Below are 141,407 nucleotides of genomic sequence, written 5' to 3'. Positions count from 1 at the left end.
TAATCCCTCCTTCTGCATCTATGCAAATTCTAAAAGGATTTCCACAACATTTCCCTTGCCACATCTCTTTTGTTACTTTCCTCCAGTTACGAGTTGTGTAGACTATTAGTGACAGCATTCATCATTATAGTGGTTGGATTGGGGAGATCTGCGTTCTAGAACCCAGTCAGTCGTGAAGCTCACTGGGTGACTTTAGGCCAATCACTTAATTTCAGCCTAATTTGGAACCATAGACTCATAGAATAGTAGGGTTTGGCCTACAAGACCATCGAGTCCAACCCCCTGCTCAGTACAGGAATCCAAGCCAGAGCATCCCTCATTGATGGCTGTCCAGCCTCATCTTGAACACCTCCAGTGTGGGAGAACCCACTACCTCCCTAGGTAATTGGTTCCATTGTCGCATTGCTCTAACAGTCAGGAAGTTTCTCCTGACGTTCAGCCGGAATCTGACTTCCTGTAACTTGAGCCCATTATTCCGTGTCCTGCATTGTGGGATGATTGAGAAGAGATGCTGGCCTTCCTCTCTGTGACAACCTGTCAAGTACTTGACGAGCACTATCATATCTCCCCTCAGTCTTCTCTTCTCAAGGCTAAACATGCCCAGTTCTTTCAGTCTCTCTTCATAGGGCTTTGTTTCCAGTCCCCTGATCATCTGTGTTGCCCTCCTCTGAACCCTCTCCAGCTTGTCTGCATCCTTCTTGAAGTGCGGTGCCCAGAACTGGACACAGTACTCCAGATGAGGCCTAACCAGTGCTGAGTAGAGGGGAACTAGTACTTCCCGGGGTTTGGAAGTTATGCTTCTATTAATGCAGCCCCAAATAGCATTTGCCTTTTTTGCAGCCACATCACATAGTTGGCTCATAGTCAGCTTGTGATCTACAACAGTTCTAAGATCCTTCTCGCTTGTAGTGCTGTTGAGCCACATATCCCCCATCTTGTATTGTTTGCATTGTTTTCTAGGTGCTTACAGATGGATTGCTTTATCATCTGCTCCAGAATTTTCCCAGGGATTGATGTCAGACTGACTGGTCTGTAGTTCCCAGGTTCCTCCTTTTTACCCTTCTTGAAGATAGGGACAACATTAGCCTTCCTCCAGTCATCTGGCACTTTACCTGTCCTCCATGATTTCTCAAAGATAATAGACAGTGGCTCTGAGAGTTCTTCTGTCAGTTCCTTTATGACTCTAGGATGCAGTTCATCTGGCCCTGGAGATTTGAACTCATTCAAAGTCATTAGGTGTTCCTTGACCATATGCCTGTTGATCTCAAGCTCCAGTCCTGCCCCTTCAGCCTGTACTTCGCCTTTGCCAGGGGGGTCATAGACCCTCTTTTGGGAGAAGACTGAGCCAAAGTAGGAATTGAGCACTTCTGCCTTTTCTTTGTCATCTGTTATCATTTTGTCATCCTTCTTTAATAGCTGAACCACCATTTCTTTCCTCTGTCTTTTACGATGCACGTAGCTGAAGAAAGCCTTTTTGTTGCTTTTAGCATCCCTCGCTAACCTCAGCTCGTTCTCAGCTTTAGCCTTCCTGACACCATCCCTGCAATTCTGTGCTACCTGCCTGTACTCTTCTTTTGTTGCTTGGCCTTCTTTCCACTTCCTATATGTGTCCTTTTTTTGTTTTCAGGTCATCTCTAAGCTTTTTGTGAAGCCACATTGGCTTCTTCTGTTGTCTTCCACCTTTTCTTCTTGTTGGAATTGTTTGTAATTGTGCCTTGAGAATTTCCTTATTTAAAAACTCCCACCCATCTTGGACTCCTTTTCTTGTTACAGTCGCTTGCCATGGGACCTTACTGATCATTGTTCTGAGTTTATTAAAAACAGTTTTCCTAAAATCCAGGGTACGCGTTTGGTTACACTCGGCTTTTGCTTCCTTTAGAACCCCGTAGATTGTTGCTCCCTCTTAGTTATAACAAGAATCCTGAAACTCTCCTCCTGTGCAATTCAACTTTTATAATACTATAACAAAAGTGTATTATGATGTGGAAAAGAGCTTGCAAGTATGATTCTAATATGTCAGGTGCGTTGAAACACTTTCAGCCCATGGGCCAAATTCACTTCCAGAGAGGTTCTCAGGGGCCACATCCCAGTGTTGCGCGGGTCCAAAGGCAAAAGGGGCGAAGTGAAAACATATAAAATGCCAGCATAGTTTATAGCGTAACCCTATCCCTGCCAGAAACTAAACCTTAGAAGATGCAATTCAGCCTTTTAGAATGGGGGGGGGCACAAAAGCTGGGAAGCTATCAAGTAATTGGCGGTCAAGGGAAAGGAGGCATGGGAATCTGGGATCCTGGAGGCCCAGATGGGGACCCCAGGGGTGCCGGATTTGCACCCTTGTAATACATGATGTCTGTGATGGGTGGTTGTTGTGGCTGCCTCCTACGTGCCATGTGGCTTGGGGGAAGGAGGAAGGCTGTGTTGGGCATGGGGAGGGGGGATGATCCAGCGATTGCTTGGGAGGAGACGCAGCTCAGTGCTCGAGCCCCTGGCAGAAGGTCCCAGGCAGGGCAGGAAACGTCCTGCCTGGAACCCTGGAGAGCCGCTGCCCCTCAGTGTTGACAGTGCTGGGCAAGACAGACCAGTGGTGGGACTCAGTATAAGGCAGCTCCCTGTGTTCCTGTGCTGCTGCAGTGTCTGGAACGGATCTGGCTGGAGTCTGATCTGGAGGCTGGATCTGACTGTCAGATACTGAGAGCTTAACTGAAGTGTAGCTTTATTGGAGAAAATAGTTAATGCACGCTGCTGGTGCACAGTTAATGCACTCAAGCAGTTGCTCGTATTTATTTTGGCAGCGTTTGGAGGTTCAAGTTCCATCATCCACAAGGTATAGGTGTATCATTATTTATTTAGGCTAAATTATGGAAAGATTTTTTTTTTCTTACTTGGCTTTTGTCTGGCTTGGAAAACTCATTATTTTCTCTGTAAGTAATTACATACCTCTGTGAACAGTCCTCTTCCAAGGATGCTTGCACTTCAGGGGTCAAGTAATAATGCTGAAAGCAATCTGAAACTTTTAGAAGAACACACTGGGTTTTCTCAGTTGATGTATCATGTGTAACTGAAATGCTATATTTTACAGTATAATTGTATCCTAGATTGTATTTTATATAGTATATTTCATCTTTTGTTTAGCTAAGTAAGAAATATGGGAACACTTATAGCTGCAAAACTGCTGGAAGAATGTGATGGTACTGAATGACTTCATGACCATGAAAGAAATGTTTTCTTTCAAATGCAGCTATGACCTGGGGGCTGTCTTCATGAGCGATTTACTGTTATTTAGAATAAATAATTTACGATTATTAGCGATTTAGAAGTTACAGCAATCTGAGTTTGTTTGCAACAGATGACGTCATCACCAACCCACTGCCAACCAGGTGCTTCCCTCTTGAAAAGCCACATTTTCTGAAACTCCTTTCAGTGACTTTTTTACTGGAAGCAGCTCCGTGGTGGTTTTCCCACAGTGTGACATGTCCCCTCCCCCCCCACATTAAATCCTGGGCATGCCTCTGTGACCTGGCAGTGATGTAGTCAGGGAGGTGGGACTCCCCATTCCCTCTTGCTTCCCCAGTCGAAGTGGTTTTTCCCATACCCCCCCTTCTGTGCATGTTTACCTGTAAGTAAGAAATAAATCTTGCTCCCAGTGAATCTTCAACATATTCCAATGCTGGATGGGACTCTCTGTAAAGCATTCCCCTTCTGTATGTGTTTACTTAGAAGTAAGAAATAAATCTGGCTCCCCTGCAGTGAATCTTTAACAGATCTCAGTGCATATGGAGCCACAGTAAATTGCTAAAGTGTTAAAGTGTTAAAAGAGTTAAAGGATAACTTTAGTAACTCACCCTAAAGCACTCTTTCAGTTCTCTGTGAAATCACTATCTCGATGGATGTTGTGCTTCTTTGATGTTCTGTAGTTTCTCTGTTCTTATGTTAAGTCGCTGTAGCAATCATTTGAGATCATGGAAGCATCTCATCTCACTGTGAGCAGGGAGAAGAACGGGGGCTAGAAAAGGGGGTTGGAAGCAATAATTCCCTGGCAGAGTGTTGGAATGGGGCAAAACTGAGAGGCTGGGCTGCTTTCATGGGAACCCTTTAGATGCTGCACTCCAGAATTGGGGATTTTGGCTTCTCAAGGCAAAAATGCACACATTGGGGAAAAGGGGAGGGGAGATAATATAGTTAGTAGCAGAAGGGAGCCTTCAGAATTGTGAATTAGTTGCTCTCCATTCATAATAACATAGTAGCAGCGGGGATCCTGGATGGAGGGTGGGGCAAACAAGCCTCTCCCATTGGTTGAGCAGCCCCTGCCAGTCTGATGATGTACAGTTCTACTCTCCCCACCTCACCCAGAAGTATGTTCCTTTCAAGCACTGTGTGGCCCCTGAAAACCAAATTTTAATGGTACTGTACACTCGCCTTTTCTTGCTTTATGTGTCCCTGAGGGACCAAAACTGATTCCATGAAAATCTGGGTAATACTCCAATGCACTTCTCCTTCCATTCTTGTGAAGATCACTCCCCAGCTTTCTCACAAAGCTGGTTGGGTGACGTAGGGGGGCAATATGGGTTTGTTTTGTTTTACTTCCTTTTTGATTCAACTGCTTCTAAAGTACTGATAATGGAAGTTTTCATTCCATTTGTCACAATTTTATCTGAAGCCTGTTGTGTTTCCATTTATTTAATTATTACATTTATTAAATTCTCAAGGCATTGTACAGTTCAATTAAAAACAAAAATACAATATATCAATAAAGCCCAACACAGCATAAAAACACAAGTGTTTCTGACTTTTTGTTTTGCTAAAATAACTTCTTGATTTTATATAAATGTTTCAGTTCTACCCTCCCCACCCTCCACAAAGCATTTTTATAAAAAAAATAAAAATAAAAATCAGATATCTATATTGTACTGGGACAATATTATGCTATGAGTCAAAGAATAACAGCAGTGGTGGACTTCCCCAACCATTGGCTAAGTTGCTATGATGTCATGGATTATTCTAACTGAATAACTCTAACTGAAATGGGAATGAAACTTTAAATTATAAGAATATTTATGTCAAAATCAGCATATATCATAATGACTCTTAGTACTGAATTTGGGTGGTCCAGTGCCTACCACTGTGTGGTTGAAATGAGGCAACCCCAGAATAAAATTGTGACTTGGGTTACACCCCCTCCCCAGATGTATTAGTCTATGAATTCCTTTGTAAATTAAAAAGTCAAATAAAAATGGGCCAATAGGGACCCAAGCTCAGTAGCTGTCAGGACCTATGGAATGTTCAGGATGTCAGTTGGGAGGGGGGAAAGAAAATGGAGAGTGTGGAAAGTGGCCTGCTTGAGGTTAAAAAAACCCCTCCCTTTTTCATACTGTATTGGGTAGGGATAGGGTGGGGGGAGAAAGAAAAAAGGATTTCCTTTTCCTATCTCACTCTCCAGAATTTCCCTCCAATCCCTTTATATAGCAGCCAGCCCCAACATGAGCCCTTGAGCACTACATAGCACAGTGGGGGAAAGTTTCAGGAGGCTGAAACGTCTTACTAGCTACTCTTGTGCCAGTAGAAATAACAAGGAGTAGGGTTTCCTTGACTTATACTTTTACTCAAGTTGCTTTATGTTCTCAGGTGTGTGCATACATGTAAGGTATGTACAGTTTCCTATATGCATGAACTTTGGCCTATAGCTATGGTGTAACAGGCTACCAAATGCGAAGAGAAAAGTCACTGGAAAAGACCCTGATGCTGGGAAAGATTGAAGGCAAAAGGAGAAGGGGCGGCAGAGGATGAGATGGCTAGATAGCATCACCGATGCAATGAATATGAACTTGAGCACACTCCGGGAGAGAGCGGAGGACAGGAAGGCCTGGCGTGCTGCGGTCCATGGGGTCACGAAGAGTCGGACATGACTGAATGACTGAACAACAACAACAACCAGTATCAGCTGATACCTGTGTACCTTAGGTGCATTCTTCGTGGTAATTTGACTTAGCAATGCTGGTCTATGAGGAACAAGTACTTCTTTGTATCTGGCTGTGTACAAGAAGCCCTGCGGACCTGCCAGTTTGCTCAGAAGTGAGTACGCAGTGCTGCAACAGCATGAAGGGTGGGGGACAACATGAAGGCGGTTGGCCAGGATGCTCATAAACCCCAGCTCACAGCAGCAAAGGGGCAGGGGGTGAGGAAAGAGACACAGATAAATGGGCGGGGAAAGGGAGGTAGTGAGGAGCACCACAAATGGATTGCAGAAGGAAGACAGAAGGACAACAGGTAAGGCAAGTGAAGCCATAGCCCTGAAAAAGAGAGAGGGAAAGGCTGTAGAAGTCTGCTCCAGGGAGGAGATACTGAGACAATTGAGAAGAAGTCACCCCCAAAAGACGCTGGAGAGGAGAGAGAGACAGAGACCTGGTTCACACATAATAAGAAGCCACATTGGGTGAATTTGTTCAGGTGGTTGACAAGCCACCCACAACCCTAAAACAGCCCATGGCTTCTCAGTGGCTTGTCATCCACCCCAACAACCCACCCTCACTGGTTTGTATATAACGAGAAGCTACAGTGACCCCACCCCCCAGCCCTGCCATGGCTTGAATATTCAAAGGCCTGTCTGGCAGTTGTTGCACCAGGCCTTTGGACAGCTTTGCTTTTTCATTCAGACCTCTGAGGAAAGCATTCTGGCAGGCTGGAGAGCAGGCCTTTTGATGAAGCTAGTTGTGCCAGCTTCTTAAAAGGCCCTAGTCAAGTCTGATTTCCCTCGAGCAGGTACGGAGTTGGGGAAAAGGAGATGGTTTTCCTGCTTTGGGGCACTTTGCATCCAGGGTAGCTGCCCTCACATATTGTGGTCTCCTAGCTCTAGCTTCTAGCAATATTCATCTGAGCAACTTTCTGTGATGGTTCTGCCTGCTGATCCAGCTGTTATCCTAACTACGTCTGTCACTGATGCTGTTTCACCTTTGCCACACATTGCCAGAAGTCCACTTCTCTCAAGCTGTAATTTTATCTTTCCCTATGGCGGTGGCCCCTGCATTTATGCCATTGTCATAACAATGCTGGCACAATGACAACTTAGGGATTCCGTTTTTCCTATGAGTTGTTCGCCAATGGGTTTTTGTGGTGCTGGCATAAAGCTTTGGTCTTGGCTAGGGATGGCGTGAGAGTCTGAGGAGGGGGTGGAGTCTGGTGGACTCCCCCTCCCCGCCGACCACCCAGACCCCACTTGCCAGGCCATGGGCAAGTCGCTTGCCCACTCAGCGACTGCAAGGCCATCCATCGCCTTACCAAGCTGCCATTATGTGCAGAAATCACGGCTTGGTTACTTCCACAAATGTAATGTTGTGTCTACGGCTGCCTTAAAGGGGTGATGGCTCAACAGTTAAAGGCCCTTTATGCCTGTAATATCTTAATATCTTAAGGAGTGCCTCCAGCAGCACCAGACAGGCCGCTTAACAAGATCAGCCTCGGATGGCCTTCTCTCTGTCCCATCAGCCAGGACAGCTAGACTGGTGGGGACGAGGGAGAGGGCCTTTTCTGTAGTGGCCCCCACTCTGTGGAACTCCCTCCCTAGGGAACTCCGTCATGCCCCCTCTTTAATGAGCTTCCATCGTGCATTAAAAACGTGGTTGTTCAGGCAGGCATTTGGGGTGGGTTAGGGTATTTTAGAAAATGTTTTTATTGTAGAATTTTATTGTTTTATTGTATGTTGTACATCGCCCAGAGTGGCTGGGTGACCAGCCAGATGAGCGATTAATAAATTAAATAATAAATAAATAAACATTAGATATGCAGAAGTAAGTGAGCTGTGATATCTGCGCACAATTGCAGCTCAGTAAGGTGACAGACAGCCTCGCAACACTTTCGCGGGTGGTCACCGAGTCATCCTGTAGTTCCCACAGCGCAGCTCATGGGAGCTGCCAGCGATGGTGGCTCATCCATCGCCCAAAGGGACCAGACAGAGGGGAGTCATAGAATCATAGAATACTAGGGTTGGAAGGGGCCTACAAGGCCATCGAGTCCAACCCCCTGCTCAATGCAGGAATCCAAGTCAGAGCATCCCTGACAGATGGCTGTCCAGCCTCGTCTTGAACGCCTCCTGTGTGGGAGAGCCCACCACCTCCCTAGGCCATTGGTTCCATTGTCGTGTTGCTCTAACAGTCAGGACATTTTTCCTGATGTTCAGCTGGAATCTGGCTTCCTGTAACTTGAGCCCATTGTTCCATGTCCTGCACTCTGGGATGATCAAGAAAAGATCCTGGCCTTCCTCTCTGTGACAGCCTTTCAAGTACTTGAACAGCACTACCATATCTCCCCTCAGTCTTCTCTTCTCAAGGCTAAACATGCCCAGTTCTTTCAGTCTCTCTTCATAGGGCTTTGTTTCCAGTCCCCTGATCATCTTTGTTGTCCTCCTCTGAACCCTCTCCAATTTGTCTGCATCCTTCTTAAAGTGTGGTGCCCAGAACTGGACACAGTACTCCAGATGAGGCCTAACCAGTGCTGAGTAGAGGGGAACCAGTACTTCCCGGGATTTGGAAGCCATGCTTCTATTATTGCAGCCCAAAGTAGCATTTGCCTTTTTTGCAGCCACATCACATTGTTCGCTCATATTTAGCTTGTGATCGACAACAATTCCAAGATCCTTCTTGCCTGTAGTGTTGTTGAGTCACATATCCCCCATCTTGTAACTGTGCATTTGGTTTCTTTTTCCTAGGTGCAGAACTTGGCATTTATCCCTATTTTCTGCCCAGCGCTCCAGTCTATCAAGATCACTTTGAATTTTGATCTAGGGATGGAGTCCATCCATCCCTAGTCTTGGCCTGCTCTGGCCATGTCTCCAAGGCTGGTTACACTTTCAATCAGTTTTGCTGTTCCAGGAGTCACACTGGGGCCCCAATTAGTTATCCCGATGGGGATTGTTGTTGTTCAGTCGTTAAGTCATGTCCGACTCTTCGTGACCCCATGGACCATAGCACGCCAGGCCTTCCTGTCCTGCGCTCTCTCCCGGAGTGTGCTCAAGTTCATATTCATTGCATCGGTGATGCTATCTAGCCATCTCATCCTCTGCCGCCCCCTTCTCCTTTTGCCTTCAATCTTTCCCAGCATCAGAGTCTTTTCCAGGGAGTTTTCTCTTCGCATTAGGTGGCCAAAATATTTCAGCTTCAGTTTTAGTTTCAGTATCTGTCCTTCCAATGAGCAGTGAGGGTTGATTTCTTTTAGGATTGACTGATTTGACCTCTTTGCAGTCCAGGGGACTTGTAAGAGTCTTCTCCAGCACTACATTTCGAAAGCATCAATTCTTCGGCGCTCAGCCTTCCTTATAGTCCAGCTCTCACAGCCATACGTTGCTACTGGGAAAACCATAGCTTTGATTAGATGGACCTTTGTCGGCAAGGTGATGTCTCTGCTTCTTACTATGCTGTCTAGCTTTGCCATAGCTTTCCTCCCCAGGAGCAAGCGTCTTTTAATTTCATGGCTACAGTCACCATCTGCGGTGATCTTGGAGCCCAAGAAAATAAAATCTGTCACTGCTTCCATTTCTTCCCCTTCTATATGCCAGGAAGTGATGGGGCCAGATGCCATGATCTTAGTTTTTTTTAATGTTGAGTTTCAGACCAGCTTTTGCACTCTCCACTTTCACCCTCAACAAGAGGCTCTTTCAATCCTCTTCGCTTTCTGCCATTAGGGTGGTATCGTCTGTGTATCTGAAGTTGTTGATAATTCTCCCGGCAATCTTAATTCCGACCTGTGATTCATCCGACCTGTGATTCATCCAACCTGGCGTTTCTCATGATGTACTCTGCATATAAGTTAAATAAGCAGGGTGACAATATGCAGCCTTGTCATACTCCTTTCCCAATTTTGAACCAATCGGTTGTTCCATGTCTGGTTCTTACTGTTGCTTCTTGACCCTCGTACAGGTTTCTCAGGAGACAGGTAAGGTGGTCTGGTACTCCCATCTCTTTAAGAATTTGCCAGAGTTTGTTGTGATCCACACAATCAAAGGCTTTAGCGTAGTCAATGAAGCAGAAATAGACGTTTTTCTGGAATTCTCTTGCTTTCTCCATGATGCAGCGAATGTTGGTGATTTGATCTCTAGTTCCTCTGCCTCTTCGAATCCCAGCTTGTACTTCCAGTAGTTCTCGGTAGTTCACATACTGCTGAAGCCTAGCTTGTAGGATTTTGAGCATAACCTTGCTGGCATTTTAATGAGCACAATTGTATGGTAGTTTGAACACTCTTTGGCATTGCCCTTCTTTGGAACTGGAATGTAAACTGATCTTTTCCAGTCTTGTGGCCACTGTTGAGTGTTCCAAATGTGTTGGCATATTGAGTGCAGCACTTTAACAGCATCATCTTCTAGGATTTTAAATAGCTCAGCTGGAATACTGTCATCTCCGCTAGCTTTGTTGTTAGTAATGCTTCGTAAGGCCCACTTGACTTCACTGTCTAGGATGTCCGGCTCAAGTTCTGACATTCCGGGTTCCTAAACAATATTGTTCTTTACAGCATCGGATTTTCTTTTCACCACCAGACACATCCACAGCTGAGTGTCCTTTCGGCTTTGGCCCAGCCGCTTCACTCTTTCTGGTGCTACTTGGAAATTCCCTCTGCTCTTCCCCAGTAGTATATTGGACACCTTCCGACCTGAGGGGCTCATCTTCCGGCGTCATCTCTTTTAGCCTTGTGATACGTTCCATGGGGTTTTCTTGGCAAGAATACTGGAGTGGGTTGCCATTTCCTTCTCCAGTGGACCACATTTTGTCAGAACTCTCTGCCATGACCTGTCCATCTTGGGTGGCCCTGCACAGCATAGCTTATGGCGTCACTGAGTTACGCAAGCCCCTTTGCCACAACACGGCAGTGATCCATGAAGGGGCCGATGGCGATACATCACTTCATTTAGGTGATTGTCTTTTGCCAGACACCAGGGAAAAGATATGGAAGGTGAATATACTGACACATTCACACTTTTATTTAGGGAAGCAGAGGTTAAGCAAAAGGTCAGGGATTGAGCCAAAGATCAGAAGCAGTTTAAAAAGAAGAAAATGGACAAGAAATTGGATAACTGTATATAGATATAGATATATAATCAATCTGAATGATATTGTGGGTGTGCATTGTGTGTATTCCAGGGGAGGTTAAATATTTTGACATAGTTGGACATTATTTATGAGAGCTTTATGGAATTTGCTGGTCCCATATAGCTCCAATATGATGAAAACGTTTGTACATGGGCCACAGTACAACCCGTATTTATTTATTTATTTATTTATCGCTCCACATCAGAAGATTTTACAGTGGTGAACAACATGGTAAAAGAATAAAACAGCAGGTTAAATGAGTTAAAACATTTTTTAAAAAGACAAACCCCAACAAAGTGGAATTTAACAAATCACGGCTGGTCAGGAAGGCCTCTTGAAATAACATCTTCAGGAGGCACCAGAAGGAACACAATGTTGGTGCCTGCCTGACCTCTAAAGGTAGGGATTTCCACAGGAAGGGGGCCACCACACTGAAGGCTCTTTTCCTGGTGGGCTCCAACCGGGCCATGGATCCATGCGGAACCATCAGGAACATGCCCTCTGATGACCTCAGTGACCAGGCAGGCTGGTAAAGAAGGAGGCACTCTCTCAGGTATCCTGGTCCCAAGTTGTTTACGGCTTTGTACACTAGTACTAATACCTTAAACCTGGCCCAGTAGTGAATCGGCAGCCAGTGCTGTTCCCTCAGCAGAGGAGTTACATGCTGAAAAGGGGCAGCTCCTGACAACAGCTGAGCTGCTGCATTCTGCACTTGCTGTAGCTTCCGGACAAGCCTCAAGAGCAGCCCCACATAGAGCGCGTTGCAGTAATCCAGTCTTGAGGTTACTAATGCCTGTACCACCATGGTCAAGCTATCCCTGTCCAGGAGAGGCCGTAGCTGGCAAACCAGCCGAAGCTGGTAAAAGGCACTCTGAGCCGCCGCGACCACTTGGGCCTCCAGCGACAATGATGGATCTAGGAGTACCCCCAGACTACGGACCCGATCTTTCAGAGGGAGTGCCACCCCATCCAGAACAGGCAATGAGCCTATCTCTCTGACCAGGGAACCACTCACCCACAGGGCTTCCATCTTGCCAGGATTCAGCTTCAGTTTATTGGCCCTCATCCAGCCCATTAGTGATTCTAGGCACTGATTCAGGACTCACACAGCCTCTCCTGATTCAGATGTCACAGGAAGGTAGAGCTGCGTGTCATCAGCTGTGCCCCAGACACATACTGAAGATACTGCTTCATCAGACATCGTGCAAGTAGCATGTGTCCACCTCAAAAGAGACAGAAAATATCTAGATACAGGCAAGGGCAGAGCATGAGAACATCCCAACTGAAAATACTGAGGCAGCTACCAGAACTGTACAACTTATCTGAACAGCAGGAAAAGCTGGATATAGGGAACTACATATCAGAAGCAAATACTCTGTCAGATGTGTTAAAATTTGAGCTGCTTACACAGTGCTGGACCCCTACAGAAACACATGACTTCAGGCATGATAGTATGGGTCCAGGGGGCGATCTACATTGCGCCCGTCATTGCAATGAATTGGGTGTCCTGTCGGGTTAAACGCTCTTGCATTAAAACGTGATTATCCACACTCACCCATTTTCCACATTGTGGTGCTTCATTGAATGCGTGAGCTCAGTTCACACTCGAGCACTGTGCTGTTTTCCTGCTCTTAAAGATGGAGGCTCTCATTGGAGGATCAGAAACTCTTCCTGTTTCTGCTGATTCCATGCCCACCATGCTCACAGCTCTCGGCGGCCCCATGTCATCTTCTGGCTACTGATCACATAGCTTCCTCAGCACTCAATGTTTCCTTGGCAACAAGCAAAGGGCTGGATGTGCGCATGCTTGTCTGATCTCGGAAGCTAAGCAGTGTCGGTCCCGGTCAGTGCTTGGATGGGAGACCGCCTGGGAATCAGACTTGCTGTACTGAGCAGGGGGGTTGTTCTATCCCTTCAAATGAGACTAAGTTTTACCCCCTTCGGCTTAAAAAAAAAAAAATTAAGGTGTTATCTTCGAAGAATCGTGCCTTCTCTGTGATTTTTTTTTTCTAATTCAGGCATGATCTTCGAAAATTCAAAGATTTGAAGCTTTAAATCTTTGAAGATGCCAGATCAGTTCAGAATAAGACCTCTATCATCCATGATTTAATAGTGGATGAGGCAGCCGATCTGGCATGCATAACTGAGACCTGGGTGGGTGAGCAGGGAGGAGTTAGTCTCTCCCAGCTCTGCCCACCGGGGTATTTGGTTCAGCATCAGGGAAGACCTGAAGGCCAGGGAGTGGGGGTTGCTGTGGCCTATTTTATTTGTTTGTTTGTTTGTTTGTTTATTTATTAAATTTATTAATTGCCCATCTGGCCGGTCACCCAGCCACTCTGGGCGATGTACAACAATAAAAACAGTATACACAATAAAATTCAACATTAAAAACATCACATTTCTAAAATTACCCTAGCCCACCCCAAATGCCTGCCTGAACAACCATGTTTGTAATGCATGGCGGAAGCTCATTAAAGAGGGGGCATGACGGAGTTCCCTAGGGAGGGAGTTCCACAGTGTGGAGGCCACCACAGAGAAGGTCCTCTCCCTCATCCTCACCAGTCTAGCTGTCCTGGCTGATGGGACAGAGAGAAGGCCATCCGAGGCTGATCTTGCTGAGCGGCCTATCTGGTGTTGCTTGAGGCGCTTCTTGAGATAGGCTGGGCCAGAGCTGTATAGGGTTTTAAAGGTCAAAACCAACACCATGAATTTGGCCCAGAAAACAACTGGTAGCCAGTGCATCTCCTTCAGCACTGGAGTGATGTGATCTTGCTGGCGGCTGCCTTTAATCAGGCGACCCGCTGCGTTCTGTACCAGCTGCAGCTTCTGAACCATCTTCAAGGGTAATCCCACGTAGAGTGCATTACAGTAGTCTAGACGAGAGGAGACCAGGGCATGTACTACCGATGGGAGCAGATGGTTGGGAGGGAAGGGGCGCAGCCACCGTATCAGATGGAGTTGGTACAGTGCTGTCCAGCTCACAGCTGACACCTGAGCTTCCATGGACAGCTGGGAGTCCAAAATGACCCCCAGGCTGTGGACCTGGTCTTTCAAGGGTAACCATACCCCATTCAACACCAGATCAACATCCCCCAACCTCCTCTGGTCTCCCACCAAAAGTACCTTGGTCTTGTCAGGGTTCAACTTCAGCTTATTCCTCCCTATCCAGCCACTCACCGTCTCCAGACATTTGGACAGGGATTCTACGGCCAACCTTGGTGAAGATTTTGGGGAGAGCCAGGGCGTGCAGGAGAAGCTGCCACCATTGGGGAAGAGGCGTGCCTGCTGCTGCCGGGCCTGCTGCTGCGGCTGCCGCCGCCACCACCAACACCAGGCCTTCCCTGCGGACTTCTGCCTGGCAGACCACCAGTCCCTGCAGGACCGAGCCAGCTGTGCTGCTTCCACCTGCCCCTTCCTGGAGGAGCTACATAAGCTGGCTGGCTGAGGTGGCCTGGAAGAGCAAGGGGCTGCAGGAGAAGCTGCCACCATTGGGGAAGAGGCATGCCTGCTGCTGCTGCCGCCGCCGCCGCCACCGCCGCCGCCGCCACCACTGCCAACAATACCAGGACTTCCCTGCGGAATTCTGCCAGGCAGACCGCCAGTCCCTGCAGAACCAGGCCCCCAGGTACCGAGCCAGCTGTGCTGCTTCCACCTGCCCCTTCCAGGAGGGGCTACATAAGCTGGCTGGCTGAGGTGGCCTGGGAGAGCCAGGGCCTGCAGGAGAAGCTGACACCACTGGGAAGAGGCGTGCCTGCTGCCGGGCTGCTGCCGCCGCCGCCGCCACCACCACCACCAGGCCTTCCCTGCGGACTCCTGCCTGGCATTATTTTTAAGGGGATTTTTAATTGTTTTTGTTTTGTTTTGTTTAATTTCTGGGGGATTTTAGGGGGGCATGTGTCCACCTGATGGAGGCAGTGGGGGGACTGTTGGGGGCCAGAACATACTGAGGCTGGGCACAAGGTGCTGGTGGAGCGCTAGGGGCAGGCCATGCCAGGTAAGGGGAACAAGGGAGAGATATGTAGTATCTGTCCCCTGCTCCGGGCCTGTCCAGAGCCAAAGGATGGCTGGGGGAGGCGTGACCCCATCTTCTGGCCTTGGTTTGCTGCTCTGCAATGCCAGGTCTGTTACCCAGAAAACTTCCCTCATCCATGACATGATCCTGGATGAGGGTGCAGACCTGGCATGTATTACAGAGACCTGGCTGGCCGAGGCTGCTGCTCCAACCCTTGCGGCCATGTGTCCAGCTGGATTTTCATATGCACAGCAGCCGAGGGCTGGGGATCGGGGAGGGGGAGTGGCTGTTATCTACTGAGAGTCCTTGGTCTTCACCAGACCCCCTCTCCGGGACACCAAGGTTGCTGAGTGCATGTACTGGAGGTTGGGCCCGAAGGGCAGTCTGGGGATTCTCCTCGTGTACCGTCCACCCCGCTGCACGACTGACTTCCTGGCTGAGGTGCTTGAAGTGGTCTCTGATGTGCGTGTACAGTCCCCTAACTTATTGGTGTTGGGGGACTTCAATGTACATTCGGAGGCCATCCTCACAGGAGCACCTCGGGACTTCATGGAGACTATGGCTTCCTGGGAGCTGCACCATATTCTAACTGGGCCCACCCATGTAGCCGGTCATGCACTAGACCTTGTGTTTGTTTCTGGAGAAGCGGGGAGTGATCTGGAAGTCAGGGGTATATCCACTATCCCCTTGTCATGGTCAGATCACTATCTGGTGACATTGGACTTCTCGGTTCCACAACCCCTCCGCAGGGGTGGAGGACCCATTAAAATGGTCCGCCCCAGGCGTCTTATGGATCCAAATGGATTCCTGAACGCGCTTGGGGATTCTCTGGGGCATGCCAACGGCCACTCGGTCGAGACCCTGGTGGGTGGGTGGAATGCCGCAATCACTGGGGCATTAGATCAGGTGGCTCCGAAACGCCCTCTCCCCCTGAACAGGGCTCGGACTGCACCATGGTTCAATCCGCGGTTACGAGCTCTGAAACAGGAGGTGAGACGGCTAGAGCGCCGGTGGCGGAAGTCTCGCTCCAAAGGCGATCAGAGATGGGCTAGAGCTGTATCTTCAGCCTACCACATGGTGGTGAAGGTAGCAAAAAAGGAATATTATGCTGCCTCTATCGCGTCTGCAGAGTGCTGTCCCAGGAGCCATTTCGGACTTGAAAAATCCGGAAAAATCAGGTTATCTCTAATCTTTTACAAAGTGGGATAAAGATCAGAAAGCATGGGAGATGCCCTGGAGGTTGACAGTGTCATGCAAAGGATGCGAAAACCTCCGTGAGTGACCAATCATGAATGTGCAATAAAAGCCTCATGTACAAATGTTCTCTGTCCTGTCAGTGAGTCCCAAGACTATAGGGAGAACATGCTCTTGTCCTCTGTGCCATTCTAGGAGACCTAGGGTGGAGTAAAGAAAAGCATAATCTTATTTAGGGAACTGAGATTAGTTAAAGATATAACTTCTTACAGTGACAGTATACAACTTATTGATCACATCTAATCTTTTATAATATTAGTATACATTATAAGTAAATAAGGTTGTGTTAAAATGTTTTTCCCCTTTTAAATAATTCTCCATGTCTGTTTATCCTATATGTAAAGCCTACTGTACTATTGATTGTGTATTAACCAGAAGGTTTTGTGTGTCTGAGGTTTGGCAGGTTTCATCCCTGTCCCTTCAAATGTTTTTCAAATGTTATCGATTTCTGATAAAAAGGAAAAAGGATGAAGTTGTTTATTCACTTTGGCGTGTGAAGACATGAATCCTTAGATGCTTCAAAATGAGGTTCTGATATGGATTCGACTTGAAACACATTTTCTGAGCCAAACCAACCCATATTCTGAAGTGCTGAAGCAGGTTCAAAACAGAAACTTGCCTTCAGTGCACACCCCTAGTAATCACAGGCTGTTACGGGCATCTACTGACTACTGCCTGTGACATCATCATTCTCTCCCTGCCCAAGCCTGTGCCACTTTTATACTTTTTTTTTTTAAAGAAAATATCAAACACTTCAGGGGGCACCTTAAAGACTAACACATTTATAATAGCATAAGCTTTCAACTGAAGTCCACTTCATAAGATGGGGGAAAAGATTTTCTTTAATACTTTGGAGGACAGACATTAAAGCAATGATACCTTACTCATATTAATTAATGTGGATCACATGAGTATTATCGCTGTCAGACTTACTCTGAATGAAAGACATTGAAAAGGATATCCAAAGCATTGTAAACAACATACAAAATACATTCCAGGCTGAGAGTGCACTAGCAATTATCAAAATATTCTCTGTATTGATGAAAGTAATCCTCTTCGGCTAGACAGAGGAGTTTAATCTTTCTTCCACATCTGTGTGTAAACTGTAAGGGGATTTCCACCTCTTTTTCATTGCTACATCTCCTGTGTACACTGTCGTGTGACTGTCATTGCTCCAGTTTTGAGTGGCATTGGCTTCAGATGAAAGCATCTGTAACTGTTTCAGCACTGAGTTTTGTAACAGGGACAGAACTCTGAACTCTGAGCAGAAGCAGGCAACTTTGGCTTGGTTCTTTTAGGTCCCAAGTCAAAGCAGGGTTCCCTACTTTGTCATCAACTCTGTTTCAGAGACACAGAGAAAATGCACATGCGTGTGCAGACCCAATGTCTCCGAAAATAAATACAAACAAACATCTTATTTAATTTTGATTCTCTAAATGCTGCAGGAGGAGGGGGAGGAGGGAGTGCAGTTAGGTGACTGACATGTTCATCTTCTAATCATTTTACCAGTGACTCCAATCAATGTGCTTCATGTGATGCATTGTCTTTCCCTAAAATTTTCTGCAGCTTCTCACATCTCTCAGTCTGCCTGCAGGGCAATTTAGTGGAAGGACCTTGGCTAGCTTAGGGTGCAATCTCATACATGTTTAGACAGAACGAAGTCCAATAACTCCCAGTGTTCCCCAGCCAGCCATGAACTTTTCCCCTTAAATTCCTGTTTTCTTGGGCGATTCTCTCTGAAATTCTCAGTTGCAAAAGTTAAAAACCGAAGTGTTGGATTCCCTTTGCTATTAATTTTGGATAAGATATGACTTATTATGATTCCCACCCGCTTTTCTCGTGAAATTCTGTCCTTTCTAATTCCAGTGGAATGAATTTACTCTTATTCCCTGAGCAAGAGTAAAGCCAAGCTTTGTTCCTTGTGTCACGTTGTGGTCGTGCACACCCTTGTCCCACCCGTTTGTTCTGCGTGTCTTCTCTTGCTGCTTCCTCTCATGGTTATGGGAGGCAGGCAGTTGAATCCAACATGCCATTCCCCCTTGGAAAAGTGATTTCTGTGTTCCACAATCCTCTTCTTACATTTTTAAGTAATGTATTAGATATGTTGGTGTTGTTTGGTCTTGTGTAGGGATGTCAGAGAATTCTGCCCGAATTTTAAATGGGATCGAATTCTGACAAATCCGGTCCACGGAAGCCTCCTCAGAACGGGGCAGCCCAGTCGACCCAGACTGGAGCTCACGCGGACCCATTATTTTTTTGTTCGCCAAATGGCAGATTTTACTAAAATACTCACGAAAAGAAATCCATAAATTGGAAATGGAGGAAGAAGAACGCGAATGACTTTACCCTTTTTGAGAGGCATTTTCCCGAGGCTTTCTTTCGCTGGGGCTGAGTCGCAAAGTCCACGGAAATCCTCCATCTTTTCTGTTTATTGTCTGTGGAGGTGAGGTCAGGTGAGGTGAGGTCAGGACAGCTCCGGTGAGGTCAGGTGAGGGGAGGTCAGGACAGCTCCGGAGAGGTCAGGTGACCAGAAGTTATGTGGGGAATCCCCACGAAAGGCGTTACTCTTATGGAGACTGATGGTGGGTGCACGAAAAGGATTTTTTGGCGGTACTTATGGAATTATTTACGTAAGTTCGGGGAGCTGGAAAAAACCAGGGGAATCCGGGGCATGCGGACGGCAGAACGGGGCGGCCCTCGGCTCTGCGGAATCCTTGCGGAGCGGAGCCGCTCCGCGAGGATTCTGGGGGGGAGGAATGGATTGCCTCCCCCCCGCAGATTACCCACCAGAACGGACAGTGGGGAATCCGTACATCCCTAGCCTTGTGCAGTGGAGGTGGTGGCACCTGCCTCTTCTCCTGGACCTCCTTCAGCTCCGCAAGCAAGAGAGCATGTCACCTCATGCTGGGGATATGGTGCCCTTCACCTTAGGGTCACATACATGGTTGCTATTGCCAACACGTATGTCTTTCCTGATGCCAAAGGGCTTGAAGACTACCGCCACATGAACTCAGTGTGAAGGACGACCCACCCAGACCCTCCCTTCTTGGTTCATGATGCAAGAGCTCCATCAGGCAGCTGAACCTGACAGACTCCACCAGGCAGGCAGGATGGCTGGTCAGGTCGTTCAAACATCCCACCCAGCGGAGTTGGTGAACTGTGGTAGTGTTGAGGAGGTGGCGAAGTCCTCCACACACAGCACCTCCTTCACAGGGGCATTGAGCACTGGCAGGCTGGCGGTATCCTCACAGCTGGGGCAAACCTGTGATGGGGTGACATTTGGCTGCCACTAGGGATGGCACCCGACTGGGTCCGAGAGTCTGTCGGGCTCCCCCATGCCCGCCGAGCCTCTGGCCTCACTCGCCTCTGCTCACATCGTCCTGGATGTTCCCCACAATCACCTGGACCCGTCCATGAGCGCCCGCCATCTTGCCAAGCTCTTATGGGAGAAAGGAGGCCATTAAAATGTGCCTATTTCAATATGCACAAATTCGGGTTGGGAAAGGCTGATCTACACAATATTAGAGGCATAAATGCCCCATTTACGCCTCTAATATTTCATATATCAAGGAATCAGCCTCAGCTGGGAGGTGTGGGGGAGTGGGACGGGACAGCCTTAGGTAGTGGTGAGTGAAAAGCTCTCTGCATATACCCAAGGAGGCACTGAGCCTGAAAAGAGACTTCTTGATTTTTATTACAGAAGAGGAACAAGGAAGCAGAAGTCCTGCAATAAAAACAATGGTGCCCATTAGGTATGTATGTGTGTAAGGATGTATTAAAACTGGTGTGGCAGTGGCAGGCAGCAATTTCCCAACCTCCTTACTTCACATAATTCCACACAGCAACTACTACTACACAGTCAGCATCTCTCTCTCTCTCTCTCTCTCTCTCACACACACACACACACACACACACTAAATGCATGTTCCTGCCCCTTCCTCATTAGCACTGTTTTTAAAAAAACCTAACTTTGTAACAATATTTCTGAGGTATCATGGGATTTCATGTTTCTCTTCCTGTAGGAGAGGTTCTGTCAGTCACAGTCACAAAGTTCCTCCCTAGGCATGCTTACTCACAGGTGAGATGAAGGACACTTGGCATATGCTCATCGAAGTTTTATAGATCTTAATTTATTCATTAAACTGTCCCCCTGCACCAATGTGCAACAAAACATATACTCTTGTTTGTAATCAGTTAGAGGGTGGAGCTGTTCAGTAAGTTTTTGAAGACTGTATATTTCCCATTCACATTAAAAAACACGCACACTGTGCTAAGATCCACAACACAAACCCTGTTTACTCAGAAGGAACTCCTATTGAGTCCAGTGAGACTGATTCCCAAGTAATCTTGTGTTACCGTGCCGCTCAGCTATAGACTTGGCCCGGCACCCTCCGTGAATAATACTGGCAGCCGCAAGTGTGGTGCCTTTAAGAATGCTTGACTTCACAGCCAGAATTGTGAGATAGGGGCTACAAGACTTGCTGGCAAATGCACGATAACGAGACAGTGAGATAGGGGTGTAGGTATTGCCAGACAAAAGTACTATTTCATTTTAATGTGTTACTTTTCTAAAAGAGGAGCACACCTACACTTTGCAGGGATGGCCACCAGAGTGTAGTGGTGGGCAAGGTGAAGTAAATGCCGTGAGGTAGCTCCGAACCCTGACGGCCAGCCCTGAAATGGCAGAAACATCGGGTAAACACAGGCGGGGAAAACATTGGGAAAACACCCCTTGATCGGGTCAGTGAGTTCACAGCCAGGTGAAAGACTCACCCCTGGGCAGGGCAATCATGCTAGAGTAAATGCCGAGGGTGGTGCACACCACAACAGAAGCGCAGGCAAGCTGAATTAAGGAAAACAATCAGACTAAAAATTGTCTCAGAAGAACCAGTTTTTCGGTGCAAAACTCTGGGGTGGCTGCGAGATGGCCACGATGTCATGTGCCCTGAAGGACCGTTGAATGCAGCAACCTCACAGTAAACCACTCATGGAGACACTCCCAAGGTTTCACAACTTTGCCAAGTTGAGAAACCACTCCACTGGATGGAGCAGACATTTACCTAAAATACCCACTTTTGTATTTCGTGGATGACTCTGATGATCAAACCCTTTGTTTTCAGGCAGGAAGTGCAATCTTAATACGTATGAGTTTTTGTGTTAGTTGTGTGTTTTAGTCATGATGTCAAAGTCTTAGTTTAAGTTTTGTGCAGTGAGTGTGCCAGTTTGTGGATTGGTCCCAGTCATGGCTGATGGGCTTATACAATGTAGGTCCTCACTACTGAATTCCTTGGACCCTTGGCCACCCAGGTCCTTGCAAGTGTTCCAACTGATCTCTCTCTTTGCACATTTAGACAGAAAAAAAGACCTACAACTCCACTGTTCCCCAGCCAGCATGCATAGGACCATGTCCTTAATTGCTGTTCTCTCCAATCGCTGATCAAAGATAAGAACAGGCTTTCCCTGCTTAATGCTGAAGAAACCCTCCTCCCTCACCCAGTGACCCCAACTAGATTGCTGTTCCCAGAACTGCCTACAGTGCTCTTTTTTCCAGATCCCAGCAGGTATGGGGAAACGTGGGTGTGGGGCACACAGATCACACCTCAGGGGCACAAGTAGCCACAGAGTGTGCATCCTTCCCCAAATGGTAACCTTGATACACCCATTGTACTTCATTCATGGAAAATTTGAGTGAGAGAGTTCCCTGATTTCATATCACAGCATGTCTAGGGAGGAACTTTGTGACTGTGACTGACAGAACCTCTCCTACAGGAAGAGAGACATGAAATCCCATGATACATCAGAAATATTGTTACAAAGTTGGGGTTTTTTTCTAAAGGTTTTGTTTTCCTCACTACATTTTATTCGCAAGGCACATAATTTCCATCTTAATGGAAGATGGAAAAAATTTCTAATTCAGACCATTTTCACTGGATCTATCTGAGCTGGTGACTATTAGGTCAACACAGTTTGGGGTACTGGATATCCTGGAGCCATTTTCTAGGAATGGCACCAATCTGGAAAGGAGCTGGACTGACTGTTGATGCAAATACTCTCTCCTCCTTTGGCCTGGGACAGCTCTCAGGAAGGCAAAAGGTAAAACTGGATTACTGCAGTACGTTGTACGTTGGGCTACCATTGCAGACAGTTAGTAACTTCAGGTTACTAACTGGGACTGGCCAATTCAACCATGTAACACCAGTGCTTCATCAGCTGCACTGGCTTCCAATCATTTTCTGAAGCCAATTCAAGGTGTTGGTGTTGACCTCTAAAGCCCTAAACGGCTTGGAATCAAGAGTATCTCATGGCATGCCTCCTACCGCATGTTCCTGCTTGAACCGTTAAGTCATCTCCAGGGGCCCTCTTCCAGTTGTCCCCACAAAAGCAAGCTAGGCAGGTGGCTACAAGAGAGAGGGTCTTCTCAGTGGTGGCACCCCACTTATGGAATAAACTCCCCAAAGTTTATAAACCCCAAATAAATTCTCCTGGCACCTAAGCTGTTACCTTTCCGGCACCAGGCAAAGATCTTCCTTTTCTCCCAGGCATTTTTAGAGACTTTGTTGTTGTTGTTGTTGTTCAGTCGTTCAGTCGTGTCCGACTCTTCGTGACCCCATGGACCATAGCACGCCAGGCCTTCCTGTCCTGCGCTCTCTCCCGGAGTGTACTCAAGTTCATATTCATAGCATCGGTGATGCTATCTAACCATCTCATCCTCTGTCGTCCCCTTCTCCTTTTGCCTTCAGTCTTTCCCAGCATCAGGGTCTTTTCCAGAGAGTTTTCTCTTCGCATTAGGTGGCCAAAATATTTGAGCTTCAGCTTCAGTATCTGTCCTTCCAATGAGCACTCAGGGTTGATTTCCTTTAGGATGGACTGATTTGACCTCCTTGCAGTCCAGGGGACTCGTAAGAGTCTTCTCCAGCACCAAAGTTCGAAAGCATCGATTCTTTGGCGCTCAGCCTTCCTTATAGTCCAGCTCTCACAGCCATACATTACTACTGGGAAAACCATAGCTTTGATTAGACGGACCTTTGTCGGCAAGGTGATGTCTCTGCTTCTTACTATGTTGTCTAGGTTTCCCATAGCTTTCCTCCCCAGGAGCAAGCATCTTTTAATTTCATGGCTACAGTCACTGTCTGTGGTGATCTTGGAGCCCAAGAAAGTAAAATCTGTCACTGCTTCCATTTCTTCCCCTTCTATATGCCAGGAAGTGATGGGGCCAGATGCCATGATCGTTGTTTTTTTAATGTTGAGTTTCAAACCAGCTTTTGCACTCTCCTCTTTCACCCTCAACAAGAGGCTCTTGAGATCCTCTTTGCTTTCTGCCATTAGGGTGGTATCGTCTGCATATCGGAGGTTGTTGAGAATTCTCCCAGCAATCTTAATTCCGACCTCTGATTCATCCAACCTGGCGTTTCTCATGATGTACTCTGCATATAAGTTAAATAAGCAGGGTGACAATATGCAGCCTTGTCGTACTCCTTTCCCAATTTTGAACCAATCGGTTGTTCCATGTCTGGTTCTTACTGTTGCTTCTTGACCCTCGTACAGGTTTCTCAGGAGACAGGTAAGGTTGTCTGGTACTCCCATCACTTTAAGAATTTGCCACATTTTGTTGTGATCCACACAATCAAAGGCTTTAGCGTAGTCAATGAAGCAGAAAGAGACGTTTTTCTGGAATTCTCTTGCTTTCTCCATGATCCAGCGAACGTTGGCGATTTGATCTCTAGTTCCTCTGCCTCTTCGAAACCCAGCTTGTACTTCCGGTAGTTCTTGGTTCGCATACTGCTGAAGCCTAGCTTGTAGGATTTTGAGCATAACCTTGCTGGCTTGTGAAATGAGCGCAATTGTACGGTAGTTTGAACACTCTTTGGCATTGCCCTTCTTTGGAATTGGAATGTAAACTGACCTTTTCCAGTCTTGCGGCCATTGTTGAGTGTTCCAAATTTGTTGGCATATTGAACGCAGCACTTTAACAGCATCATCTTTTAGGATTTTAAATAGCTCAGCTGGAATACTGTCATCTCCGCTAGCTTTGTTTTTACTAATGCTTCCTAAGGCCGACTTGACTTCACTCTCGAGGATGTCCGGCTCAAGTTCAGTGACCGCACTATCATGGCTATCAGGGACATTCAGATCTTTCCTGTATAGTTCTTCTGTGTATTCTTGCCACCTCTTCTTAATCTCATCCGCTTCTGTTAGGTCCCTGCCTTCTTTGTCCTTTATCATGCCCGTCTTTGCACAAAACGTTCCCTTGAGATCTCCAATTTTCTTGAAGAGATCTCTAGTCTTTCCCATTCTGTTGTTTTCCTCGATTTCTTTGCATTGTTCATTTAAGAAGGCCTTCTTGTCTCTCCTTGCTATTCTCTGGAACTCTGCATTCAGTTGGATATATCTTCCCCTTTCTCCCTTGCTTTTCGCTTCCCTTCTTTCCTCAGCTACTTGTAAAGCCTCCTCAGACAGCCACTTGGCTTTCTTGCATTTCTTTTTCTTTGGGATGGATTGAGTTGCTGCCTCCTGAACAATGTTACGGACCTCCGTCCATAGTTCCTCAGGCACTCTGTCTATCAGGTCTAATCCCTGAAATCTATTCCTCACCTCCACTGTATATTCATAAGGGATATGATTGAGGTCATACCTGAATGGTTTAGTGGTTTTCCCTACATTCTTCAATTTAAGCTGAAATTTTGCAACCAGAAGCTCATGATCTGAGCCACAGTCAGCTCCAGGTCTTGTTTTTACTGACTGTATAGAGCTTCTCCATCTTTGACTGCAAAGGACATAATCAATCTGATTTTGATATTGACCATCTGGTGATGTCCATGTGTAGAGTCGCTTCTTGCGCTGTTGGAAAAGAGTGTTTGCTATGATCAGCATGTTCTCTTGGCAAAACTCTATTAGCTTTTGTCCTGCTTCATTTTGTACACCAAGGCCATGCCTGCCTGTTATCCCAGTGATTTCTTGACTTCCTACTTTAGCATTCCAATCCCCTATGATGAAGAGGACATCTTTTTTGGGTGTTAGTTCTAGAAGGTGTTGTAGGTCTTCATAGAACCGATCAACCTCAGCGTCTTCAGCATCAGTGGTTGGGGCATAGACTTGAATTACTGTGATGTTGAATGGTTTGCCTTGGATTCGTACTGAGATCTTTCTATCATTTTTAAGATTGTACCCCAGTACTGCTTTTCCCACCCTTTTGTTGACTATGAGTGCTATTCCATTTCTTCTAAGGGATTCTTGCCCACAGTAGTAGATATGATGGTCACCTGAATTAAATTCGCCCATGCCTGTCCATTTTAGTTCGCTGATTCCCAAGATGTCGATGTTCAATCTTGCCATCTCATGTTTGACCACCTCCAGCTTACCTTGATTCATTGATCTGACATTCCAGCTTCCTAAACAATATTGTTCTTTACAGCATCGGATTTTCTTTTCACCACCAGACACATCCACAGCTGAGTGTCCTTTCGGCTTTGGCCCAGCCGCTTCACTCTTTCTGGCGCTACTTGGAAATACCCTCTGCTCTTCCCCAGTAGTATATTGGACACCTTCCGACCTGAGGGTCTCATCTTCTGGTGCCATCTCTTTTAGCCTTGTGATACGTTCCATGGGGTTTTCTTGGCAAGAATACTGGAGTGGATTGCCATTTTCTTCTCCAGTGGACCACATTTTGTCAGAACTCTCTGCCATGACCTGTCCGTCTTGGGTGGCCCTGCACGGCATAGCTTATGGCTTCACTGAGTTACACAAGCCCCTTCGCCACAACAAGGCAGTGATCCATGAAGGGGTTTTAGAGACTTAGTGATAGACTATTATGGCTTTTTATGTTTATTATATTGTATTTTATTCTTTTAAATATTTGTATTCTATTTTATATTTTTAAGGGTGCAATCCTATGGCCTCTAGACAGTGGCTAGATAGGTCGGTTTCCGGGAACCGCCTCCCTGCCCCTGCCTCTGTGGCTCATAGGTGGCGCAGATCGTCTCAGCACTCCTAAGAGCAGCGCAGAGAGGGGCAAAAGGGGCATTCCTGGGGGCAGGGCAGGGAGATCGTAGGTGCTGGTACAACACTTCCTATATGACATCTGGCCTCCCCACCCATGCTCTGATACCCTGCAGCTAGACAGAGGAAATCGGCTATCTAGCTGCAAATATAAGGCAGCTGGAGCACTGAGGAGAAGTTCCCCTCCACGCTCCTCCCGCCATACATTGGCTAGTCAGGCACCTCTGAGTTTGGAGACGGCCGTCTATCCTCATAGGATTGCTCCCTGTTTTTAAATGGCATTTTAGTTTTTAACTGGTTCTAATTCGCCCAGAGAACATTAATTATTGGGCAGATTAATAGGGATAAATGCCAAGTTCTGCACCTAGGAAAAAGAAACCAAATGCACAGTTACAAGATGGGGGATACATGGCTCAACCACACTACAAGCGAGAAAGTTCTTGGAATTGCTGTCGATCACAAGCTGAATATGAGCCAACAATGTGATGTGGCTGCAAAAAAGGCAAATGCCATTTTGGGCTGCATTAAGAGAAGCATAGCTTCCAAATCCTGGGAAGTACTAGTTCCCCTCTACTCAGCACTGGTTAGGCCTCATCTGGAGTACTGTGTCCAGTTCTGGGCACCACACTTTAAGAAGGATACAAACAAACTGGAGAGGGTTCAGAGGAGGGCAACAAAGATGATCAGGGGACTGGAAACAAAGCCCTATGAAAAGAGACTGAAAGAACTGGGCATGTTTAGCCTTCGGAAGAGAAGATTGAGGGGAGATATGATAGCACCCTTCAACTACTTGAAAGGTTGTCACAGAGAAGAAGGCCAGGATCTCTTCTGGATCATCCCAGAGTGCAGGACACAGAATAATGGGCTCAAGTTACAGGAAGCCAGATTCCGGCTGAACATCAGGAAAAACTTCCTGACTGTAAGAGCAATACGATAATGGAACCAATTACCTAGGGAGGTAGTGGGCTTTCCCACACTGGAGGCCTTCAAGACGAGGCTGGACAGCCATCTGTCAGGGATGCTCTGACTTGGATTCCTGCATTGAGAAGGGGGTTGGACTTGATGGCCTTGTAGGCCCCTTCCTACCCTACTATTCTATGATTCTATGATTAGAAATGTACTAAATAAATAAATAAATGCTGCAGGATGCTGGTGAAGAAGATGAAGAACTATTCTAGCTAACTGTTCTCCAGGGCAAGAATGGCGATCTGCAGGAGAATGAAGCAGAACATTTTGTGCATGAGAATACAAGGAGGGACAGCACAGAATCCCGCCCCCCTTTAGTTCTCACTCAGGAACCACAAACAATGTTTTCAGCACCAGCCAACCAAACATTTAAGTCAGCTCATGTTTACTTGCAGCCTCTCCAGCCCTTGCCAAGCCAGTCACGTGACTGTGCTGCCATGGTTATCCTAGGATCTCCTTTTAGCACACCTCCACAAAGTCACATTTAAGGTGGTTTTGGAGGCTGAATCCAGCCCACTTTGAAGGTCATGGGTTGGGATAGTTCTGAGAAGTGGGCCCAGGACACCAAATAAACCTGTCTGGCAGCTCAGCTTTACTTCAACCTCCACTTTCCTGATCAGGAAAGGTGCAGGGGGGAGCGAAGCCAGCCGTGACAGAGCCACACGGTTCGGAAGAATTCTCCTCAAGGCCTTTCAGTGGGTTCCCCACACCGCATCCTCCCTAACAGGGGAAGAACCGGGGTAAGTAAACCTCCTTGTGAGCCATCTGCGTGGCTTCAAGAGATGCTCCTTGAGGCGGCGTGGCTCAGTGCTCTGCCTGCCCCATGCCTTCCCTGGCCAGGGAAGGTGCGCATTAGGCAAAACAGATGAGGCACTGAGCCAGAGCCTCCTTGAGCACCAGCTCAGTGCCTTCACCTCTTGGCTGTGGCCCCACCCACTGCTCATATCCAGCAGTGGCGCCTGGTGGCTCCAGTTCTGGAGGGACTGTGCTTCCATTCAGGGCTGAGTTACCATCAGCCAAAATGCTAACCGTGCTATCCAAGCTGCTGAACCCATTTGGGGGATAGGGTTTTCTACCTTGGATAGTACCCTTGGAGTTTTGGCTGGTGGTGACTAAAACCCTGAATGGAATTTCAGCTCCTCTGGAACTGGAGTCACTGGCCACCACTGATATCCAGCCTTCAGAGGGTGTCCCCAGAGACAATCCAGCCATTGGGACAAAATAGTTCTGTACCCTTGATACATACACACACACAAATTATGTGGCAAAGAATCTACTTGTTATCAGTGCAGCTTGCTCCTTAGGAGGTAGCTAGCAAATGGGGATAATTGCTTGTAAAAACTTGTGACAATTAGGTTTGGGTGTTTTTTTTAAACATAAGAACATGCTTAAGTCTACAGAACTCTCCCTCTCTCTCTCTTCTCAAGACTATTGACCATGAAAAGTGTTACCCACCATGTACAAAAGAGAAAGAACGAAGACTACTGTCTCCCAACACAGTACAGAAACAATGTGATTAGAGTCCTCTGCTCATTTATTCTCATTTATTTTACTAATATTTAATGCAGTCAGTCTGTGTGTGCTTGTGTGCGTGTGCGTGTGCGTGGAGAGCGAGAGCTTTTATGCAAGGGCTGTTTGGTTTCTGAAGTCCACTTCTTGAACACAAGAAGCCAGCGGAGGCTGGTGGCTCCTATTTCAGTGGGGTGAATGTAGTCTGGGTTTCAGTCAGAACTCTAAAGGAGCTCTCCAAAGTGCTGAATCCTATCCCCAATGTGGTGCTGTCCGCGGTGCTGAAAGGTGTGATCCCGGCACCTTGGATAGCTCCTTTGGGCTCTGTATGGTCCTGACTGACACCCAGAGCGGATTTACCACCCCGCTGAAATAGGAGCTACCAGCCTCCACTGCAAGCAGTTCTTGGAAGGAAACATTTCTGGCCATCCTGCAAAGAGCCCTGAAAGGAATGAAGATACTTCTTATGGCTGACAGGTCCACCAGACAGTTGCTTTCGATCTGTATGCCCCAGTGGTGGTGTTTAAGAAACCGAGTCACCATTTCCCTCCAATTTGGTGGCAGCCCCAAGAGGGAAGTGACACATTTTCCCTGAACGTTTTTCATACATCGTTAACTCTCTAGCCCCCTGCATATATCTTTCTGACATTCTGCAGATTTCTTACCCAGTGGCACCTCTTCCATGTAGGCCAGTTTCATACAAATTCCCACAAAAAACACTGGGGGCGGAAAGAAAATCCCTTTCTCTCGAACTTTGAAGACTTTCCCTCGAACTTTGAAGACCCTCTTTGAACAAACAGTGGCATTCCTGCTGCTATATGTCTGAAATTTGGCAGGCTTCATCCCCTTTGAAGGGAGAACTGTGCACTCAAATGTCATCCAGTTCTGCCTAAAAGTAAAAAGGTTATACATTTCTGTTCATTTCCACATTACATTCAATGAGACAACACAGAACCTTTGATGGTTTAAAAGTGAGGTTCTGATTTGGACACAACTTGAATCCTCCCAATCAACCCACTTTCTGAAGTGCTGAAGCAGAATCCAAACTGAAATTTGCCTTCAGTCCACACTCTCAGTAATCACAGACTGTCAGGGGCATCTATTAATTATTGCCTGTGACATCATCATTTTCTCCCTGCCAAAGTCTGTGGCAGTTTTGTACTCAATACTTCTTCTTTCTTTTCCTTTTTTTTACAAAAGAGCAAACAGTTGTGTGGCACCTTAAAGACTAACACATTTATAAGAACAACAGGATCTTGGAATTGTTGTAAATCTCAAGCTGCATATAAGCCAACAATGTGATGTGGCTGCAAAAAAGGCAAATGCTATTTTGGGCTGCATTAATAGAAGCATAGCTTCCAAATCCCAGGAAGCACTAGTTCTACTCAGCACTGGTTAGGCCTCATCTGGAGTGCTGTGTCCAGTTCTGGGCACCGCACTTTAAGAAGGATGCAGACAAGCTGGAGAGGGTTCCGAGGAGGGAAACGAGGATGATCAGGGGACTGGAAACAAAGCGCAGGCATGTTTAGCCTTGAGAAGAGAAGACTGAGGGGAGATATGATAGCGCTCTTCAAGTACTTGAAAGGTTATCACAGGGAGGAATGCCAGGATCTCTTCTCGATCATCCCAGAATGCAGGACACGGAAGAATGGGCTCAAGTTACAGGAAGCCAGACTTTGGCTGAACATCAGGAGAAACTTCCTGACTGTTCCAGCAATGTGACAATGGAACCAATTACCCAGGGAGGTGGTGGGCTCTCCCACACTGGAGGCGTTCAAGATGAGGCTGGACAGCCATCTGTCAGGGATGCTCTGACCTGGATTCCTGCAGTGAGCAGGAGGTTGGACTCGATGGCCTTGTAGGCCCCTTCCAACCCTACTATTCCATGATTCTGTGATTAGAGTCCACTTCATCAGGTGGGGGTAGGGGAGATTTTCTTTAATACTTTGGGGGAGTGACATCAAAAAGATGATTACTTACTCATATGAATTAATTTGCTCAACATGAGTGCTATCATTGTCAGGCTTACTCTAGACCAGGAGTCAGCAACACTGTCTCAGCACTTTTAATCTCCAAGACGGCCAACTGCGCCCACTGGACTACACACCCCACCCCAGATACTATCTGTGCTGCTCTTATATGTAAGCAAAACCTAATGGCAGGTTCAAATAGCCTTCTCTGTTAAATAAGCTCAGTTATGATGCCTTTTAAGTTTCTTTCCCAGCAACTGTCTTGCTTAGGCAGCCACCTGTCAGGGATGCTGTGACTTGGATACCTGCATTGAGCAGGGGGTTGGACCTGATGGTCTTATAGACCCCTTCCAACCCTACTATTCTAGGATTCATCCTGACCTTTTGTACGGGTGTCTGGAACCAATATGGACCCTGCCCAAGAGTCCTCTCCTCTTTCGTTGTACTGTCTTCATTGGACCCAGAGTCTTTTGACCTTTTCTTGTCTTTGTTTCAACCCTATAAAAAGGTTTCAACCCTATAAGAAGCCCACACTTCAGGTCTGCAGGATGTCAGTCCTTCCAGCCAGTCCTACTTGCTGAAACCCTTCATTTGGTTCCTGGCCTCCCCCGCTTAGGCAGGATGCCACACTTGCTCCTGATGCATGGCAAGCTCATGGTTCCATGGCTTCCCAGGGGCATGATACCCCAACCTCTGGTTGTACGACAAGCCCAGTTAGTCCTGGTTGCCTCTGTTGACTCTCGTTCTTTGACTGAAATCACTTTAATCCATGGAATATTGGGGTTGTGCCATATAGCCTTGCAACCCAATTTCTCTGGATCGTAAGGATCTCACTGCCTAGTTCCCCACTCCAGCTGAAGCAATGACCCCCATGCAGCCTCTTTCACGGATTCCTTTCACTGAAACCTCAGGAGTTTCCCCACACCCCAGCACTATCTCCAGGAAGAATCTAATGAGATCCCAGGAAAGGTATCTTTCAAGTCCTCTATCTTCTGGAGGCCCCTCCACTACAAACTGTAGCCTCCACCCCAGTACTTTTTTTTTCTATTGAGCTCATGCTGTGCATGTGTAGCAATTTGGCCTAGTTTGGAACCAGTTTTTGGTTGGAAGCCAAGCCATCTTAGTGCAGCCATATTCTTTTCATCCAGTGGGAAGCATCATGGCCAGGCTTCGGGGAGGGGGGGCGGTCATTCTTCATCACCATTGTGATTAATCTAACCTTTCCAGAAAGATTGGTTTGGTGCATGATGGGATATTGAGGTTTAATATTTGGAACACTGTCTGAAAGTGCTGCCAATATTAGAATCATAGGGTTGCAAGGGGCCTACAAGACCGTCAAGTCCAACCCCCAGCTCAGTGCAGGAAGCCTGATTCCCAGGCAGTCTCCCATCCAAGTACTAACCAGGGCTGACCCTGCTTAGCTTCCGAGATCAGACAAGATCAGGTGCATCCGGCCTTTTGCTCATCACTGCTGAGCAATTCATTCCTGTTTACTTCTGAGTAGACATGCAAATGTTTCTCCTGCTTCCTTGTGAGTAGAAATATTGGAGAAATCTGAACCAGGTTCAAATGACTTCGGATTTTTATTAATCTGACCTGCAGATACCGCAGCAAACTAGCTTCTTCCAAGTCTCACAGATTCTGCAGACTCATGACCCTTGGGGTTTTTTTTACTTTTCAGAATTGTACTCAAGTTTAGTTATATGAAAGTCCTATGAAATATGCTAATATATACACTTTTTTTGAAAAGAATCATAATGTTTTATACATCTCTGATCTGTCTTCAGCCTCCACTGTGTAGCACTCTTCTTGTGTTTGGACTGCTCACTGATTGTATGCTGAGCTCAGAAAATTCACAAAATGTTATGTGCCAGCAAAAGCTATGCAAATTACAGCAGACTTTTTTTGTCTTTCTGAAGGGGGAATCTGATTCTGATCCACAAAACACAGAGGGAATAAACAAAATCCATCCATCCCTGCTTGTGAGTAGACATGCTGTTCATGCTTGCTTTTGAGTCAGCCTCCAAGTAATGGAGAGGTTTCATATTTGGGATGCTGTTTGAAAGAGCTGCTCAGTGATTGTCCTACTTACTTATGAGTTGGCGTGCAGAGGCTCATCCTAGTTCAGTATGCTTGAAAATGGTAAGATTCATAGTTTAGCTCCACCTACTCTATGTTTGCCCCCGCCCACAGCTCCTGTGACCTCTCCCAGATTGGAATTAAGCCCTTAGGCTGAAAACGCACACCCACCTGGCCCTCAGCCATTCTCACGATGCACCCTATGTACTGCAGCCATGGAAATGCTGAGTGAGGGTCCTTAATTTGATATCACATGTCTGAATTGTGTTTCCCATATTGTTGTTTTATTCACAGAGTACATGGTTTGCACAGTAAGGAAATGCAAGTACAAATCTTCTCATCCAAAACATTGTTAACACATTTCTCTGTGGCGGCAATTCTTAGGCCACTGAAGAAGGGGCAGCAGATATCCTGGGGAGGTTATCTAGGAAGGGCACATATCTGGAAAGGGGGTGGATTGACTGCTAGGGCAAAAAAATTATTCTCTTCCATGGGTGTGGGACAGTTTTCAGGCATGCAAATGGTGAAATGCTGCAGGAGGCTGTTGATGAAGACGAAGAGCTCCGTTTTAGCCAACTGTTCTCCAGGGCAGGAATGGTGACCTGCAGGAAAAGGAAGCAGAACATTTTGTGCACGAGAACAGAGAGGACTGAACAAAATCCTCCCCTCTCTCGCTCTCTTAGTCCAGCAACTCTCCTTCAAACACCACAACCACATTTTTCAGTCAATAGCAGCCAGACATTTCAAGTCAGCTCATGCTGACTTCCAGCCTCTGCCAAGCCAGTCACATGACTATGCCGCCACTGGCTCCGTTCAGCCCAGATTCTGCTTTTGGTACCTCATCACAAAGCCACCTTTCAGGCAGCCCTCAAAGGTATGCCCCGAAACTGAATTCAGCCCAGTCACACACAAAGAGGGAGGAATGGTTCTCAAAATGAGCTCCAGGACTCCACATGAACACTCCCATACAAAGGAAGGATGTGACATAGAGTCTGAAATGTCTACTTGACCTCAGTGCAACTTTCTCTTTGCAAGGTAATAGGGAAAGTCGGTTATAAATAACCGTGTACTCGTAACAATTAGGTTTGGGTGTGTTTTTAGAACACGGTTCAGTCCACAGGGCTCCATCCACATGGGGACACTTCCCAGTGTGATGCAGTTTAAAAGTGCATTTTCATCCATTTGGATTTGCTCCTCCCGTGGCACACGCAGCCCATTGAAGTGGCTTATTCGTGGCAAAACCCTGCTTTTGTGTGACAGACCACATGAGAAGCTGTATTAGTTCGGGCATCTGTGGGTGGAGTCTTGCAGCATCAGCAGGTCGTTAACCTGAACTGCAGGCCCACCAGAGTGGATAAGCGGAGGTTGACAACAAAACCAAAACGATCCCCAGGTCCCCACACCTCTTTCCATCTGGGGACATCACGTTTTTATATTCATTAAGCCGTCACAGATTATGCAACGTTGCGTGGAGATTTTTTTTTTGGAAAAAGAAACGGCATCCCAAGAGCAACATGCCGATTTTCTCAGGGGAAAGCACAATCAAAAAGAATATGGTTTACTTCTGAGCAGTTATCCATGCCAGCTAGTTCTTCCTTGAGGCAAAGAGAAAAGACAAAGGAGAGTGTCCCATTCATTAAGCTTATTCGAAGGGGCAACCATGCCAGGGTACGCATTAAGAAACACATTAAATTTAAAAAGGTTGGTCAACAGAGGGCAAAGCCAACAGGAAGGGTTAACGCCTTCCATTCCTATTGGGTCCACCCTTAGCTGACGTCCTCACAGTGCTGACACCACTCCTACTCCCCCCGCAGTAGCACCGCAAGCTTACAACACAGTGAGTCCCAAAACGCAGGCAAGTTGCAGAAAGTGAAAAATTCGTCACAAAAGGTCTTTGGAAAAATGCGGGTTTTATGGCAAGAAAAAACGTGGTTGATGTGGAGGGAACATCATGTACCACAAATGCCTGTGATACGCAGTAGAACCAGAGTACATCCCCCATGTAGATGGGGCCCAAGACTCTCTCTCTTCTCAAGGCAACTGACCAAGAACAATGTTACCCATGATTTGGGAAAGAGGAAGCACAATAGTATAGCATTAACTTTCCCCCTATGTCTCAAACATCCCTCTGATGGATTTACCTGCAGAGAAAGGCAGGAAGGCCTCTCGCCTGACAAACTGCCCATTTGCATCCAGGAAGTGTTCTGGGTAAAATTCGTGTGGCCTCTCCCACATGGTTTCATCCTTCAGCACTGAAGACAAATGATTGAAGACTATGGTCTCCTAACATGATAGAGAGCCAAGGTGGTTAGAATCCTCTGCTGGGTTATCTGGTACTTTTTTAATATTTAAAATAATCAATGAATAGATTATAAAGCTTTTATAGAAGGGCTGTCGTGTTTCCGAAGTCTAATTCCTGTACATAAGAGGCTACTGGGAGGAAATACTCCTCGTAATCTTGGACAGCAACTAAGGAAGGGAACTGAGAGACATCCTGGTGCGAAACGTCTACCGAAAATTTGTATTGGGAGTTGGCATCTGCTTTACTTCTGCGGGGTCATCTCCTGACAGATTTTTGAACCCGGCAATCCATTGACACCAGAAGGATTCTGTTGGTGTTGCAGGGGGAATGAGTCAAATCAGCAGTGGCTTGTGAAGGGGACTGGAAACCCCACTTGAATTTGACAGGGACTGAATTAGTATGTTTTTATTTACACATTATTACACATTTTCCATATATATAACAATGATTTTCCCCCCAAAGCACACAAATAAAACCAACAAACAAACAATGGAGAGAAGGCTAGCCAAGGATATGGGAAAGAAAATGGGTCAGGAAAACAAAGCGAAGGAATAGAATTTAAAATTCCTGGATATTATACATTCAGGACAAATGCTGTTGATGTGGACGCAGGAGAAGGTGGCCAGTTCTTGTATTTCCACTCTAGATTCCAGAGGGCTCTGGAAGATTTACCTGCTGGTATGGCTAGTGCTCCTGTCGAAGTCCAGGTCCCTCTGTGGAATGCAGAGATGACTCAGGCTGTCGACATGATCCTGCTCAAGTGCCCTCTCCCTTCGAGGAGAGCCCGGCCAGTGCCTTGGTATACAAAGTCCGTCCATCCCTGCTTGTGAGTAGACATGCTGCGCATGCTTGCTTCTGAGTCAGCCTCCAAGTAATCAAGAGGCTTCATATTTGGAAAACTCATTGCTGAGTCTGATAGAACACAGGTTAGAGCTCATTATCAAGCCTGGTCTGTGGCAGTGAGGGTGGCAAAGAGATCGTTCTTTTCCATCAGCATTGCGTCTTCTCAGCATCATCCAGTGGAGCCTTTCACAGTGGTTCGTGGCCTGCTACATTCTGGGCCAGGGAGAGCACCCTCGGTAGCATGCTGTGATGAGCTTGCATGGCACTTTGAAGATAAAGTCACTCAGATTTATCATGAATTGGACACCACAATTAATGCAGTTCCATTAGTAGAGGCATCCAAAGCACTGTGTGGTCCTGTTTTATTGGATGAGTTTCAGTTATTGAGGCCCGAGGATGTGGACAAGGTGCTTGGCCAAGTCTGGTCGGCCACTGTATGCCCTGGCCGTGGGCTGGCAGTGGGCTGGCCGTGGGCTGCTAAGATTTGGAGGTGCCGAGATAATGATAAGCCAGACCCAGGTTTGCTTACAAGGAGACTTTATTGAGTACTTTCAGCACACAGGTGTATCCAATGGTTGGATCAGACAGCTTCTCTGAACCCAGAGCCAAAGGGTACAATGGGTTTTATACCATACATGTTAGCAGTGAGACAGCATGACAGCAGCAAGCATTCATTCGCTTTCATCCCCAGCATAGACTAACAGTACTTGTTCAGAAGGAAAACAATCAGAACTTTCCCAGCACAGCCGCCTGTAATTCAGCATAAACATAGCCTCACTTCTCAGGCACATCCTAGGCCCTATAAGATAATAGCCTTCGTTAGCATGGAATGTGCTGAGGCCGTGCTATCAACCTTTGACTCATCTCACAAGCTCAGAGGCCCACTAGCAAGGAAATTGCACCAATAATGAATCTAAGTCAAGCATTATGGATCTCTAGGCCCCTCTAAAACTACAGGTGACTTGGTTATAGGCCTGGGGCCAATACATTCTACCCTCAGATGATCAAAGGACGATACCAGTCTACACGTCACAATCTCTTCTTACCCAGAGGGCCGGATCTCCTTTGCCCTGTCATTTGATCACCAGGGGATTGATAACTACTTTACTATATATTTGAAAATACGACAGCCATATGAGCAAGCACACAAAGCTATAAAACTACCTATGATAGTCACAGTTATGGCAACAACTTACTTCTGCTACCCCCGATTCCTTGAAACCAGTCTGAAATCGGTCTGGAGAGGGAGTCCTCTTCTAGGTGATGTATTTTCTCACTTTGCACATACAAAGCCCTTACACTGTGATTTATCACACTCTGCTTGTAAGGAATGTACACACAGCATTCCTGCTGCAACATGACACAAATACCGCCCTGGGCCGCTGTGATCATATCTAAAGCCAGGCAGTTCTGCAAAACAGCAGTTCTCATGCTTGCCATCTCTATCCCAATGGCTTCTAGTGCCTCACCAGTGGTATTCAATACCATTTCTATTGCCCTTCCAAAAATGTTTACTCTGTACATTATGGTAGCCAGGGAATAAGCTCCAAGCATAATCAGCCGCACCAAAGATGTCTCATTGCCATCTCACTTTCCAGGCCCCGTAATTCCCTACTGCAGGGTTCTCTAAGGTATTCACAAACCTATGGGGAGCCCATAACAGTCCCAGGGAGCACCTTCTAATCTATTCTGGAGGCAACCACGGCTAATCTTTTTCTCAACAGATCTAATAACTACCATTATGGGCAGCCCAGTTAATGCCAGGACGCTCTTTCTACTTTGTGCACACTCATCTTCCCAACACACTAATGGCCGTGGTCGGGCATGCACCTTTAATGGGGTGAGCCATCTTATCCCATCGTGTAATTGCTCAAATCCTTCTCTGATTTATATGGATTTGTTTACCTTCTGCATGTGCACTCTGAAGGCATTGTCCTGGGTGGCACTGACATCAAACCACTGAGAACCACACTCAGTATCATTTGGAGTTGTATCTGACATTAAAGACATTTACAGGTATCACGTAGTATTTAAGAAATCATAAAATGCACACAACAACCTTTCACTGAAATCTAACACCATGACTGGAAAACTCCTCTTGCATGGTGAGGCATGATGGAGCAGATCCAGCAATCATACTGCTCCTCTAGGCTATATGGTCAGGGCCCATCAAGATCAAGGGAAGGGCATACTCACACATGGAAAGAGTTCTAGGCCACCACCTTCGCATCGGCGACTCCATGCTGCGTGAGTTCTGCAGGGGGAAGTCCAAAAGTCAAACTCAGCCTGCCGTACACTGAGCTGACTACAAACACACAGACACACAGTCCACAGCAACGAGAGTTTAAGTCTATGAAAACCCTCACAGTACTTTCTATGGCAAGTCTTTAACAATCCAAAGTTCCAGTCCATGTGCAGAGTGCCTCTCAAAAGCCCAGACGATGATGGAGCCAAACAGAGGAGGCTTCAGGCAATGAAGACAGGATGTTCCCAGCAAAGGCTCCCTGCCTCTGCGTCAGTTCAAAAGGGGAAGGTGTGACCCTTCCAAATCCCCTGACAGACTAGGGCCTTAAGCCGTTCAGCAAGGCTTCTGTCTAAACAGAGTGGCACTGCTCAGCTTTCTATCAGTGTGACGCTTCAACCTGGGCGACTGTTCTGCAAATCCCACTCTACTTCTGTCAGGTTCTCACAGACATCTTCCAAGGCTAAACCAGCGGCAGAAAGGGAGTCGGGTGACTCCCCCTGGCTCCGCTCTGACAACACTGACAGAGATAAGCTCACACAGACTCTGACATTCTAAAAACTGAATAGGCCTAAGCCCTTCCAGGCTACTTCTAGTCAAATCTTGGCTATAACTGCATCACTGAAGCTGGCCCTTTACATTCTTTTCGCTCTCATAGCGCCTCTTCACTCTAAAACTTTTACTCCCCTCCCCTCACACTTTTTTGGCTTGGTTGCTCGGACATTGCTGAGGGGAAGCGACTGTCTAACTAGGGAGCTCGTAAACACATTGCCAGTGCTTTTGAGCTTTCAATGGGTCTAGCTGGAAATCGAAATCTAAGATATTTCAGACACATTAAAAACAATAAAACCATCTCTTTTGCAAGGGGAAATGGAGAGACCTACATTGGCTGTCATTCTCAAAGCTTTCCACATGGCTTTACAGACTATAATCGGCTATGTTCCCCTTTCTTTTGCAAAAGTAAACTTACAGTTACAGGGCAGTTTTGAACTACACGGCTCTAACAGCAAGGGAGCAATAATTGAATTTTTCAATGCTTCGCAAACGAGGACTAAGGAAACTGAAGCTTGAGTGAGGGGAAAACTTTTGGGGCTATCCATCACTAGGTGGGCTAGCCAGGGATTCACAACATGACACCCCCCTTCTTCTTTCTCTCCCTCAACCTGGCACACAGAAACAAAGTGCCGAAACTCAGGACACTGCAGGGAGATGGGGATTGCTTTGTACCCTTGAAAGACCAGGTCCGCAGCCTGGGGGTCATTTTGGACTCCCAGCTGTCCATGGAGGCTCAGGTGTCAGCTGTGAGCCAGACAGCGCTGTATCAACTCCATCTGATACAGCGGCTGCGCCCCTTCCTTCCCGACCATCTGCTCCCATCGGTAGTACATGCCCTGGTCTCCTCTCGTTTAGACTACTGTAATGCGCTCTACGTGGGGTTACCCTTGAAGACGGTTCGGAAGCTGCAGCTGGTACAGAATGCGGCGGCTCGCCTGATTAAAGGTAGCCACCGGCGAGATCACATCACTCCAGTGCTGAAGGAGTTGCACTGGTTACCAGTTGTTTTCCGGGCCAAATTCAAGGTGTTGGTTTTGACCTTTAAAACCCTATACGGCTCTGGCCCAGCCTATCTTAAGGAGCGCCTCCAGCAGCACCAGACAGGCCGCTTAACAAGATCAGCCTCGGATGGCTTTCTCTCTGTCCCATCAGCCAGGACAGCTAGACTGGTGGGGACGAGGGAGAGGGCCTTTTCTGTGGTGGCCCCCACTCTGTGGAACTCCCTCCCTAGGGAACTCCGCCATGCCCCCTCTTTAATGAGCTTCCGTCGTGCATTAAAAACGTGGTTGTTCAGGCAGGCATTTGGGGTGGGTTAGGGTATTTTAGAAAATGTTTTTACTGTAGAATTTTATTGTTTTAAACTGTTTTATTGTATGTTGTACATCGCCCAGAGTGGCTGGGTGACCAGCCAGATGGGCGATTAATAAATTTAATAATAATAATAATAATAATAATAATAATAATAATAATACTTGCATTCTTTGCACAGCCATCAATCTTTAGGAGGCGGTGGCGGGTGATTTGCAGGGCTTGAAAGTAAAGCTTCACAGTTTTTATCTGTAAATCCCAGGTTTGAAACAAGACATGATGAGGACAGGGCTACTGAATCTTTGCCTTGTCAGGGGCAACAAATCACTCAGGTCGGCTTTTTTCCGCTGGGGTCATCAAAAAGGAAAACCGTCTTAGTTTGCAGTGGTAACATAATTTACAGCGTCAGCCAGCTGGCTGTGCAGGCCTCGGTGTCTTTGAAGACAGCAATTATGATACCTTCTTTTCCTCTAAACCAGGTTGGGTCTCCGAGCTTATGGGGTTTGTTGCAGCTTGCAGGAGCATGGTAGTAATGTTTTTGGCTTAGCCAGGAACACATGCTACCCGGTTTCTCAATCTCTTCAGCGCACACGCTCAGGCAGTCCGACCCTGGACACCCAAATCAGTGAGATTTCTTTATTGCAGGGAATCCCACAGCAAAAGCTTAATGGTTACACTCTTCAGAAATCATGTAGCTGATGGTCAGTAGCTATAGGCTTATGAAATTCTAGAACAGTCCAAGCTAAACGCTGTTACCGTGACTGAGATCTTCAGCGTGGTTGCTCTGCTTCATTCTGCCTTGAGACCATCCTCTGGCGCACTTTCCACTCTAGGAGGGGTCTAGCCCATGCCCTGGGTGCTGATTCTTCACCTTTACTCCATTCCTCGTCTTCATCTTCTGGGTCTTCATCTTCAGTTTCCACTTCTTAGGGATTTCATCCAGTTGGGCAAGGTAATGATGTTGCACACCTCAGCACTCTGTGGGCATTTCTTCCGAGCTCGGTGTATCAGTTTAACCAACGGCTACTTCTTCAGCCTCATGCTCCCATGCCTCTTTGAATTAACATCTTCAAATCTTGCTCTTTTCCCAGCCTGTCCTTGAGCTTTTCTGCTGTTTTCTCTCTCCATTCTGACTCCTTCTGCCTGACAGTTTGCAATGCTGTCAGCACAAACCATGCCAGAGTTCCTGCACCCTGCACCTCCTTAGCTGACCACTTTTCCAGCTGCAGAGATTCCAACGCAGTTTCCAGAGCCATTGGCGTGCAGTCCTGGGCATGCTCTCAGTCCGCTCAGCACTACCAATTGCTTTGCGACTGGACCCCACAGCTCCAACTGTGGACAGCCCGGGAATCGGCTTTGCACGCCGACAACCACATCCTCCTTTCCTTTGAATCTGAACATATTAGTTATCTCAGTACCCTGCTCGCTGTGCCAATTGTATGTCCTGGCCGTGGGCAGCTAAGGTTTGGAGGTGCCGAGATAATAAGCCAGACCCAGGTTTGCTTACAAGGAGACTTTATTGAGTACTTTCAGCACACAGGTGTATCCAGTGGTTGGATCAGACAGCTTCTCTGAACCCAGAGCCAAAGGGTGCAATGGGTTTTATACCATACATGTTAGCAGTGAGACAGCATGACAGCAGCAAGCATTCATTCACGTTCATCCCCAGCATAGACTAACAGTACTTGTTCAGAAGGAAAACAATCAGAACTTTCCCAGCACAGCCGCCTGTAATTCAGCATAAACATAGCCTCACTTCTCAGGCACATCCTAGGCCCTATAAGATAATAGCCTTCGTTAGCATGGAATGTGCTGAGGCCGTGCTATCAACCTTTGACTCATCTCACAAGCTCAGAGGCCCACTAGCAAGGAAATTGCACCAATAATGAATCTAAGTCAAGCATTATGGATCTCTAGGCCCCTCTAAAACTACAGGTGACTTGGTTACAGGCCTGGGGCCAATACAACCACCTGTATGTTCGACCCTTGCCCTTCATTGCTTATCACATCAAACAAGAAAGGGATATCTGGCTGGGTCCAGGAGGTTGTAAATTCCTCCTTGAGAGAGGGAGTGGTGCTGGCTTCTTTAAAAGAGGCAGTAATTAGGCCAGTCCTGAAAAAGCCTAACCTGGACACAGAGGACATTAAGAACTATAGGCCAGTGGCCAACATCCCCTTCCTGGGCAAGGTCATGGCAGGACAACTCCAGGCACTCTTGAAGGAAACAGATTATCTAGATCCATTTCAGTCAGGCTTCAGGCCTGGTTTTGGAATGGGAACTACCTTGGTCACCCTGTGGGATGATCTTTGCCAGGAGCGGGTTGGGGGAATGTGACCCTGTTGATTCTTCTGGATATCTCAGCAGTTTTTGATGCCATCAACTACGGTATCCTTCTGGATAGGTTGTCTCGGCTGGGAGTTGAAGGCACTGCGCTGCATTGGTTCTGCTCCTACTTGGATGGCCGATTCCAGAAGGGGGAATTATTGCTCTGTGCCTTGGCAGCTATGCCATGGGGTTCCAGAAGGCTCTTTTTTTTTATCCCCCATGCTGTTTAACATCTACATGAACCCACTGGGGGAGGCCATTGAGAGGTCCATCCCCAACCTGGTGCACTCTGGATATTTTGAACTACAACTCCAAGCATTCCTGACCATTGCCCAAGCTGGCTGGGGCTGATGGGAGTTGATGTCCAAAACATCTGGAGAGCACTGGGTTAGAGGAAGGTTTCCACCTGCTGGTCAAGGGCTGTGTACCCTAAGGATCCATGTTTCAATGCCAATTTAGCTGAAAGATTAACTACCAGCTTGTAGGCTGGGGCTTCAGGCATAGACTATATGAAGCCTGAGACTGAAGTGTAAAGTCCTGTCACTGAGGAAGCCATCAAAGACTTAGCAGCCTCCAAAACGTGTGGTAGCTTCCGTCTGCAAGAGCAGCCATTTTGGAAAAATGGTAGTCTCTGAGCTATAGCCCAAACAGACCAGCACAAAAGGCGAACCATTCAAGCACTATAACAAATAAAATGCAAACATATAGTTTAGGAAGACTGGCGAAACTAAGGGGGAATGGTTAAAAACCCCCAAACATGAATGTTTTTGTCTACCCTAGAGCAAAGTTTCCCAAAGCTACCACAATGATGGAAGAGAACTGTGAGGCAAGACAGGAACCATGCTCTTGGGTGTGACTGGAGGGCAGCACTCCCACAAAGACTCTGGCTGAGCTGCAGAACCTACCTAAACGGAGCTCCGTGAGTGGCAAAACCCACCTCTGAGACTCCACAAAGACATGAAGACTTGGAAGGGCTTCCCGTGCTTGCCCCAGAGCAGTGAGATCATTCTGCTTTGGGTTTCTGGCAATTGCAGTTCTACTCTACATGGTTTCTGTATTAAACACTGAAGGGTGTGCTACTGTACATGTATCCAGGGTGGCTGAAACGCTATTAGGATGCCATGTACGTGCCTCCGTGCTTCATTTAGCAGTGATGGTGGTTGGTAGCATAGGAGCAGCAACGCAGACTGCATCGCCAGTGCAACATCTTGGGTTAATTTGTGACGCTGGTGCACTGCAGGTTGCGGCAGGCCTGGTGCCGTGCTTGCTGCACAGCTACAATTGCTCCCCCTTCAAAATGCATGTTAACTGGTACTGAAGTTCCCTGAATCAGATGGCCAACTCGTTCAGGTTTGCTTTTGAAGCGAAAAAAATGTCATGCACTTTAATTCTATTGGTATTGTATCTTCCTTTCCAAAATATTTGCACATTAGCTCAGTTTCACCGTTTTCCTAAAACACTTGGAAGGTTTCAGAGTCTCTTTTTCAACTGGCATGTAGGTAGACTAGATAAACTACCCCAATATGAATTCTAGCAAGTGTTTCTACTATGCAGTCATGAGATCCAGTTGAGTCCATTAGTGCTAACTCTGGTTAACTGGGAGCATCAAGTCCTTTCATGTGGTCCTTTCTGTTATTAACCTTTTAGCAACAGTGGGGTGGATCCAGACATAGGCATGCTTAGAGTGGACCTACTGAAATCAATGGGACAAGTGAGTTATGGGTAACTTAAGTCCCATTAATTACAATAGGTCTATTCTAAGTATGACTACGTCTAGATCCAAAGTGTGATTTTCTAAAAAATATTTTTCAGGGACTGTACCTTAGGGGTGACAAACCCGCCAACTTCAGTATCTCTGTGTGTCATTAAAGGTAACAAAACAGGTAAAATATCAGCAAAACGTTGAATTTCATGGGCCACAGCATTGGTATAAGGCAGGTTCGGCTGGTCCTCCATCGTGGGTGATTTCACTCTGCCAATCACTTTATCAATTTCTTCATGGACTCTCTCTGAAAATATTAATTTAGAATGATTAGGCTGCAATCACTATGTTCAGTTATAATCTGAGTAGACACATGTAGGCCTGTGCTGTTAATGTATTTCATATGTATCCCACCCTTCTTCCAAGCAGCTTGGAGGGGTGTTTTTTCTAGGCTCCCAGCAATCCTGGCCAATGTGAGTTTTATGTCTGAGCAGGGGTTTGAAGCTGGGTGTCCCACATTCAAGCCTACCCATTCTACCAAACTTGATCTCAGAAAGGAGAAAGATGGACCAACAGCACACAGTAAGTCTCAAAAAGACAAAACTTTGTCACTACAATTCAGATGCGGCATTCAGAACAAAATCCTCAAAACACAGAGCATCAAAAATGGTGCATTCAGAACTTGGAACCCACATTCTAGACTGAGTGTTTTCCTCGGATCTTCCCACTTTACCAGGGGTAGGTAACTTATGGCCCTCCAGCTGCTTTGCCCTAGAACTCCCATAATCCCCCATCCTTGGCTTGTTTACTAGGCCTGATGGGAGTTGTAGGGCGAAACATCTGGAGGGCCACAGATGGCTCAGCCCTGCACCATACATTTCCCTGCCCTCTAGAACATTTTGATAAACTTTCTCTCTTCTGCCATCCCAGTTCTCCACATGTCAATGAGCCCCTGCTGAAAATATGTTTCAGTGTTCACCCTGTCAGCACTAGAGATGTGAAGACCCTGGAAAAAAGCAGAAAATGTGAGGGATGAAACCCTTTTTTTTTCCTGTTTCACCAAGGCCTTTATTCAATGTTTCCAATTTTTCTTTCTTCCTTCCCAATCCCCTTTCCTTTTTGTGTTGTGTCTTTTAGATTATAAGATTAGATTGGAACTGTTTTATTTTTTTACCTTTATAAGACACTTTTTGGCTAAAGGGCAGGATAGGGGAGGGAAGGTTACAGCAGCTGGGATTGTTTAGCTTGGAAAAACGGCGAGTCAGGGGAGACACGATATTGGTGTACAAAATTATGCACAGTATGGAGAATGTGGATAGGAAGACATTTTTCTCCCTCTCTCGTAATACTAGAACTGGGGTCATCCCATGGAGCTGATGGGTGGGAGATTCAGGACAGATAAAAGGAAGGACTTCTTCACACAGCCCATAGTCAAACTATGGAATTCACTACCACAAAACACAGTGATGGCCACCAGTTTGGATGGCTTTAAAAGGGGGTTAGACAACTTCCTGGAGGAGAAGGCTATCAGTGGCTACCAGTCTTGATGGCTCTATGCTACCTCCAGTGTCAGAGGCAGTACGCCTACATATGCCAGTTGCTGGGGAACATGGGTGGCAAGGTGCAGTTTCACTCCTGTCCTGCTGGTGGGTTTCCTGTGGCAGCTGGTTAGCCACTGTGTGAACAGAATGCTGAACTAGATGGGCCCTTGGCCTGATCCAGCAAGGCTCTTCTTATGTCTTTTTCTGTTTGTGTCAGACTGCAGTCTATCCCGTTGACTCTGTATGAACCTGGATTTATGATATAATGGTAGGTGGAGTTTTAAGAGGATTAGGTAAGGCATTCAATGAGTAAAACCTGTGAGGCATCCCTCCAAGTCCCCCAAATGCTGATCACTTACTCTGAATGTCAGGATAAATGGCCATGTCCAGAATCCCCCATAATATGTTTAAAGAAGTGGTTTGAGTGCCAGCCCCAAGCAGGTCGAAAAGAACATTAATAAGGTTTTGCTCATTAAAACTGCTCTCTGGATTCCCTTTAGCCTAAAGGAAAGAGAAGATATTGGGAAGAAGTAGCACTATGCATTAGTGATCATTGTTCCTGTTATCCGTAAACTGCAAGATATACTGGAGCAAAGAAAAGGCAAATAATAAAGAATGCCCCAAGATTCATGGAAGACATACACATTACAGAAAGCACATGGCTGCTGCTGCATTTAGAATGCCTCCCTCTATCACGTCTAAGGCAACTTACCTCTTGTTCTAGTATCATTACACTTCACTCCCCCTGCTCTACAGCTTTGGCTGTCACTGGCCAGGCATGTGGAAACAGTCTACTTAACAAGTGCCATGAGGTACCACAGCTGAGTGCACGGTGCATGTTCAAAAGCAGAACAAGGCCTGCATTTGTATTGCTCAGGATGCATGGGCCTTTGCACTTGGATGATTCAGCCTCCAAGGCTACTGCTAGTAATACTGATAGGGGGTAGAGAAGAACTTCCCTCCTCCACACCATGGCTTTGCTAAAGCCTGTGGTGCTGCTGACACAAGCCAAGAATGTCACTGACTGAATCTGACACATGAGGCCTCTCCTCTGGCCAGTCAAAGTGAACTGCAGAAGTAGGACCAGCCACAATCATTCATAGCGTCCTAAGGAGTCTGGGGAGCCCTTCTGAAACTCTTGCCTGAATTCTGCAGGGCTGAGCTCCCAAATAAATTCTGAGTTCCGCCTGGGTCATGTTTAGTGGCAACCAGGGCCAGGTTTGAGAGTGTTGGTCTGGGAGCCCAGAGATCTGGGTTCTAGTCCCCACTCGGGCATGGAAGCTCACTGGGTGACTTTGGGCCAGTCACAGACTCTCAGACCAACCCACCTCACAGGTTGTTGTTGTGAGGATAAAATGGAGGAGGAGGATTGTGTACGCCGCCTTGGGTTCCTTCAGGAGGAGAAAAGGCGGGACATAAATGCAATACATAAATAAAAAAAATAGAAAATGACCTCCAGTAGCACCAACCTGGTGGGCCACATTTAAGAGATTGCTGGGTACTGGGCATGAGCAGCAGTGGGGTCAAGCAGCAGTGCTGAAAGGTGCAGCAACATCAGCCACGCAGCACCACTCTCAGCATCGCTGGGTCCTGCAGTTTTACTGGCGCAGCATAGGTGACAAAAGTTCTTCCATCACTAATCTGTTGAAATCCCAAAACTACAAAAATATTACCAAGGTTCTGTGTCTATAAATATCTTCATACCTTTTCTATCTCCTCCAGAAATGCATCTGTCAAATCTCTTGGAAAGGCCGGGTCTCTGGTTTTCTTATGTTCATTCACAATCCCCCTTATAATAGCACTAACATCATCATAGTTTCTGAACTTTACGATGAGGTCCAGGAATATAGGACAACCAGGCTCCTGCAGCCATAAGCTGGTATTGCAGTAATAAAAGAAGAAAGAAACACGGATATGTTCTAATATACAAGGGCAGCATTTATCAGGCATTTCACTTGATATGAAATTACATTCTGATACAAACATCCTAACCAGCCACCTTTTCACACTCACGGGGAGAGCCCTCTTTCTCAGTTTCATCCCCATTCCTCCCACTCGTTCCCTGATGTGGTAGTCTAAGAACTGAAATGGTTAGCTTTTGTTCTGCTCCTATACCTCAAGTTTCATTAATTTAAAAAAAAAAACCCTTCCATTCAAGACAAATAATGCAAATGATTTAAAAAAAAATGAAAGGGAAGGTTAAGTCATAAACAGAACATGAAAAACCTTAACAATCCTCTGCTGACAGTGGCGCCAACTCCTTGCCGTTTTATTTGTTGTTGCTTTTATGTGTGTTTTCAGTTAGTGAGAAAGCTTAAAAATTGTAATTCGGAATTCCAACAAAATACTCAAAAAGTCAATGGTGAATATGCCAACTGCTTCAAAGAAACCCAGATTGCACTTCTAGTGTTTTTGAAGGGTGAGACCTCTTCTCCAGTATGCATTTATTGCAATTTCACAGCAAATGCAATTTGTAGTTGAAGATGGTGTGGGGGGAAAGGGGCTTAACCTTTTCCTTTATTACAGGCTTCTGCTCACAATGACCCACCCAAGCTGCTCCTTGTTATCATTCAATTCACAGACCAATATGCAGCATACCAAGCATGCTTGATCAGAAAAAAAAAAAAATCTGGATGTGTCTCATAAAAAAATGGGGATTACCGGTTTTATTTCAGTGGTTATTATTTTGTGTACCACTTTGAACATTTCCAAATTGGAAAATAGTGTTCACATTTTAAGATTAAGAAAAAGAAGAATCCAAAACATTATGAAGAAATTGTCTAACTGAAGGAAGGCAAGCAAAAGAGAAACCATAGGAAATGAAGTGTTCTTCTGTTCTTTACTTGAAATAAAATTTCACATATTCTAGAATGGATTATCAGGACTGGAGTTCTCACCCTCCCTTCCCTGAAACTGAAACTCAGGGCTGAGATTCATGTGCCATTTAGCGTAACTAGCTCAGTATGACACAAGGCCCCTGAAAGCTTTTCTAAAGAACCAGGTCTCAACCATACACTGAAAAGTGGCCAAAGGTCGAGTCTGATAGGCCTCCTTGCTGAAGGTGTTCCATAATTTATTTATTTATTTATTTATTTCTATACCGCCCAATAGCCGAAGCGCAACCAAAAAACTCCTGCCTTGCATGATCACTCACCAAACCTCAAATCACAATTTCCCTTTGATGTACAATCAAATTCATGAAGGTACCTGGGGCAGAAGTCTGGTTAGTTCCTTCATGATCTCATCAGTCAAATGTATTAGTTTCCATGAGGTCTCATCACAGTATTCAAAGCGATCACCAAATGTTACAGTGCTTATAATATTACTAACTGTCCTGATTATTCGGGGGTCAAAGAAAGAACCTGTATGAGATACAAGAACCACCAGCAGATTAGAGGTGTGCCCTCATTATATATGGCCGACTTCTCATTCAGCAAGCATTATATAAGCATGGTCTAGGCAAGAAAAGTCCAGTCAAGAAAGCATTCTCACTTTGATGCCCTTCAAACACAAACATATATATTTTCCATAATGTGGTCCCATATTCTGCAACTAGAGGAGCAGTGCCAATCATGTGGATCCCCTATGTTCTTTCTAAATTCAATCAACACAGTAAATCAATATATTAAAAATAGAAACCAATAAAGATAACAAAGACCCAAAAGCAGCCTACAAAAGCCGTGCCAAGCGTGGAAATTGGGAGGCTCACCTCTTCACATATGGAATAAGGTGTGCCACCTAGAAACTACTCACCCCTCCAAAAAGTAGGACTATGGATCCGGTTTTACATTACAACCTGTTCAGGTTTGGAAAGAAGTGCTCTGGCCAAGAAAGGAAAACCCCAAACACAGAAATATCAATACTCATTCTGTGTGGGTTGTGTGTGCTTGAATAAACAACAGCAGATGCCCTCGAGGGGTGCTGGGAGGAACCCAGGTTTCATATACATCAGTGGAAACGGGGAAGTTATGGCTCTTTGCTTTCTGAGTTTCTTTGGAAAACCTCAGATTTCACTAGCGCCTTGCACACAAGCCAGCAGGCCAAACTGCCTGGGCTTTGGGGGGTGCAGTGCCCTCAAGGGGGGCTGGGAGAGGCCAAGGTGCCATGCACATGTGTGGAATCAGGGAGAAGTTACAGCTCTTTGCCTGGAGAGTTTCTTTGGAAAATCTCAGATTTTAACCCGCCTAGCACAAAACCCAAAATGTCTGAAATTTTGCAGGTGGCCTCCTCTCCAGGGGGGTGGAGAGGTCCCCAATTTTCATGCTTGTATCCTAAAAACTGAAAAAGTTATGACCGCTTGTGTTTTCCCATGCAAGTCAATGGGAAAACACCAAAACCATGCGATCCGGATATCTGAATCTCACTTCAGATTCAGATCCGAGTAGGATCAGAGGGGGTCTGAATTGGTCTGAGGCAGAGTGGGGTCACTTCAGATGATCCAAAGCGGCATCCAAAGCAGATCTGGGGGTCCGTGCACAGGCCTACTATAAATATGTGGGAGCTTTCGCTATAGCACAGGTAATCAACCACATAGTATGGGGTAATTGTAGGTCATATACTATGAGGGTTCACCTCTAGGTTCCACCAATCCTTTGTCATGTCACTCAGATCTGAGAAGGACCTGAAAAAGAACCAACCCAAATGCCACCGATACTGTTCCATGGTGAAGAATTCAAAATAGCTCAGATTCCAGACTCCAGAACATGCAGGAATTGCCTCCAATATTTTATGTGTGGGATGGGCTATGGGTCTGCTGAAACATCCTGAGATTCTCTATGCCCTACCCTAGTGCACCAATTCCATTGCTGCTACCCATACAAGCAAGGCAGGGGGATCATGGAGGAAGGAAAAATTAGTTACAGTCTCAGGACTTCTCCACATGGGGCTTTTATCCTGTGACTGAGATTGAAACTCATGGAAGTTTGTGGGTCCTTTACATTACATCGTCAACCTCCAGCGCCTCTCTCGTGCTTTCCAAGCATTTACATGGCTTAATTTGAAAGAGAAATAATATAGTAACAAAAAGATCCATTTTCAATCTGTTTCCATTTGTCCCTGAAAAGAGGAAGTCCTGCAATAAGAAGAGCTAGACAACACTGCCATCTAGTGGCTGTATAAATGAAATGTGGGAAAAGGGGGGGGAAGGGAAGCACATGTGAAGAGCTGATCTTAATCCTGCAAAGAATCTGGAAGCAGAAGCCCCGGTAAAAGCATGGGACAAAAAGCCTCTGTGTGGAGAAGCCCTCAGCCTCAGGCAGTGACTAAGACATCCTCATGGAAGAGGAGGTGCCAGAGAGTTTGGGTGAGTATCATTTGTCAGCTCAGCCTGGGGAGGAACACGTAGCCCAGACTCTACATGCAGGCTCTGGAACCGCCTGATCTGGAACTTCCTCCACAAGAACACTCTCCTCCCAGCTGAAAATACTAGACGAGCGACAGAATGCAAAGCTACAACAAGCAGGCTGCCCCATTACAGATCTCCACTCCTCAGAGAGGAGGAAGAATCCTGGGGAGCCTAATAGGGCTAATGGAGACAGAATGGCACAGTATGGCTTTGGGACTTATAAGAGCACGTTTTCAATTGCCTGGGATGTGTCTTTGGTGCTGCAGATCCAGCCTCTGACGGTGTTGTTCTTCTTGTGTCTGGTCATTATATGATTTCAGATTTGAATAATTTGATGATCTTTCAAAACTGTTAGGTTTGTTGGTATGACCATGTTACTGAAACTTTGCATTTGCTTTAGTTAATCTTCCTTTGGGAGAACTAATAAGGTGTTTGGGGTCAGAGAGACATCTTAAATGATTGTCTTATCTTCACTCCCACAGTGTGTGCTCATTAGTGGCGGTGAGATTTGTAATGCTTTGAAGCTGTTATCCACGTTATTCTTATTTCAAATATCTTATGCTTATATTGGGACTGTGTAACTTCATATTGGGGATTTATATTATATTATGTTTTCCAGTTAATGAAATTGTACACATGAAGTATTGATTTTCTGAAGAAGCTGTTTATGGTGAAACAGGATTGAAACCGGATTCCTGTAATCTGTCTACATTTATAATCATCCAAGTTTCAGCGTTGTACTTTAATGTTCATATGTGTTGTCCTATGCCTTTGAAACCAGTACGTTTCACTCCTAGTCAGTTTATCTTATAAAGTAATCAGTGGAGTTCACACTACATCAGTTTTGATACTGTGCTAGTTTGTTTACCCCTCTTTTGTTGTTACTTATTATATCTACATCTCTCTCAAAAAAACAACAACCAGTTGTATGCTTTTTAGCATTGATTCATTTGGTTTGCATTCAACTGGTGCCCTCGGTTTGTGGTACTGATGGGAGAGCTCCATACCCCTCAGGTGCAAACTAACTAAATGTTGCCAGATTAGTGCCCAAACCAAGTACACAATTTGATTAATGGGAGGCAAATCCAGGAATTTCACCTCTCAAACTATGAACTGTCACAATATCTAAAAATTATCTATATTGCTATTTCCCGCCGTTTCCTTTATTTCAAGATCACTTCATATATGTTGTCTATTTCATACTGTAGACTTCAAGTATGACTGAAGACCAAAATTAGAATTATCCTCCCATATTACCAACAGAGCCACAAGGACTATGCTTGTTCTTCGTATACAAGCTTTCCCGTTGTCCTCAAAACTGAGACAGCATGTACCTTCTTTGGATTTAAAGTCAGAGCATAAATATTCAGCTTCTTCATATACTTTCTTTTCAAATGTTTTCTTCCCCAAGTATTTCAGGGTGGAGACAAAGAATCTCCTCTGCTCCTTCCAACCACTGCTGCATGTTGCAAAGTTTATTCCTAGAGGACATAAAAGACATTACTAACAATTCATTATTTCTCTCTTCATTTAGTTCTGGCTTTGTTAATTTTTGTTCTGATATTTTACAAGGGAGGGTTGGGATAAATATGTCCACAAAAGTTACTAGCTCCCTTACCTGTCCATACCTATATCTGACATCTATGTCCCAAGGAAAGAAAGAGCTAACTCTACAGGGTCTCTGTCTGTTTATCTGAATGTGTCTTACCAAAGGCAATAGGGTCGAAGTCTACTTCAGTGATGCCTGGTGAGCAATGCCCACTGTGGTTGACGGAGCAGAGTAGGGCCCCATCTACAAGGGGCTTTTACTCTGGTTCTACTCCATCCCCAAGTTGATAGTGTCATATAACAAATGCTGTTCTCCATAGCTAGCCTGGCGTTTCTTGCCCTAAATCTGGGTTTTTTTTCAAACTCATTTTGTGTCAGAGCTTCCTGTCACAGTGGCTTCAGTGCTTTTCGGGAGTCTGTGTGACCTCAGCGGGCTTTGGCACAGGCTGGTGGAAGTGGCGCTGATTGACAGAAGAGAAAGTAGTGCGGGGCAGGGGCATGGGGAGAGCAGAGGGGTAAACATCTCTACCCAGAAGTAACTCATTGCCTTCAGTTCCACTCTGCTGAGTACAGGAGCAGTCCTGCTGCTTTGTAACTGCACTGTTGTGAACATGGGTTCAGTCGCTGCCTCCCACTTTAAAGTCAATCGCTTCACAAAGTCTTTCTGTTTGGATTGGTGGAGATAACAGTAGAGTTACCAAATTCTTCTGCTCCTGCAGGAACCCACTAATCAGAAAGGCAAACCAAGATCAGTAAGTTGATCAAGATTGAGCTGCAGCGCCACAACACACAAAAACCACACCCTTAAACCCACATTTGTCCACTCCAGCAGAAATCCATTTATCAGAAAGGCAAACTGAGGGCAGTGAGTGGATGATCATGCATGCAAAGGGGGGGGGGGATTCCCCAGCAACACAACACTCAAAGGTATTACTTTAAGCCCATAGTTTTCTGCTCCTTTGGAAACCCATTAATCAGAAAGGCAAATTGAAGCCAGTAACTTCAAGATCATGAGCACAAGCTGGGGGGAGGGGAGCTGAGCAACACAAGACAACTCACATTTGAACTCACATTTCCCTGCTTCATCAGAAACCCATTGCACAGAAGGGAAAGTGATACTGTTAAAAAAGAAAACAGAAAAGAAAAAAAACAGCAAGAGCCCCCCCCAGCCGATACACAAATTCTTGCCTCATCCGTTCTTCCTTCCTAAGACTACACATCTGCATGCTTATATGAGAATAAGCCTCACTGAACACAGTGTGACTTACTTCTGAGCAGACCTACATAGGATTGCTCTGCATAGATCCCATATCCAAATTTCTTAAACACAGAAAAGAAAAACAAGCGAGCATAGGTCTGAGTGGAAAAGTATACATACACACTGGAGTAGTTAAAGAAATGTCATAAAAACATAAGAACATAGGAAGAGCCATGATGGATCAGACCAAGGGTCCATCTAGTCCAGCATTCTGTTCACACAGTGGCCAACCAGCTGTTGACCAGGAACCCACCAGCAGAGCATGAGCGCAAGAGCACCCTCCCACCCATGTTCCCCAGCAACTAGTGTACATAGGCTCACTGCCTCTGGTACTGGAAGTAGCACATAGCCATCAAGACTAGTAGCCACTGATAACCTTTTCCTCCAGGAATTTGTTTAACCTCTTTTTAAAACCATCCAAATTGGTGGCCATCACTACATCCTGTGGTAGTAAATTCCATAGTTTAACTATGTGCTGTGTGAAGAAGTACTTCCTTTTATCTGTCCTGAATCTCCCACCAATCAGCTTCATGGGATGACCCCCGGTTCTAGTATTTGGAGAGAGGGAGAAAAATGTCTCCCCAGCCACATTCACCACACCGTGCAGAATTTTGTACACCTCTACCGTATCTCCCTTTACTCTCCTTTTTTCCAGGCTAAACAATCCCAGCTGTTGTGACCTTCCCTCATAGGGGAGATGCTCCAGCCCCTTGTTCATTTTAGTTGCCCTTTTCTGCACCTTTTCCAGCTCTACAATATCTTTCTTTAGGTGTGGTGACCAGAACTGTACACAGTATTCCATGTGTGGTCACACCACAGATTTGTATAGGGGCAATATAATACTGGCAGTTTTATTCTCAATACCTTTTCTAATTATGCTTAACGTGGAGTTTGCCTTTTTTACAGCAGCCGCACCCTGGGCTGACATTTTCATCCAGCTGTCCACCACAACCCCAAGATCTCGGTCTTGGTCGGTCCTGCTGCTATCTGCTCTGCTAAGCTGACTGAACTATCTCCCTCCACTTCATAATGTGTATTCCAGCATCTAGAGCAGCGATGAACTGAGTAAAAGCCAGCTGTTGGCACTGTGCATGTGCCAGAAGATGCAGAGCATCCAGGATTGGCAGGGGCATTCCACAGCAGCGCCCCACAAAGTGACACTAACAGCCATGTTTATTCGGAGTGGCTCAAGGGAAGGACCGCAAAGCAGGCGTAGAATTCGGTGCAGCATTTCTCCAAACACCCTCCCTTGGAGTCTTTTAGGGTTACTTCCTTTTCTTTCTTTTTTTAAAGCATGAGCACGGGGGATGAGAGTAGCCAAAACCACAGGGAAGGAGAGGGAGAGAGAGAGGCATTGCAGCCACCACCACCAGCAGGCGGAAACAGCACAGCGACCTCAGGAAGCGAGACCGAGTTACTCCGTTTGTCCATGGCTGTGGGACTCTGGAGGGTGGGAGAGGGAGGGAGGGCTCTAGCTGGGGGGCTCTGGAGGTAGGCAGGAGGTGGGGGGGACGACATTTCTGCTCTTCTCACTCCAAAGGATCAGCTGATGATGATCCATTTACAAACCAGAGTAAATAGTAGTGGTTGGTAAAGTTTTTAGGGATGGTTCAGAACCAGCTTCTATGCTTGGCTAGGGGCTGCTTCGGTTGGATCCTTTGACAGACATTGCCTTTCATTTAGGATCTGAGAAAGAATCGCACTTTGGTTTGTTTTTGAGAGTCAGGGCATCTGTACACGAATCCCCCTACACCTATTTGTCTGAGATTTGGTAGGAGCTACTCTGTGCAAGTTTCATCCAATTCTGACAAAAAGAAAGAAAAAAGTTACAAGTGTTCCTTGCTTTCCAATGATAGCCAATGGGAGGCATGAAAACTTGGATTTCTGAATCAAGGTTTGGACCTGAACTGAAGCAGGCAGCCTCCAAATAGATCCAAGCTGAATCGGGCTGTTTTCCAAATCACCAAACTGTGGTCTGATCCAAATCTTGTGGTCAGTGCACACCATTATTCTCTATGCATGCGTGCATGTGTGTGTGGTAGTCACACAACACACAGAGACTGTCTTTACACTGAAGAAACCCCCCACAGTCCTCCCATTCTGGAGCCTTCCTGCGTTTATCGTAGGCTCCCAGACAGCGGCCACGTGATTGCTGAGAGGGGAAGCTTTTAATTTTCAAGGTTCCATAGAAGTCAGTGAAACAGAGCCATCTAGTGGCTGTTTTAATTGCGTAACATTCCGAGTTAAAAAGATTGTTCATTAGCTCTGGATCTTTTTGAGACAGAATAACCAGGAAATACCTCTAGATGTGCCCTGGAGGTTAATGATGTCATGAAAAGGTCCAGCAAACTTCTGTGAGTAAGCAATGTCTATAGCAGGATAAAAACTCTGTGTGAAGGAGCCCACAAAGAACTCAAGAGACAGACTGAGTTTGGTCAGGGGGAATAGGGAAGGGGTGAATCGAAATAAGTTACCTAATAACAAATAACTCAGATAAGAGGCAATATGCCTCTAATCAGAGGTAGTATGCCTATGTACACCAGTTGCTGGGGAACATGGGCAGAAGGGCGCCATTGCACCTGTGTCCTGCTTGTGGATTCCCAGTTGACAGCTGGTTGGCCACTGTGTGAACAGGATGCTGGACTACATGGTCTGGTCTGATTCAGCATGGCTTTTTTTATGTACTCAATGTCTTTCCATCCACAGCTGAAACCCTGAGTCCTTTCCATGACTCCTTTCACCCCTGTAACGGCCCTTTGGGCCAAAGGCCATTATAGGGCTGAAGGGCATGGTTAATATTGGGGGCATGTCGGGGGTTGTGACCTGCTCAGCTTGCCGCCTAGTGGTAGGTTCCGCTCAACAGGCAACGCACAACAGATTCAGGTACCTTCACAAGAGGTTTCATTATTTCTACAATACATGAGAAAACACTAACTTCTGTGGAGCTGCGTGGCACGCTGTCTCAGTTCCAAGGCCAACACTACAAGAGAGATGGGGAGAGGTTCCACTTGGGCCTCCTGCGAGAGCTGGAAATAGCTAGATAGATCTGTCTCTGTCTCAACAACCTGTTCCCACCCTTAATGAATGGCACTGCTGCTAGAATCAAGTTCACAGCCCCATCTGCATTTCCCTGAAACACCAGCAGCACTGGACCGCACTGCACAGCGGTCATACTCTCCAACACACATCCCTCCACAAAATGGCAATAGCAATACTGGGCTATTTTGCAGGACTCAGGCAATCCACACTTTCTCAGCCACAACCTGCCTCCAGCAACATGGGTATAATGATGATGAACGTTATCTGCACACTGTTACGAATTATATTTTAATTTACATGGACATGCACATCACATACATGTAAACCAAACATATACCTGAGGGATCTTTTGGCGTTGAACTCTGGGTGCTGAGGAAAACCTGATACTGCCCCAAAGTTGAGGGAGTCAGAGACCACAACAAGGTCTTTAAAAGCAATTATTTGATTTATTAAAGAGGAATTTAAAATGAATTAAAATAACACATCAGGGGAATTAGACCTATACATACATTTGAGGAATTAGAATCATACAGTAACACTCAGAAGGTTAGAGACAAGCATTTAAAGTCAATAGCGAAGTACACTGGGATGCATAGGAAATTGTGTGTGTGTGTGTGTGTGTGTGTGTATTTGTATTTGTATGTGTAGAAAGGGGGAGAAAGTAGGGGGGAGAAGGAACTTTTCAGCTTGATATTTTGACTAGGGGAGAAACTGACTCTTTGGGGGAGTTATGAGAGAGTTTAGAGGAGGGGTGAGAGCAAAGGCAGGGTTTGGGGGAGAAAGTGGATGGAGAAAGAGCTAAAGCCTAGGAGTTTTGGAGTTTGGTATTGGGTGGAATATTAGGAAAAGGGAAGAAAAGAGAGAAGGGGAAGAAAAGATGATGCAAAGATTTACCTCTCCTTATCTGCTGGCTCGTGAAGTGATAGGAAGCTCTGTTGAGTTCCTTCTCTGGGAAAGAAGGGGAGAAAGAAGGGAGGAAAGGGGGGGGGTTACTCTCCTGAGCAGAAGGGATGGAAGGGGTCCTCTTTCCTTCTTTCCCTCCCTGCTTGTTTTATGAATTTGGGTTGCTGTCTTTATCCTTTTTCTCTCAGGATATAATAATCAGAATAAAACAAAACAAGTCTAAGATTAATAAAGGATGTTGGAAAATGGATTTTAGGTGTCAGACATTAAGGGAAGAAAGAAGACAATGGGATTCTCTTTCTTTCCTGATGTGAGGAAAGGATGGGAGTTGATGGATGCATATCTCCGGCTTTCACAGGTCCAGGTAAGCAAGACAGCCAAGGGGATTTTGGTGATAGTCTTAAGCAAAAGTGACAAAAGTCATGTAGGCATGCTTGCTTACACAATATTGGGTTTCTTACAGCTTTAAAAGGCATTGAATTCTTTATTTTTCTTTCTATTTGGCTTAAACAGAAAGGTCAGAAATCAGCATAAAATATTTTCATGGTGGGGGCTTCTGTAGTTGTTGTCCTGAGGCAAGATCTGAAATTTGCAAGTGTTAACTGATTCAATTAAGGCAATTAGAGCACAGTGGCTGGCCAGAAAGTTTATGCAAGAAGTCTGCATCTCTTCTTGGGCTGTGCAAGGCCTTAACATCCTATGGGACCTGCTTTTCTGCCCTTCTCCAGGATCAATAAAACTTCGTCCCCGTCTAGATACAGGCCACATTTTCCCAGATCAGCAGAATCTGGGGCTCTTCGTAACAGCACAGTCAAGTTATTTTTTTTTTAATGTTTATAAACTCAGGAAAAAGTATTAACAAGACTTGAGTTAGAAAGATCATGAACTCCTGCCTTTGCTGCTACCTTTTGTTTTTTGGTAGGCACACTGTAGCCCAAACCCAGCTGCAGGAAACTCCTGGATTTTTAAATGGTTTTATTTTTATGAGGCTGCAATTACTTCCTAACAGGAAAGACTCCCCAAAGGGTTAACACACACAGAAGGGTTAACACACCCAGATTGTGGGTGTGTTAACCATTGCTGTGACTTCATTCATTGGGTAAAAACACTAAAAGGTCAGAGGAGGGATAGTTTCTCACAAAATTAATAGGCAGAATAGTGGCTGCGCACTTGCCTCATGAGAGCCAGTGTGGCGTAGTGGCTAGAGTGCTGGACTGGGAGCTGAAAGATCCAGGTTCTAGTCCCCACTCAGCCATGGAAGCTGGGTGGCTGATTAACTTACTGCACATGAGTCACAATGCCTAGCAGGCATTGTCTCTGAAAACCGGTAAACTTCCTTTGAAGGAAGGTTGCGGCCCCTTGACTCAGCGCTGCACAATATACTGACCAAAGCTTACATCATGAGCAAAGGGCCGGATGTGTCTGATCTTGTCTGATCTTGTAAGCTAAGCAGGGCCAGCCCTGGTTAGTACTTGGGTGGGAGACCACCTGGGAATCAGGCTTCCTGCCCTGAGCTGGGGGTTGGACTCTATGGTCTTGTAGGCCCCTTCCAACCCTATGATTCTAGGATTCTATGTGCTTTGTTTACTTGTTTGTATAAATACCAAAGTTGCCTATTGTTCTGGGCTGGGTCCCGAGGGGCCACGATGGCAACTCTTGACTGCACCACACCTTAGTGTTCTGGTAATAAACATCTGCTCACACAAAAGTCGGTGTTTGTCCTCTGGCCGAGCCTGGCAGAAGGGTAAAATTCTAGAACAGAACTCAGCAGAGGCTCCCATCACTTCTGTGCGTCTGACCCTGCTTCTGGACTGTACCTGACTGATTTACTGTGTTTGATCTCTTGCTTGTTACCTTTACTCCTGCTGTTGCCTGATCCTCATTGTCTGCCTGCCTGCGTTCTGACTTCTGCCTGGTTTTAGACCACCTTTGTCATGGCCACTGGCTAACCACCTGTAGGCTTGAGTGTTTGCTGACTCCGCTGCATTCAGAGTTTGCTACAGCCAACACAGGACACCTTCCTCTTCTGTCAGACATTTGGCAGCATATGATGCAGTTTTAATTAGCGTCTGCATTTTTCTTATGGATTGTTCAAAAATTGTCTGTGTGTGCGCTGTCTGTCTGTTTATATGTTTGTATGTAAAGGGGGTTTTATACTATGTATAATGTATTTAATGGTTTTTAATCTTCCAAAACTGCCCAGAAAGCTTCACCTATTAGACAGTATAGAAATGGAATGAATGAATGCATGATGTTGCTACATATGTGCATATAAATATCAAGTTGCTCTAACAGTAATTATTGATTGTGCTGCTACAGCAACAGCATTATATATATATATGTGTGTGTGTGTGTGTGTGTGTGTGTGTAGTCCACTCTATCTGCACAGCAGCAACACTTGCCTTCACAATTCTTTCCACGACCGATTAGTTTCAGCAGTGGAACTGGTGGTCGGTCAGTGAAGTCTTCAGCTTTTTGTCCCAGTACCTCTTTTATCAGCTTGAACCCACTCAGTATGACACAATTTGTCCAGCCAGCCTGGAATGAGATGGCTGGTCCAAACTTTTTTTCCAGCTATGATACATAACAAGTAAACAGAGGAAATTAGTCTGACAGCTAGAGGGAAAATACAACAAAAACAGAGAGCCCAGAATGGTGCAGACTAATATGTCTGGATGCATTTAAAGCTTAAAGTTCTTCATTAAAAATTTTTTTTTCTCAAAAGTCATTTTCTACAACAAAATTGTTGCTATGTTAATTGAGGATTTCAATATTAAGGAGGTTATGTTCTCTACATTAACACCTGAGTGTGTTATTTAATGACAGATTAAAAAAAATAAGGTAAGTGCTACTACTTTACTCCCCCTTCCGCTCCCTCTGTCACCGTGAGTACAGTTGCTGTAGGCCAGGGGTAGGTAACCCTCAACACCCCTGGACACCTTTCTTGGTGCCCACGCAGGTGCCTTTCCCTTCCTCTTACAAAAACTAATAGCCTTCCTAACTGGCAGCTGGGATGGCTTCAAAGCCATAATAAAACTGTTTATTATTGTTCAGTAGAGACACTTTTGCTATGGTTTGCCCTCCGACCCACCCCTCTATCACAATGCTATGGTAATAAGACATGATAATCTGTGCTTTTCTGAGCAACTCTTAAAAGATATGGGCATTTCTCAGGATCTGCCTAAACCTACTGTTCTATAACACACAGCGCTCTCCTAGCTGGTCCAACCATAACCTAAGAGGTTTAATAGATTCCACTGGTAGAAATGGTGCAATGTTTTCATGATGTGCAGTACTTTCAGAGCTGGGAGAGGCAGTACTTACACGTAGAACAACTTTATGTGGTTTCTTTACATCAAGTTCCAGCAAGTTCCCAAGGAAAGGCAGAGGAGCAGGTCCCGGTGGACAGCGGCTACATCTCTTCCTCCGCTTCACATAATCGAGCAGCAGAGCCGAGACTATGAGAGAAATGGCCAGTGTTGTGGGGTTATTCCAGCAGGATGAGACCAGGGTCCACAGCCCAGAGATGGAAGCTGGGATCACAACCATTAGAGTCATCCTCTTCCCTCCACTTCCTTCTTTCTTTCCTTCCTTCCTTCCTTCCTTCCTTCCTTCCTTCCTTCCTTCCTCACTAATTCTTGTTCTGCAGATTGCAGCTGTTCCAGCTTCTATTGCTCTTTCCAATTCTCCTTCCTTCTCTTTTCTCCTCTGCTTCAAGTCACTGCAGGAATGGGACCCACTGTTAATATTGTTTCTTCAACAGGCATGCTAGCGCTTTACCACTGTAACTGAGCAGTAATTGCACACAGACATAAATTAATGCCAAATATGGGATAAGGGAGCAATCCTATGGCCGCTAGTCAGCAGCTAGATGGCCATGGGTTACGTCGGTTTCCGCGAACGCGCTCCGAGGTCAGTTCCCTGCTGAGAACAGACCTTTCCTCCCTCCCGTGCTGCTTAGCAGGCAACTCAGAATGGCCCCATGCTCCACACTCGGAAGAGGAGCGTGGAGCAGTGAAAACGGGGCGTTACGGAGGGCCTTCCAGGGTGGAGAAGGCAGAAATGCCAGTATGACACATCCAACATGCCATCTGGCTGCCGCATCCCGCTCTCTGAGGTCCCACAGCTAGACAGCCAAAATCGGGTGTCTAGCTGCAAATGCAGGGCAGCTGAAGTTCACAAGCGGCTGCCTATCCCAGCAGGACTGCTCCCTAAAAGAATGACCTACCCAGAGAAATCCAGACATACTTTGCAGATATATAAATTTCATTTACTGCTACTCCACTTGTGAGCATCACGTAAGAAAGGCAGTAGTAAGACCTGAAGTTGATTTTAGGCAATGCTTTGTTCAGGGGTGGGCAACTTGTGGCCCTCCAAACGTTATGGGACTGCAACTCCCAGCAGCCCTATTGTGACAGGAGTTGCAACCCAATAACATCAGGATGGTCACAGGTTGCCCACCCCTGGCTTAGTTAAAGCCAGTAAGGAATCTTCTGGAGAAGGTTAATATGCCTCAGGTTAGTGGGCTGGCAATATGCATTTCTCGTAATGGTAAAACCTAGGGTTGTTCCTGGACCCTGCTTCTCCCCTGGGTAAGACCTAAGGGTGGTCACCATGGGTGCCTTGGGTCAGCTGAACTTCCCATTTAGAATATTTCTATGCCACGCAATGACAGCGTTCTCTCGATGGCTTACTAACAGTGTAATCCTTTGTATATCTGTTGTTATTCAGTCGTTCAGTCGTGTCCGACTCTTCGTGACCCCATGGACCATAGCACGCCAGGCCTTCCTGTCCTCCGCTTTCTCCCGGAGCGTGCTCAAGTTCATATTCATTGCATTGGTGATGCTATCTAGCCATCTCATCCTCTGCCGTCCCCTTCTCCTTTCTTCCCAGGATGTGGAAACGTGTCTAAGGTACTTTGTGGTAAGAAACTTAAAATGAAGTTAGAAGTGTGGTTAGCTAAGCAAAGTAGAAACCACATTAGAAAATTAGATAAAAAACCCAGAGTTAGGACACATGGTTATTATAGAACTGCGCGTGCTTAAAGAGCTCATGAATATTATGTTACACACCCTGCATAGCTAATAAGGTCATTATAATGTACATGCGATGTATGTAAAGGGAGGGGGAACATGTCAAGGAGATAATGTGAATAGGCGGATCGGAAAGTTGTGAACCTTGGAGTACCTAGCCAATGGGGAAACAAGGGAGGGACTCAGCAGCCAGGGAAAGAGAATAAAAACTGTGTGCTTTGATTGTCAGGTGTGCCTACTCATCTAGGACATCCACCTTTGCAAACATGCTTAATAAACATAGAGTGCTGCTTGAACATGTGTCACGAAGTTATTTTACAGGTCATGGTTGGACAAATGAGTTTCTAACAAATTTGGGGGCTTGTCCAGGATCCAGGCTCATTGCTCGGGGCCACTGATGCTGAAGAGTGGGGAGACGCGTCCCGTTGAATTTAACAGCTCTAGGGTTCATCATCGGGAGCTTCCCTGATGTGCAGTCAGAAGGATCCCGAAGCATGACACGGTGAAGCAGACAGGGTGACCGTAGGCACTGGCGCTAACCGCGGCAACCAGGCAACTCCGTGCACGGACCAAGGTAGGAAAATTGGACTGTTAAGTACTGCCTTGATGGATGGGTATCGAGACTGATTGTGGAGTGTGTGAGATGTGTCAAGGGACACAAAGTGAGTGTGCAGTCCTACTCAGTCTTGCAACTGAGATTGCTCCTTCATGGAAGTTTGCGGGCTCTTTACATGATGCCGTTAACCTCCAAGGCATCTCCTGCACTAAATGCCCTTTGTTCCATTTTTAAATAGATTACAGATAATGAGCTATCAAATTACCCTGTTGTGTTCTGCTTGAGTTTCCTCTGTGAAAAGAGTAAAAGTGGCAAGAAGAGGAGCAAAATCAATGAAAGATAATGGAAGACTCAGATATGGGGAGAGGGCAGGGGGAAGGGGGAAGAAGAAAGCACATGAAAAAGGGAGTCCTTGTGATCCTGCATTTAAAATGGAAGCAGAAAGCCCCGTTTTAAATGCAGGATTTTAGGTTGGTGTAGAGATGCCCAAAGTCTTCATCTGTGGTCTAGTACATAAAAATGGTCTAGTACATAAAAGGAGTATCAGCAAGTAAGAAAGCATATATATATATATATATACACACAGACACATTTTACAGGCCAAGTTCCTCACAATTACAAACAACAAAGGACACCAGTGCCTAAACCTGTGGCTATACAAAAAAAATGTATTTAATAAGTATATTTTTTTAAACTGCTTCTTAAATATGTATTAAAATTCCCCAGCGTGTTTTATTAAAAACTCGCCAATTAATGGAACTTACCAGACCTGAGCTGCTATATGGACATGCTGAAGTATGTGCTGTGTGTTGTAACGGAAAAGCTGAAAAGGGGGCTGAGGCTTTAAAGGAGGCCCTGAAAACATACTATTTTACTTCGTCCGACCTCTCATATGTTTTACTTTCAAATGGAGCAGCATAGGCCCTGCAGGCTCGTCTGTCTGACTTGAACCATTCTGAGTTCAAATGTCGGGATGATGTGGCAAATTTTGTTGATGGAACACTTTTCAGCACTATTTCCACTGGACTTTCTCCTTTTGACTGTGCATGCCGCTTGGACCAGGTAACTTGTTGACATAGGTAGGTACGAACTCAGCAAATAAACCAGAATCTGCCAACTCTCTAAAATGTTCTTTTTCAGAACCTTCAACTTCACATACTTCAGAGTCCCTACTGCTGGATAATTCCTCTTCCCAGGCCATTCCTGATACATTTTGTATTTCTGAGAAGCCCTGTGTTTATGTGATATCAGAACTTAAAAAAAAAACAAACTTTTGCCAGCTCTGTGAAGCAGTTAGTCTAAGACTTTGAAGATTAAACTGGGCGCTTTGTTCTTAAGCAGTACTGTAGGGCAGAAATGTTTGAATTGTACTCAAGATCCAGATGCCCCCCCACACACACACTTTGACTCAAACTCAGCCCAGCAAGCTTATTGGGCTCAGTCCCATCTCTCTTAAAGGCATAAACTTACTCACAGGCTGGGTGAGTACTTGAATTGTATATATGCCTATAAAACAGCAACATCAATTATTACATCAGTAGCTAAGTATGTTTTCCAAATACTGTCAGGTGCCATCTGTCTGCCTGCCTACCCATCATTAAAGGACCCATACACTCTTTTCTCCTGGGAAAGACTGAAGGCAAAAGGAGAAGGGGACGGCAGAGGATGAGATGGCTAGATAGCATCATGGATGCAATGAATATGAACTTGAGCACGCTCCGGGAGAGAGCGCAGGACAGGAAGGCCTGGCGTGCTATGGTCCATGGGGTCACGAAGAGTCGGACACGACTGAACGACTGAACAACAACAACAACACTCTTTTCTCACTAGTTAAATTAGTAAAAAAAAATTATGCTGTACAGTTTTCATGAATTAGTAATATGCTTATCTATGTGGCAATACCTATGATCATTTTTATGGGACTGTATGCCTAGGAAAACCTGATACTGGCCATGTGTTATAGAATGGACACAGATAAAGCACTTAAAACATTCTGACATAAAGAGAGCTATTGAGCAGTATAGAAATGTAATAAATAACTAAATACAAATAAATACAAAGGTACTGTTGTGGCAGGACTTTTTACATTATATTTTGTCTGTATTATATTTATTACATTATATTTTGTCTGCATTACATTTTGCAGACAGAATTGCTCACATTCATTCCATCTTGGATGTCATAATTTCAAGGGAGTCAAAGATGGATGCCTGTCTACCCATATTGGTTCTGTCTAATCATATGGTTTCGGACAGGTTTCAGCTTGTGCAGCCTGAAGATGTGGATGAGTTGCTTGGTGGTTTGAGACTACCACCTGCTGTTTGGGTCCATGCCCTTCCTGGATATTAGAAGCTGCTAGCACTGTTCCGTTCTGGATCTCAGAGGTAGTTAACTCTTTTCTGAGGGGTGGTGTGGTTCCCACTCCACCTAAGGAGGCAATGTTTAAACCCTTGTTTAAAAAAGAAAATCGAATTTGGATTCTTTGATTCTAGATAATTATTGTCCAGTATCTAATGTACCATTCTTAGGCAAGATACTAGAAAAGATGGTTGCTTCTCAATTCCCCATGCTTTAAAAAAATCTACCCAAAGCTACTGGGAGAAGTCTTCGGGACGTTTGGGCTAAAGCAAGGGCTGGATTCAATTTTGGAGAAACTCTCAGGGGCTGCATTCCATTGGTGAGTGAGGCTGAAGGTGAAATGGGGTGAGGCCAAAATACCAACATATTTTTGCTTAAAACTCTTACTTCCAGTAAGTAAGCTTTAGGAGAGGCATTTCAACTTTTTAGAATGGAAACAAACCCCCTGCAAAATCTGGGAAACCCCCATGAGTGGTGTTATCAGGGGCCCATCTGGGCATGGCCCCCAGATTTTCTGAGTTGTGCCACAGATCTTTAGAGCTGCCTCAATAGCCATCATCTGCCTTAATACAAACCTGCTTCTTTCCTTTGAACCCAGTAGCCTTGCAGTTACTAGGGGACCCATTCCCTTAGCAGACTAATAGTATAGCCTGAAGGCAAAAGCCTTTTAAACTAGAGGAGTCACTGCTACCTTTCCTTCCACAGTCTGGTTATTATTTTCATTAAGTCCAGAGTCCAAAATTGCCTAACAGCACCACTGTCACCTGGCTTTCTTGGAGTGTGCCTGACACTGTCCAGAGACTTGCCCAGCCAATTGCATTTGTGCCCTGAGCCGTTGTAGGCAATGAGGCACTGACAGGTGGAAGAGCAGGAGAACTGGCTGCTCACATATCAAATGGAGGTCCAGAGGCCTTCCTCATCTGTTGGGTCCTCCAAGCTGTTCACCACCTGCTATTTGGATCCATGCCTTTCCTGGATATTAGAAGCTGCTAGGACTGGGCTTACCTTACAGTATCTGTACCATAGAGATAGTTAATGCTTTTTTGAAGGATGGTGTGGTTCCTGCTGCACCTTAGGAGACAATGGTTAAACCCTGGTTGAAAAAACAAATATAGACTCCTTGATTCTAGAAAATTATAGTCCAGTATCTAATGTGCCATAATCTAATGCATTATTAAATATCAAATTAGTAAGCATATAGAACAAACCCTGCTGAAAAAGGATCAACATGGTTTCCACAAAGGGAAGACCTGCCTCACTAACCCTTTAGAGTTCTCTGAGAATGTCAATAAACATGTAGACATGGGTGATCTGGTTGTTGACTTGGACTTCCAAAAGGCTTTTGACAAAGTCCCTCACCAAAGAGGGACTAAGTTTTCCCTCTGAGAAAACTTAGCAGTCACTGAATAAGGGGAGAAGTCCTCTTATGGATTAGTAACTCATTAAAGAACAGAAAGCAGAGTAGGAATAAATGGTAAATTCTCCCAATGGAGGGATGTAAATAGTGGGGTACCACAGGGATCTGTATTAGAACCAATGTTTTTCAAGTTGTTCATAAATGATCTGGAATTAAGAGTGAGCAATTAAGTGCCCAAGTTTCCGATGTCACCAAATTATTTAGGGAGGTTAAAACAAAAAGGGATTGTGAGGAGCTCCAAATGGATCTCTCTGAACTGGGAGAATTGGCATCTAAATGGCAACTGTGGTTCAATGTAAGCAAGTGTAAAGTAATGCATGCTGGAGCAAAAAAATCCAAGTTCAAGTATAGCTTGATGGGATCTGAGCTAGCAGTGACTGACCAAGAAAAATCTTGGGGTTGTGGTGGACATCTCAATGAAAATGTCAGCCCAGTGTGTGTCTGCTGTAAAAAAGTAAAACTCCATGTTTGGCATAATTAGGGAAGGAATTGAGAATAAAACTGCCAATATCATACTGCCCTTATACAAATCTATGGTGGGATCTCACTTGGAATACTGTCACTGCACCTAAAAAAGGATATTGTAGAGCTGGAAAAAGTGCGGAAAGGGGCAACTAAAATGATCGAGGGGATGGAGCAACTCCCCTATGAGGGAAGGTTATAGCAGCTGGAATTGTTTAGCTTGTAAAAAAAGTGAGTAAGGAGAGACATGATAGAGGTAGGTCTACAAAATTATGCATGGTGTGGAGAATGTGGATAGGGAGACATTTTTCTCCCTCTCTCATAATACTAGAACCCAGGGTCATCCCATGAAGCTGTTTGGTGGAAGATTCAGGACATATAAAAGGAAATACTTCTTCACACAGTGCATAAACTATGGAATTTGCTACCACAAGAAGTACTGATGGCCACCAATCTGGATGGCTGTAAAAGAGGGTAAGACAAATTCCAGGAGGAGAATGCTATCAGTGGCTACTAGTCCTGATGGCTGTATGGTCATTGGGCTTGGGGAGGGTGGCGGGAAGCCAGCCATGCTGTTTTGAAGCTGTGCAGCTATGAAGGAGCACAGCTGAGTAAAGGTGGATGCCTGTTGATTCGAAGCTGTGCAGCTAAGAAAGGGTGATTGCCAGGATGGATGATTTTCATGAACATGTACTCAGAAGCACTTCATTGAGCCTGTGTTTGCTTGTGGGGGCAGGGGAGCCTGTTTACTGGGCAGTTAATATACATCAAAGACAACATACTAGTCACTCAGCGCCTCTTGCATTCCAGCTCGTTCTGTTCAGTCTCCAGGTGGCAGCAGCTGCCTGCTTGCCTGCCCGCCTCATAAACATGTGTGTGTATGTGGGGTTTGTCATGAGTGTCTACTCATAAGCAAGTCCTCCATTGCACTTAGTTGAACACATGAGGGAGGGGGAGCAAGCCTCTGCTCATTGGCTGGTCCGCACCTACGCAATTGCTGACGTTCATTTCTACTTGCAGAGGGACTCACCAAGCCCCCCCCCACTAACGCAGCTTCAGTTCCCGTATACACCGCAAAAGTGGAGGAATACAGCACTGCATGTAGCATGGAAAGAGCTAATTTGATTCTGTGAAAGTGCGGATTTTGCCCAAATCGCTTCACAAAGCGTTTCCGTTTAGATTGGCCCCCTACAGATTTGGGTGGAGGTGTGAGACCAGTGTTGGATTGGTTACATCCAGACTAGACTACTCCAACGTGCTCTATTGGGGCTGCCTTTAAAGACTGTTCAGAAGTTTCAGCTGGTGTAGAATGCAGCTGGTTGTTTGTGGGGCCTAGACGATCAGAGTATATAACACCAATTTCATGTCAGTTGCCAGTGTCTTCCTCCAGGCAGCTCTTGTCAATGGACCCTTATTAGGGAGTCGGCCCTTGGCCATGCCAACCCCTGAAGTCACCCCTGGTGATGGTGACAACTTACTTCCTCTCCTTCTCATAGGCAGTTGAATGGAATGGCCCCTGTGAAGGGAGGATGGGCCCAACTCAACTTGGTGAAGCAGAAGCCACTGGTTTTTTCCTCCAATTTTTTTATTGTGAGTTTTCACAAAACAAAACAAGCCGAAAACATAACAACCCCCAAAAAAGGAACAAAATTAAAAAGTACAACATATTCTAAAATTCTCCATTTCAAATATTACAATATTTGTGAAAAAAGGGGGAAAAATAGGTTACACATAAACTTCAGTAAAAGCAGACCAAATATCCACTTATAATCCCATCCACAAGTTACGCTTATATACCACTCTTTCAAATGTTGCTAATGTTGCTAGGTCTTTAGTCCATTGCGTTATAGGCAGTGGGCTTTTATCCTTCCAATATCATAATATCAGTCTTTTAGCAACCAAAAGGGCGTGAAAAATCCATTTACGCTGACCATGTGTTACATTCCAAGAAGCAGGTAAGTAATTTAAAAGAAGATTTACATCAGTAAACATTAATGAGCTTTCCAGTACAAAATTTATCGGTATAATAACTTCCTCCACAAAGGAGGCAGCTATTGGGCATTTCCAAAACATATGAATAAGAGAAGCATTGACTGCATTACACCTCTAACAGCTGAATTTGGCAAGCCTTTATTAAAAAGACGTTGTGGTATCCAACAGACCTGAAACAAAAGTTTTTGCTGAATAAGGCGTAACCAAAGATCCACTGAAATGTCTGATGCGGATGCCAAGATAGCAGTCCATTGATTAAACAAAATAGGAAGTTCTAATTCCCTGTTCTATTTCTGCTGTAAACCACTTGTGTCATATTTATTCATTGATAATAAATTTTTGTAAACATGAGTTGTACGTTGATATATCTGATCAGCTTCAATAAGTATTTCAAATAGCGAAGGAGACTCCAAAGCAGTAAAAGCAGCAAGACCAAATCTAGATACCAACAAATGTTTCAGTTGCAAATACCGCCATTCCGCTGTAGCAGGCAAATCAAATTGATCTTGCAAAGTTGAAAATAACGAAAACTCATCATCAACCCGCACTGATCCAGGGTAAAGATCATTTTATCTGTCCAGGTCCACCGTAAAAACATTTTCTTACCAATTCTTAAATCTGCATTTCCTCATAAAATCAGTTTAGCATGGGAAAATGGATCAAACTGTAATTGACGTGACTTTATACACCAAATTTCTCTAACTGCCAAAATTGTGGGAGGAGCTCTGTCTACCTTGATAAGCTGAGAACATAATGCCATCCATTTAAAGAGAGGCTCCAGACAAGAAGATTCCAACACTGACCAAAGTGGAAAACCTAATCTGAGTGGAAAAGTCCAAAATATAGTAGAGGTCAGCAAATAGGCCTGATGGTACATAGTTAGATCCAGAAAACTGAACCTACCTTCATTAATTGGAAGTTGCAGCCTTTTTAAAGATATTCTTGGTGGAGAGGAACCCCAGAAGAATTTACAAAACAAAGCATTACGTTTTTGGAAATATTTGCCAAGTATAAGTAGCAGAAGCCACTGTTGAGGAATATGATGGTGGGAGATTGCATGGCTAGCTTCTTTCAGTAAGTTTTTAATTATTTCTTTTTTGTAACTTGGAGCCTGGCATGCTGCAAAAGAATGCACTGGGCTCAAGTGCCATCTTTATTGCCTGAGAGCATTCCTAGAAAATAAAAATAGCAGGTGGCTGGAGCCCAGCACTGTGACTGAGACTGCTCCTGCACATAAGTTTGCGGCTCTTTACATGACACTGTGATCATTCAAGGCATCTCCTGCACTAAATGCCCTTTGTTCTGTTTTTAAATAGCTCGCAGATAATGAGCTATCAAATTACCCCTCTGTGTTCTGCTTGAGTTTCCTTTGTGAAAAGAGTAAAAGTGGCAAGAAGAGGAGCGAGATCAATGAAAGATAATGAAAGACTCAGATATGGGGAGGAAGGGAAGGAGTGGGGTAAAAGGAAGCAGAAAGCCCCATTTTAAATGCAGGATTTTAGGCTGGTGTAGAGATGCCCTGTCTATCTCCCATATAGGCACTTCCAGTATGTAAAACGTTTTCCTCCAAGTACCTAGAGGGGTCCAGCAATTTGGGGTGGGGGGTAGGGGTCCAGCAACTGGAGAGGTAGGAGATACCTGCCAATGTGTGTGGAGTGCTAACGCCCATTCCTCCTCTGCAGTGCTGCCCTTGCCAAATAAGCATGCTTATTTAAACAGATGACTAATGTCACATGTAAAAAGGTGAAAAGGTAAAGGTGTCCCCAACCAGTCGTGTCCGACTCTAGGGTGTGGTGCTCATCTCCATTTCTAAGCCAAAGAGCCAGTGCTGTCGGAAGACGCTTCTGTGGTCATATGGCCGGCAAGACTGAACACCGAGGCGCACAGAACACTGTTACCTTTCCCGCCGAGGCGGTACCTATTTATCTACTTGCAATTTCTTGCTTTCAAACTGCTAGGTTGGCAGAAGCTGGGACTGAAGACGGGAGCTCACTCCGTCACGCGGCACTCGGGTCTCGAACTGCTGTCCTGCTGCCGACCTTCCAGTCTGCAGTTCAGCATCTTAACCACTAAGCCACCGCGGCCCCATGTAGCTTCACCCTAAAAGCCTTGGGCTCTTAGGAATGAGAATTGGGATACAGAATAGTCTTAGCCAATATAGAATTTAATATTAAGGTTCTATCCCCACACACAGCAACAACTGGACTCCTTCTAGACTCACTTCTGCATTTTCTCTCTAATGTAAATCCTGGGAAGGAGAACATGGTGAGTAACATAGGGCATTTTGAAATACTGGCTTGGATTAAGGAATGGATTTGCCACAAACATTAGGGATGGTGTAAAAGCCAGAACGGAACACGCTGGAACAGCCCCTTTATATTTAAAAAAAAGCATGCCAAAAATAGTGGCATGTGTTAGAAACACTTGAGAACATATTTTAGGACTAAAACCCGTGCAATATTGTATTATTATTAACCCCATAATGCCCAGAACACATCCGGAACAGAACAGAGTGGCCTTGATTGGACAGATCTGAATGAGCAAAATCAGCCAAACTCACCAGTCACGCATAACACCATGGCAGGGATGCAATAAACCACAAAACGTCCACAGAAACCATGTTCCAATACCAGTTCTGGGCCATAGTCCGTACTGAAGAAAAATGGCCCGGAATGGCAACTTCCAATTGAGCCAAATCAACCAAACCCACCAGTCAAACCAAACTAGATGGGACTGACGTAATAACCTCCAAAACCTCCACGGAAACCCTGAGCATCTCTACACCAGCCTAAAATCCTGCATTTAAAACGGGGTCTTTCTGCTTCCATTTTAAATGCAGGATCACAGCAGACTCCCTTTACACGTGCTTCCTTTTCCCCTGCCCCTTTCCGCCTCCTCCTCCCCCTTATCTGGGTCTTCCATATGTTTCATTTGCTCTTTCAGGGAGGGAACTCAAGCAGAACACAGCAAGGTAACTTGATAGCTCATTTATCTCTGATCTATTTAAAAATGGAATAAAGGTCATTCAGTGCAGGAGCCGCCCTGGAGGTTCACAGTGTCATCTAAAGGGCCTGCAAACTTCCGTGAGTGAGCAATCTCAATAGCAGGATAAAAGCTCCATGTGAAGAAGCCCCCAGTTTCAATAGCCGTTCAGGGCCATAGTCCATATTGCGCAAAGCAGGCTGAAATGGCAACTTCTGAGTGAGCCAAATCAACCAAACTTGCCAGTCGCACATTAGTAGATGGGATTGATATAATAAGCCCCCAAACCTCCACAGAAACCAAATGTCAGTTGCCATTCTGGGCTATAGTCCATATTGCACAAAATATTTCGGAACAGCAACTTTCAAGTGAGCAAAATGAGCCACAAACTGTTGTGGGGAAATAGCCCAGAATGGCAACTTCTGAGTGAGTGAAATTAACCACTGTTCATTTTACTAGATGGTACTGATACAGTTAATCATGAAACTTCTACAGAATCCAGAGGGAAGATCTGCAAAGACCATTTCCAACAGAAGCCCATAGGTGTGGTGTGGTTCAGTGCTCAAAATATCAGACTAGGATGGGGGAGTCCCACTCACTCCCACTCACCTTTGGCCATTCTGACATCTCTCAGCCCAACCGACCACACAGCGTTGTTGCAAGGACAAAATTGTGGGAGACCATTCTATTTCACTATGAGCTACTTGAAGGCTCAAGGCTACTTGAAATGTAGCAATTAAGGGCACAACCCTATGGCCACTAGTCAGCAGCTAGATGGCCATAAGATAGGTCGATTCCCTGAGAACCGACCTCCACCCCCTCCTGCGTTGGCGTGTAGGCAGAATGGATCGGCCCCATGCTCCATGCTCGTAAGAGGAGTGGGAACAGCAAAAACGGGGCGTTCCTGGGGGCAGGGCGCCGTCCAGCATCCACTCCCCCCCACCCCAACTTCCCACAGCTAGACAGCCAATGCAAGGTGGCTGAACCGCAGAGGGGACGATCCCCTCCGTGCTGCTCCTGCCCTGCATTGGATAGGTGGTCGCCTCTGAATTCAGAGGCAGCCGCCTATCCTGATAGGATGGCACCCTAAATAAATATCATGTTGCCAGAGGCATGTGGTGAAGACTGAGTTCAGACCTCATGATAACCCATGATGGGTTAAAGAAGCAACGATGGCATACTTAACTCATTGTGGATTATTATGCCATCTGTCGGGAATTGTTTAGCCCACATTGGCTTATTCGGCTGAAATAACTCACTCAAACCACACTCTGCGTTAGGGGTTATTTAACCTGTTGTGGGTTATCGTGTTGTCTGGTGGTTCCCCGTGGATTATTTTGGTCACCTACATAGTTGTGCAGCAAGAGCATTTGAGATCGCTGCCACTCTACTCCTTGCAGGGGTCCTCTATTTGTTGTACCTTGGATTTTTCCTCCTCTGCGATAATTGCCCAGGGCTTTGATGGTGCATCAGGTGCATCCTGACTAGGAGAGGCTGCGTGTGAAGTTTGGTCCCAATCCTGTAAACGCCCAAGGGTTTATTTGTGCCACCCCATTTTTGGTGCATACCAGATTTCCCTCCTTGTAGCCCCTGCTATGATGTAATGAATGGGTACTGAGTTTCTGGGGTATCTCTTACAAGCAAATGAACAAGACACATAATATTATAATCCTACATGGGAAAAGAAGCAACCTACCCTAGTCCAAAATTATGCAGTCATAATCAAATTAAATTTGTCTAGTTTTAAACCAACCAACGTTATATTTGTCTAATTTACCGCTGAAAACAATTGCAGTATGTCACCTTAATCTTTCCCTGTGTGTGTGTAAGTCAGATAGTGGAAAGTTAAATTGTTTGGAAATGTGAACTATGGCATGGAACGGGTATTGAAATGTGGTTTCCGTGGACACTATGGGGCTTATTACAACAGTCCCATCCGGTAATGTGTGGGTGGTGAGTTTGGTTTGTTTGGATCACTCAGAAGATGCTGTTCTGGCCTATTTTCTGGAATACGAACTATGGCCTGGAACGGCTACTGAAAAGTGGTTTCTGTGGTGGTTTTGGAGCTTACTAAATCTGTCCAATCTAGTAGTGTGTGACTGGTGAGTCTGGTTGATTTAGCTCACTCAGAAGTTGCTGTTCCAGGCCATTTTTCTTCACTACGGACTATGGGCTGGAACAGATATCAGAACATGGTTTCTGTGGACATTTTGTGGCTTATTACATCCCTGTCATGGAGTAATGCGTGACTGGTGAGTTTGGTTGATTTTGCTCATTTGGAAGTGTCCGTTTCATGCCATTTCGTTCTGTTCCGGATGTGTTCTGGGCATTATGGGGTTAATAGTAATAATACAATATTGCAAGGGTTTTAGCCCTAAAATATTTTTCTCAGGTGTTTCTAACACATGCCACTATTTTTGGCATGCTTTATTAATCTAAAGGGGCCGTTCTGGCCTGTTCTGTTCTGTTCTGTCTTTTACATGGTCCCCAAACTTTATAACCTCTGTGGCGCACTCAGCTGAGGAACAGCCCTGTTTAAACTTTAAGGCTGCAATCCTATGCTGGCTTTCCTGGTAGTAAACATCCATAGGCTTGAATCATAAATGGACAAAAGAAAGAATTGGATCGCTACTCAGGGGTATTTCGTTGTTTGTGCACATGGCCAGTGAACCACAAATTGAACACTGCATAGTTTTTAAAATATAATGAATATTATATACTAGCATGCAAATAGGATGAGATGTGTGAAAATATGACGGCTCTTCGCTGAGACAGGTACTGAATTCTAGATTTTAGGTTTGTTGTCCCACAGCCACATTGATATTTGTAACCTAGAGTTTAGCTATTTGTAATCTTCCTCAGTTTTGTAATTCAGCATTCATTTTAAAAAGCAAGCATCTATGAAAAGATAGAAGTTGTTTGCCTCATACATTAGAATATAAATCTGCAAAACTTAAATGTGCCTAATACATGGCTGGAGGGAGGGGTGACTAACCGACAATGCTGTCCTTCAGATTTAGGGCACAATCCTATGAATGTTTAGATTTGTAAAAAAGTCCTAGAACCCCCAGCATTCCCCAGGTAGCCAAGCTTGGCTGGCTGGGGAGCGCAGGGAGTTGTAGAACTTCTTTCTGTCTAAGCAGGTTTAGGATTGCGCTTTAACTATTCTGCACGCAAATAGCGCATCCTAGTGTATATTCCCCAAAACAGAGCCCAGAGATCACTAACAGCGCCGCATCCACTCATAACTTGTCACATTACCCAAACGGCAGAGTCTTGGATGAATGACATATCTCTAAGCCAATAGGTTTTGGATAACCTAAGGCAAACCCGCCTACTCTATGCGGAAAGCGACGCGGGTGCTGCATAGCCGGATTAGCAAAATGGCGGCGGCCGGAGCCGGGAAGGTGGCAGCCGCCGCCACAGGAGCAGCGGTAAAGCCGATCTTCAGTCGGGACTTGGCTGAGGCCAAACGGCGTGTGCGAGAACTGTATAGGGCTTGGTACCGAGAAATCCCAAACGCTGGTGAGGAGACGTGACTAGGCGCACGACCTCCGCTTCAAGGTCGCTTCAAGGGGCGGTGCGGGGTGAATGGGATCTGCTCGGGGCAGGAGACGTTTGGCTTGGCTTATCTGCTTGGGAAGGAGCATCGCCGGCTGTGTTTTCCCCCTTCCCTTCACCTAGCTACCCTTTTCCATAGAGATCGGTGGTGGGGGATTGCCCCTTTCTGGATTAAAGACAAGGATAAAACAGACCTCGGTCCGCCCTGGGTTCAGCGTCCCTACCCACCTGTATTTCAGCAGCATCAAGCCAAGGTGGGAGCCAGAATTGTACCATGTCTCAGCTACTCAGTTTCTCCAGGACACTGGAATTCACAGAGGGGTTACAGATACATTTTCCCGTTCTGATAGTGCATCCCATGTAATCTAGTGGGTAATTCTAATCTGCATTAGTACCCACTAACAGATTGATGGTTATTCGAGATTAGTGAGCAGAGAGTATAATATTATGATTGTGTACTTTGGGGGTAAGGGAGACCCAAGCCAGGGGTAACTCAAGCCATGCCTTTTGATGAAAAGCTGTATTTCTGTTCTCAATTATTTCTGTGCATTCCCTCCCCATCATCTTTGTTCCCAGAGCCTGTTTAGAAGAGGGTGGCGGAGGTTTTTCATTTATTTATTCATTGCCACCGTTGTTAAATTACAACTTGTGAAATTATAAATATCATGGGACACACTGGAACTGTATCACAAGCCCAAAGCTATTTTGTACGTATTGGTTGTGTGTTAGCATATTGTATGTGACATTTAGTTGATAGATGCAAAACAGCTGCTGGCAGTTTAGTACCCTTATATGCGTCTTCAAAAATGGATACCACCGGGGGGGAGGGGGGTGCTGATCCTTTCAAATATCTTAATGCATGGAGTTGAAAATCCACAAGAGTTTGAAAGATGAAGTGGACTGTCTCTTGTCACTTTTTATATCTCTTAAAAAAATATTTAAACTGCAGCCCATTTTTTCACAAACTGTCCTCAGGATGTGGAATTGTCAAAATTTGAGCAAGATCTTTGTACAGCACAGAAATACTTTAAGGGGTTCAAATTGCCTGCTTCTACCTAGACTGAATGTCACTAAATACATAAAATGGTATTTTTACCTCTAGGATATGTGTTCTAAAGAGATGGTGGCTACTTACTACATTATTTAATGAGCTTTCGGGGTGGGGTGAAGTTGGATGCTGTAGCCCAGGTGGCTTCTGGGGAATGAGTACTTTTGACCAACTAATGCATCATAAATGTTTGAAGTGACTTGGACGTAATGGACAGGAGCTTCTTCTTTCCTGCTACTTAAAGGGCTCTTGCCACCTGTTAGAATTCTTGTGTATTTCTCATACATTTGAACCAAACAGCCAGCCAGTATAATTTCATACTGGTACTAGTCTTTGTAAAATATGAACAAAACTAACATTCATTTTCTCATGCAAGACAATTTTTTGCTTCGGATCTAGTGCACCTATACCAGCTGGACATCACAGTGAAACAGGGACGTGATAAGGTGCGGGAGATGTTCATGAAGAATGCCCATGCCACAGACCCCAGAGTTATTGATATGCTTGTTATTAAGGTAAGCCACATAGCACTTGTCTTAAATCCACAGCAGGCAGAAGGAGATTGGTATGTGGAGCCACTACTTTCCCTTTTCTCAGATCTCCATAGAAATGGAGAATAGAGCATAAGTCCAGAATACACTTCATAAAATACCTGTCTCAGTCATAAATAGTAGATAAAGAGTTGAATTCTTCTTCTTAAATGCTAAAGGATATCTTACAATACAGACACTTCTCTAGCATTGTCATCACAGTGATAAATAACATCAAGTGTTGTCATCACAGGAACAATCAACATACACCTGGTCTTATCAGAGTTTAGGTAATAGCCACAACAGTGGAAGACCACAAAATAAATTTTCCTGAGGTGGCATACTCTGTACCACATAACTATTATCTTGTGCTCATCTTTTTTTAATACGTTACTTAAATGTATGAATGCTGCCTACCTCTGTTCTGTATACTGGCCTTATAGAAGGAAGTGTCCATTCAAAACTTTCTTGATGTGTTAGAGCACTTTGTTTCAAATCCACTTATGCTGAAGGGATATTACAGCACCAAAACATATTAATACCCTTTCATCATGAAGTGGGTGCTGAGCTAGAAACTGAAATGTTCAGCTGTTAAGGAGGGAACAATTTCTCCTTTACGGAAAAGATTCCGGTCATTTATTTGTAGTGTGTCTTGCTGCTGGATTGTGTGAGTAGTGACTAGATTGTGTGAGCACCACTATCAGGGGGTGGTGCCTGCCGCCTTGAAAGAGGCTGTCGTGCACCCTCTCCTGAAGAGGACCTCACTGGACCCAGAGGTATGTGAGAACTATCGCCCCATTGCTAATATCCTCTTTGGGGACAAGGTGTTTGAGCGTGTGGTGGCTGGGCAGCTTCAGACATTCTTGGAGGAACGTTATTTATTTATTTATTTCATTTCTATACCGCCCAATAGCCGAAGCTCTCTGGGCGGTTCACAAAAATTAAAACCAAACAACACACAATAAAACAATTTAAAATATATAGAACATTAAAACCTTACTATCTGAACCCCTTTCGGTCTGGTTTCAGGCCAGGGTACAGCACTGAAACGGCCTTGCTTGCTCTGACTGACGACCTACTCTGGGTGATAGACGGGGGAGTGCTACCCTGTTGATTTTCCTGGATCTCTCAGGGGCTTTTGACACCATTGATCATGGTGTCTTACTGGGATGGGAGATGGGGGCACTGTGCTACCGTGGTTCCGCTCCTACCTGCAGGGCCGATTCCAGAGAGTGGTATTGGGGGATTCCTGTTCTACCCCATGGCTATTAAGCTGTGGGGTGCCACAGGGTTCTAGTCTATCCCCCATGCTGTTCAACATCTATATGAAGCTGTTGGGTGAGGTCATTAGGAGTTTCAGGGTGGGGTGTCACCAGTATGCTGATGATACTCAGCTGTATTTCTCCTTGTTGTTGGAGTCAGCCGAGGTGGTGAAGGTGCTGGACCAGTGCCTGGAGGCTGTAATGGGCTGGATGAGGGACAGTAAACTGAAGCTAAATCCTGACAAGACAGAAGCTCTGTGGATTGGTGGTTCCCAAGTCCAGGAATTGGGTAAGCGACCTGTCCTGGACGGGGTTGCACTGCCCTTGAAGGAGCAGGTGCATAGCTTGGGCGTACTCCTAGACCCATCACTGTCATTGGAGCTCCAGGTGGACTCCGTGGCCCGGAGTACTTGGGGCCAGCTTCGGCTGATCCACCAGCTACAGCCTTTCGTGGACAGGGATAACCTAGCAACAGTAGTACATGCACTGCTAACGTCCCGGTTAGACTATTGCAATGCGCTTTACGTGGGGCCGCCCTTGAAGACAACTCGGAAGTTGCAGCTAGTGCAAACTGCAGCAGCTAGACTGCTGACTGGAACATCTTATAAAAATCATATAACACCAGTTTTAAAGGGATTGCACTGGCTGTCAATACACTTCCAGTTGGAATTCAAGGTTTTGGTGATGACATTTAAAGCCCTAAACTGCTTGGGACCTCGATATTTGAGAAAGCACCTCTTCCTATATATGTCTGCCCAAGGACTGAGATCTGTTGGAGGGGTCCTCCTCTGTGTCCCACCAGTGTGAGACATACACTACGGTGAGATGTGGGAGAGGGCTTTCTCTGCTTCGGCACCTCGGTTGTGGAATGCCCTCCCCTTGGAGGCCCAGTTGGCACAGACATTGGTCTCATTTCAGTGCCAAGTAAAAACATGGCGTTTTACCAAAGCCTTTGAGACCTAATGCTTTCCCTAAAGTAGCACACTGTTTTAACTGTTTTAGATTTTAATTGGTATTAGCTTGTCCATGGTTTAATATGTTTTTAGCTGTTTAAATTATTTATTGTTTTATACTGTTTACATTGATTTTATCTGTATGCCGCCCTGAGATCTTAATGATATAGGGTGGGATCCTGTGCAAGCACCGGGTCATTACTGACCCCTAGAGGGATGTCGCTTTCGCTGGCATTTTCCTGGCAGACTGTAGTGGGGTGGTTTGCCATTGCCTTCCCCAGTCGTGACTACCTTTCCCCCAGCAAGCTGGGTACTCATTTTACCGACCTCGGAAGGATGGAAGGCTGAGTCGACCTGAGCTGGCTACCCGAAACCCAGCTTCTGCTGGGATCGAACTCAGGTCGTGGGGAGAGTTTCGGTTGCAATACTGTCGCCTACCACTCTGCGCCACATGAGGCTCTTCACAGGGTGGGACAGAAATGTTTTAAATAAATAATAGAGAAACACGTGTATAACAGATGGATAAAACTGGACTTTGCTATTCTGCTGTAGTGTGGAGGGGGAGAGAGATCTTCAGAAGCATTGAAGACACTACAGCTGGGCTTGGGAGCTCTTGCCCTACAGCTCACTGTATCTTCCTCCCAGCTATGTGTAACACAGCAGTTTGACAACAGACTTCAGTGATGCTTGTAACGTTTACTAATGTTATTCTCAAAGCCCTGATTTGACAGGTGATACCACCATTGAACAAAGGAACTGTGTGTTCCCTACTCTACATTAAAGTAATAGGGTGGAAAATGTTTTGGATAACTTAAACTTTTTTTTTCTTTTTCTGCTTCATATAGGGGAAAATGGAACTCCAGGAGACTATTCATGTGTGGAAACAACGGACCCACATAATGAGGTATTTTCATGAGACAGAATCACCACAACCCAAGGACTTCCTATCCAAGTTCTATGCAGGCCATGACCCTTAAGCCAAACAGACTTTGTGGAGCTGTAATCCTGTATTTTCTGTTGAAAATAAAGCCCTACATATTGAAGAGTTCTTCAGTGGAAAGTATCCATATTGGCACTTTTTATTCTATACTGATTCTGAATTCTTGGTACCAATACTTTACTCATTCTTTATTCCTTTTGTGCAGTCTACTTTAGGATAGCCTGGGTGTGCAGTACCTCTTGTTGCAACTCATACAATAATAATAATCTCACTACAGTGCAAGTTTATCCCCTGAATAAAGTGTGAAGTTTTGTCAGACTAAAATGTTCTTCAGACTGTGCTATAAAGAGAGGCAGAGGCTAGAGGTCTGTGGAGGAATGCTCGTACTCCGTAGAAGGATTATGGACTTTAATTCAGAATGCATTGGTTCCTACAGAATCCTAACAATCCTAAGGATTTGTTTTAAGAATGATACACTCTTAATCGCAAGTGTAACCCTATCAAAAGGCCAGATTCATAAATTGCAAAGGATTTTTCTTGCTTGCCTGAACCCTCACACAGAAAACCTGGTAACCAGTTTTTGCTGGGTGACATGCCAAACTATTTAGCACATAACTATAGATTTACTTGAGAGCAATCTGGCATTTTAAAACTACTGCAGAACCAGAAGTTCAGCTAACAGATAGTTCTGTTTGAGTTATCCTGTGTTGTTGCAGTGCAGACAGAATCAGAAGGGACCTTGGAGGTCTTCTAATACAACCCCTATCAATGCAGAATGCAATTACAATATCCCCAACGGATGGCCATCCAGCCTCTGCTAAAAAATACCTCCTACACAGGAAAGCCCACCACCTCCCAAAGCAGTCTGTTTCACTGTCGAACCGTTCTTACTGTTAGGAAGTTTCTTCTAATGTTTACGTGAAACCTGCTTTCCTGCAATTTCCATCCATTGGTTCTAGTCCTGAACAGCATAATTTTAAGCATGTTTACTCAGATGTAAATTTCAGAGTGCAGTAAGATTCCCTGGTAACACTGCTTAGGATTGCAGCATGAGACACACAAGTCTTAGGTCTATAATTTTTTATTTGCACTCTAAACCATTTATTTAACTCATTAAAACAGTGTCCCCAAGCACTTTTTTAGAAAATGTAAGGTGCACCATACAATAGTTACTGAACCAACAAGCATATATGCATACCCATGCATATAGGTCATCCTCATTTAGTCATGCACAGAGCATTCACTGATATGACGGAGGTTCACCTGCCCGAAAATGCATTCGTTACAAACCAGGGATGGGGGCAGGACTAGAGATCGATGTCGGAATACTTGGCCTATGTATGTGTATGTATTACAGCCCTGTAAAGAAACAAGAAAATGTTGTTTTACGCTATGGAACTGTCCCTATGTTAAGATGCAGAATACTAATTTTGCATTCTGTAGAGCAGGAAACAAACTAAAGACTCAGTAGGTTCAAATGGAACAAGATTCTAATATCACATGCACATCATAAACATGTGCACTGCTTTCTGTCACACAAATGGTTAAGAAAACAAGTTTACTGTAACTTTGGCAAGTGCAACATTCTTTTATTGACTTACTATAGAACAGACTGCCAAGTCATCATAAAAGTCTTGGGCATGCCCTAAATGTACACACTGTTCAGCTATAATTATTTCAGTGTTACACTTAAGGAGAAGACTACAGAGAAGTAGTTAATAAGGCATAATAACTTTTTGCATTCTTACTACAGAACTGGATATAGATGACAGGGAGGGAGGGAAGTACCATCTGGGCAGGGTTTACAAGCTGTGTGATTATGATGCTGTGACAGTGGAAATGATAGGGAGAGATATCTTAATCCAGCTGTAGCATTTAGATGTTCTTTAGAGTAGGGGTAGGCAGAAGGTGGATAAAGGGTTTCTGACTCCCATTTGTCTTAGAACAACTAAAAAGCTCCCACCAGCCTCTAAATTAGGTTGCTGAAAAGAATGCTTGGAGGAAAACCAGGAGTGTGTGTGTGTGTGTGAGTGAGTGAGAGAGAGAGAGCGCGCTTGATCTTGATATGGATCATTAGTTCTTGGCCTGAGCATCTGCTTAGAGGCAAGCTGTTCCTTAACTTAGCATATGTCCACCTATCTGAGCCACTGTTTTACACCTGGCTTCAGGTGGTGAATGCCAGGGTTCTGCTTTAGATGTATTATGTTCAAGGACTGATCAGAATCTAAGGGCACAATCCTATTGCATCAGCCCTAGGTACTTGTAAGCCTAGGAACTCCAATGCCTCCCACTCTGCAGTTTAGCTAGATGGGTGTTTTTGCCCATCTGGTGGAGGCTTTGGGGATGCTGAAGGAAGGAGGCTAGGGGTAGCTCAGATCCCCATATCCCCAGTCTTCTCCCCTCCTGACCCACCCACATGTCCCCTGTCACCCCTCAATGAGTTCACATTTGTGAGCTCATAGAAGCAGCTGGTCCAGTTCTCTCCACACTGGCTGCAAGGGGGAGGGAAGCTCATTTTCCTGGCTCTGAGGTCAGAGCACTGGCTCCAGCCTTGGATCCAAGAATGTGAAATATCCTGTGTCCCCCAGATGCTGCCTAAGGGCCATAGGATTGCTCTCTAAGAGACATTACAGCTATTACTAAAGGATGCATAAATGCTTATGGAATTTAGAAAACAACTATGCTGGAGCTTTTCACAAGATACGCAACAGTGCTTCACTGCACAATCTTCTCTCCTATGCTATGTCAAACAGGGAAAAGTTTCAGTTAAGCTAGTACTTTTATCTATAACCATACCTATTAATCATCATCATCATCATCCTCTGGTACAAAGATATCATGTTCTTCAAGCAATGCTGCAAAGTTCTTGCTGATCTGTGTCCCAACATACAGGAAGGGAATTACAATGGCAAACACACGGAGAAGACCAAAAGGCATCTACAGAGATTAATTGAGCATCAGTTAATATCTCTCTGAATGCAGGTTCTGCAAAAAAAAAAGATAGCCATCACCAAATCCCTATGTAGCTACCAGAGTATCTAAATGTAGAAATGATAGAAAGACTGAAGTAAACATTATCAGAAACTTGTTCCTATAATGAATAGCACCCTTAGAATTCAATTAATGTATATTTAATCCCACATGCATAAATCTTTTGGGCTGTCTTCATATATGTAAAAACTAGGAGTCATAGACAGACAGAATAGAGTCTGAATATTAAGGATGCAACACCAATTAGGGTGATCCTAAAATCACAATTAAGAAAACAAAAGTGAATTATATTGAAAGATGTTTTCTAGACTGGGGGGGCGGGGTCTACTTTACCGAATAACCCAGCAAAAACCATTTTGCTTCCAATACAAAGCACATGTGTCACAGAAGAATACATTTACAGTATAATCATATTACTGAATGTACTACACTACAGCTTCAAAGACCAGCCAACGTGCAAGTCATTGCAAATGATTTTACACAGCAATACCGCATATATCTGAAATTCACTTCAAACACAGCAGTAGAAAACTTGTATCTCAAGGGTCAAATTAGAATGACTTCCCCTTTTCAAGAGGTCCTTTGCTATCCACTTTGTCCCTACTTTTTCCTCTACTCTCCCTTGCCTCCACCATTGTTTGGTCAAGCAGGTTTGGAGCATGAAGCTTAGCTTACGGTGTTTGCTCTGGGGTGGGTGGGTGGGTGGGTAAGGAATACTGAAAGGCAAAATGCTGATCACCTGATAAAAGTTGGCTGGTTCATCCCACTCTATACTTGTCAAAGTCAATTTGGCAAGAAGCAGCAGGGTGGGTAGGAATCAGTCACCCGCATTCCTATTTCATATCACCGAAGATACAAGAGAGATAAACGTGGCAGATAAAATCTTCTAATGACACGCTACAATTCTGGCTTTGACTGACAGGGCCGGAAAGGAAAACACCAACGGCCCCGGCTTCTTAAAATAACCCGTGTCTGAGAGGGGAACAAACAGGAACGGGGTGGTGCTCGTTCTTCAACCATAAAAAAAGGTAAAGGTAAAGGTGTCCCCAACCAGTCGTGTCCGACTCTAGGGTGCGGTGCTCATCCCCGTTTCTAACCCAAAGAGCCAGCGCTGTCCGAAGACGCTTCCGTGGTCATGTGGCCGGCATGACTGAACACCGAGGTGCACGAAACGCTGTTACCTTTCCCGCCGAGGCAGTACCTATTTATCTACTTGCAATTTCTTGCTTTCGAACTGCTAGGTTGGCAGAAGCTCCAACCATAGCGCCTGTCAAACAAGACAAGGGACCCACGTTCTTTCTACTGGTGCTTCCGTGTTCTAAGGCCCACCGCTCGCGCCACTGTCTGTTGGATAACGACCTGCCACTCAACGACCAAACCCCGCCCTTCAAAATAATCCTTATCAGCCATTGGCTGGTAAACTTGCCAATGAGCCCACGTCGGGCAGCACATCGTGTTTAGCGATTGGTGGGCTTATTCCTCACCGGCGTCTCCTTCACGGCCCATGGCTTCCCTTCATACACTCACTTTGACGGGCTTAGGCAAGATGGCGCCACTCCGGGTTACGGTTACATTTCGCGAGGGTACAACAGTCGCCAAGGCGCCTCTCTCGTTCCCAAAGGGCCCCGCCCGTGCCCGAGACAGAGCCGTTGCCCATAGCCACCCAGCCATCTTCTCCGTATTAGTTCTCCCTTCGGCGCTATAGTGACGCACACGGGCCGTCGAAAGAATGGGCGGTGCTTTTTCAAATATCGCGATACGTCGATGGAGCCGTATTTCTGCAGTACGCATGCGTATATGGCTGAGGTGAAGCCGCAGAGAGTAAAAAGTAGAGAATGGTCTCATTGCCTGGTTTGGTCGTTTCCTAGTTCCCGTGGAGAAGCCTTTTTTAAATATCCCCTCAGAGACGGGCGTGAGCCGCCCGGAGGCAGCAATGAAGGAATCTAAGAGTTTGGCGTAGCTGTGACTGAGCGTCACCAAACGAAAACAGGAGTTCCTACTTTGTCTAATTTGGGGCTTATTTCGTGCGAGACCACCACCACCACCACCCGCGCGCGCGCGCACATACATTCAAAAAATTATTATAGCTGCCAGTGCAAATTCCTGCCCAAATACAGTTTGTTATCTGCAGGAGAAGGGGGCTGCGTGACTGACAGAGAGCGCCTTGCGACAGCCCTGCACTGGAGCTCACTCTGATTATTGCAAATTGCCGGCTGGGGAATGCTGGGAGTTGTAGGACTTTTTTTTTTTTCTGTCTAAACATTTATTATTTATTTGTGACGTTTATATACCGCTAAATATAATAAAAGCCCTCTAAGCAGTTAATATATAAATACTAAAATCACGTTTAAAATATAGTATTAACAATTACAATAAGAGTGATAAAGGCGCAGGAAGATGGAGCAGCATGATTAATTTAATTATAAGTCAGAGAAAGCTTGGGGGTGAACAAGTGCGTTTTCAGGAGGCGTTTGAAAGATGCCACATTTTCTGCTCACAAATTGTACAGGGAAGGGTTTTCCCGAGGGTAGCTGCCGCTACTGAGAAGGCCCATGGTTGAGGTATTACATAGCAGCATTCCTTTAATTTCGGAATGACCAGCAAGATCTAAGGGTACCATCCTTTACCCACCCTGTAGAACTCCCCCTTCCAGGTTTGCACCTTCAGTGTCTGGGGAGAGGAGGGGTGTTAGAAATATATACAGTGCTGATAAAGTCGCTTCACCTGCAGTAAGCCAGTTTGGGAGTCACTACAAGCTGTGATGGCTGCCAACTGAAGATGACTTTAAAATGGGGATGAGACAAATTCTTAAAGCTATCAATGGCCACCAGTCATATACTACATGAGTCAGCATGTTTCTGGGGAACAACAACAGGAGGCAGCTTATTACCTCTCATGGTCCATTTCCCAGGGGGATCTGGTTGGTCACTTTGGGAAACAGGATGGTGGACTAGATAGACCTTTTGTCCAATCCAGCAAGACTCCTTTTATGTTAGAAGTTAAGTCCCACATTAAAATAACAAGTAAGAAGGTATATGTACTAACAAATTGTAACGCGTGCTTTCAAACAAAAAACACAAAAATCGCAGCAAAAGCTTAGTTTAGGTTACATATTTGTTCTTAGGAATAAAATATTTACATCTTATCGTTGTTGAGAGTAACATGGATGCTTGTAAACTGTTGTACAATTTATTATGCAATTGTTGAACAAAGTTGTACAGACATAATGTACATGTATTATAACAGAAAAAAAGAACATGTAAAAAAAAAAAAGAAGTCCCACAGAGGTCAATGACACACTCTAAAGTAAGTGTGCAACCAAAAGCTACATTTAAAACAAAAGTTCATTCAATATTATGTTTGAACTACAAATAACTATGAAATAATTCTGTACGTTCTTGTTTTAGGTGTAAATCACAAGGCATGCAAATACCCTTTTTAAAAATGACATGCGATATACGTGTAATACAACACTACCAGAGTGTAAGGCACCATGAAGTTATTAGCTTTCTTCTATTGTTTGAATTTAGCAAATATATTGGCTGCTGATGACATTATTCTAGATCAGCACTGCTGGAGGAATGTTTGTCTTTGGAGTCGGATTTAATACAATTTTGCTTCAAATAAGCTACTCTCATTTGTGTAGGAATTATCACCTTATTTGTCATGGTAGCTTTATTTTATCTTAGTAAGAGCAATCATGGTGGTTCTTTTCTCTCAGCTGGAATAGTTATCCTATTAGGTTATTGCACCTGCCCATAAACTAATAACAGAAGAAATGGTTATTACCAGCTTTGGCTTGATTTGAGCCCATCATGGAGTTGTACACAATGGTTTTGTTGGCTCAACAATTAGTTATAGTCACTAATGTGCAAAACTGTTAAAGAGCAAACTGGATCCCAAAGAGCAGAAAGTAATATTGTATGTAGACTGGGTATGCTTGCCATTTGCTATAGGTCTTGGATTTAAAATCACAAAATGTACAACCAAGTGATTGTGGTTGAGGTGGCTAAGATGTCTAAAACCCAACCTGCTTCTTTTCATCTTTCTCTTAGTCCATCCTATGGGGCCTTTTATTCTTCTCAGGTAACAATCATTTCCTCTTTTCATAATTATTGCATGAGAATTGGAGTGGAGTAATGAGAAGACAGCATTGATTTGAGTCCTCAGCTGTGAACATTTTAAAGATGGGCTTTAATGTCAAAAGAGCCATTCTGAAATGTTGTTTGAAACATTACTGTAATTTACTTGGGTGTTTCCAGATGAAGGGCTCATAGCACTACCAATCAAAAGGTATTGTACAGCTGTGCCATCTTTTCTTCCTTCATGGGTTTTTTTTCTGGTACACAAAAAGATGGAAGAGGCGGTGGGAAAACACAGGAGGGCTACAAATTGAAGATGTTGTTGTCTGAACTCCCTGTAAAATTCCATGAACAACTGAGTACGATTGCACAATAAAAGCCTCATCTGGAAGCACCCCTTGTACACAGTTATGAATAGAAGTTAGAGAGAACAGAGTGCTTAATGGGACAATTCTATGCATGTTCAGACAGAAAAAAATCCCACAACTCCCAGCAATCTGGGAGTTGCAGGCCTTTTTTCTGTCTAAACATGCATAGGATTGCACCCTAAGAGACTATTGTATAGTTGGTGATGCTGAGGGTCTGAGATTACACATTATTACATTACAATGTGAGAGTAATTGCCCCTAATTCTTTGGTTCTGTTACCCAGATTATGTTGCCTCTCTTGGAGCTTAATCTTGAAATACTGACTTAAAATGTAGAAAAAGCACAAGGAGGTTAGCCAGAGGCATAGCTTGGGTTGTAGATCTGGGATATCAACTGACTTTATATTTTATGAGGGCTACTGCAATGTTGTGACTAACAGTGTGAGCTGGGAAATTCCTGGGTAAAATTTCACCTGAGCTATGAACTCATTAAGTGTTGGCAAACTACTACTCTCTCAGCTTTGCCCCCATCTGCCATTAGGGGATAATGATACCAGTCTCCCAATAAAGGTTGTTGTCCGTAATCTTTGCAAAATGCATGTGAAGTGCTTGGAATATTTGAAATGTGCTATATAGGTGCTGGACATTATTATTCTAGTAAGTAGGGCCAGGCACCTAACTACCATGCTACTTAGCTCACAGTTTAGCCTCTCCAGCATATGTCTTAAAGCAACTGCAATATCAAGATTAAATGCCATTAATAATATTGTATGGAAGAAGAGGGAGAATGGTGATTCAGAGATTCCTCTCGTATATCTAGAAGCTGCTATTTTGACATAGACAACCAGAGCACTATTTTGAGTCTCACATCAATGTGTGAAAGTACACCATAGCCTCTTGCCTGCACCTTCTGCTTGAGTTACAGATAGTGCATAATTAGGTTTTGGGGATATCGTGGTCATTTCTAGATCCCCAGGAAATACCAAGTTGTGACAGTGAGTAATGCAGAATCTGCAATTCATTATTCCAGAAAGCAATATCAGTTCTTTGGCAATTTTGTTGGCTGGGAGAACAATGCACAAGTGCAGCAAGCAAGGTGTCTGTGAAAACCTGCTTGATGTCCATTTTTCTATTCACACACACACACTCCCCCAGGCCCTACCAACGCCTTTCCTCACTATGTTCACATTTCTACTTTTTCCTGGCTCTCCAGCCATTCCCTTCTCACCTCTGCAATCTCCTGACCATACCAATCATGTAATTTTGAGAAACACGCTGTCTCTGGAGACACAGGACTTTCATGTACAGCAGAAGCAAGGCCAGCAGCAAGTGCTGCACTTGCACTGCTGCCTGTAAATCTTCGACGAGGAGGTAAGGGTGGGGGTTTCAAATATCCCCCATCAGTGTCCAAAGGAACCAGTCCTGCAAGAGTGCAACCATTGTCCCATGCAGAGTAACCATTCTCCAAGATGACAGGGTGCTCCTGGACAGGTACCATTGTGGGATTGGAGAGATGTCTCTTCCGGGCACAGGAAGACTTTTTTGGCAATTTATGGCAAGCAACCAAGCTCTTCTGGGCCTCCTCTAGTTGTTTCTCAAGTTCCTTAACCACCAGCCTCATGTAATCAAAGCTGGCCCGCGAAAGTGCTTTCACCCAAGCCTCCATAGCAGCTTGGCAGTTGGCAACCAACACATAGGCCTTGCCACCGGTGCCATCAAAGCGGATGGCGAAAGCAAACTCCTCCGCAGCCTCACACAGCTCCACAGTGCAACCCTCCAACACAATGAGACCCAGGGGTTCACGGCTCTCCCGCTCTTCAAAATAGAAGAGCAAGTTACCCTTGAGGATGAACCAGCGGCGGAGGTACGAGGTGGTGTGGTGGTGGTGGTGGTGGTGTCGCTCCACACGCTTGCATAGAAAGCCAGTGTGGTCTGCCAGGGAGTCACTTGTAGCATAATATGCCACACTACGCTCATTCAGCTTCATTGTAGTAATCCTACCCTGCAGAGTGTAGAGAGATGAAATGCATTGAATTGCCACTTGGAGCAGACTGCTAATCCAGGTAGTTGTTGGACATAGCTCCCGAAAGTCTAAAGATCCTGAAGGTCTGAAGATGTCCACTCTACAAAATCTACTGTATAAAATACTGACTATGATGCTGGGCCAACCCCCCTTAATTTCTAAGATTGGAGCCATTTTTCTACGTATGTTTTCTACTGCTGGATATTTATTAAGCTAAATAAATAGAACTAGCCCAATTAGCTCTAATACTTAAATACACAAGAGTAAAAGAAACAGATTCCCCCAAGGGATTAAATGAAAAGTTCCTATCAATCTCAGTAAGTTACAATGGAATTCCTTCACTCATATGCACACAAACTGCTAGTTCCAGTGTAGCATTCTGTGCTCACAGGTTTAAAAAGTCATCCAGTCAGCACTTCCATGTGGAAATGATATGCAGAGCAAGTAAGCAGCCATGTAACTTTGCTGGTGATGCAAACAGAGCCTGACAAACATAGAATCCTGCTCCCAGATCCAATTGGGAAATGTTAGAGTCCCCACATCATTGCTTTAAAATGGGCCTCCAGATGCTTAAACCTGGAGGCTCTTTGTGGCCTCCAGATGTTTAAACCTACAACTCCCATGATCCTTCACCATTGGCTATGCTGGCTGAGGCGAATGGGAACTGTAGGCGAAAATATCTGGAAGGGCACAAATTGCTGACGCCTGCTTTAAAATATCTCTCCATGAGCACACAACATTCCACCAGAAGCAGAATAACTCTGCAGGGGCCACAACTATCTTGATCTTCTAGATAGAATTATGCCTCGTGGAGAACAACAGGCCTTGAGAAAGTGGCTGGCTGTGCCCAACCGTGACTATTGGCAGTGACACCGGAAGGAAGTGGGAGATTTATCTAAACCCATCTTTCATTCCCAAGTAATTGCCTTGAAATATGTATGAGGTTCCCTTCATAAAGGGACTTGTAATGTAAAAAAAAATCATTTCTTGTATGCTCTTTACTAGCCTCATTAAGCATAATATTAAGCTAATATTACCACAGGCTGCCCAAACAAGTGTTTTCTTTCATGTACTACCTTATACATTTTAATGCCTCCTCACTCTGGTGTGATGGAAACAGGGTATATAGAAGAAGACTGACATACTTAGCAGCATCTGACTATAGCCTCTTGCATGTCCACCTAGAAACTATTCTCTCTTCTCACCTTCTCCTATTCATTGAGAAAAATAAACTCCAACCTAGCCGGGTCTGTACAGATGCATCAGTCCTTGTTTTTGCACATATCTTGATGGTGCACGTAGGAAAGAGAGTGGACCAACATTGATACTGCTTAGGCTATAGTGGTTTGACAGTTTCGCAGTCACGAGGATTTGCTAGGCATCCTCCTGGCTGTTGATGTCAGTCCGTACAAAAATGCAGAAGATGGACTCCCAGCATTCCAACTGAAACAGATAATTGACATTTTAGTTTTAAAATGTGCACACATGACATATCCCAGAAACAGAACAGGACAGAACCCATGCTATCTAGCTCCCCAGAGAGCCATGCTCCCCCCATCACCAATCATTTGGTGGTCTCCCAACTGTTGTGCAGTTTTCCCCCATACTACATGGTTGAAATGCCTCTCCTAAGGCTTATTAGCAATAAGAGCTATAAGCTAAACTATTGTTATCAGACATGTATTCATTAAACCAAAGGACCTTTAGTCATTGGCAGTAGAGCATCTATGCCAAGAAGAGACCCCACCCAAGAATCCACCCACACGCCAGATTTAAGAGAAAGCCACTTGGCACATGTATTGATTACAAGCATAAATTTAAAATGCCCAAGTTGATTTTGGGGAAATTAATTTGGTAAAACAATACAGTACAAGAAGAAGGGGATTGGGTACTGCGGGATTCCTAACACTCATGGGAGTAGGAAAAGAAAGGAGATGGAAGGGTGGGGTGAGCATTTCGGAGTGAAGTGGAAGGAGTGGAGGGAAAGCTAAAGCTAAGCTAAGGGGGCTGTGATCCGGCTACACCTGGCATTCACTTACTATAGTTCACAAGATCACAGGTCAGGGGCCTACCCATAGCTTGCAAACACATACAACTTTATATGCAACTGTGGTGGCCTCTTGTCTTGCCACACAGGGTGGTTCAGGTTTTCATAGACAACTCATCCTAGCAGCTTTTTATCCACCAGGCTAGCAGCAGTTTGGCTGGATAGGTCTGTGTCTCTCACAAGCGGACAGAAGCCTCATTCCTTAAAGGATCCCACTGCTACCTCACGCTTGGAGTTGCAACACACCCTATTATCCAGTCTTCAGGAATTGGGGGGGGGGCAGGGGATCAAAGCGCGTTGATTAACTGGATTTTCGTGGAATTCACTTTGGTCCATAAGGAACACCTGAAGCAAGCTAAGCCAAGTGTCCCGTACCTTTAAAATCTGGTTTTCAGGGGTCACACAGAGCTTGAAAGAAACATACTTCTGGGTGGAGTGAGGGGAGTAAAATGGAACATCATCAAACTAGCAAGGGCTACTCAACCAATGAGAGAGGCTTGTTTCCTGGCCCATGTCCAGGCTTTCTGCTGCTATTACATTATTATGAATGGCGAGCAACTAATAGGCTCCCTATGAAAGCATCCCCCACTCCCTTGAATTTTGCTGCATTCCAGCAATTTGCCTCGGGGGTTTTGCTCCCACCCCATTTTTCCCCATGTGCACACTTTTGCCTTGAGAAGCCAAAATCCCAGGTTCTCGAGTGCAGCATCTGAAGGCTCCCCCTGAGAGCATCCCACCCCCACCCCCATTTCATCCCATTCCAGCAAACTGTTGTGGAGTTATTGCTTTCATACACACACACACACACACACACACCACCTTTTCCCTTCTCAGAGTACTTTCTCTGTTTGCAATGACAGCCTCCTGAGACCTCATCACATCAGAGACGTGACTTTACACAATATTGGAGATGCAATTTAACACAGCAGTGGGGAAGCGAAGTAACGCAAACATCAGGGAACGGCATCATCACGGAGGCTAATTACTGGTGAAATGGGAGTGCAGGGCAATTCTGAAGATTGGAAAAGCTCAGTGAGGTCACAGCCAGGTGAAAGATGTGCCCCTGGACAGGGCTATCATGCTGAAGTATATACAGAGGATAGGGGCACACAGCACCAGAAGCACAGAGAGCCCGAAGTAAAGAAATGAAATGAAGTAAAAGTAGTCTTGGAAAATCCAGCTTTTCTACTGGAAATCTGCAGGGTGGCTGCAGGTAGGCCATGATGTCATCTGCCTCCAACAAGCTCAAAATGCTTCCAATTTGCAGCAAATCCCCTGTGAGACCAGTCCCCAGGTAATTCAGATCCAAGGAAAGGTATGTAGCTCTTGGAGGCTCATCTACAAATATATCACCCATCCTTTCTTTCTGAGTGTGTGTGTGTGTGTGTGTGTGCACGCACAGGTAGGTAATTTGGCTCTAACCTTTAACTTGTATTTGGTCAGAGCCCCAGTTACTTTGTACAAACCTGCCCTGGTGTTTCAGCACCAAGGATTCTGGCTGGGGCCCTTGTTTGGTTGGTGCATCTATGCCATCTGCTTCCCGACATCCGATTTTTCAGAGCGAGTGCAATCCCATCCCAAACAGGCAAGGAGCTTTTCTCTTAGACTCACTCACAGGGCCTCCATCTTGCCAGGATTCAGCTTCAGTTTATTGGACCTCATCCAGTCTCACTAAATCCAGATCCAGATCACTGATCCAGAACTTGCATCCTCCCAGGTTCCATCCCGGGCATCCTCAGGTAGGGCTAGGAAAGACCTTACCTAAAACCCTGAAGAGCTGCTGCCAACCACTGTAGAAGACAATACCAAGCTGGATGGTTTGACTCAGTGTAATCTCCAACTGTCCCAGCCAAGGAGGAGGAGGACGGTCTCCCCAGCTAAGTCAAGGGAAGCAAGCAGCACTTCATCATACTATTTCCGAACACTGGGGCAGCCGCTCTGTCCCACCTGTGTAAGGGGGCACCTCTGCTGCACGTTGGAACTAGACTGGAAGCCACCCTTGGAAAGTTACTTTTATACGCAGTTCAGTGGAGGCTGGTGGCTCCGATTCTGGTGGGCGTGGCGAACCCATTCTGGGTTTCATCCAGAACGAGCCAGAACTCTAAAGGAGCTATCCAAAGTGCTGAACCCTATCCCCAGAGTGGGTTCACCACTTTGGATAGCTTCTTTAGAGTTTTGGCTGGTTCTGACTGAAACCCAGAATGGATCGATAACCCCACGGAAATCGGAGCCACCAGCCTCCGCTGACACAGTCCCGTTAAGCCGACGTGGTATAACGCCGAGCGGGATCGCTGGGCTACTGAACGGAGTCCTGAGAGTCAAAATGCTCGCCGTGAAGATCCTTTCCCAGGCCCAGAGCTCCGAACGCCTGCACAGCTCCGGAGGAGCGGCGAAGGGGGCATCGCCTTGCTAACGGAGTTCGCGGGGGATGGTTCTGAGTTCGGGGACAGGCCTGCTCTAAAGAGCAGAAGGGGAAAAACAATCTTACCTTGTTCCAGTCCTGGTAACGTGACTTCTTGGGATTTCGCTCGGCTTCGTCAGTTATCCCTGCTTGTTTTTCCTTCTTTTTTTAAGTGGTAGTTTTGTCCTCCCCTTTTCTCTGTTGAGCTCTATTACTGCTGCAAGACTTTCGTAATGCAAAACCCGGAACGCAGGATCGTTGCTGGAGCAGCAAGTACTAGGACCCTCCAGAGGTAGCTCTTTAAAGGTCCAGGTTTTCCAGCAACCCCACATCACGAAGAGGAGGTTTTACGCTCTTACTATTTCCCACCCCACCCTGCACACATACACACGTTTCTCTCGAGGTCCTAAAAGCCACGTATAGAAAAATCAGACTGTATGTCAGCGAGGGAGAGTTGATTCGCCTTTGGGGTCCTTTATGATTATTGGTTTTTTCTTGGTCGTTTCACTGCCCATCTCAACACTGTCGCCTTTCCTTTAACTCTGTGTAACAGGGTTAGTACCTTACATCCAAGCCCCGCTCGTGTTTGTATTCCCTTCCCCGCTCCCCCAAGATTTCTTACGGCAAAACAGCTTAACTTTTATTGCGGGGAGGGCGTCTTTAGTGTGCGGTGGGTGTTCTCCTTAGCACTTCAGAGCAGCGCTATTTGGATTAGAGCTGGTAGCAGAATGGCCCGGCTGAACAAAACCTCCAGCAAACGCATCAAAGGCAAGCTGCTTTCTAAGGATGCTTCTGTGCTATGCCAAGCGAAAATCTCGCTGTCCATAATAACTCCTATTCTTATGCTAGGATCTTCTTCGGGAATCCTTACCACAGTAAGGAACAAGTGGAAGTACACTGGGAGGAGCTGCTAATGTTAGAGTGCGACAGTTCTGTTGTGCGAAAACGTACACAAAGAAATCGCCGAACCTGCGCCGTTTGTATTTTTTTTTAAGTTGCCTCGTTACTTTAACTTATAGCCACAAGAGGGCGCCGCGCTGCAACATGCACTACGGGGCTGAAAGGAAGGAAGGGCACAATCCTCTGCGTGTTTACAGGAGTAACTCCCAGCGTTCTTCCGCCAGCGTGACGGACTTCTGCCTAAATATGCATAGGATTGCGCCCTAAAAGTCAGAAAGCAAACAGCGCCAGTCTCCCACGTGCATTGAGACGACTGGAAAAACAAAACGCTTTAGCTGGCAGCAGAATCAAGGCTTCTTGAGACCATATAGTATGTCTTTTAAAATGGTATTTATTATTTATTTAAAGCATTTTTATTCCACTCCTCACCAAAAAGGGCCCTAGAGCCGCTTACATGCAATCAAGAAAATCAAAACAGCCCTCTAGCTTACAATCTATAATGACATGACACAAAAGGAAAAGAGGAGGGGGAGGAAAGAGGGAAAAAGCAAGTTTTAAGCAAGTTGCCAGTGCAGCATAGAACTCTGTGTACCAAAACATGAGGGGGGGGGGTCACGTGGAAAGGCCTCCATGTACTTTAAAAATATTATTGAACTCATCTTGCATAGGGTGTGATTAGTTCTTCCGTAGAGCGCAGGACAGGAAGGCCTGGCGTGCTATGGTCCGTGGGGGCACGAAGAGTCGGACACAACTGAACGACTGAACAACAAGTGAGTGAAAGGCATTCTGCACATGCGCAGAGACAGAGACTCCTCCACACAGTCACCTGAAGATAGCAGGACGGCTTAGTGGGTACAAGGTAGGCCATGTGGCACACACAGCCCTGTCTTCCAACCCTGTGTTGCCAGCTCACTCACCACTCTACTTAACCCCTGCTTGTTGCCCACTCAGCCGAATGCTGCAGGTGAGCAGTGCCAGTGTGTGTCGCGTTAGGCAAACAGTGTCTGCCAGCTGCCTCTGCCTGTTTGCTCATTCAGGGCTCTTTCCCAGCAGTATTGTCTGTGACATGTTAGGAGAAAGTGACTAGGCAAGCCAGCCAGCCAAGCCAGCCAGCCAAGCCAGCAAGGAGCGAGTATCACCACTGCAGGAGCACCGGCTGAGGAGCATGGGAAGAGCTGAAAGGGCTGCTGCTGCGACCCCCTATCTGAGGCAGCCACTCCACCATGCCTAATTGTCAAGCCAGCCTTGGGAGCATTCCCCAAACAGTAGAGATCTAGCTCAGATTTTCTACCTTCTGGCTTTCTTCACATGGAGCTTTTATCCTGCGATTGAGATGGCTCCATCATGGAAGTTTGCTGGTTCTTTACATGACGCCGTGAACCTCCAGAGCATCTCCTGCACTAAATGCCCTTTGTTCCGTTTTTAAATAGATTGCAGATAATGAGCCATCAACTTACCCAGTTGTGTTCCGCTTCAGTTCCCTCCATGAAAAGAGGAAAAGCGGCAAGAAGAGGAGCGAGATCAATGGAAGGTATGGAAGACTCAGATACGGGGGAGAAGGAGGGGGGAAAGGAAGCGTGTGAAAAAGGGAGTCTTTGTGATCCTACATTTAAAACGGAAGCAGAAAGCACCATTTTAAATGCAGGATTTTAGGCTGGTGTAGAGATGCTCCCTGTTCTTGCAGAGGAAGCAAAGAAGAAGGCCAAGGCCAAGAGAGAGAAAGTAATGGGACAAGAATGCATTTGATCAGTAAGTACCGGTTGAATTCGTTTCATATGCCCTGTCTCATAACTTTCTCTCCCTTGGCCCTTGCCTTCTGTCTTAGACTAAGGGGTTAAGGGCACAATCCTATGCATGTTTAGACAGGGCTTGTTGGGGAATGGTATAGGACTTTTTCCCTGTTTAAACATACATGCCTTAAGTGGTTCAGGACAGGAGCAGCAGCACAGCCTCCCATCCCTTGACAAGCAATTGAGTAAAACAGGATGTGCCCACTTTCCTGTATGTCTCCATGAGAGAAAGGGCTCAAGATTTAAAGCGATGTGGGAGGCAGACTTTCTGAGAAGAGGCTTGGTGCATCTGCAGCTATCTACAAGGCTAAAGTGGGTTTCTGGATTCCAGTTCTTTATTCAACATAGAGATATAGAAGCAGCCTGAACCCCCGCAATTCTCCCAAATAAGTCATGATCCACCCCAACTCATGCACCACCAGGAGGATGTCCTCAAGGAGTAGAGGTGTAGCAAAACCAGAGCTCACTGGGACCTAGCACCTGCACTTTTTAAAAATGGGGACACTGATGTCATCTGACACCCCCCTCCCTCCTCAGAATTTCCTGTTCCCTTTGAACTTACCTTCAGTTCTACAAGTAGCTGGGGGAGAATGGATTTTCCCAGCAACAGTATATTGTTCGCTGTTGTAAAGCAAAGTATTTTGCTGTGGCTCGGTCTCAGATGAGCAATTAAGGGTGCAATCCTATGCATGTTTAGACAGAAAAAAGTCCTACAATTCCCAGCATTCCCCAGCCAGCCCTGCTTGCTGGGAATTGTAGGACTTTTTTCTGTCTAAACATGCATAGGATTGCACCCTAAGACTCATTAGCATTACAAAAGACCTGCTCCTGGTGGAGATGTAAACTGCTAGAGCTGGTTTGTTGATATGGATCAGCACCGCTTTTTGGACTCTCTTTCTGGGTTGGCTATGGGGACTGCCATGCACCGCTGCACAACTGCCTAGGAGATGTCCTAGCAACTTGTCCCACCCAAAGCTTAGCTTCCAGACAAGGCCCTCTCCTAATGTCCTCCTACCCATTATATTCCTTCCCGTGCCTCGCGCCCAAAAAAAAGGAAGCTTTGGGACGGACCTCTTGCTACGGCATGTGGAAGGGGGCCGTTTCCTGCTCATGGGGACATACGGTTTAGGTGGCGCAAAGGTTATTTCGGAAAGCAAAGTGTGCAAACGGCAGCTCTTTATTCCGGCTTCTTTTGTTTGTGCCCCTGCGCTAAATAAGGCGCCCAGTTCTTCCTGCTCTGTCCTACATGTTTTGCAGCTAGAGGTTGAGGGAGGAGCAGGCGGCCCTTCCTCCAGCCCCTGGGCGCGCCGGCTTCCTCTTCTGCTTCAAGCAAGCAAGCAACGCCGTTGCTGGCAGAACGCAAAGCGCTGAGCTCAGCTGATCGTCCGGGCAGCCGGGCGATTTCCGCAGAAACGCGTGGCCAGCAGCCCCGCCTGTAAGAGCGCAGCGGGGGCAGGTTGCGCGGGGTCGCCGTCGCTCGGTTCTCGCCAGGTAAGAGCTCTGAGCGGGCTTCGCCTCGCCGTTGGAGCTTTGGGGGTGGGGGTGGTTTGCGATTAGCCGCTTCTAGTCCGCGCGATTAGTCTCCAGGACGTGAGAAGCAGGAGAAGTATATGAATCGCCAACGCAGTTCTAGCTGTCGGTGAGAATCGTGAATACGTGATTTCATTCCCTTCCACCACCACTCCTCCCAATTACTGCTTTGCAGTAACTTTAGCAGCCATTCTTTACTGTGTAGTTGGGGGGCTGGTGAACTCCTGTGGGAACTCATAAAACGATCGTGATACCCGGTATCCACATTTTTTCTCGCTGCCTCTTGATCCACACGGAATAATCAATCATAGCTCGTGCTTGGAAGTAGACTGACACAAGTTCTAAAAGCACAGATGTGCCTGATCTCGGAAGCTGAGCAGGGTCAGCCCTGAGACCGACTGCCTGGGAATCAGGCTTCCTGCACTGAGCAGGGGGTTGGACTCGATGGTCTTGTAGGCCCCTTCCAACCCTTTGATTCTATGAATAATTTACCTGCAAAGTTTGCGTCTTCATTGCGACATTGTAAGCGCAGCAGTTGCTTTGCAGCAGCCAAGGGATAAAGTCATGCAACCTACACAAGACCCAAGTGCTGATTCGCTTTGAAATGGAATTGAGTCACAGGGTGTTTCCATGATCCTGGAACTCGCTGCGTCTCACTCAGCGAGTGGAGTGACTCTCGAAGTCATTTCCTATCTGTCTGCACAGTGAAGCGCCAAATGATCACAATGCCACACTTATGCGGGAAGGGGAAAATACGAGTGTGGACTGCACTTCCTCCAAAAGCATCAGAATAGTGTGAGATGATGGTGGTCGAGCTCCAGTTTCCTAGAGCATTAAATGAAGGCTGCGATCCTATGCCCAATTACCTGGGAGTAAGCACCGTAGAACTCAATGGGACTTCCGTCTGAGTAGGATTGCACTGTCATCAGGCTTATAAGAAGTTCTGTTTTCTTCCTGATTACTACAAAGGGAAGATGTAGCTTTGCATGAAAGTGCAACACATAGGGAAATTTAAGTTCCTTGCTAACGTTGGGTGTCATCAGCAGAGCTATGGGGACTCTCATACCCTCACAAATAGCCTGTGTTGCAATATTTAGCAGGGGAGAGAAGGGAAAGAGGGATATTTCCCCCACATAAATATGAGATGCCCCATATATGCATAGATATGCATGCTGGCTTGCCAGAAGATATAAAAGCAACGTTCAGCAATTCTGTATTATATCAGCTCCAGTCCTCGGTCTAGACTTGTACCTAGCTATTTGCTTGGTCATCTGCACTGTCTAAGAATTGCCTCTGGGTGACCAGGGCCCCATCTACATGAGCCTTTTACTCCAGGGTGGCTGCGAGTTGAGGTCCCTTGGGACAGATGATGCAGTCGCCACTTCACTGCCATTCATGGGTTTCTCCTGGATAATGTGGATTTCCAAGGAGGCATTTTGCTGCGATGTTTTTTGTTTGCTGTGGGTTTCCCCACAGTTGCGAGCCATCTGTCCCTTCCCCAAATCGACCTCACATTTTGCAGTGGGCATGTTGTAGGTGTGCGTAGTGCTCGCGTCACTCTGTGATGCCCCTTTACTCCCCCCATCCCTTCGCAGCTGCGCAGTTACAGAGGCACAGAGGGGCGTTTTCATTTATTTAATCACACTTTCGCACATTTTTGCAGCTTCGTATCTTTGCAATGGTTGCTTTTGGACTCAGTGCCCAAGGGCCGGGAGGGTCTTGGGGGAGGACCAGCTTTGTTCCGGCCACCATTTTGGAGCGATGGGTAGGCACGTATCACTCACACTTGTGAGTGCAAACCATCGCGAACGTCTCAGGCTGGGGAACTGCCAAACAGTTGGCATGGAAATGAAGGAGCACAAAGCACCCACATTTTACCTAATGAGGGATAAACAGACACAACAGAACCCCTAAAATACAAAACAGCCACTGAAGCGTCGCATACCCGCGCTCATGGGACTGCACAGCTGCGCATTAAAGTATAATGGGAAAAAAAGGGCACGGCAGAGTCTGTTAGGGAAGCCCGCAGTAAATCGCAAGTGTATTGCAGCAGAAGCTAATTCGAAGCTGAAATGCTGCACAGTTGCGATGGAGTGAAAGGTGAAAGCAGTGCCATGTAGACAGGGCCCAGGTGAAGCAGGAAAGCTTTTGGAAACTGGTTCCTTTTCAGCCACAAATCGCTACCTTGATATGTGAATGCAGATATGGACTAGTAACTTCCTTGGACTTACTTGCATGGCTGCCACAGACATTTCCCGGAAGTATTTGGGAATTCTTTAGTTCTGTGCAGGTCCCAGGCCCATAAAACACCAATCTGCATAAAATTTGCATATGTTGATTTATGTCTGTATATGCAAATATAGAAATTTGTAGGAATTATTTAAATTCCACAGGAGGCAAAGCCAGCCAGTTAATTTCTCATCCAAATAAAATAAAGTCTTCAGTTGATTTGCACCCTGCCCCAGATCATCCCAAACCAATGGAAAAATATTTTTTTAAACTTAATTGCCATGTAAGGAGAGGGGGGGTTGTGCGGGGGGGGGGAGATGTTACAGCATGTGGTGAGGGGAGCGTTAACCCATTCCTTCCTACTTGCAACCCTCCTTGAAAATTGGCCCCTGCATGGCAATTAAGAAAAGCAAAAAAACCCTTCCATTGACACCAGTAGATGCTCAGGGCTCTGGGGAATACATCTGTGGCCCTGGTTCTGTGCATAGTTTTTGATCCATGACTTCATACTAGGGCAATAGTTATTCTTTTAAACCTATCTCATCTCAAGGTCTCCAAAGAGGCCTGGTTTAAGTGTCATGGCCCCCAAATGAGCCGTGTTGCTTCGCAATCCCCCCCCCCCATTCCCCCATTGTGTGTCTGACTCTGGCACTTGTATGATGGCTTGTTAAACCACAGTTTCCTGTTACATCCAAACCTGGTTACCAAGCAGGAAATGAAACTAGGCTCTGATCCTACACCTGGGGTTCATTTACACTGAAACTCCCTCCTAGACCTGCTTGGTTAATGCTGCTGAGAGGTTTAACCATCAACATGAAGGTGTCTTTTACTAAGTCAGGCCAATGGTCCACCTTACCCAATATTTGTATGGCCTGCTTGGCAGCAGCTGTCTAGAAACCTGGTGAAAGACCTTCTCAGTTCTCCTACCAAGATTCTTTCCCTACAGCTGCCCTGGATTGAACTTGGGACCTGCCATATACCAAGCATTTGTCCTTTTACTTCTAAGCTGCGGGGGCGGCATTCCTTTCATGGATCATGGGGCTTCTTTATTGGTTCATCTAGGCATTTTCTAACACCCTAGTTATTAACATTGCTTTATTACCAGTGAGGTTCGCCTGGCACCTACATTGTATTCCTTTCAGCACCAGGTGAAGACCTTTTTATTTTCCCAGGCATTTTAGCATTTTAGCTTTCTAGTTATTAACATTGCTTTATTCCCTAGTGAGGTTCGCCTGGCACCTACATTGTATTCCTTTCGGCGCCAGGTGAAGACCTTTTTATTTTCCCAGGCATTTTAGCATTTTAGCTTTCTAAATGTTTAGCTTTGCTGTTTTAAATCTGTATTTTAAACTCCTGCACTGCTGCTAGGTTTTATTGTGGTTGTATTGTTATATTGTGGTTTTAATGTTCTATATATTTTAAATTGTTTTATTGTGTGTTGTTTGGTTTTAATTTTTGTGAACCGCCCAGAGAGCTTCGGCTATTGGGCGGTATAGAAATGAAATTAAATAAATAAATAAATAAATTACCAGTGGCCAGCATTAAAGAAAGCAAAGAGCCTGAACACTCAATTTTCTGTGTTGCTTTGAACTTTTGATATTGTGCCAGGTCTCTGGGATAATGTGCCACCATCTCAAACTGAAGGAGGAAGCTTCACAGCCATTTTCTCCTATGGGGTGTAGATTCAGGGAAGGGAGGACGCTAGAAGGAAGGGTGGGAACATAAAACTTGGCCCACAGTTTTAAAATGGTTCTATAGCGCTGACTCTTCCCCTTGTGAGACAGGAGGCAGCTGAGACCCCGTAAAGCCCAGGCATACTTGCACTCGAGGATTGTCGCTCTTGCAGGAGCAGGGATGGTGCTCCTAGGACACAACATTAGGGAGCTTGTGCGCATGTGTGTGTGTCAGTCAGAGGGTGGACAGGATCATGTGCCTGCCACAGGCACTTTCTGTCTCAGCCATTGTCATGCCAGTCTGCCTAACTGCTTCTGAAATGTGGGTGGATCACTCCCGCAGATCTCTAAACCACACTCTGCAAACTACCTGCTACACAGACAGCGATCACAGCGGTGTTCTGCCATTCCTTAAACCCCCAGTTTTCCCACATATGCATGTAAACTTATTTGGCCTTGAGATCCAAACCATTACTGCCAGTATGCCCCTTAGCTTTGTGCTGTGGTTTCAGGCTTTAGGACAGGGATGGGGAACCCTCTGGCCTGTGGGCCAAATTTAGCCTCCCAGTCTGGCCATTTTGGCCCATGGAGGCCTTGAGTAAGACCCCCTCGCCCCCTCCTGAAGCTCCCCCGCCCTCAGAAAAAGAAGAGAGGGCAAGAGAGCAACGGAGCCATGGCTCCATGGAGCGCTCAGTCAATGTAATGGAAGACCTAACAATACTAGCAATATTTGAAAGACTGGTATATAGGCACCACTTGTGAATGGACTTATATTGGGATATTTGGTCTGCTTTTACTGAAGTTTATGTATAATCCATTTCTCCTTTTCTTTTTTCTTTTCTTTTTTTAGAATACTGTAATATTTGGAATGAAGGCCTTCAAAGCATATAGTTATACTTGAGAATTTCTTTTTTGGCTGCTTTTGTTTGCTTTTGTTTAATTCCTTTCTTTTTAACCCCGAACCGTAGTTTCCTGGTTTGGACAAAACTGGAAACTATGGTTAATTGGAGACTTCCATGTTTCACTGAGGGAAGAGAGAAGAGCTTTCATGCCTGGGCAAAAGGCTTGTGCATATTTCAGCCTGTTACACTGAGATATGATCATCCAGATTTAAGTATAGAATGGGAATGTTGGACATTTACCTTTTCTTAATGAAAAGTCTTTTTTCCCCTCCCTCTCTGCAGCATTGATCCATCACCCTTTGGTCATGAAGCTAGCAGTCTCTGTCTTCCTTCTGGCCCTAGCCTCCTTCTCCCTGGCTCTGGAGAATGGGCTCATGAGGACGCCCCCAATGGGATGGCTTGCATGGGAACGATTTCGTTGTAATATTGATTGCAAGACAGATCCCCGTAACTGCATCAGGTAAGTGTAGGAACCTGGGACACAATGCAGCTTATACTTGTGGCAGGGGTAAGGGAGCGTAGGAAAAAGAAGCCATGCAATTCACACAAGGCTGGATCTATCTTGTTGGAAGGATACCCTGAAGAATGCCCAGCTTGATCTCCCCGCCCCATCGTATGCTACTGGTCAACCTTTTTGTATTGCACTATCTGAATATCTGCTAACTGTGTTCCATTTCACAAAAGAGCAGGGAAAGGCTTGATCAAGTTTGACAGGCCTGCAGCACAGGTGAGGGTTTGCCCACAAGTGGATGGATGTGGACTCTTGGTTACAAGGTCCTTTCCCCGCTCCTTGAACAGAAGTTTCCAAAGGCCAGTTCAAGACTGCTATGACATGTGAAACACCAAAACATTGGATGAGGGCTGACACCTTTCCTCTGTCTGCTCTGAGACCTTGGAAACAGAGCTCAATAATTATTAGGAAGGCCTCTTCATAGTGTGCACTTGTATTGTACAGACACAAAATATGTGAATAATACATTTGGATACAACGTACATGTTGCAGGTAGTCCCTGATTGGTCATGTCTTGCATGAAGCAGTTCTTTAGTTTAACTGCATCACTCCTTGTTTTGTTCAGAGCTGGGGTCTTGTGCAACTTACAGGGAAGGCTGTAAGGGGAATATAGGGGAGAAATTTCCACTCCACATGGAAGCAGGCATTTGGGTTGCTTCCACACTAGCCCCTTTCTCTGGAATTGCATTCTTTGTTTTCTCACTTTTTATGGAGAATCCACAACACTGACAAATCATTTCATTGTGTTTTTATTGTCCTCCAGTGTTTCTAATGACATCTTTAAAGTCATCCAAGTTGGTGGCTGGTGCCACATCTTGTGGAAGCAAATTCCATAGTTTAAAACTATGTGCTGTGTGAAGATTATTTCCTTTTGTCTGTCCTAAATGTCCCACCATTCACCTTCATTGGATGATCCTGATTTCTAGTATTATGAGAGAAGGAGAAAAACCTATCCATTTTCTCCACACCATGCATAATTTTATACACTTCTAACATGCCCCCCTTAATTACTTTCCCCCCCTAAACTAAATAGCCCCAAATATTGTAACTTTTCTTCATAGGGCAGTTGCTCTAGGTCCCTGATAACTTTGGTCGCTCTTTTCTGCACCTTTTCCAGTTCTACAATATCTTTTTTGAAGTGTAGGAAGCAGAACTGCGCACTCTATGTATCTTAGATTTGTATAAAGGCATTATGTTTTTGACAGTTTTCTTTTGATGCCCACTCACCCAGTTTGGAGAGATCCTTAGGGAGCTCTTCAGAGGCCCTTTTCTGTTTTTACCACCCTGCATAATTGAATGTCATTTGCAAATTTGGCTACCTCACTCATTTATGAAAAAGATAAAAATCACCAGTCCCAGTAGAGATCCTTGGGGAATCTTCCTTGCATCCTGTGGTTGTGGGAACCAACCATTTATTCCAGCTCCTCTCTGCTTCCTGTTCTTTAACTAGATACCAATCCATAAGAAGACCTCTCCTCTTACCCCATAACTGCTAGGCTTTTTCAGGAGCCTTTGGTGAGGGACTTTGTCAAAACCTTTTGTAAGTCCAAGTGCACAGCGTCTACCAGATTAACCCCTATTCCCATGTTTATTTCTGGAGACATGGGCTCCTTTTCTTAATTATGTAGGTTCTAAAAAGGAGTCTTGCTTGATACCAGAAGGTTTGAAATCTGTCTTAATTTTGTAATCAGTTTAGCAATCTTACAGTAAGCATGTTGGTATCTTTGCTGAATGGGATTTACTCATGAGTAAACATTAGCCGGATCTGGGCCATGAGGAAGGGTACTGCTGGATAATCTAGTGCTGCATTAAGTACTGAGTGAAACATCCATTTTCATTCTATCTCCAGCTGGTTGTGGAAAAGCAGTGTTGAAGCGCTAGTGTGCAAGCAACCTCGGACTCCTCAGCGGGGATAAGCCTGCCATTGGTTGGGGAAAATAAGAATCTGCATGGAAAGCCTGTCAGTGCAGTTGTGCAGCTCTGTCACATTGCTGAGGCTGCATCCTCCCCGTGACCTCAGATAGTTCAGGGTTGTGAGGATGTTTTTAACACCTGGCTTTTCTCTTTGTGGCACAGTGAGAGGCTCTTCAGGGACATGGCGGACTGCCTGGCAACGGACGGGTGGAGGGAGCTGGGCTACGTGTACGTGAATATAGACGATTGCTGGATGGCAAAGGAGCGAGATGCAACAGGACAGCTGGCTCCAGATCCCGAGAGGTTCCCTAGTGGGATCAAAGCCTTGGCGGATTATGTGAGTGGATGCTCCTGATGGAGACGTGAGATCTAGGTCATCTCCTACCTGTGATTTAAAAGAAATAAATTCCTATTTAGTAGTCAGTAGAGAGACTGGAGGGAGTTGTAATCAAGCTGAGGTGTTGGAGGGAAGGGGAGCTCAGCAGGATAGTGCTGAGAAGGGTGTGGGGGGAGCTAAGGCGACGGTGCTGGAGGAAGACCGAGTCCAGCCCCAGCTGTGTGTCTTGCAGCGGCAGGACAGGAATTGGGTGTGTCTGTGGTGAAGGGTGCAGGTGAGTTTTGTAAGAAGGGGAGGTAGAGTTGTCTAAGGAAAATGAAGATTTGGGATATGGTGGGCTAGAGCTGCTGGATCTAGCACACCAAATTATTCTGCAGAAGTCACAGTGGATATCATCCTATAGTGTTAAAAGAGTGGATAAGCCTGGATTTTTTTTAGCTCATTGAGATCCATATTGTCTAGACATGAGAGGGGTGAAAATGCCACAATGTGAGTTGGTTCACAGACATTTGAGTATTGGTGATCTATTATTTATTTAATAGATTTAACACCCCACCTTTCAAGGAGTCTTGAAAGTAGATTATCGATCTACACAGGGTAGATTATCGTAACCATGATCAGTTACAGTAATGCTGACCTATTACAGCCAGTGTTGCTGAGGCTCTGAACATGTGAGAAGGTGGAGGTGGCTTTCCAATCAGAGATGGGGAAAGTTGAAGGGTGATGCCTTAAGAGCTTTGGCTTGGCTCCACTGCCTGCCGTCAGAGTTTCCTCACAGGAGTTTTCTCCGAGTCTCGCAAGCTATGACTTCATTTCGCAGGTGCACGCACGGGGGCTGAAGCTTGGCATTTATGGCGACCTAGGCAACCACACATGCGCAGGGTACCCTGGCACCACCTTGGACCGAATTGAACAAGATGCTTCAACATTTGCCCAATGGGGAGTGGACATGCTGAAGCTGGACGGCTGCTACTCATCAGCAGGTGAGCAGGCCCAAGGTAAGTAGCAAGGCTTCTGGTTGCCTCTGTTTTCCCCATCTTTCAGTGCTCCACACCCTGCATGGGCCTGGACCAACCCCTGCTCTCTGATCTTGAGTAGAGTGAATAAAAATTTATGCATAAAAAATAAGGTTTAATCCAATGTTAACTTCCTTTTCAAATATATTTTTAAATGTTAAAAAAATAAGCTGGCTCAAAGTGAAATCTGAATGGACTGTGAACAAACATATTAAAGTTTACATCTACAGTCTTTAAAAACCTATTAAATATTAAAGGTAGCTCTTCTATGTAAAACAAAAAGAAAATGCTGAATGGGACTGGACAAAAATACCTGAATTTTGAGTTGAAACATTATAAATGGCACAATGTCACATAGTGTATCTATGAATGTGGGTTTTGTACTGGATCCAAGGAATAGCAAGTTATCATAAGCACTAGAATCTAGGGGATGCCATTTTGTGCTTCATCAGGATCAGTGTTGGAACCCATATGGATGACCTAGTATTCCTGTTTCATGCCCTTTGCATACCTGGCCTCTGCAGCTTGTTCAGTTTTCAAATTATGAATACTTATGACTCTTCCAAACAGTGTGGATACTTTTCATCTCCTTGAAAAACACAATTTTGCCTAGTATCTACTAGCCCTTGCTTCTGAAAAGAGCTAGTTATTTACAGTCTGAGCCTATGTATACTTTCTCAGAAGTAGGTCCTGCCTTGTTTAAGAGGGCTTACTTTTAAATATGTGCACAGGATTACCACTTTAGCCTTCCCTTCAAGTAAGTGATCCTGCTTAGTATCCTTGTTTGTGTACAGAAAGGGCCAAACCAGGCCAATCCTATCATTGGGCAAAGTGAGGCAGCTGCCTCAGGCAGCTGGTTTTAGGTGTTATGAGAGGCAACAAATTTGTTAGTTATTTAAGGTGCAATCCTATGCAGGTTTAGACAAAAAAAGGCCTACAGCTCCCAGCATGCTCCAGCCAGCATAACTATGCCAAAATAACTTATCTGGCCATAAAGACTATGGACCTTGATCAGGGCAGGCAAGGGCATTTGTGACTTGGGCCAGCCCTGCAAACAGAAATCTTATCCCTACACAGGTATTGTTTTGCAGTTCATGTGAGTTGCATGACTAAAGGTTGTATAAAGGCTCCATTTACTTGCAAACCAATCTGTTTTATTTGTAACAGCAATCAATTGGTATGCATGCTTATTTATGATTTATGATAGATGAATTTTGAAATGGGACATTTCATTTAAATCATTCCATCCTGATCCTGTGCTATTGGCCTTGAAGATGCTGTGTGGGATTTTCCCTTAAGATTGAAATGGGGGCACATCCTATGGGCTTGTTACCCTTGGGGAAAATGATTGTTATGTAATGGTGAAAAAACAATTGCCACCCTGCTCTCTTCCCAGTGCTCAGTCACACATTTGTTTATTATCCTTAAAACACCACCACTATTGTATTGGCAGAGAGCTCCTTTATGAAGTCAACACCATGTTAGACCGTCCTCCACTGCCGCCCCACCCCCTGAAGCATGTGTTATCACCAATCCTTGAGATGATTGATCTCTTCATAGGATTTTCCAAGTGCATCTGAAATGGTTGCTCATGGAACCATGCTAGGAACTGGTTGTATGCTAACACAGGGTACAGTTCTAATAAAGGAACAGCATATCCCAGGATAGATTTATTCTTGTAGGTGCCATGTCTTTTGACTGTAGACTTGGGATATTCTTGTCACATCAGCTTTTCTGAAAGAAGGGCAGCTGTGATGGGAAAACAGAGTCCTAAGGACTCGGTGACATGTACAGTGTAAATCGTTAAGACAGTTGTGGTGGTGTTAATAAAAAAAAGCAAAGAATATTGCCATGGGAGATGGATATATCCTTAAAATACCCCACGTCTGGCAACATGTTTAACACAGGTTTGCCTTATAAAGATGTATACTACTTATAAAAAGTTTGCCTTATAAAGAGTAGTCCTGGTGATTGGAATAGACTGGGGTGTGGAAGAACACATTGGAGTTATATTTTTTAAAGCCTTTGTTTTCAAGTTGTGCCATGCCCTCATTTCTAAATATGGGGCCATTTTTTCTTATTCACATCATGCTTTACCTTGTCGATGACCTTGGTGTTGTATTGTTCTTAAAAGGCTATCCTAGAATGTCCAAGGCTCTGAATGCAACAGGCCGCCCCATAGCCTATTCCTGCAGCTGGCCAGCCTATCGAGGGGGACTCCCACCTCAGGTGAGGCATATTGGGAAAGCTTTGCTGCTAGGGTTAGTTCCACTATCCCCTTGAAGCTTCTTCAGAATTTTCCCGCCATTTTGACTATTTGGGTAGCGTGAGCAAGGGCCTACAACAAAGGGGTGGGCAGAAAGTAGGCCTTTTGGACATCATCTCCCAACATTCCTGACCACTGGCCATGCTGGCAGGGGCTTCTGGGAGTGGAAGTCCCAAACATCTGTTGATCTACCTTCTGGCCTGATCTACACTGCTTGCTACGAGCAACCAGGCAAAAGTGAGGCCGATTCTCTTGCCTGGCCTTGGGAAGCAGCCAGAGAAGAGCAAGGAGTCCTGCTGTTCTGGTACTCAGCCCTACGTTAGCTGGAGCTGAGTATCAGATCTTGATCCTTCCTTAGTCAGGGAAGGGGCAAGGTCACTGGAGACTACACTTTTGGTTGATTACTGAAGCCAGGCAAAATGTCTGGACCATCGAGTGTGAGTTTTCATGTCCCCCTCTGAAAACTGAAGGAACTTGAATTGCAGAGGACAAATGGTGGTGCCGCTTTTTATGCATCATTCTGGAATAATGCTGTGTCTGCAGAGGGAGCCATGGCAAGTATGTGTGTGGGGGTAGGGGTAGGGTGAAAAAGAGGTCTGCAGAACACTTTCTCCTCATGCAAACCATTGCATTCATAGCTCACCCTTCCTTCAAGAAATTCAGGATGGCTTATTGGGTTCCTCCTCCCAATACAATAACCTTGCGAGGTAGATTTAGCTGAAGGTTGATGACTGGCTGAAGGTCACCTAGTACGCTTCATGGCTGAGCAGCGATTCAAACCTGCATCTCTCTGGACCAAATCCAACACAGTCTATTGCTTATTTAAATAATAACCTACACTGTAAGACAGCTCCATGCCAACCAGGTTTTCTTTGAATGGTTTTGTCCAATATGGCTACACATTCCTCTAGGGAAGACTTTCTCCATTACCGTCAACTTACCAAGGGCATTCTGGTTGGCCACTGTAGGACAGGAAGTGCTGGTTTAGGTGGGCATTTGAAAAACACAACGCTAGGTCACACCATCTCTTGCAGGGGTAGACGACTTTTTTTTCCCCCTGTGGAGGGCCTCATTCCCTCGGGGTAAACTGTCAAGGACCGCATGCTGGCAGTTGGCAGGGCTGCTCAGTAATGAGCAGGGCTGCCCCTATTCTCTCTCCCTCTTTCTGTCACCCCCTTTTCTCTCTTCCCACCCAGCAGGCTGCCAGAGGAGGGACAGATATCTCTTTCCAGGGGTCTGAGCTGACTGCAGACAGTTTTTGAAATTAGGCTAAGGGCTGCAGGTTGTCCACCCTGATCTATGGGCATGCTGTTTCTATGAGAAGATGAGCCTATGTAGCTCGTAGCACTTGTTTTGGGGTGCCATTTCTGGGTGTAATGTTAGAGGATGTGATATATTTCCCCAGACATAGTGCAATCTTTACACCTTGTGTGATTCTCCTTTTAGCTCAATATGCAACACAATCTTTTAGCTCTCCTATCAAGTTTCACTTCCCTTTGTGTCAGGCCTGTTGAAGCTTTTTCAGCCTGAGAGCTGAGTTCCGTTTCAGAGAAGCTCTTGGGGGCCGCATTGGTGGGCAGGGTCAGAGGCAAAAGGGGTGGGGTGGAAAATGCCAGCATATTGTAGCTTAGAGGTCTTACTGCCAGTAACCAAGGTTTAGGAAAGGTATTACAACCTCTTAGAATGGGGAAAAATCTGCCCCAAAGCCAGGAAACCACCAAATGATCAGTGGTTGGGGGAAAGGAGGCAGCGCCAGGAGAAAGGACCAGCTGGGGAAAGGGGGCAAGGCCAGGAGAAGGGGCCAGCTGGGGAACCACAGAGGGCCAGATTGTGACTCCAGAATGGCCGGATTGGGACCCAGGGCCTGAGGTTCCACACCCCCACTCTGTGTCATGATGGCACACTTGTATCTGAAATCACATCTCCAGCTGGACGGCCAAACAATTTGTAGCTAGTTAATTTTTGGTGGTGCTGTTCGTCTCTTCTTTTTTTATTTTTTTTCTACCATCGACACTTTTATTTTACCTGGTGGAAATTCATCGGAAGTGTCCCATATTGTTTCAGCTGATGGAACAAGAACAGTGTTGTGTGTTTTTTCCCTCTCTGACGCTTATCTGCACCTTGCTCCCTATATCGCCAAAGGATAAAGCACACAGGTTGGTATGTAACTATCCCGTTCCATTTCTTTTTCAGGTGAACTACACTCTCCTGGCAAACATATGCAATCTCTGGAGAAACTATGGTGACATACAAGACTCATGGGACAGTGTCCTCTCCATTGTGGACTGGTTCTCAACCAATCAGGATGTTCTTCAGCCAGTGGCTGGCCCTGGCCACTGGAATGACCCAGACATGGTAACGTTGAACAGAGGAGGTTGACATGAAAGGTAGGAGTAAGAGAGAGACCGTCTCAGGAATTCTAAATCTAGAAAGAAGCAGTGGAGACGACTGTTGGTAGGAGTTCATCTCTTCTCAGTGTGTTATAGACTTGAGCCCTTGCATGTAAGTTAACTGATCTGCCCAGTCTTTTTTGTTTGGGACTTCTTCAATCTGCTTAAAATGCCCATCTTTCTCCCACGGACAGTGTATACCCTGCATTTTAAATCCTGTGCTATAGAAAAGCATCAAGAAAGAACTGGATTCTGTGACCTGTATAGATTATGCAAATAAGCACATATTGTTGTGTGTTGCATAACTTATTCTGCATTATATGGAGGGAGGGCACTGCCATGGAACAACCCCCCAAGAAAGCCCCAATGGAAATCCAGCTGATACAAACATACAGATTTTCTGGCTTCTGAAATTTCACCTACTGTCCATGCACTTTCAAGTCTATATTTTGTGCCTTAGGCTACAATTGTATGCATGTGTACCTGGGAGTAAGTCCCATTGAACTCAGTGGGGTTTACATCTGAGTAGACATTCATAGGATTTGAACTGTAAGCAACTTAAAAGAAACATTGAGATTTCCAGGTTTCTAGATTTTGCCCTTAAGGCCATTTTGGTATTTGCAAACTGATCTTGGAACACACAGCCTTGATAATAGCTCCTAGAACAGGGGAAGAAAGACTCCAGGGTTGCATAATCTCCTTTATGCTTTACTAGAACCCCAGGATTCACCAAATGGAGCTGGGTGCAAATGACATACACCTAGAATGGAAGAACAGGGTGCCTTTGAGGGAGCATAGGGAGTTGTTCTGAGTACCAGAATTGAGCTGAGCTCACATTCCTTCCACACAAAAATCAATTCCGGGTTACCCCAAGCTCTCCATTTCAGCTCTCCATTTCTTCATTTCAGTCTAATTAGGGTGGGGGAGAGGAGTCATTTTGTTGTTAAACAATTGGAATTCAAAAATCATTGCCAATCTTCTTCAAAGCACCATGAGATCTACCAGTAGATCCCGAACTAGCTTCTGCCCACCCCTGCCCTAGAATGTCTTTAGAAACATCTCAGCTTAGGTATTAACTCCGGCCACAGACAAGTGAACTAGCTTGCCAGGTTTTTATTTGGCCAACAAGAGCCTTTTCCAAATCGAGCCAAAATGCTTTCCAAGTCAAAAGCATCTCCTTTTGCTTTCATTCTTCACCTCATGCGCAGCTTCAGTGTCAATCACCCCTTTGTCCTGCAGCTGATCATTGGAAACTTTGGACTCAGCTTTGAACAGTCCCGATCCCAGATGGCCTTATGGACCGTGATGGCTGCTCCCCTTTTCATGTCCACGGACCTCCGCACTATTTCTGAGACTTCCCAGGAGATTCTGCAGAACAAGTTGATGATCAAAATTAACCAAGATCCCCTTGGCATCCAAGGACGCAGAATCCTTAAGGTAGGGAAGGTCAAGGGCTGGATCTTGGGTATCATATGAACCCCCTGGATCTTGGAGTGCACATTCCTGCCTTTTGATCCTATCACATTGTTTCTTTGTTTCACTTTTAAGCCGCCCAGTAACCCAGCTTCTCTGGGTAGGGTACAATGCATTAAAAACATAAAATCCAAACAGTAATACACTAAATAAAACCAGCACATAATAAAACCAAAATAAAGCCAGCAGCAAAAGAGTAAAAACACTACAGCACACGAAACCAAAGTGAAACCAGCAACAAAATAAACATGCAATCATCTACAAGCACTAAGAAGCCATTCGTCAAATGCCTGAGAGAATAAAAAGGTCTTCACCTGGCACCAAAAAGACCATAATGTAGGCATCAGGCAAGCCTCTCTGGGGAGGGCACTCCACAGATGGGGTGCCACCAGTGAAAAGGCCCTCCCTTGTAGCCACTTGTCTCATCTCATTTGGCAGGGGCATCCGGTGAGGGGCCTCAGATGATGACTTTCGTGTTGGGGTGGGCAAATATACCTTTTGTTTGAGGGGGATCACTTGCCAAATGTGGGTATTTTCTTTCTTTGTTTATATATTTATATCCTCCCCCAAGGAGCTTAAGGGAGCAGACATGGTTTTTCCTCCCCCCTCCCTTATTCTCACAACCCTCTAAAGTGGGTTAGGCTGAGAGACAGTGACTGGCCCAAAATCACCCAGTGAGCTGCATGGCTGAGTAGGGATTTGAATCTGGGTCTCTCCTGTCGTCATCCAACACACACTAACCAGAACACCTCGCTGGCTCTCTAGTATACTGTACACATTCAGAGGATTCCTGTTATTGGCACATACTCTTCAATCTACCTTTGTAGGAGAAATCTCTTGTAGAGGTGTTCCTGCGGCTGCTTTCCCACTCAGCCAGTGCCCTGGTTTTCTTCAGCCGGAGGACAGACATGCCGTATCGCTACACTACCTCGCTTGCCCAGCTCAATTTTACACAGAATGCTGTGTATGAGGTAAGTAAAAAAAAGAAGAAGTGGGGCATAAATATCTCATATTAGTTTCCATCGTTTCACAATCAGAAGTCTTACTGCTGTCCTTGGAAGAGCAAGGATCGAGGCCTTTGAGAGCACATCCTATATACTAGATATAATCTCCAAGGACCTGTCTTTGCACGTCACAGTGTGTCTTGCAGTCAGAGCATCTGTTGGGAAACCTTTTTCTCAGTCTTCCAACCATTAGGTCCCACCCACCGGTCCCAGTATTCATACCTCTCCTACCTTGGGTCAGGCCCAATTGACACAATGGAGCAGCAGTGTTAAAGTCGTTTTAAATGCAGCATGTTCAGGGTGCTCTCACACTGTGCTGTGACACACCGCATCGATGGATGACTTTTCTCTTTTTGTTGAGGAGGGCATGATAAAGACCTCCAAGCTCTGCATGGTGTTGGATACCCATGATGTGTTTGCCATGCAAAGCAGCCTTTGCTTTATTGCACTTAAAATTGCCCCATGTCCCATCTTTTTTTTAAAAATTAGGCTGTATATTTATTGTGAAATGTGTCAGAGTACTAAACAGCAAGGTGGACTGTAAACCAGCAACCTTCTTCTCCAAATGGTTACTTGGGGAGGGCAGGGTTCAACAGGATAAGATGGTGCTGTTTTTAAAATCCAACTTGTAGGTGCAGTATTTTTCATGTTTTGGGTAACATCACTGTGAAATAGCAATTTACTGTCTTCCACAAACAATATATCTTAAGTGGATGTATCCATGGCAATTTATTTATCCAAATATAAATTGTGGCAAGTGTTTCTTGTCATAGTTATTCCGTTTGTTTTTTGCCAGGCACAGGATGTGCACACGGGTCAAATCATCACTGGCCTGAAGACTGCTGACAACTTCACAGTGGTCATTAATCCTTCCGGAGTAGTCATGTGGTATCTCTACCCAATAACATACCTGGACCCATCTTTCAGCTTTGTAAAGCAGCAGCCTAAAGCCAACAAGTTCAATCTCTTCACCCTGTGATATTCCTGGTATTTCTGATGGTGCCTCAAAATTTAAAAAACAGACTGATTGTACAAGATGGTGATTTTACACAAGTAGTGTAAAAACTGAAATAATGCATAGCGCATCTACCTCCAAGGGCTATGGGGAAGCTCAGTTCTCATTTTGTGGATTCACTTGGAATAAAGGATCACTAAGGCTGCAGTCCTGTACTCTCTTAGGAGTAAGTCCTATTGAACTCAGTAGGGATTACTTCTGAGTAGACATGTATAGGATTGCACTGTTAAGTTTGCATAGAATTACTGCTTTAATAGTGGGCAGATACTTTGAAATAATCAAGCGTCTGCATAACACAAGGGTAATCTCAGATCATCTTAAACAACAGAAGGAAATTAGGATATTCCCATAGGTCACAGAAAAGTAACGTTCCCTGGATTGCCTGTAATTGGCCTGCAAATATCTTTGCTGATCTAATAAACTTCAAATTAACTCTCCTCCTCTTTCCTTCCATACCCTGCAAGTATTTAACTGTAGTAGTCTCAGTGGCAGCTAAATTGAACTTCATTTCATTATCTAGATAGGAAGAAAGGAAAGAACATGGAAACATGGTGATACACTCTACCTGGATCAGAGACTAATTAGTACCCCACACCTGCAAATCACCATTCTGAATGTATAGTAATATCCACTCTCCTAGGACTGTACCGCTTCAGAATGCTAGAGGGATCATAAGATTAAATGCAGTCATGATAGGAAAAAGGATTCTTAGTCTTCTCCTTGAGTTGCTAATTTTCTATCTGCAGGGAGGGGAAATAGTCAAATGGGCAATCCTATATTTGTATCCTATTATAGAGCCTTCCAGAAACAGTATCACATTGCTGAATGTGGTTTTGGATTTTAGGAATATATCAGTGCCTTGCAGCATCAAATCAAAGGTCTATCCAGTATCCTCTTCCCAGCAATGACCAGACAGATGTTTTTGGGACGCTTACAAGCGAAGGTAACAACTTGGGCATTTAGTTTGTCTCCTGCATCTGGTACTCAGAGGTGATATGCCTCCAGCTGTAAACTGCAATCAGCCTAATGGCTACTTCAGACATTACAAAATTGCTACATGGAAAACACTGTATATACGCATAAACATGAAATATGTGTGCTAACCAACTGCACACATGGGGTTGTGTACACACACTGAGAAGGCGGAACTGGCTGCAGCTTCCAGCATTCATACAAAAACTAAAAAACCTGTGTGTATAACACATTATAAATCTCTGTCGCTTTGCCAATCACACTTATATGGAAGGGCCGTTTGTCCATCAGGGCTACAGGGTATGTCTCTCTCACATTAGGTCCTATACTTCAGCTCACTTTTGTGAATTATGCATTACCTAGCAGGAGATGGGAGCATGTGGAGCTTTTGCTTTATCAGTTCATCTGGCTGCCATTGTGCTTCTGAGCACAATTCAAGGTGCTGGTTTTAACCCAGAAAGCTCTTGCATCTCCCTATATCATCAGGATGTAAGAAGAGCTGTGCTGGATCAGTCCAAAGGCCTATCTATTCCAGCATTCTGTTCCCATAGTGGCCAACCAGATGCCCACGGGAAGCCCACACGCAAGACAAGAGTGCAATAACACCTTCCCGATCATCTTCCCAGTAAGTGGTATATGGAGGTATATTGCCTCTGGTACCGGAGGTAATAGAAGGCCATCATGATTTAGTCAGCACTGTTGGCCTTACCCTCTATCAACCCCCTGCCATCTTTGTGAGTTTCCATCTCTTTGGTCAATATCAGCAGCTGCCATTAGAAGCTGTGATTTACGCTCATGGGCCTGAGGCTGTAGAAGGACCTTCCTCTGGAATTATTAGTTTGAAAGGCTTTCAGTCTGAAAAAGCTGTTAAAACTTTTTTTTTTTAGGGCTCTAAGATTTCTCCCTAGAGTGACTTTGCTGACTGGCTAGTATAATTTCCATTAGTTTAGTGTTTTTTAAATTGTTTTTATATTACTGTAATTTTCATTCTGTTATGTATTAAGCCACTTTATATCCCGACTTTCCAGCATACGTGCAAACATTTTAAATAATCAAATCAGATTTTGAATAAAGGATATTGTCTCAGAAGTGATGGATTACAAAACAATTCAGAGATGAACCCTGGAATCCATTACTTCATAAATTACAGAATTAGAAGGGACCTTAGAGGTTATGTAATCCAACCCCATACTCAGTGCTCAACTTTTGATATTGTTATGTACAGTATTTATACAAAAGGATATGTTCAGGTTGCTTTTTTAGTGCAGTGCTTGTTACTAATTAGCAAGGCTGAATCCTTCTTATCGAAGCAGGGAATAGGAAAGCCAAGGATCAACATATGTGAGAACTTCCGAAGGCAGAAGACTTGCTCTGCCAACTCACCTCCTGCAATATCAGCCATAGATTTAGTAATATCGACAACAGCCCTCCAGGTGTTGTGGACTACTACCCCAATAGCCCTAGCCACCATGGCTAATGGCCAGGGGTGATGGGAGTTGTAGTCCAAAACATCCGGAGGACACCAAGCTAGGGAAGTCTGCTCCAGAAGGTCTTTCTGCATACAAGTTATTCATACTTTTCTCTCAAGCATTTGGCAGCATATAATGAGTTTTTAATCAGGTCCTGGATGGTCTTTGGTTGATTGTGTAAAAGTTGTTTTTAGATATAGGTTGTCTGTGTGTGTCCTATATGTTTTTATGTAAATGCTTTTGCACTTTGTATAATGCATTTTTATTGGTTTTTAATTTTTGTGAACAGAGCTTCGGCTATGAGGTGGTATAGAAATACATGGAAGGAAGGAAGGAAGGAAGGAAGGAAGGAAGGAAGGAAGGAATGAATACTGGATACACAAGCTGGAAGTGTAAAGGGACATCAGCCTTCTGTTGCAAGTAGGGATGTACGAAAGTCACTTACCTTTCGCGGATTATGTTGATGGTGGGGGGGAGGCGTTCCGTCCCTCCCCCCGGAATCCTCGACGGGGGGGAGGCGCTCCGTTCCTCCGCAGCCAGCTGTGCTCCGTGGCAGCTCCGCAGAGCAACCAGCCAGGCCAGAGCCGTCCGCAGCCGGATTTCCGGCCGCGGAGGGCTCTGGGAAAAAAAAACCCCACGTACGCATTTTATTTATTTATTTATTATTGCATTTATATCCCGCCTTTTTTCCTCTTGCAAGGAACCCAAGGAGGCTTACATTATCCTCCTCCTCTCCATTTTATCCTCACAACAACAACCCTGTGAGGTAGGTTGGGCTGAGAGTGTGTGACTGGCCCAAAGTCACCCAGTGAGCTTCCATGGCCGAGTGGGGACTAGAACCCAGATCTCCCAGCTCCCAGTCCAACACTCTTGCCACTACACCACACTGGCTACGGCCACCATTTGCGTTCCTTATTTTTGCCATCAGTCTACGTAAATATTTACATAGACTAAGGCAGCCCAAAATAAGGAACGCAAATGGCGGCGGCCGTAGCCGCCGCCATTTGCGTACACCTTTTTTTTTTTTACCCAGACGTTTTAGGCTACGTAAAAACTTACACAGCCTATCACATCTCTGTTAAAAAAAACAACTGCGAATGGCAGTGGCTGCAGCCAGTCGGAAGACCAGCAGCCGCTGCTGCCAAAGCCGCCGCCGCCCGGAAGATCCGCCCCAGGTAAGTCTCGTCCCGGGGGGCATCCGCGGGGGGGCAGCAGGCCGTTCCGCCACAGTTTCGAGGGGCCGAATGCACTGGCATTCGGCCTCACCGAGATCCATGGCGGAATTCTCTGCCATCCCTAGTTGCAAGGCTAACATTTGTCTTGGTTGTGTTCCTCTTATTTTCCCTGTAGGAATATCAGCTATGCTTCAGGGTGGATCATTTTACAAAACAAGTATGCACATACTAAACTCTGGGCAGTATCCAACGCGACACAAGCGCTGACATAACTTACACTGTGCTAGCATGAGAGACCTCTAGCCCAACGCCAATAGCATTAGAAAGCACAAGGGGGTTCCCTGGAAAACCTGTCACATCGGCTAACCCATTTACAGTAGCGCTCATGTCGCATCAGATAATGCCCTCTGCTAGTGAGTATGTCTACACAATGATATCGGGAAAAGAAACTGTTGGTGAGAAATGAGTAAAGAGGCAGATACTAAAGAAGCAAAATAGAGGCTTAGCTGTTAGACACTTTGGGTTCAGTGAAGCCAGTATAAAATACCTCACAGAGAGTTAGAACCTGACAACAGCAGCCTTATCGAGAAGGGTTAGAGTTTGGGCAGCTCACTATTGCAGAATGGACACTACATTCCTGCCTTTATTTGTGAATCAAAAGGGGGTGGGGGGAAAGGAATACAGTTTTGACTTCTTGTTTCAGGTGCAAAAATATAGTACTGGAGTCTGTTCTAAGGTATTACCCTTCATGTTTTTTTCTAAAGCAGCCAGGTGTGAATGGCTAATCAAGACATGGAAGAGAAGGTTCCTTGCATGCACTATTTTTAACAGTACATTGTTATAAATCACATTAGTACTTGGTGCAGACATACCCAAAATAGGCTCACCATCCTCCTTCGCTTCAGTAGCTTTCTGTACAATGTACATAACTAATGCTACAAGTCACATACTGTAGATGAGACCTGTGAGTTACTACTGCTGTTACAGATGGACTTATGTAGGCCGCAGTCTCATTCAGATATTATGGGAAGAGGCTGGTACTTGATAAGCCAGCAGTTATTACTGCTGTTATCCTCTGCAATTTATTTTTGAACATTTGGTAAGTTAAAGAACAAAAATATAAAGCAGGGGTGGGGTACCTGGGGCCCTCCAGTTACAGCTCCCATAATCTATGACCACTGGCCATATTGCATGGGTCTGATGGGAATTAAGAGTCCCAAATTATCTGGAGAGCTACCTGTTCCTGCCCCTGCTTTAAGAGATCCAGCTGCAGTAGATCCTACAGTTTAGGGAACTCTATGCCTTTATGTCATCTGTGTAATCCGGTAAGGTATCCAGAATTGTTATTCTGATGTTTCCTGCCTAAGTCTGAAAACGGTAAATTTTAATATTTGTTTTCCAAGTTACTCCTGGCATGACATAACTATATGGCAGTTTTTCACACCTTTAGCAAGAAACGATCCCAGCCCCTCACTCCATGATCATTGCACAAAAGACAAATTATCTTGACAAATCAAGTTATCACATCACTACAAACACAAATATTTCAATGTTTCTGTATTAAAGTGCACTTCAAAAATATTACAAACATAGCTAAATATTAAATTATGGAAAGCTGTTAAGCCTCTTGGATTCAGATTAAAAGGGTTTAATAGAAAGGTTCCTCCTATGCCTGCTGAGTAATATGTTCAGTTAGTAGAGGGCATATAGAAAGAAAGGGATCTATGAACACATACCAGTGTGTTCTGGGCTTTTTCTTGTGAAATATACCCCTAGCATCCAGGAGGTAAGAGGAAAAGATGCCATAAATGATTAGGTTTTAGGTAAGTTATATTCTCCATTACATCAGTGGAGCAGGAGTTCTCTTCAGAATAAATATAAGGAGACTACCTATGTGAAAAGTCACGCTAGAACAATAAGACAACCAAAATACAGGAATGCTAATTGCCTCTGCAATGCTTGCTGGCAAATCCCATTTTAACCTACTTTACTCAAATTTAAGCCATCTCTTCTAACATGATAAGAAGTTTCAATACTTTCCCCACCCCACCCCCAAATTCCTCATATAGTGCTTTCTAATTATGTTAGGGCCTAGATCAACTCAAACAGAAGCCTAGAAAGGAGAAATAGCCTTGGTATTCCAGCTCAGGACTTTATCAAGTTAACGGCTAGAATCATTTCCATATTCTGTAACAGAAAAAGCACTTTCCTATTAAATATACCCCTCTGTGCCATACTGGCTCCTACTGCATATAATGAAATTGTGGGCGAGGACTGGCCCATCTCAGAGAGACCAAAACATTCTGCTTGGGTCCTCTCAGAACATTTGGTATCTGGTGCTTGGTCTTTTTCTGTACCACAATCTACAAACTTTGCTTAACTACATTTTGCTCCTCTTAACTCCAGGTGACTAGTTTCATAAAGCCATATCTTTGGTTCCAATTCAGATAAATGGATCCTTCCCAGGTTTCCCATCTGCGATAAGAATAGGTATGGGACAATCTGGCCTCATTTGAATTTGAGACCCACTGCCAATCCCCCACATCAGACAACAGGCTACATTGAGACATTGACCCAACAGCCAAAAAGAAAGAAGCAGAGAAACCTACTACATACAACTTCACACATACACATATCTCCTGGCACCCTTTTGCAAGGGATAACTTAGGTTGCAAGAACTGAGAAGATCTTTGCTTCAGAGCCTGGTTTTATACCTATGACCTGGAGATGGAGTAACAGTTATTTAAAAATACAGCTATTGATTTACTTTTTGTCATCTATCCCCCCGGCCACTTTTTCTAAACATCATTGAAGAATTTCCCCCAAAGTCCTCCTTGGTACTTTTTTTCTGGAAAGAGATACAAGCCTCCACATGTTTACAGAATTCCCTCTTATGCATTAAACTGCATGAAGTGAGAATTGTAATATGTCACACTGATGCCAATAGGCATGCAGAGATGCGTAAAAGCATAATACTCCTGTCAGATACAAGTATCTGTCTCCATTATGAAAGTGTTTTGTTCCACATAAAGACCTTCAGTTTTATTCCTACATGAGAAGTGGCTTCATCTGCATTATGGATAATTCATCTCTTCCTTCAAAGCTAAGGGCTCAGTCACAGCTGTCCTATCCTAGCCTCAAAAGAGAAAGCAAGCAGTCAGGAAAGCATTGCTGTCACTGCCCTTTTATGCTGCCATGCTAAAAGTGTAAGAACAGCAGGTGTTTTGTCCCACAACATCTTGCACGTTGCTGACACAGGATGACGAGATATAAAGAACCAGAAGGAGGCGGCAACAGCAAAGGTCTTCCTAGGGCAAAAAACATGGGAGGGTGGTGGCTCCTGTTAGTTGTTCTTCTTTTCATCAGGTGGTGCATAAGGAGGTGGCAGATCCTAAAATAAATGGAGACGTTATTAACTTGTCACATCTATTGTACGCGGGTGGTCCCACTTTATGCAGCATATCCAAATTTTGCCTTATTTATTTTATTTCATTTCTATACCGCCCAATAGCTGAAGCTCTCTGGGCGGTTTTCATAACTTCTGCCCACTTTTAAGATATACCTTTGTTGTATTTAAGGCTCCATTAGATTAAGACATTCCAATTCACATCCTTTGTGATCCATCATATTCCAGAATGGACACGACGTCTAAAATGAGAGCCCTCAAGCCACAAAGCACCTTGTTGATCTTCACACGGTACAAGAGGCAGCCAGTACCGTTTGGGCACTAAGTTGTAAGCCAGAGTACACCATTGTATGTAATCAGCACACACTTGGAGTGAGACAAAAGCTGGGCAGTTAGACATGGTTGCAACTGCTCCATTCTCAATAAAACTAACAGGAGGAGGGGTGCATTCTAGATTCTCCAAGCAGCGTTATTTAACTGATGAATGTTTGTTATTAATGCAACCTATTTTTCTCTGAAATTCAACACTCTTCCATTCATCTTTAGCACTGCTGCTGTAACGGGAAACTATAAGGATAATAAATCTAATTAGACTCCATGGTTATTAGTGACAGGCCCTTACTTCCTCTCTATATTTGGCTTGGGTTTTCTTGATGCTGAGAAGGACTCAGTCATACACAGACAACACAGTGATCTAGTTTGCACATCATCCTAAGACACTGTGGGTTGTTCTAGGGTTGTGCGAGGGTTCTTTAACCCTCACATAACACACATTGCCTGGGTTCACATGACACGCCACACCACGGCGTGTGCCCGCCACAGCTTGCATATTCAAATTGATGGCTGGTGCACCCTGCAAGTTAATTAACCCATGCTGCCTTGTAATTGGGCCTGTTTGCACATCATGACTTTATAAATACATGCTCAAAGATTATATTTTAAAACGCGTATTAGCAAAGAGCAAATATATTTATGATAATTATAGAAAGAAAATGATACCATGGTACTTGCTGACAAAGTTTAAAACAGGAAAAGAGAACAAGTCAAACCATAGTACATACATTACCAACACAGCTTTTTTCTAGCAGAGGTTACCCCTGCCAGGAACGATCATGCCTAGTATATTCCCTTTACTTTTATAGTTTACACTTGAACATGATATGTGATGTGACTGGCTACTGTAGTCTTTTAATCCTGCATCTCCATATTCATTCATTCATATTTGTTGACATCTTGTTTACTTGTACAGTTCTATAGAAATTTCCCAACTTGTTCTCTTTGGTTTTACCCTGTCTGAGGCCTTATGAACCTTACTGAGCAAGAATTTGTCTCATAATGTTCTCTTTCCCCCAGGTCAAGCTGCCTGTCAATAATAGGCAAAGAGCAATCTTTGGTTCAGAAAGCAGCTTTCGTAGCCAGGCCTCTTTGATATTCCTGACATGACCACTGTCTTACAGATGCTTTTTCACATTGCATTTTACATTCCTTACACTTGCCATGCTCTAGTACACTAGGAAGCAAAGATAACAGGTGTGCTTACTATGCTTTAAAAAGCCGCATTCTATAATTTTAGCAGCAGCAAGTTATGTTCAGCCAGATGCTAGGGGAGGAAGAATTCTACCTCTTCCTACTCTCATTTCCCCCCCACAAAACGATAAGCTCTAGAGAAATTCCTTACCATAGGCATGTAGACATTATGAGGATTGGCTGGGTTATAATATGCGCTGGAAGTTGCCTCTGCTGCTTTGTTCCCACCTACAGCATAAGAGATGAATCAGCCAGAGCTTTTTTTTCTTTTTACAAAACACAACACACATACATACTATTTATAACCACAAATATCCCTGTTTTGCATCATTTTCTGGATAAGACAAGAGGGCAGATTCTGCATTCTCAGCAAGAAAGAAGGTCATCACTTGGCAGCAGCTTGGCTTGTGAACTGCATTGATTTGGGGGAGGCAGGCCATAGGAGAAAAGATCCCACAATGAGCACAGAGAAGAAACATGATGACAGAGAGAGAGAGGGAGGGAGGGATCCACATATATAGATGGCAGTCCCAACACTTCCTCCAGGATTAGGTAGCCACCTGGGCTTTAGTCACTGCATTCTTGTTAGTGAGCATTCCGGAATCCAAAGCTTTTGAGACTTTGCGCCAGTCTTTCATAATTATCACTCCACATCCCTCAGGGTTACATATAACTTCATGGGCTCCTATGGCTATTAGAATGGGATAAGTCCTCACTATAAAAATGCGCCTAAGGAAATCAGCTGACTGCTTCTGCACAATCACCACATGTAACAGGAGTTCCAGAAAATATATTCTTCTGTAGACTACATTCCAGACAAGTTCCAAAGAACAAGAGATCTGGTAGATCAGAAGTGAGTTACAAAGTATCACGACAGCTTGACAGTTTTGTTGTTGTTGTTCAGTCGTTCAGTCGTGTCCGACTCTTCGTGACCCCATGGACCATAGCACGCCAGGCCTTCCTGTCCTGCGCTCTCTCCCGGAGCGTGCTCAAGTTCTTATTCATTGCATCCGTGATGCTATCTAACCATCTCATCCTCTGCCGTCCCCTTCTCCTTTTGCCTTCAGTCTTTCCCAGCATCAGGGTCTTTTCCAGGGAGTTTTCTCTTCGCATTAGGTGGCCAAAATATTGGAGCTTCAGCTTCAGTATCTGTCCTTCCAATGAGCACTCAGGGTTGATTTCCTTTAGGATGGACTGATTTGACCTCCTTGCAGTCCAGGGGACTCGTAAGAGTCTTCTCCAGCACCACAGTTCGAAAGCATCAATTCTTCGGCGCTCAGCCTTCCTTATAGTCCAGCTCTCACAGCCATACATTACTACTGGGAAAACCATAGCTTTGATTAGACGGACCTTTGTCGGCAAGGTGATGTCTCTGCTTCTTACTATGCTGTCTAGGTTGGCCATAGCTTTCCTCCCAAGGAGCAAGCGTCTTTTAATTTCAGGGCTACAGTCACCGTCTGCGGTGATCTTGGAGCCCAAGAAAGTAAAATCTGTCACTGCTTCCATTTCTTCCCCTTCTATATGCCAGGAAGTGATGGGGCCAGATGCCATAAGCTTCGTTTTTTTAATGTTGAGTTTCAAACCAGCTTTTGCACTCTCCTCTTTCACCCTCAACAAGAGGCTCTTTAGATCCTCTTCGCTTTCTGCCATTAGGGTGGTATCGTCTACATATCGGAGGTTGTTGATAATTCTCCCAGCAATCTTAATTCCGACCTCTGATTCATCCAACCCGGCATTTCTCATGATGTACTCTGCATATAAGTTAAATAAGCAGGGTGACAATATGCAGCCTTGTCGTACTCCTTTCCCAATTTTGAACCACTCGGTTGTTCCATGTCTGGTTCTTACTGTTGCTTCTTGACCCTCGTACAGGTTTCTCAGGAGACAGGTAAGGTGGTCTGGTACTCCCATCACTTTCAGAATTTGCCGCAGTTTGTTGTGATCCACACAATCAAAGGCTTTAGCGTAGTCAATGAAGCAGAAATAGACGTTTTTCTGGAATTCTCTTGCTTTCTCCATGATGCAGCGAATGTTGGCGATTTGATCTCTAGTTCCTCTGCCTCTTCAAAACCCAGCTTGTACTTCCGGTAGTTCTCAGTTCGCATACTGCTGAAGCCTAGCTTGTAGGATTTTGAGCATCACCTTGCTGGCATGTGAAATGAGCGCAATTGTGCGGTAGTTTGAACACTCTTTGGCGTTGCCCTTCTTTGGAACTGGAATGTAAACTGACCTTTTCCAGTCTTGTGGCCACTGTTGAGTGTTCCAGATTTGTTGGCATATTGAATGCAGCACTTTAACAGCATCATCTTTTAGGATTTTAAATAGCTCGGCTGGAATACTGTCATCTCCGCTAGCTTTGTTATTACTAATGCTTCCTAAGGCCCACTTGACTTCATTCTCGAGGATGTCTGGCTCAAGTTCAGTGACCGCACTATCATGGCTATCAGGGACATTCAGATCTTTCCTGTATAGTTCTTCTGTGTATTCTTGCCACCTCTTCTTAATCTCATCTGCTTCTGTTAGGTCCCTGCCTTCTTTGTCCTTTATCATGCCCGTCTTTGCACAAAACGTTCCCTTGAGATCTCCAGTTTTCTTGAAGAGATCTCTAGTCTTTCCCATTCTGTTGTTTTCCTCGATTTCTTTGCATTGTTCATTTCAGAAGGCCTTCTTGTCTCTCCTTGCTATTCTCTGGAACTCTGCATTCAGTTGGATATATCTTCCCCTTTCTCCCTTGCTTTTCGCTTCCCTTCTTTCGTGAGCTACTTGTAAAGCCTCATCAGACAGCCACTTTGCTTTCTGCATTTCTTTTTCTTTGGGATGGATTTCGTTGCTGCCTCCTGAACAATGTTACGGACCTCCGTCCATAGTTCCTCAGGCACTCTGTCTATCAGGTCTAATCCCTGAAATCTATTCCTCACCTCCACTGTATATTCATCAGGGATATGATTTAGGTCATACCTGAACGGTTTAGTGGTTTTCCCGACGTTCTTCAATTTAAGCCGAAATTTTGCAAGAAGCAGCTCATGATCTCAGCCACAGTCAGCTCCAGGTCTTGTTTTTACTGACTGTATGGAGCTTCTCCATCTTTGGTTGCAAAGGACATAATCAATCTGATTTCGATATTGACCATCTGGTGACGTCCATGTGTAGAGTCGCCTCTTGTGCTGTTGGAAAAGAGTGTTTGCTATGATCAGCATGTTCTCTTGGCAAAACTCTATTAGCTTTTGTCCTGCTTCATTTTGTACACCAAGGCCATGCCTGCCTGTTATCCCGGTGATTTCTTGACTTCCTACTTTAGCATTCCAATCCCCTATGATGAAGAGGACATCTTTTTTGGGTGTTAGTTCTAGAAGGTGTTGTAGGTCTTCACAGAACCGATCAACCTCAGCTTCTTCGGCCTCAGTGGTTGGGGCATAGACTTGAATTACTGTGATGTTGAATGGTTTGCCTTGGATTCGTACTGAGATCATTCTATCATTTTTAAGATTGTACCCCAGTACTGCTTTTCCCACCCTTTTGTTGACTATGAGTGCTACTCCATTTCTTCTAAGGGATTCTCGCCCACAATAGTAGATATGATGGTCACCTGAATTAAATTCGCCTATGCCTGTCCATTTTAGTTCGCTGATTCCCAAGATGTCGATGTTCAATCTTGCCATCTCATGTTTGACCACCTCCAGCTTACCTTGATTCATTGATCTGACATTCCAGGTTCCTAAACAATATTGTTCTTTACAGCATCGGATTTTCTTTTCACCACCAGACACATCCACAGCTGAGTGTCCTTTCGGCTTTGGCCCAGCCTCTTCACTCTTTCTGGCGCTACTTGGAAATACCCTCTGCTCTTCCCCAGTAGCATATTGGACACCTTCCGACCTGAGGGGCTCATCTTCCGGCGTCATATCTTTTAGCCTTGTGATACGTTCCATGGGGTTTTCTTGGCAAGAATACTGGAGTGGGTTGCCATTTCCTTCTCCAGTGGACCACATTTTGTCAGAACTCTCTGCCATGACCTGTCCGTCTTGGGTGGCCCTGCACAGCATAGCTTATGGCTTCACTGAGTTACGCAAGCCCCTTCGCCACAACAAGGCAGTGATCCATGAAGGGGCTTGACAGTTTACATCTCTTCAAATAACATACTCAAAATCTAGAAACAGATGTCTTCGGAATCTGGTGCAATTATTCCCATTCTTAATGAAAGCTATCCTACAGTCTTACCCGGCATTCCCGGCTCCGTCCAGGTTCTAGGTGCTGAAGCTCCTTCATCAGTTGGGGCTGAAGGTCCTGTAGCAGAAGAGGGACCAGGATATGGGGGAGGTGGTGGCATATACATCCCAGGAGGTGGTGGATACATGCCTGAAGAAAGAAGACAAATTCCACATCTGTCCATGCACACTTCAGAGGAGTATTCAGCTAGCAGCAGTTTAGCGGGACAATTTTTTTCTACATAACATTTCATCCTCCTCTCCTAGAAGCAGCCAAGGAGCTTTCCCCGGACACTCACACACTCAAAATGCAGCAACTGCTGTGCGAGCTGCAGTTGCTGGTGGTCCTGCAATTGTTCCCGTTGGTTATATAGATAGCAGGGCACCAACAGAGACTGAGTCACCCCGCAGAGACACACTGTAGGGAATGGATGTGCCGAAACAATGCATCCAAGCACCTAAAGTCACAAGCCATGTAGACGAGCCTTAATTCTATCTTGTTTAGAGAAGTCATTTTTATCCATATTTAATGTATCCCAGGCATTCTATACTTAATATGATCCTCTCCATAGTGGGAAATTCTTTCACGCTTGGGTAGATTTGGGCAAATTGGGTAGATTTGGGCAAGCTGCTCCAGTCATTTTATCTACATGGAATGGCTACACATTTTGTCCAGTTCTACAGACAAATTACAATGCAGCCCTGATTTGAGCTGTCTTATGAAGACCGTTAGAATTGTTTACCTGGAGGAGGTGCATATGGATATCCCATAGGTTGAGGAGGTCCATATCCATTCATTTGTGCAGGCATATAAACGTATGTTCCACCAGCTGGTGGGGGTACAACGTAGGTCCCTGGTGCAGTTGCATACCCTCCAGAAAAAGATGGAGGAGCATAGCCCCCATGAATAGGTGCATACCCATAGCCAAAGCTCTGAGCAGGTGTCCCCCTAGAAGCTAAACATAAATACATTTAGTAAGCACATTTCAGCGCATGAACTCCTGGACTTCAAATCCCTGGGTCTTAAATCAATTAAAAGGAGACTGATTTTAGGCAAAACTATCTCATTTCCCATCATATTGATAATGTTTTTGCCAGTACTGCACTTTGAGCAAGACTAGACCATGAGATTGAAAACAAGCCAGGGGTGGTGGGAGGCAGCATCTAGGATTGTGCATTAACATTTAAGGACAGTTGAACGACTGCCTTGGAGGTACAGCCATTAATTACCACTATCAGAACCAGAAAGTAGCTACAGAATAATTCAGGGGAGTGAAGGGGAAATCTTACCATCACTAGCAAGTCTGAACATCATTTGCCCAAACTCTATGGCACCTCCACTGAAGAAGCTCATCTTAAACGAAGCCTCCCCTTCCCAGCCACCTAGGAAAAAACAGGCATGTAAAAGTTTTAATTAGGGCAGCTTCTGAAGAGATTGTCAAGATAATATTAGAGTTACCTTTAATGCTTCTTGGCAAAAGAATAATCAACAAGAGTTTCTCAATAAACTAGCAGAAGACTTTAATACAGCCTCCCTACACCACCAAGTACTTCTCCCACAAACTGAGTTTCAATGTGTTTTGTCCAAGAGTAGTACTTGGATTGCTCTGTTTTTCCTCACAGCCACCGAAAGGGACTCACAAAGCAGTTCCCACATATTTAAAGTAGTACCTAAAAACACCAATGTGTGAAAAGTTGTATTTCTTCTGATAAGACTGGAGGTGAGTAGTTTAATCCAAAGCCCAATCAAACATTTTCCACTGATTTATGAATTTAATCAGGGTCTGAAATTTAACCAAAATGTGAATTAAGAATTTCTACCAACAGATTCTTTCACTTTCTTATTCCAGCAAGAAGTCTGTATGGCTTTGCAAGAAAGTCTGAACTGAATTGAATGTTTTCTGAAAAATTACCTTCCACAATAAAACCCAACTTTTTCTCTTCCCAGATCAAGATACAAGAATAATAAAACTTAGGTGAAAACCCTTGTTGTTTACTCTATAGTAATTCCACTGAAGAAAACATTTGTAAGCCAAGAGGATATTTTCATAAGGTGAGTGCTGAATGGGAATCGAATTCCTTATAGGGTATTGGGGGTGGGATGGTAAACACACAATCGGTAAAGCCCATTGCTGGCATGTGACATTCACGCTGGAATTATATCACATCTTCAAATCTATATGCACAGATTTCCCATGGATGCACCTGCTCAAGAACAATGGAAATACAAAACGAAATCCCTCTGGTAGTTTTTGCACATAGCTTCTCTAAAATCAATGAGCTATGAAATTAATTTGCCTCGATAAGTGATAATACAGACCTCCTGGTTCTGCTTGTATCACTCCTTTGATATAATTAGCAGAAAATACTGGCTGTTCAATTGAGCATCCTTTCAACAGATGGAACGGCATCATGAAGGACATCATTTGGTCTTTGCTCTTGGACACAAAAATGACCTGCAAGATATTGAGTTATCAAACGTATACCCTCACTTTCTCTCTTCTATAAAAGGCCCAAAGCAGCTAATGCAGGGATACAAACTATTACACAAAATAACACTTCATAGTAAACAATCATGTACAAATTGCTCATATTTCAAGGCCAGAGAAAGCCAATTCACCACATCAGACCTTCAGGATTCATAGCAATGTTTTCACAGAAGCCTGATAAAGTGCCTTCACTTTTTCCTAAACATCTACAACATTTGGGCTCCGTCTTTGGGAGGCAGTTCCAGCATGGAGGTGTTCCACCAAACCTTCTCCTTGGTATGTTGCTAGTACTCGTAGCTTTCAGCTTTTGAGTTGAGCAGGCCTTCAATAAGAGAGGGTGGGGGGCTATTAAAGGGAAAAGGTATGCCTGGCCCAACCTATATAGGCTTCATAGTCACCAGCACTTTTGAGTTGTCCCTGTCTAGAAATTAAGTGGGAACCAGTGTAGACAGCAGAAGTGTGGTGCCATTATCTTCCTGCCCAACCCCAGTCAAGAAGCTGACTTCTAAACAGCCCGATGTGGAATGTGTAGCAATGGTATCTTAATTGTCAGCTGGCCCATCAGAAGCCACATATAAATAGTGCCTCTCAATCCAAGAGGGATTGCACCAGTGGCACCGCCATATTTTTGTTCTGTGTGTTTGTGTCTTGTTAAGAGAGAAGGTGGCAAGGTGCAAATTTAAATTTAATTAAAGTACCTGTATGCCACCTTTCAGGCCAAAGCCCTCCCAGGGTAGCCTATGAAAGATAATTAAAACAATAAGGCAATTTTTACAATTGGAATAATCATCCAGTAGCAAAAAATAAATGCAGGAGTAGCTTGAAACTCAACTTACAACACTTTTAATAGAACGCAGATTGAAACAATGTTTTAAGGTCAATTTAAAAATGAAGATGGGGCCGTGTGTACCTCTTTTGGGACAGAGCTCCTGAGCTATGGGACCCTGAAAATGAAAAGACCCTGTCTCTCGTGCCTGCCAATCTGATGCATCTTGATGGTGGGCCTGTGAGTAAACTTAAGGCCCAGACAGGGTACAGGAGATCCGTCAAATAGAATCATAGAATAGTAGGGTTGGAAGGGGCCTACAAGGCCATCGAGTCCAACCCCCTGCTCAAGGCAGGAATCCAAGTAAGAGCATCCCTGACAAATGGCTGTCCAGCCTCGTCTTGAAGGCCACCAGTGTGGGAGAGCCCACCACCTCCCCAGGTAATTGGTTCCATTGTTGTATTGCTCTTACAGTCAGGAAGTTTTTCCTGATGTTCAGCCGGAATCTGGCTTCCTGTAACTTGAGCCCATTATTCCATGTCCTGCACTCTGGGATGATCAAGAAGAGATCCTGGCCTTCTTCTCTGTGACAACCTTTCAAGTACTTGAAGAGTGCTATATCTCCCCTCAGTCTTCTCAAGGCTAAACATGCCCAGTTCTCTCAGTCTCTCTTCATAGGGCTTTGTTTCCAGTTCCCTGATCATCTTTGTTGCCCTCCTCTGAACCCTCTCCAGTTTGTCTGCATCCTTCTTAAAGTGTGGTGCCCAGAACTGGACACAGTACTCCAGATGAGGCCGAACCAGTGCTGAGTAGAGGGGAACTAGTACTTCCCGGGATTTGGAAGCGATGCTTCTATGAATGCAGCCCCAAAGAGCATTTGCCTTTTTTGCAGCCACATCACATTGTTGGCTCATATTCAGCTCGTGATCGTCAACAATTCCAAGATCCTTCTCGCTTGTAGTGTGGTTGAGCCACATATCCCCCAGGAAATAACCTGATCACAAACCATTTAGAGCTTTAAAAGTCAAGCACTTTAAACTGAGCTTGGAAACAAATAAGTAGCCAATGCAGCTGATATAGTATCAGTGCTATATGGTTCAAACTCTTGCCCCCACAAGCATATCAGTGGCTGTGTTCTGTAACAGTTTCTGAACCATCTTTAAAGGTAGCCCCACACACAGTGTATTGCAGTAGTCTTGTCTGGATGTACCCAGGACATGTGTAACTGAGGCAAGGTTCACTTTCTCTAGATAAGTGTGCAGCTAGCGAACCAGCCTAGGTTGGTAAAAGGTGCTTCTAGCCACTCACACCACCCGCACCTTAGTAGTTAGGGTCAGGTCCAGGAAAACAACCAAACTGTGAACTTGGTCTTTTGAGGGAGTGCAACCCCAGCCAGATCAGCAGACTTCCCAACCCACAATATTTTCATGTTACCTGAAGTAAGCTGAAGCTAGTTTGTCTTCCCTCCTCTGGATGAGAACACTTTACCTTTGTTATATACAAGATGGAATTTCTGCAGATGCAGCGTTTGGGAAAGCTGCACTTGCCTAAACTCCCCTTACAACTATTAAAGAGGTGGAAGCCTTATCCTCCTTTGCATCCAGTCACCCTAGAGGAAGGAGCAAGACAGATGTAAACAGTATAAAATTAAAAAGTAGGTCCCATGTTGTGGGCTGGGATTAAAGGTGGGTCCCAAGTTTGAAAGGCTAAAGACTACAAATAGACAATCATCAATGTAAAAAAGGCACAGGTCAGTGTTGCCAAGTCCTCATTTTCCAGGAAAGGATGCAACTGGCATACCAAATGTAATTGATTAAAAGCCTCCCTGGTAATCTGCACATCCAGGAACCAAGCCACATATGCAGTAATTCAAGAAAAGTGAATCCCATTGAGGACAGGTAAACAAACCTCCTCTGTATCAAGCAGACCACCTGCAATCAGTACCTCCATTTTCTCCAGCTTCCATCAGTTTATTTGCTTTCATCCACCCCAATTATCTCAACGTCCTTACTTCAGAACAGATACTCCTGATCCTCAATGCTATTAACATGAAAGGGCAAGCTGGGTGTCATCACCACACACCAGACTATCAAGTAATCTCTCCCAGCAGCTTCATGTAGACCAGAGATGGGTCATGTAGACCTTGGGATGCTGTTTGACTGCAACTCCCCTCATGACTGACTATGATGGCTAGCGCTGATGTTAGTGGACTGCTACTCACATATGGAAACACATATGTTCCCCATCCCAATGTAGAGTTTAAAACAAGATTAGCAATAGGGCAAAGCCATGTAGAATCCCATAAAAGAGTTCCCAAACTGCTGAAAAAAATCTCCCACTCTGTGGGGTTGATCAGTTAGGAAGGACCATCAAGGCAGTTCTCCCATATCCCCCACAAACTAATCAACTTAGACAGTCCAGAGAGGACCAATAACTGCCACCTTCAAAGATGATAAGAAATCTAGTTCTTGCAGAGGAGCTTGTAATGTGCACAACCCACAGAGCCAGTTTCCATTTTGTGTCAGTCAGAGTCCTCCCCCACGTTATCAGCCATCACTGGAAGCAAGATGAAACTTCAAAGAAATAATCTAGAAACTCTCAAAGAACTTGTGGTAGACATTCTGAATATTAAAAGAACAAAAGGCACCCTCTTATCATCACTAAAATTTCAACTAGTGTAGAAAAAAAAATACAGTAATAGTGCAGGAAAAATGTACTGAAGGATCTCAAATTACCTGTCCTTAATTAAGTGAAAAATGATCCTTTAAAAAGGCATCTGGACTAAAAGAATGTTATAGAAGATGCAACTGGCCCTTGCCCAAGACCTACCCTGTAAGGAGTGAGGAACACCATGCCTTTCTTGGTGCCTTTGAAGATCTCTGCTTTGTTAGTCACATCAGAGAAGGTCAGTTCGACATCTTTACAATACTTGAGAACACTTCCGGGAAGGAGACAAAATAAGGGTATGTTAGCATTTTTAAGTAAGCTTTACAGAACACGCCAGTAAGGTGAGTGTTCACTACAATACTCGTCAAGAAGAGCCATTGCCAAGCCCAGATATTTCAGAAAGGAAAACACAACTCATTAGCCTTCAGACACTAAGCTGGAGTGCAATTTCCCTGGACATTTGAACCCTACAACTATCAACATGGGGAAAATCTGGTGAGTAATTCCACCTACATCCCAGCAATAAATCTTATATTTTACTCATAGTAGTAAACCCTTAGGCATTGGCTCCAGGACGAATATATTTTGGTGGCTTTCTATTCCTAGTTCTTTGTAAAAGGAAAATCTACATAAAAGTATCCCAGACCACTCAACACCATTGCTTGGGGGAAAGCTCCTAGGCAAAAAGTTTCTATTGTGATAAATGTATTTGAGAGAGAGCTCTCCATCACTGTGTGCCAAAAGCTGAAAACCTTTGTGCCCCCCCTCATATGGCTCCAATAGTATGCACACTTACTTATGAGTAAGTTTGGTTGAACACAGTGGGATTTACTTTTGAATAAACATGCACTGGATCAGATAAAGGAGCACAGCTATATAGCCTCTCTATCTCAAAAAAGAAGCATGTTGGTCTTAACTGCCGAGTCAACATGGCAGGTCCCCACACAATACTCCCTACAGCTTCAAACACTTATGAATATTAAGGATACATACACTGACATGTGAATAGTTTTTGTAGCATGTGTCTTTTTTTACCTTTCAAAAACATAGTCTGGCTTCCTTATAGCTTCTTTCTGCAAAAGATTTTGAATACTCTCATCAAAGTAGCCCTAGGCTCCTTCTTGCTCAGGAATTTTTTACTTGTAACCTACAAGTGCTGAAGTCTGCATTATGAAAGAGCAGTGCAATGCCTAATCTAGCTGTCTCTGTGACCAACTAGAAATCATGTGACTGATTTAACTTGTTGGCTTTCCTTCCAAGTCTGTGTCAGCACAGAGAAAATGAGTGACAATTTTCTAAACCAACAAGATTCCAGTCTGCAAACAAGGTGTGTGTGGCTTAAACCACCTGCAGAACCACAGCTGTGTGTATCACTCCAAAGCACCTAACTTTTACTACACTTCCCAGTTGTTTCTGAGAAAAATGACAGCTCTCCATAGCCCCAGACAATGGATATCCCCTGAAGGACATATGACTACCAGATCCACAGCCCATCTGCTCAGTATGTCCTGAATATACAACAAAAGGTACAGTATTGGTGGCTTTCTATTGCTGTTGGTATAGTATTACTTCCTTAATATGGGTAAAATATGGGTAATATCGCTAAAATCAGTAAACTCCCTTAGTGTTTCTTTTCCAGGCTAGTCACTTGATCTAAACCTCTGGTAAAGTGACTGGCGTACCAGAGAAATAGCAAGGAAGCGATTTATCCTGAGCTGTTTCCCTTCCCTTCCCCCATGGCAGCCTGTGGTTCTCAAAGTTTCCTCGTGTGCGGCCCATGTCTGAAACATGGATTAGGGGCGCACCGAGCGTCCGGGGCTGAAAAGGAAAGAGCGTGTGTCACAATCACAGCCTGAGTGATAAAAGACCGCGATCCTGCGCACGGCCCAACGGAAGTGAGCGGCAGTCAGAGGGCCTCCGTTCCAAGTGAAGTGACCATGTTTTGGGCTGCACTACAAAGAAGCTGAGTGCCTCCAGGGGCGCCACTGACAAAGCGGCGTCCGCCCCATTAACGCCCCCGCCCCATGGAGGTCAACAGGGCAGGAGGCAAAGGAAACAAAAGGGGCGCCCTGAGTAACATTTACACGGGCTAGCAGCTGCGCGTCACAGTCACACACTCCCCAGGGCGGAGGGATGCGCGCTGGGTAGCGTGGGGAGGGGAGCTGCGGCGCTGCCGCCTGGGGAGAAACTGGGGCGACTTCCTCTCAAGGGGGCCCCCTGAGGCTCACCACGCGAGTCGTTTGGCACGGGCGCTCCGACGCTACGCTAAACACGACACGCGCGCCTCACGACCCCCGAGAGTGGAGAGGGTTGGCAACGTGGAAATCCCCGTTCCCCCCAGCCCAGCCCTGCCCTGCTTCGCCTCCGGCTACCTCTCCCCGTTGGGCGTGATCACCCCGCCGGCCCCCGAGTGGTTCTTGTTCACCGCCATCTTCCGGCCAATGGCACCAACCGGGGCGGGCCTTCTCGCTCGTCCCTTGACAAATACCGCGGAGCCGCCCCGTAGCGGCCGTGACCTCACGGCGCACAGGCCCGCCTCTCAGTGGGGCGGGCAGGTCGGGGGCGCGCGGGGCGGGGCGGGGCGGGGCGGGGCGCTGATGGGAAGCGCGCGAGGAGCGGCCGCGCGTTCGTTCTCTGTCCTGCTCGCCTCTCTGCTCTCTTTTTACCCCTTCGCTCTATATCGCATTGTAGTTTCAGTTTTGTATGTTGCTATATTATCTTTAGGATAGTACATAACTGTATAGCTGTACTGACTGTTCCAACAGCTAAAGTTGGCTGCAAAAAAGTAGCAAGACTGAAGGCTCCTCTCCAGTCACAAAACATTTTCCTTCCCATCCGGTCTCTTTCTCCCCTCACGCACAATAGTTAAGAGCATACTGTGCTGGATCAAAAGGTCTATCTAGGCCACCATTCTTCTCCCATAGGGGCCAATAGGACGTGAGTGCAGTAGTGTGTACACACACACACACACACTTAGGGTATTCAGAGGCATATAGCATTCAGAGCCCATCATGACTAGTGGCCAGTGATGGCCTTACCTTGTATGGATGTGTCTAATCCCCTTTTAAGCCATCCAAGCTGGTGGCTGTAATATATGCATGATAATGTAAATGCTTGTGTTTGAATTGTAAAATGTTATCCATGTAAACTAGAGCTAATGGTGTGTGAAAGGTGGGAGGGGCTTGTGAGTGAGAGAAGTCTAAGGAGTTTAAAAGGAGAGAACAGACAGTTTAACAGATAGGGTTTAGGGATTCAGTGAATGCACATCTAGTGAGTGGAGTTTGGGGTGAAGGGCTTAGAAGGGGTAGGCAGGTTAAGGACTGATTAAATAATAACCTATATAACTCTTCTTGTATTTAATGAAACTTTAGTTTTATTATATATGTAATCCTATGTGTTGGTTTGATTTATTAATGCCACCAAATAGAAATGTCTATTTTCCTGTTACTATTCATAGAATCATAGAATAGTAGGATTGGAAGGGGCCTACAAGGCCATCAATGCAGGAATCCAAGCCAGAGCATCCCTGACAGATGGCTGTCCAGCCTCGTCTTGAAGGCCTCCAGTGTGGGAGAGCCCACCACCTCCCCAGGTCATGGGTTCCACTGTCGTATTGCTCTAACAGTCAGGAAGGAACATCACAGTGGCCATCACCAAATCCTGTGGAAGCAAATTCCATAGCTTAATTATGTGCTGTGTTAAGAAATACTTTTATCTGTCCTGAATCTTCCATCATTCAGCTTCATTGGATGACCCATGATTCTAGTATTATGAGAGAGGGAGAAAAACATATCAGTTTTCTCCACACCATACATAATTTTATACACCTCTATCATGTCCCCCTTTATCTCCCTTTTTTCTGTTCTAAAAAATCCCAAACGTTGTAGCTTTTCCTCATAGAGGAGTTGCTGCAGCCCCTTGATCATTTTGGTCGCCCTTTTCTGCACCTTGAGGTGCTTGATTGCTTATAGGCTTCCCGGTGGCGTCTACTTCGCCACCTGACTAGCTGGGCTGTTGGTCTGATCCAGCAGAGCCCTTATTACGCAGATGGTGTTTAAAAAAAAAAAAAAGTTAAACCCTGCAAGTTGTGATTTTAAAAGTCCATTTTTTTCAGAACTGAAAATAGTTCTGGAGTAAATGTCACATACAGAGCCATTTTGGGAAATGCATCAAAGAGATATCTATGACTTGTAAAGTATCTGGATGTTAATATTACCTTGGAAGTAGGTAACCCAATTTTTAAAAATTATATCCCATTTGGAAAACAAATTAAAATGAATTCATCTACATTAAACCCTGTTTTAGCTCTATGGCAAGCATACTGTTTATAGCAACTAAATTTCTGGTCTTCAACTGGTGGGTCAACTGAAAACCCTCTACTGTAGGGGTAGGCAGCCTTTTTGGGGTCCATGGGCACATTTGGCAATTGGAGAAACTGTCCTGGACACCACCACAAAATTGGCATGCTGCAGATGAAAGCATCAGCCTATGACCACCTGCCATCTTCATTTCCTAAGAATGTCTCTGAGCCCTAAGGGTGGCCCAGAGGGGTTCATGGGAAAAGAAGATGGAAGCAGCTAGAGGCCTTCAGTTTGCTTTGAAGTAATCCCAGGTACCAGTAAGAAATTTTGTTATTAAAAAAAAAAAAAGGAGATGTATGGTACCCTGCACTACTGGGTCCCAGGCTGATCTAAGGTGGATCACATAGGAGCACTACTACCATATAAATTACATGGTAAAAAATTAAGAAGTTGGTCCCCAAATGGTGTTTGAGCTAAAAGTGGCTCCTAGTTCTGAAAAGGTTGAGGTCTGTTGATTAAATAAATTGAAAAATCTTACAGACATTATCCGAGCAACAAACAAATCTAGGGTGGTTTTGAACATTTTCTTTGAACCAAGTAACCCTTTGAACCATGATGTTCTCAAAGGAATAGTGTTATTTAATAAAATATATTCGGCACCCTCGCAAAGCTACAAAATCCATCATCTTCCCTAAGTGTGAAGAATAGAAGCTAATGGGCCCGTCTCCAAAGGTAATGACAAAACAACCTCTCTGGATTCATTTCAAACACGAGCTTTTAACACTTGAGAATTTGGAAGATCTAGTAAATAAGCCTGCTTTAGCTTGGGGAGAACAATCAAGATATATTCCTAAATCCAAATAATAGCTCTAACATATTCTAATGCCAGAACAACTCTGTTCTTTAATGTGGTTTGTGATGTTCCACTTGAATATTATCTATTTAGCATTCTGCCCTAAGCGCTTATTCGCTGGCAGAGCAAGTGTTAAGTATCTGAGCACTGGGGGGGGGGGGGTCTTTTTTCTTTTCGTGTTATTCTCCAAGCTGGTAAAGTGCAGGGTTATAACGTGACATAATTACATTGAACTCTGATCCAAATAAGGGAGAAATATGTTGAGAAAATAAACTAATTAACCACTTGTTCAAATGACATTTTCTTTAATCAGACAACAGAACACAGAAAGTTAAGTCTAGCAACATTTACATCACTGTTATTTTTCTCAGTCAGGGTTGGACAGATGACAAGAGGACTTCATTAAGATACTTTCATAGGCTAGAGGTACCAAGAGGGTCGAGGCTTTGTTCATGCTTGTATTTGTTTTTCTGCCAGAAAAGAGAACCTTTTTGTAATCTACCAGTTGTCCACGAACTTGCTTCCAAGAGGATCTAGCCTTCCAAAATGCTTTAGGTACATCTCAGTATGCACAATGACAATGTGGGATTTTCAGAGACTACAGTAGTATTCCATTGATATCTTTTTTTTTTTTCCCTCTGTACCCGTATCTCTTTTATGGCCTGGTGTTATGATACAGATCCATGTGTAGTATCAAAGAACAAACACATACAAACAGAAAGAGGGAAGCCAATATATTACTATGGGGCATTTCCTTTCATAACACATTTATAATAGTCATCATCAACAGAGTTTTACTTAAGTAGTTTAGGTATCTTAAGTGCTATTAGAATTGGGGAGATACCATTGGCTGCAGCAGAAGATCATGGACATCTAATGCTCCTACTGTTGGACTGAGAAAAGCCAAGGACTACACTGGCAAAGGGTGCATGCAGATCTCTGCTTCCCTCCCCCCACCCCCGCCCCCATTATGGATGGCACTTACTAGATCATGAAAACTTAGATGGGCTATTATAGATGAGAAAGTCTCCTAAAATAAATGGACCTACTCAGTTCAGCATGGAGGTGGGATTTTAAATCTAATCTATGATGGAAGTAAAGTGACAAACAAGAATATTTTACTTTTTAGAGTGATGCAGACAGAAAATGTTCAGCAGAAATGGAACCCATCAAAACTCCTCTGATTTAGGATCCACATACCAGACCCAACTTCTTCCATTAAGGAGAATAACCTTCATTCCTAAAACAACTACTCCCATATATAGTCAAAGAAAAACATAGTCCTATAGTTGCAGTAGTTTGCACAACCAGTCTGGAGTACGCCACACCTTCACTGGCCAGTAACATCAGTGCCTTGCATGTTTTGCTGTGTTTATTGTCAGTGAATAATGCTGTCTAATGAATTTGGTTTATAATTATAATTTTAATCACTCCCTGACTGAAAGGAAAAAAGGCTTAAATGGCTAAGCATTAATGGCCTCTGCAGCCTTAGATACACCCAACGTCTTACAGAATTACTACAGGCAATGCACATGTTACAGCTGCCATGGAGGCCAACCTGCTTCAAATTGCCCTCTCTGACAGCATTCACCACTTGCTAGTTTTCTCCAAATTGCAAATTGCTCCAAAAAAGCTCTGTTGACCATGGTGAAAATTGCCAATCCTCATGGTGAGTCACTGGACATAAATGGTTCACCATGTAGTGACAGCTACCTAGGGATGTCTAACACACCCACAAGTAAGACATTTCACTAGCTTTATTGTAACACTTTTGACTTCCCTTGGAAGCCCACAGATGCTTCACTTCAGGAGGTCCTCCTAAAGTCCATCTGCATTTTGTTTTAGGCAAAATCCAG

General features: G+C 45.0%; 5 protein-coding genes and 1 pseudogene across 13 annotated transcripts; 2 read left to right on the top strand and 4 right to left on the bottom strand.

Moving 5' to 3' along the window:
- Nucleotides 1-33,124: 33,124 nt before the first annotated feature.
- Nucleotides 33,125-61,337, bottom strand: LOC146339704 (cytochrome P450 2D14-like; annotated as a pseudogene). Its single transcript, XR_014784565.1, has 9 exons — nt 61,091-61,337; nt 60,169-60,340; nt 52,353-52,499; nt 48,882-49,036; nt 47,379-47,550; nt 46,034-46,175; nt 44,253-44,440; nt 34,997-35,138; nt 33,125-33,457 (listed from the first exon to the last, which is right to left on the bottom strand). The product of XR_014784565.1 is annotated as a cytochrome P450 2D14-like (transcript).
- Nucleotides 61,338-75,932: 14,595 nt separating this feature from the next.
- NDUFA6 (NADH:ubiquinone oxidoreductase subunit A6) lies at nt 75,933-80,968 on the top strand. Of its 2 annotated transcripts, XM_084810022.1 has the most exons (4): nt 75,933-76,091; nt 77,575-77,690; nt 79,124-79,256; nt 80,766-80,968. In XM_084810022.1, exons 1-4 carry the CDS (start codon nt 75,950-75,952, stop codon nt 80,834-80,836), a joined length of 462 nt encoding a protein of 153 aa, XP_084666148.1. In that variant the 5' UTR covers nt 75,933-75,949; the 3' UTR covers nt 80,837-80,968. The 2 variants fall into 2 exon arrangements, with proteins under 2 accessions (XP_084666148.1, XP_084666149.1); XM_084810023.1 differs by lacking the exon at nt 79,124-79,256.
- A 286-nt stretch (nt 80,969-81,254) lies between these two features.
- On the bottom strand, nt 81,255-85,554 carry SMDT1 (single-pass membrane protein with aspartate rich tail 1). Its single transcript, XM_084810021.1, has 3 exons — nt 85,379-85,554; nt 83,657-83,797; nt 81,255-82,219 (listed from the first exon to the last, which is right to left on the bottom strand). Exons 1-2 carry the CDS (start codon nt 85,520-85,522, stop codon nt 83,660-83,662), a joined length of 282 nt encoding a protein of 93 aa, XP_084666147.1. The 5' UTR covers nt 85,523-85,554; the 3' UTR covers nt 81,255-82,219; nt 83,657-83,659.
- Nucleotides 85,555-86,950: 1,396 nt separating this feature from the next.
- PHETA2 (PH domain containing endocytic trafficking adaptor 2) lies at nt 86,951-95,008 on the bottom strand. Of its 3 annotated transcripts, XM_084810019.1 has the most exons (3): nt 94,859-95,008; nt 91,529-91,766; nt 86,951-90,302 (listed from the first exon to the last, which is right to left on the bottom strand). In XM_084810019.1, exon 3 carries the CDS (start codon nt 90,285-90,287, stop codon nt 89,484-89,486), a length of 804 nt encoding a protein of 267 aa, XP_084666145.1. In that variant the 5' UTR covers nt 90,288-90,302; nt 91,529-91,766; nt 94,859-95,008; the 3' UTR covers nt 86,951-89,483. The 3 variants fall into 3 exon arrangements, with proteins under 3 accessions (XP_084666145.1, XP_084666144.1, XP_084666146.1); XM_084810018.1 differs by having other exon boundaries at nt 86,957-91,766; nt 94,859-94,962; XM_084810020.1 differs by lacking the exon at nt 94,859-95,008 and having other exon boundaries at nt 86,957-90,302; nt 91,469-91,550.
- A 1,373-nt stretch (nt 95,009-96,381) lies between these two features.
- On the top strand, nt 96,382-130,514 carry NAGA (alpha-N-acetylgalactosaminidase). 3 transcript variants are annotated; one of them, XR_014784323.1, is made up of 14 exons: nt 96,382-96,530; nt 97,102-97,202; nt 98,719-98,952; nt 104,078-104,255; nt 106,383-106,557; nt 107,378-107,555; nt 109,708-109,802; nt 112,033-112,194; nt 113,469-113,666; nt 114,530-114,673; nt 115,503-115,887; nt 116,566-116,664; nt 118,452-118,582; nt 130,424-130,514. XR_014784323.1 is itself a non-coding variant. In XM_084810013.1 (11 exons), the coding sequence occupies exons 4-11, from the start codon at nt 104,101-104,103 to the stop codon at nt 115,683-115,685; spliced, it is 1,290 nt and encodes a 429-aa protein (XP_084666139.1). In that variant the 5' UTR covers nt 96,382-96,530; nt 97,102-97,202; nt 98,719-98,952; nt 104,078-104,100; the 3' UTR covers nt 115,686-116,418. The 3 variants fall into 3 exon arrangements, 2 of the variants coding, with proteins under 2 accessions (XP_084666139.1, XP_084666140.1); XM_084810013.1 differs by lacking the exons at nt 116,566-116,664; nt 118,452-118,582; nt 130,424-130,514 and having other exon boundaries at nt 115,503-116,418; XM_084810014.1 differs by lacking the exons at nt 96,382-96,530; nt 116,566-116,664; nt 118,452-118,582; nt 130,424-130,514 and having other exon boundaries at nt 96,809-97,202; nt 107,378-107,540; nt 115,503-116,418.
- On the bottom strand, nt 120,878-136,855 carry WBP2NL (WBP2 N-terminal like). 3 transcript variants are annotated; one of them, XM_084810015.1, is made up of 10 exons: nt 136,770-136,855; nt 136,080-136,215; nt 135,433-135,470; nt 134,560-134,668; nt 130,796-130,931; nt 129,766-129,858; nt 129,219-129,431; nt 128,489-128,626; nt 124,422-124,498; nt 120,878-122,728 (listed from the first exon to the last, which is right to left on the bottom strand). In XM_084810015.1, the coding sequence occupies exons 2-10, from the start codon at nt 136,185-136,187 to the stop codon at nt 122,681-122,683; spliced, it is 960 nt and encodes a 319-aa protein (XP_084666141.1). In that variant the 5' UTR covers nt 136,188-136,215; nt 136,770-136,855; the 3' UTR covers nt 120,878-122,680. The 3 variants fall into 3 exon arrangements, with proteins under 3 accessions (XP_084666141.1, XP_084666143.1, XP_084666142.1); XM_084810017.1 differs by lacking the exon at nt 135,433-135,470; XM_084810016.1 differs by lacking the exons at nt 135,433-135,470; nt 136,080-136,215.
- Nucleotides 136,856-141,407: the final 4,552 nt, after the last annotated feature.

This window comes from Heloderma suspectum, chromosome 7 (assembly GCF_057233095.1).
Source record: "Heloderma suspectum isolate Gila_16-S chromosome 7, 16-S_ref, whole genome shotgun sequence".
Classification (NCBI taxonomy): Eukaryota; Metazoa; Chordata; class Lepidosauria; order Squamata; family Helodermatidae; genus Heloderma; species Heloderma suspectum.
The sequence above is the reverse complement of the archived record's forward strand: the minus strand, read 5'-3'. Positions and strand labels throughout refer to the sequence as shown.

What these genes read in the sequence shown, in the direction of transcription:
- NDUFA6 (XM_084810022.1), top strand. Translation starts at nt 75,950, where the DNA reads ATGGCGGCGGCCGGAGCCGGGAAGGTGGCAGCCGCCGCCACAGGAGCA. An exon ending in TTGATATGCTTGTTATTAAG is followed by an intron (nt 77,691 to 79,123) that starts GTAAGCCACATA and finishes TTGTTGTTGGAG; the next exon opens with TCAGCCGAGGTGGTGAAGGT. An exon ending in TTCCCAAGTCCAGGAATTGG is followed by an intron (nt 79,257 to 80,765) that starts GTAAGCGACCTG and finishes TGCTTCATATAG; the next exon opens with GGGAAAATGGAACTCCAGGA.
- PHETA2 (XM_084810018.1), bottom strand. Translation starts at nt 90,497, where the DNA reads ATGGCTCCAATCTTAGAAATTAAGGGGGGTTGGCCCAGCATCATAGTC.
- SMDT1 (XM_084810021.1), bottom strand. Translation starts at nt 85,522, where the DNA reads ATGGCTGGGTGGCTATGGGCAACGGCTCTGTCTCGGGCACGGGCGGGG. An exon ending in TCTTGCCTAAGCCCGTCAAA is followed by an intron (nt 83,798 to 85,378) that starts GTGAGTGTATGA and finishes TAATCTCTGTAG; the next exon opens with ATGCCTTTTGGTCTTCTCCG.
- NAGA (XM_084810013.1), top strand. Translation starts at nt 104,101, where the DNA reads ATGAAGCTAGCAGTCTCTGTCTTCCTTCTGGCCCTAGCCTCCTTCTCC. An exon ending in TCAAAGCCTTGGCGGATTAT is followed by an intron (nt 106,558 to 107,377) that starts GTGAGTGGATGC and finishes TTCATTTCGCAG; the next exon opens with GTGCACGCACGGGGGCTGAA. An exon ending in AAGGACGCAGAATCCTTAAG is followed by an intron (nt 113,667 to 114,529) that starts GTAGGGAAGGTC and finishes CTACCTTTGTAG; the next exon opens with GAGAAATCTCTTGTAGAGGT.
- WBP2NL (XM_084810015.1), bottom strand. Translation starts at nt 136,187, where the DNA reads ATGTTTCAGACATGGGCCGCACACGAGGAAACTTTGAGAACCACAGGC. An exon ending in TGTTCCTCACTCCTTACAGG is followed by an intron (nt 130,932 to 134,559) that starts GTAGGTCTTGGG and finishes AATATCTTGCAG; the next exon opens with GTCATTTTTGTGTCCAAGAG. An exon ending in GACGGAGCCGGGAATGCCGG is followed by an intron (nt 124,499 to 128,488) that starts GTAAGACTGTAG and finishes CTTATGCTGTAG; the next exon opens with GTGGGAACAAAGCAGCAGAG.